The following is a 109,581-nucleotide window of genomic DNA, read 5'->3' on the forward strand; positions in this document are numbered from 1 at the left end:
AACTTCTTATCACATATCTCATAGTCATGTCTTCATATATTCATTTCATCACACAGGCTCATAGTTTCTAGTCATATTATTCATATTCTCTGACTTATCTCTTATGATATGATAATCACTACACTTATTTCATATAACTTATTACCGAATAATTCACATATAAACACCTAGATCACTTTCACATAGCTTAAATAAGTTTCCTGAATCCTTTCATATTACCTGATAACGTATATCATATAGTTATATAATAACTTATCTCATTTCGTATACTTTATGCTTTATTTATTTATATTCCCTTAGATTATATAACTAATGTCGTATTTCTAAACATATATATTACACTTATTCATATTTTATTTATATAATACTTTAATCCATTTAATTAATTCAATTTCATACATTCCTTATAACCTTTTCATATAACCCCATAGATCTTTAGCATATAATTTATCATATATATATATTTATATATACATATCAGCGCTTTGTATTCCAGTTCCCTAATAGATATATTATTCTCATTCCATTCTATAATTCAATCTTATTTAGTTTCCTCTATTCTCATTAAATCAAATAACTCTATTTTACTAATTCTCATAACCATGTATTTCACCTAGTCTTATATTTCATTATCTTATTACTTATATTTATTCTCCTATGATTCTTCATAAACCTCTATTTCCATTTCCCTACATCTCTTTACTTATCTTCTATATTCATATAATTTCATAACTTATTTGATATTCTCTCATTAAGACTTAATAAGGTGTGTACATAAACCACATAGCACATACAAAACATATCAATTCATATAATCAAGCATACATACACTCATATTCAACTCATGCCTTTAATCATGAATTCATATGTACCTCTTCAGGAAATAGACTCATCGCAAGTCTTCTTCCCATCACCTATCATATACTATTGAATATGCACTCACCTGCCTCACTAGTCAATTACAATCTCTTATCTTTCCCTTTGATCGATCTTACTTGACAATGATTCTGGAACTCGTTCAGGCTCTGAATCTACATAATTATACATTTTCAAGACAATTATTAGATACATACACCTTGTAATTTGATACTAGTAACTTAAACGAACTTAATAAACTCATATTCATATTTTCCTTATGGGTGCATCGATGCACTATAGGTGCATCGATACACAAAATGGCTTCGAATTTTTTATGCATCGATGCATCCCCTTAACGCATCGATGCATTCCAAGCATTCGGTGTTCTTCTTTTAAGAGTGCATCGGTACATATTGAATGTGTACCGATGCATCATGCCTATAAATTGTATTCAAGCCCAAAAATCATCAACTCTTCACTCAATTCTTCTATTTTAAGCCCATTCATTAAACTCAACTACCACTTTATAAACCAACTTATATCCATATAAGATATCTTTATCTTTCATATCTCTTCATGATTCTTAAAATTAAGAATCATTCCCAATTTTCCATGTTATCCAAACTCTGATTTAACACTTATAACTTCTTATTCACACCTATGACAAGTCAAATTCCATCACCACATTCATTTATTAACTCTTTTTCATAAATTCGCTTTGAAACTCATTTTCTTTAATCTTTTGTAACTCCTTTATGTTTTGATTTCTAAGATAACTTAAGCTTCCTTAAGCTTAGTTATTATCTAATGATCAAAACCCAACCTTTAATTCCACAAATAATCAAGAATTCATAAAACTCACCTTTCTCTTGAAGCTCACGGCTGGAGAAGAAGAAGAAAGAAAGAAAGCTCTGGAGAATTCTCTCCTTTCCCACGTGCTTATTACCCTTTATAAAGGGAAATAAAATCTTTCCTAAGAAATGACCATAATACCCTTATTACTTCCAAACTTTGTTATAAAATCCAACACCAACATTTTTTATTAAAATCCCTAAACTTTTAATCTTTCTGAGATTGGTCACTAAATTACCAAAAATTCCATTTTGGTCATTGACCCGACTTTTGGGATGTTACATAAGTTATCATAAAATCAAAAGATAAAGGAGTTGTGATAGATTAAAGAAAATGGGCTTTTAAGTGAAATTTTGAATAATAAGGTTTAAATGAATTTGGAGGATGAATTTGACTTGTCATCCATGAGAATAAGAAGTTAGAGGTGTTAGAATTAAGTGTGGATAAAATGGAAAGTTTGGTATGATTATTGATTTCCATATGAAAGATGGAATTTTGAGGTTAAAGATGAAATAAATGGATATAAATGAGTTCAAGCATGTGTGTGTGAGGTAAGGATATGAAAGGGGTTGAAATATGGCACAATTAAATTATAAGGAAGTAATTTACGTGTATAAATGAGAATTTTGGACTAGTGTGCATCGGTACACATTCAACATGTACCGATGCATCAAGGGTAAATTTCCATAAATTATTCAGTGTGCATCGATGCACACAGGTAGGCATCGATGCATGGAAATTTCGAAGCTATTTTGTGTACCGATGCACCCATAGTGCATCGATACACCCCTAAAGGAAAAATGAAATTTTGGTTTATTAAATTAGCCTAAGTTATTAATACCAAGTTATAAGGTTTAGGCTTTTGATAATTGTTTCAAAAATTATGTTTATGTAGATATTGAGCCTAAACAAGTTTCAGAACAATCAAAGAGTTAGGATCGAATCAAAGAAAGGCTAAGGTGAGTGCAATTTAATTGTACTTAAGTTATCGATCAAACAATGGCTTGCGATGAGCCAGTGACAGAGTTATTATGGTAAGGAGTAATTTCTAAAATGCATGTGATCTTTATGTGTACATGAGTACATGAGAATGTGTATTGGTGTCATATGTTATTATATGCTATATGTGATATTGAATTACATGAATATGTGAAAAATATGATATCAACTATGTGATATGCATGATATGTTATCTTATGTGCTATGTAAGGTATATATGAATATATGTGGCATATAAATATGCAACACATGATACATGTTATATGATATGAACCTATGTGATTACGTGAGAAAGAATATATGTCTATGAGAAGACATAAGAACAAGGTATAAGCTATATGACATGTGAATATGATTCATATGAAAATTTTCTATGTGTAAGTGAACTATGTGTTGATGTGAATATGTGATAATTATAAAAGATAATGCCCATGTTATGTGTCATGAGATCTATAGGTATAATTGGCATGCCAAGAGTCGAGGGTCAACGCAGTCCTTCGGGATAATTCTACGTGGTCATTCGGGACATATATGTATTCTTTAGAACATGTATGAGGTCTTTTGAGACACCTACTTTGTAACATCCGCAATACCGGGTTAGTGACCAAATTGTAAAGTTTCAGAATTTGGTGACTAAAGTAGAAGAATGAAAGAATTCAATGATTATTTGAATATATATTGAAGGTTATTTGGTAATTATTAAAGGAAATTAAGGGTATTATGGTCATTTGACCAGAAAGATTTTTTATAATTTTTTTTAAGGGTAATAAGCACGTATGAAGAAGAGTCCAGAGCATTCTTCAGTCTTCTTCTTCCTCCTCTCCACCGTGAAGCTTGGTATAAGGTAAGTGAGTCTTTAGTTGGTTAATTCTTTCGTTTTAAAGCTTGTTTTGATTCTTGGGATATTAAGAAAGATTAAGGAAAGCTTTAGGGGGCTTAAACCTCAAAGATTAACAAGTTATGAGAAATTAAGAAAAATGAGTTTTTAAGTGAATTTTTGATATGGAAGGAGTTAATAGATTGTGAAGTTGAATTTGACTTGTCAAGGATTAAATTAAGAGGTAGGAAGTGTTAGAATTAGAATTAGAACACATTGGAAATTTGGTATGATTTTTGAATCTTATATGGAAGATAGAATTTTGAGGTTTAAGATGAAATAAATGAATATAGATTGGTTTAAGTATGTGTACTAGAGTTAAGGATGAAAAGGGGATGATATATGAAGTGTTTGAGAGGAAATGAAGTAATTTTCGGGTTGAAAATATGATTTCTGGGCAAGGGGAATCGGTACCCATTCAAGGGGAACCGATACCCCTTCAACGAACAAGAATTTCCAGTATGTCATAGGGGAACCGATACCCCCATGGGGGGGGAACCGATTCCCCCTAAAGGAAAATTGGGGATATGGATTTAATAAGTTCGTTTAAATTGATAGTATCCAATTACAAGGTGTAAGTATCTAATGATGGTCTCGAAATGTACATTTATGTAGATTCTACGCATAAAGCAATTCCGGAACGTTTAGCAAGTAAGATCGATCAAGGGAAAGATAAGAGATTGGAATTGGCTAGTGAGGCCAGGTGAGTGCATATTAGTTAGTTTATGGTGCTAAATGGAAACAAGACTTGCGACAAGTCTATTTCCTATGTTGGAATGCATGAATATATGATTATACGTATATGAATGACATGAATTGTATGTATGCATGAATATGTGTTGACATGCTTTTGAATGTAATGTTATGAGAAGTATGTGCTATATAAGGTATATATATACATATGTGAAACTGAACTATGTGACTGCATGAGAAAGATATGAGCCATATGACATGATATAGGTGAACATGAGAAAGCAAAGTATGAGATATAAACTATGTGATCATAGTAAAATATAATTATATTTTTATATGATAAGTGAAATAAACTGGATAATATTGATCTATAGGATGAAGTGAAAATAGTACACCAACTAGGGGATTTGAACATAAATGATAAGATGAACGTATAAGATAAGCTAGATGGGAAAGATTCATAGGTTTAAATAAAACTAACACATGGGTTGAATGATAGAAATTTGTGAAGTTATATGAGAAGATTATAAGAGCTATAAGAAATTGAATTAAGTAACAGATTAGATTATATATAGAAATAATAGAAGTGAGATATGTTTATAAGTCTGCCCTAGATGAATACGAAATATAAGAGTGCTATATGATTTATATTAGGATAATCTTGAGGATATATATATATATATATATATATAGATATGAAATGAAATGAAATGAGTTATATGAATACCCAATTATGTGATGAAATGGTGAATTACCTGAACATGTGAATATATATGTTTAAGAGAAGGCATACGATTAAGATATAAGCAATGTGACTATAAGTATATGTGCTTTAAGTGATATGACTTATAAGTATTTCTATTATAATGTTACATGATATGTTATGTATGTTAAAGGAATTATGTGATGGCATAAGAATTGATAGGAAATATATATGTGAAAACAAGTATATGATACGAGACAAAACTTATGACTATAAGCTACGTGAAAGTGTTCTAGGTGTTTCGATATATTATATGAAGTATATGATTTTAGGTGAACAAGATATGATAAGTATGTTTATATGAATAAAGGTGATTGGGTGAGAAATGATAGAAATTATAGGAAAACATGACATATGTGACATGTGAATTATATGGAAATGATCTACGGGTAAGTGAACTACGTGACTATGTGATCATATGAAAAGAAGCTATGTGATACGTGATATGTGAAAGTGAATTACAAGTTTATGTGTATATTTGAAATGAAATAAATGATAACGCCCATGTTATGTGTCATGAGAGCTAGGGGTATAGTTGGCATGCCAAGAGTCGAGGGTTTATTCGATTCTTTAGGACATATGTATATCCTTTGGAACCTGTGTGAAGTCTTGAAAGACACATACTTGATCCATAGTATATGTATATGATTCTTAAGGAATTCTACGTGGTCCTTATGGACATCATTCTACGGGCACTACGGTGCAATTCTACGGGCACTTCGGTGCAATTCTACGGGGCACTTCGGTGCATTTATACGAGCTGTGGTGACAGTATAGTGCACAACCTCTATAGACTCACATATCGATAGTTCTCACATATGTACATGGGCTAATCCAGAGATATGAACAAATATAAGTTAGTGGTATGATAAATGCTATAGAAATGATATGATATTGTGTGTGTATAGTGTTTGATTGAAATAGTATGTGATTATATGATAAACTGTTAATGATGAATTATGTGTATGCATGTATTTACTGCAATTATTCTGATATGATTTTATACGATATGAAAAATGCATGAACTTGCTGTAACATGATAGAACAAACCATGCATGTATCAATATAGGTTTTAAAGTGCATTATAAGTGGTTATGCCTCACTAAGTCTTCGACTTAGCGTGTGATTGTTTCACACGTAGGTTTCGAGAAGAGTAAGGAGTGATGCGGAGCAAGACAGGTCAGTTTTCCTTACCAAAAGATCAGATCAGAAATATTTGATAAAGTTTGTTTTTGGTTATGTATAAAGTGTTGGCATGTAATAAGTCATTAAGTACGAGTACTCTGATAAAGTCTGTATTTTGTTTTAAATAAAGTTTTAAATTTCCCGGGATTTTTCTGAAGAGTCAAGGTTTGAAAAGTCCATGTGACACTTCGGACTCGTATTCGGGTCGGATACGGGTTGGGGGTGTTACATTGATCCTTGGTATATGTGTATGATTCTTAAGGAATTTATATATGGTCCATATGGACAATCTTATATGGCACTACGGTGCATTTCTATGAGGTCCTTCGGGACAAATTCTACGTGGCACTTCGATACAAATTTATGCGAGCTGTGGTGACAACATTTGTGCACAACCTCAATGTACTCGAATACCTTAAGTTCTCAAAAATGTACATGGGCTAATAAAGAGACAATAATAATTACAATACATATGATGTATATGTTTCGATGATATGAAATATGTTACATGAATTATATTATGTTATGTGTGTTATATGATATACATAAATGATAAGTATAAAATTATATGATAAATAGAAATTATGATGATGATGGTATATGTATATGTATGCATTTTATTATATGAAATGTTCTATAGTTTTATTATATGTTTTATATACCTCACTAAGCCTATGACTTAGCATGTGATTGTTTCACACGTAGGTTTGGAAAGCGAAAAGAGAAGTAAAGAGGAACAAGACAGGTCAGTTCTCCTTACCAAAGATCAGATCAGAAATATAGATTGAATTATATGTATTTTGTTAAATGGAATTTTAGTTGGCATGTAATAAAAAATGTGTTTATTGGATACGCTTTGATTGAGTTTTGGAATGTTTTAAACACATATATGTAAATGTAAATGCCTAGTAAGGAACGATTAATTTTTACGAGTTTTGTGTACATTTTACGAAAATCACTGTAGCACTGTTCATGGCACTGTTAATTACTGTTCAAAAATACGTTTTTGCCTCAAAATTTTATAACAAATACAATTCAACAATATATTATCGTATTTTCTTAATATAAGTTCAAATGTTCTGTTATTTTGTAAGATTAAAGGTTTTGAAATGTCAATGTGACATCTCAGACTCGTATCCGGGTCAGATACGAGTTGGGGTGTTACAATGATGGTCACTGCCGGCAGGCCGACGACCTATTACAGGGGAAAGGGAGCACGGGGGACTGCTCTTTTTTTTAGAAGACATATTTTTTTTATTTTTTGATAAATTCTCAAAAATACTAGAATGTGACACATGTCACTTAACGATTAGTTAACAGTGATTTTAAATGCGGGCATCTAGATGTATACCTTTAGAAACATTAGGCACCTGTTTTTAGCGAAAAATTATTTAGGTACTAAAACACTTTTTAGACAAATTTCATGCACTTATTTTTGTATTAATCCTTTTTATGTTATTTTTTAGATTAATTATTTGAATTTTGATATATATACATATATTATACTAAATTCAATAATGTAATACAGGTACATATCATACAATCTAGATGGTTAAAAGCTTATTATCTTTCTGAGAGGCTTCAGATTTGAGCATCGACATGAATTTAAGTATTTATTATCAATTGATTTAGAGTCTTTGAACAAATACTATATGATATTTACTTCATATTTATCAATAAAATAATGATAACATTTTTCAAATTATTATTTTTATTTTCTTCAAATATAATAATAAAGTTAATCCTTAATATTCATTATATTTAAATTTATTCCTTAAACTTTAAAAATATATAAAATTAAATATTTTTTAAAAAAATAAAAAATCTAAGCATAATACCAAAATTTACTTCTAATGTTTTACAAAATAGTCACTTTGACCCTATTATTTTTTTGAAGTACTTTAATTCATATATTTTGCTTTGGGGGTAAATCATCCCCTAATTGGATAAAAGCTTTTAGTTAACTAATAGTCAACACTTGTCGTTGACATGATAATATGTCACATCATTACTGTAGATACTCATTTTCTTCCGGGAGCATTCTAAGGATTTCTATTATACAATATATATATATATATATATATATATATATATATATATATATATATAGTTTTTAATATATATATATATATATAATATGGTTTCTTAAATTATATAATATACATTTTGAAGTTTGGAGGGTGAGGATTAATAATCTCACCTTTGCTTGACCCAAACTAAACTTCAAGTTCTAAATCCTTCAACTTGAAGATGGAAGAATAAGATGAGTGTTTGGTGGAAAAAATGGGGAGTTGTTCCTGCATGTCTCATAAAATATGGGAGTTTCATCTTTTGAATTAAGAATTGAGTAAATTGCACTTTCAGTCCCCCTATTTTCTAATTTATAAGACATTCATCTTTCACCAACTAACTCATAGGCCCAACTCAAACCCACAAACACTAAATTGGGTCCAACTATTTTATAAGGTCCAATTTGGCTCAACTTTAGGCTTCGGGTTGACCCGAACTACTAACCCGAGATTTAGGGCGTTACAAAAATGATAGTTGATGTATTAAACGTGTAGTTTACCATACTTTTTATTAAATGGAAAAGGCAAAATGGTAACTTTTGCCCCTATAATAGATCTAATTTATCACTTTCGCCCCTACCGTATTTTCGCATCAATTTAGCTCTCAAAGTTGCTCAATTGCATCATTCTATAACCTTACCCCTAACTTAAAACCCTAAATTATAAACTTTAAACCCTAAAGCATAACCATATTACCTTTAAATGTTAACTTAGGGTTTATAGTTTGGGGTTTTAACTTAGGGGAAAAGTATATAATGATGCAACTAAACAACTTTGAGGACTAAATTGATGCAAAAATACAATTTGGACAAAAATGATAAATTTGGTCTACTACAGAGGTAAAGGTAACCCTTAAGCCAATGAAAAAACATTGTAATTTTTTGGGGTTAAAGTATAAAAATGATAATTGAACTATACTTAAGCGATCTATTTATCACTTGAGGTTTCAAAAGTTACAAAATCATTATTAAACTTTTCAAACAATTTAAAAATAATCATCATGCCTTGTTAAATTATTACAAAATGATCATAAAATTTATCAAAATATTACAAAATAACCACTAAACTTATAAAAATATTATAAAAAGCTCATTGAACTTATCAAAACTCATCACTATTTTATAGTTTATAATGACTATTTTATAATAAGTTGACAAATTTAATAAGTTTTCTAACTTTAGAAACTTAAATAGCCAATAAGATTATTTCAATATAGTTTAGTGACCATATTTGTACTTTACCCTAAATGTTTAATCCTCCAACATTGCAAATATGTGTTTTTTGTTATAGTAGAAAATACTAGAGGACTACTTTTGAGAAATATTCACGTGCGATAGTTTTAATATACGATTAAAAAAAAATGTTACCGGTTTTGTTATTATTTTAAATAATAAAACCTGTAAAAAATGATCGAAAACATTATCATTTCTAACGGTTTTATTATTATTATTAATTATCGATATAGGTAAACACGGTAAAAAAATAATATTTTCGATAGAATACTACCTAAAACATTATTTTTTTACCATATTAATCTATATCGATAATTAAATCCGATAAAAAAATAATATTTTCGATTTTTTTATCTATTTTTTTATTTAGATAATAAAAATACCAATAATATTTTTTAAGCCATATACCTGTCGCACCGTTGGTTTTAGGGTTTTGTGTGTCGGATCATACATTTTTTTTTGAAGGACGGATCATACACTTTTTTTTTTTTGAAATAACGGATCATACACTTGATTGTAGGTAAGGGAGAACAGATCGAAATTTCCAGCTGCCGTAATATCTTCATTATTTGGGCTTTGAAAACGTCGGTACGTGAATGAATTTCGACCGATGCTAGAAAAGTCTCCGTTTTAGTTCGATAGCAAAAGGGGCGAAAAAGATGCTGGAAAGAGTGGTTCATCAGGTGCTACTAGGATATCTTGGGCGATATGTCAAGGATTTCTCGAAGGACCAGGTGAAGGTCACTCTTTGGAACATTGAGGTTGAATTGAAGGACATAGACCTCATCCTCGAAGCCTTCGATTATCTGCAATTACCTTTTGCTTTGAAGCAAGGTCGAGTTGGGAGGCTCAGCATTAAGGTTCCTTGGAGTTTGATTGGAGGTGAACCCATTCTTATTGCTTTGGAGAATGTTTTTTTTCCGCATCCCCCAGGGACGATCATGAGGTATTGTTTATTCATCTAACTTACTTCATTTCTTTGAATTAAAGAAAAGAAAAGAAAAACTCTAATATAATGGATTTATGAGTTTTGTGGCAGTGGAGAATGGATGCCATTGAAACAAGAGAACTTGCTGGCAAGAAGGCTAAGCTTGCTGCTGCTGAGCTTGCTAAACTATCACTACGTGTTTGTGGTTGGTCATTTATGTCTATATGTTTTGAATTTCTAGAGAAAATTTTGATATGTTGTGATGTTTTAGCTTAATGATGGTTATAGATTAATCTATTCTTGGGAACCCATGCAGATAATAAAGGAGGGTGGTCATTCATTCCCTTGTTACCACAAAGGTTCCATTTTTTGAAACCCTTTATTTGTTTCCTCTCCGTTCAGTATTTTTGCTGATAAATATATTGTTCAATTTCATTGTATGGTTGTGTGGATCATTTGCGCCCTCTGTTGTTTCAGATTTTGTTTCTGCATGTTGCAAATACATTGTTCTGACTTTTGAATGTATTCGATACTCCTGACAATTGATTTTTCCTTCTAGGTTCTTGAGAATATCCAGGTGTCCATTAGAAATTTCCATGTTTTGTACTGTGATATGCAATCAAATTCGGTAAGCATACCATCTTCTCCCGCCTTGTGCTTTTTCTATAGGAACTATTGTAATGTTTTATATTTCATTTATCATAACTATTCTGATGCTATATCAACTGCTGCTGTTTATGTTTCCCACGTTTCTTTGTACTGATTGTATGCCTTTTGCGATTATTTTTTATGTCTGTTGGTATTCTCTTTTTCTTTTGTACACTTTATTGTCCTTTTTTGGTGATATGAACACTGGAACTTCACCATTTCTTACAAGAAATAGAAATTCACGAAGATGGAATGTCTAATTCTTGCTATTCGCGGTATATGAAGGCTGACTCAATAAGCCAAGGGATCGTTGTAGTTTTTCTTTGTGAACCACTTGATCATATAGTGATATAAAAAATAAGTGTTGTCTTTATTTTGCATCTGGCTGCAATAATTGGCAATTTCTGATTGCAGAAAATTGAGGAGAGTATTTTATACAGTGATCAATTGGATTCACTGTGTTTTTTCCCTTGATTAGTATAAAACTGCAAGTCTGCTTAAATAAACTAATTTGTAGAGAGTTCTAGTACAATCACTTTAAACAAAATCCTATCCTATCTAATAGGTAAGAGATAAGATACAATAGTTGTCTAAACTAATTAAGAGATAAGAGTTAGATTTTATCCTAAACTGTTAGCTGATAATAATTACAATAATTTAAATCTTTATCGTCTACAACCTACACTGATATTAGTGATCTTGCATAAATTAAGCATGGGATGTTTATGGGTACATGCTGAGGATGAACCGAGGCTTAATTACATATGGATGCTTTGAGGAATCCTTGTTTTTCTTTAAAAATTGGCATTACCTTTTTGCTAGGTTGTTATATAAACTTTTCTCTTTGTTATATTTTTATGCAGTTTATTTCTATTAAAGTTTTAAAACATTTATTTACTTGAATGTTTTGCAGGAGCAGGTTTTATTTGGTTTAAGATTTTCTAGCTTGACAATGTTAAAGCAAAATTCTGTTGGGTAATTTCTTTGGTCTACTATAATGTTCTTGATGCTCATCTTAGTTTTCAAAGTCATGCCTTCTCTTCCTTGTAGACTGTCTTAGTGACTTCAAGAAGTAATTTATTTGAACTTCCTCAACTTAATGGCAATGATAGTTGTGGATTGGCTTGTGTGTGAAATGTGCCTTATTATGCTTTAATTTATTAAGCACAATTCACCAATAGCAAATTGAATTTGCATTTTGTTTTCTTCTTTACTTATTCATCAGTTCCACCAAAAAAAACCACACTCACGAAGTTCTAATTCTGATCCTTATTATCTTTTTGATATGTAATTAGCTTTACTTTCAAATGCATTTATACTTTCTTGCTTTATAAAGCAGGTTGAAAATGGGTCAGGAGAGCAAAATTGTGGAGGTTGAAGGGTTAGAAATTTATTGTGGCATCTCCAAAGATGTTGGCAAGGATTTGAGTATGAGCAATGTTGGGTTTTTTGAATCTTGGTTCAATTCACACTTTGTTGGTGATAAGCCTGAACATATAGTAGATCCGTTCAACGTATCACTGTCTCTTTTGGTATGCAAATTTTATCTTATTTTTTATTTCTTTTGCTCAAGATTTATTCCCGTTTTGAATTTCATTGTGGTCTCCATGTAATGTTGATCTTTCTGCACCCATACATGTGCTGAAAAGAAAAACAATAGTTTGTAGCAAAGCAATGGAGGTGCTTTTAAGACATTCCTAGTTATATCTTTCATGAACATTGTTATTCTGGATAATTGTTCTTTTATTGTAATGGCAATTATTTTTTGTTCTATTAGTCTCTTTTATGACAAAAGTCATGTAATATCTAGTGTGTTCTATTAATCTGTAACTCTCTCTCTCCTTGTACTTCTTGTTTTACTCACATCCTTATTGTAGGCATCTTGTAAAGCATGTTAGTATCTTGAAGGGTCTTATTTACTTTTCCCTTTTTTCAAGAAGTCTTAATTCTATTTAAAATTTGTTCCTGAATTAGATGACCGTTAAATTACCTACAACAGTCCACAAGGTGATGACACACAAATGAAAAACAAAGTTATGTTTGTTTGGGTGTTAGGTGGGATAGGGAGTTGGAGGAATTTCCTTCGATTGTTTTTCAAAGGAAATATGTTAATTTTGAACATTTGTTTTCTGGTTTCTGTTCCAATGATGGTAAGAGTGAAAACATTCCCGAGAATATAAGTGAAAAAGACGAGTTATGAGTTTAAACATTTTGTGTTTGTCACTGGCTAAAAGTTCTCATTTTCCGGAGGGTGGCCTTTTTAGAAGGTTTAAATTTTTTATAGCCTTGTTAGGTAGAGTTGTGAATGAACCAGGGCAAATTCTCGAACGTTAAGAACTTGATATATCTAGATTTTGAGCTATGCTTGTATTCAATTTGATATTGAGCTTTAGAAATCCTGTTTGAGATGGTAAGCTTGATAAAATATTATAAAGTTTTCCTTCACTTAACTATGCTTATACCTTGACATTTTATCTTTTGGAGTAAAGTCGCAACCTGTTTAACAAGCTTTGAAAGGTTTCTATTGAAACCAATAACTGTAAGTCTGTAACGGCAAAAAATGTCATGAAAATAGGTGCAAGTGTGCATAGTTTAGTTTTGGCTTAACTGTATTTACTTTACTAAGTAACCTTAATCTTCTGATTCTATGCTGCTGCATTCAAATCCAAAACTGCAGCAATGCATGTACTGCATGAGTTTCAAGAGGATAGCATAAGAAACCAATTCCCATAACCCTAAGTAATTACATGCAAATTTATTGCAAATGCATGTAACAACAAAAAAAAAGTCCCTCAAGGATATTGTAAAAGTTCAAAAAAGATTTCACCATACAAACTATCAATTTATAGAAAGAAATGTTATTATTGACTACCTGTTGACAGATGATTGACAAGTTAACATAAGTTTTGCTTTTTTTTGTTTGTTTGTTTTTCCCCTTTAGCAAGAAAGTAATGTAATAACTTGACTCTATATGCTGTCTCTACTCAAGACTCATGGATCTGGAGAGGTATTCTGAACAATTATGTGAAAAAAGATGAAATAGGGGATTGTTTGAGATCTAATTCGAAGATCCAAGTGGGTAATGGTAGATCAATTGCATTCTGGAATGATGTTTGGGTTAATGATTCGATAAAAAGTCAATTCCCCAGGATTTTTTTCTTTATATACTAACAAATGGGGGAAAGTGGCAGATTTCGGTAACTTCGAAAATAATGGTTGGATTTGGAATATTCAGTTAAAGAGGAATCTATGCGATTGGGAATTAGATCAATGGGTTGCCTTAATGTCTTTGATTGAGAATATAGTTCTGGATGATTCAGTGGATTACTTTCTTGCTTGGTCAGGGAAAGGTGATGGTTTGTTCTCAGTCAAGTCTTGTCGATTAACGCTATCTACCAAAACGGGAGGTAGTTTCGAGTGGAATAAGTGGGTTTGGTCTAGTCTGGTCCCTCCTAGAGTTGAAGCATTTCTCTGGCAGATCTCTCATCAGAAATTGACAGTTAGAGTGGAGTTGAAGAAAAGAGGAGTTCCCTTGGAAGATGTGGTTTGTCCTTTATGCCAGAAGCATGAAGAAACAATTCAACACCTTTTCATCTCATGCTCGGTTACAGGGGAGCTGTGGAATAGATTTCTTAGGTGTTGGGATATTTCTTGCCCCTCTTCCCTGCTCTCTTCATGGTCTTTTCTAAGGCCTTATTCCTCTATTTGGAATTTTAGCCCGGGAGTTATTTTCTGGTCATTATGGAAGGCTAGGAATTTGGTTGTGTTTGAAAATTGCAAGTTTGACAGTTCTTCTCTGTTTTTTATTTCCAGATTTAAGCTGGCTAAATGGACGGATTTACTAGTAGGGGATCCCTCGCTTGCAGACAAGATTCGTATTAAATCTTCTAAGGGAAAGAATGTTAAATGCTGGCTTCCACCGCCACCTGATTTTTTTAAATTCAATGTCGATGGGGCTGTTAGAGGTGATGGGTTGCAAGGTGGAATTGGAGGAATTTTGAAAGACTAATTGCTATACTTTAGCCATATTCTCTATTGCTGTTGGGTCAGGTCCTCCTACTTTGGTTGAATTGAAAGCCATTAAAAAAGGAATTGATGTTTTCCTTTCTTCTGAATGGGCTTTGAAGGGAAGACTAATCATAGAGATCGATTGTAAAATTGCAGTGGACTGGATTTTGATACCGTTCTCCGCCCATACGTTTTTCAGTTCTATGGTCGAGGAAATTGGGGCACCAGTTTCTGCTAGGGAGATTGTTGTCAGATTGATTCCTAGGTACTGTAATTGGGAGGCTGATAAGTTAGCTAAGGAGGGTATTGGTTGAATGTGTAGAGTTCTATTGTTGTAATGCTTGGTGTTTTATTTCGGGTAGTTTATTGTGTAAATGTACTCTTATGTATTTATAGTTTATCTATAAATTGAGGTACTCTTTTCCTCCTTCCGCTAGTTGCCTCTTCACAAGAGCCAACTATGAGAGAGGTTTTTAATGAGGTCTCCTACTATCAATTTTTTTTACATGACTATGCTATTTTATGAAGGTTTTGAAATGTAGATATAAAACAATTAAGAGGGATTGGGGAGACTTTTTGCTTTTTCTCGAATTGACATTTAAACAATCATTTAATATTTATAGAGATTTCTGCATTAAGGATACATTATTTGATACTAAATATCCTTGTTTCTTTTCCCTTCACTTGGACATTTGAAGGTTTTATTCTTCAAGGGTCCCAAATGTCATTGTGTATTAGGGAAAAAAGGTGAGAGAATTTACATGGAGAAAGTTGCATTAATGATATCATCAGTGCTTCGCAATTTGCTTTCATTCCTGGTCGATAAATCTTGGATTGCTCTTTTATTGCTAATAAATAGGAAGCGAACATAGTACCGACTTAAGCAAGACCAGTCTCCCTGCTAAAGAAAGAGAGGCAGCCTTCCATCCTATTAATTTTTTGAAAAAATTACTGATTACAATATTCCAGATAGCAACAAAATTCCTAGAAGCCCCCAAAGGAAGCCCTAGATATTCAGAAGGAAAGCTTCCAACAGAACAACCAATAGTATTAGCCCACTCATTCACCTCCTCATCATTCAAATTCACACCAAAAAGCTTGCATTTCCTCAAATTGAGCTGTAAACCCGAAATAACTTGGAATACACGAAGCACCCTTTTTACATTTAGAATTTGCATTTTCGAAGCACCACTAAAGATAATGAGATCATCCGCAAACTGTAAGTGAGAAAGATTAAAAGACCCCTCTCCCCTCTCAATAACCAATCCAGAAAACAGCCCCTGTGAAACAACCTTTAAAATCAGTAAATTAAGGAGTTCACCAATCAAATTAAATAGTAGAGGGGATAAAGGACATCCCTGCCTAAGACCCTTTGCCATAGGAATTTCCTCAGTAGGGACTCCATTAAACAGAACAGATACTGAAGCTGTTGAAACACATTTTTTGATCCAGCCTCTCCACCTTGAACCAAAACCCATTTTCTCCATAACTAAAAACAGAATACTCCAATCCACTGAATCATAAGCTTTCTTGAAATCAGCTTTGAAAACACAGCCTTTGAGTCCATTTTTCCTCAAAAAATCAATTCCTTCATTGGCAATTAACGAGCAATCTAATATTTGACGGCCTGGAATAAAAGCAAATTGTGTGGGACTGATTAAATCTGAAATACAGCTCCTCAACCTCCTCGAAAGACACTTGGAGAGGATCTTATATAATCCACCAACTAAGCTAATAGGTCTAAAGTCATCAAGATCGCCACTATTAGAAACCTTAGGGATAAGAGTAATAAATGTATGATTAATACCGTGTTCCCACTTTTTTCCCAAATAGAAATTATTGAAAAATTTCAAAACATCTCCCTTAAGCATATTCCATAATCTTTTAAAAAATCCCATATTTAGACCGTCTGGCCCAGGAGCTTTATTCCCATTACAAGACTCAATAGACTCCCAAATTTCCTCCTCGGTAAATTCTTTCTCTAATCTCAAACTCTGTTCGAGTGTAATACTAGAAAAATCCAGCCCAATGTCTTCCACTTGAAGAGTAAACTGATCATTGAAAGCCTTGAAAAAATGATCTCTAACTGTTGCTTTAATAACATTCGAATCATGAACAAAATTGCCATTGACAAGAATAGCATTCAATGCATTTCTTTTCCTCCTAACTGAAGCACATGTATGAAAATATCTTGTGTTTCTGTCGCCATCTTCTACCCACTTCGATCTTGAGTTCTGGAACCAAATCTGCTCCTTTATCTTATACAGTCTCCACAGTTCTGCTCTTGATTTCTTCAACTCAAGTGCTATCTCAGAACTGTAATCAATTAGACCCTGATGAATATCCACCTCTAGCTTTTGAATTTTCGATTCAAGATCAGAAATCAAATCCCCTGGAAACTTGTCTCTCCTCCCTGCCCAATTTTTGATTGCCATTTTGGTATTCTTCAGTATGCTGAAAATTCCAGCATTCCTCTGGTTTTTCTTACAATCTCGAATTGATAAGCTGACCACATCCTCGAATCCGACTTCATCCATCAGATAATTAAAAAGTTTAAAAGGTTTCTTTCCCTAATTATCCCCACCATTTTCAATAATTATTGCATTATGGTCAGACACAGACCTGGGCAAAAGAGATTGAGTTAAATCTGGAAATTCGGCTAAGAACTGGCTATCAACCAAAAATCTGTCAAGTCTAACATAGGTTGGTGAATCTTGGTTATTACACCAAGTATATCGACCCCCACTCAATGGCAGATCAATTAAACCTGTGTTCAGCAGAAAATGACTGAAAATCTTACTGAATTCCTATTTTGGGCCCTACCCATCTTCTCGTCCTCATGAAGATAAACATTTAGGTCCCCTCCAACACAAATAGGATCACTGTAACCTCCAATGAACATGCCTAATTCTTCAAAGAAGCCTCCTTTCTCCTCCTCAACAGACGGACCATATACATTGATGAACCTACATTTGAAATTATTTGCACGAAACCTCCCAGAAATAGCTAAAAATCTACTAGAAACAAATTGATTATCCAACTCAAAAATATTGTCATTCCAGCAACTTAGTAAACCCCCTGAAGCACCAACCGAACATAGTACCGACTTAAGCAAGACCAATTTTGTTATTGAAATTATCAACATAGTACCGCTTCCTATTTATTATTTCTCTTTGTTATTGCTTAAGTCCAATTTTGGTATGACAGCTGGGCGTTAGATTCTCCTTTCAAAGTTGTTTTCCCTAGATTGTTTGCACTATCTATAAATCAGAATGGCAAGTTAATAGAGTTTGGTCAGTATCGATCAGCAGGTTGGTTTTGGCATGTTCAGATGAGGAGAAACTTGAGTGATTGGAACTGGATCAGTTGTCAGACTTGCTGATTATCATAAATAATATAAGTCTTTCCGAAGAGTCGAGGGATGGTCTGATTTGGAGAGGAAATGGGGAAGGTGTCTACACTGTCAACTCTTGTATTAAGTTATGCTCCTCTGATTCGGATGCTGATCCTTTTTGAAAGAATAACATTTGAGGGGTTTGGTGCCTCCAAGAGTGGAGTCTTTTATGTGGCAGGTTGTGCATTAGAAATTGACAGTAAAGTCTGAATTACTAAAGAGAGGGGTTCCGGGGATTGTGGACATTTTATGCCCTTTATGTAAAATGGAGAAAGAATCATCCTCACATTTATTCTTCACCTGCTCTCTTACGTGAAATCTATAGAATAGGTTTATGAAGTTTTGGAGAATCACTTCGGTTTTACATGGAAATGCTCAAAGTTTTCTATTAGCTTGGGAAGATTTGGTGTCTTATTCATCTATTTGATCCTTTATTCTGGGCGTTGTTCTTTGGACAATTTGGAAATTTAGAAATGCCATTGTGTTTGAAGGGGGATTGTTAGATCAAGTTGATTTATTTTTCACGACAAGATTTAGGCTTGCTTCTTGGTACTTAGCTAAGTTCAAGGTCTATTTCTAAAGACTCTGTCATTAGTGATCCCTTCCTTGGGGATTTCTGCTGATCTTCCAGAAATTCGATTATCAATCTTGTGCCTTGGTCTCCTCTTCCCAAGGGCTTTCTAAGACTGAATGTGGATGCAGCTGTTAGTGGTGATTGGAAGAAAGGTGGAATAGGTGGAATCTTAAGAGATGATGATGGTTCGGTGCTGGGTTCTTTCCAAAAGGCTACTGGCCCAGGTCCTTCTACTTTGTTGGAGCTGAAGGCTATTAAGAAGGGTTTAACTTTCTTTGATTCTCTTCGACAACGTTTTAAGAAACGTTTGATTATCGAAAGTGATAGTAAATTGTCGATGGTGTGGGTTAAGAATATAGATAGATGTCCTAATGTTTATGTTTCAATTGTTAAGGACATTGCTGTTAGGTTAGCTTTGGAGGGCGTAATTCGATGGGTAGCTAGGACAACAAATATTGAAGCTGATGGTTTAGGTAAGGCTGGTATTGGCTAATCATTTGTCACAGGAAGAAAAGTGGGGGAAAAATCTGAATGAAAATTCAATTGGGTGGTTCAGGGAGTTTTTGTTTCATTCAAGTTTGATGGATCTGCCTTTGGTGGGAGGAAGTTTTACTTGGGGTAACAACAGGGAAGATCCTACATTTGTGAGGTTGGATAGGTTTTTACTTTCTGCCGAATTCTTAGACTTATTCCCGGATGTTGTGCAGCTGTTATTACCTAAGTCAATTTCAGATCACAATGCTGTGGCATTGGATTCCAGTAAGATTAATTGGGGTCCGAAACCCTTTAAATTGTTCAATTACATCATGGAGGAGAAGGGTTTTAAGGAAGCTGTGGAAAAGGAAATTTCAAAAGCAAAGAGTAGGAAGAGGATGAACATTGAGGAGCTACTTAGAGTTTTAAAGGTTGAAATCAGGAATTGGTCTAATGGAAGCAGATTGCAACTTCAAAGTTTGATTGACAGCAAAGAGAGACTAATTTCGAACCAAGAAGCTCTATTACAACAAAGGAATCCTTCCGTTTCTATGGTGGATGTTGCAAAAGAAAAAAGTGAATTATGGACATTATATAAAAAAGAAGAATTAGTTTGGTTCCAGAAATCAAGGGCGCAGTGGATTATGGATGTAGATAGAAATTCAAGGTATTTCCATCAATGTGCTACAAATAGAGGGAGGAGGAATGCTCTTAATTCTTTAAATGTGAGTGGAAATTTGATTGTGGATCCGATAAGGATTAAAGCTGCTATTTTTGAATTTTTCAAGAACGCTTACAATGCCATTCCGACGGTTGAAGTTGAGAAGTTGGAATTGACTTTTTCTAGACTTTCGGAGGATCAAGTTGCTCAATTAGACATGATTTTTTCGGAAGAGGAAGTTGGGAAGCAGTTCTTTCTTCGGATAGCAATAAAGCTCCAGGTCCTGACGGATTGAACTTAGGTTTTTTCAAGAAATTTTGGCCGGTTTTGAAAGGTGACATTCTTAAGTTTTTTGAAGATTTTTACAAAGGGAAGAAGTTTGGGAAAGGTGTCAATCATTCCTTCATCTCTCTAATTCCGAAGAAGCAGCTTCCAGTCTGCATTGAGGATTACAGACCAATCAGTTTGGTAGGAGGACTTTACAAAATCTTGTCTAAAGTTTTGTCAAGAAGGTTAAGGCAGTGCATAGGGGGGTTAATTGGTCATTCTCAATTTGCTTTCATCTCGGGAAGGCAGATTTGTGACTGCTCCTTAATTGCTAATGAAGCAATCGATTTTTGGAGGAGGAAAGGAAGGGAAGGTCTTGTCTTCAAAGTGGATTTCAAGAGGGCCTACGACACTGTTGACTGGAATTTTTTAATCAAAATTATGGAGTGTATGGGGTTTAGTAGAAGATGGAGGTCGTGGATTCATAATTGCTTAAGTTCAACTTCTATTTCAGTTCTTGTCAATGGTTCTCCAACTGAAAGTTTTAACATATCTAGAGGGCTCAGACAAGGGTGTTCTCTATCCCCGCTTCTGTTTAATATAGTGGGTGAATTTCTGAATCTACTGCTGTCTAAAGCAGTTGCATTGGGGCTGTTTGAGGGCTTTCAATTAGGTTCTGATAATTCTTCGCCGATGCTGTCTCATCTACAATTTGCGGATGATTTGATTATTTTTTGTAAAGCTGCAAAGGGTCAATTGGCAAATCTGAAGAGGGTTTTGGTTGTTTTTGAGTTATGTACTGGGCTGCAGCTGAATTTGTTGAAGAGCAGAATTTTTGGTATCAATTTACAAGACAACATTGTTGGGGAGTGGGCAGATTCTATTGGTTGTTTAAGAGACTCCTTTCCGACAGACTACTTGGGGTTACCATTGGGTGCTAAGAGGAATTCAATTCAACTTTGGGATCCGATTGTAAATAAGTTTTACCAGAAATTAACAGGCTGGAAAATGTCTTCTTTATCAATAGCAGGAAGGACAGTCTTGATTAATTCAGTCTTGAATGCTTTGCCTAATTACTATATGTCACTTTTTAAAATGCCAGTGGTTGTGAGGAAGAAACTGGAATCTATTTTGGCCAACTTCTTGTGGGGTTCTTCGGCTGAGAAGAAAAGGCTTCATTGGGTTAATTGGAATACAGTCTGTAAAAATAAAGAGTTGGGGGGATTGGGAATTTCGGATCTAAAATTACGGAATAGAGCTTTATTGGGCAAGTGGGTTTGGAAGTTTGGTACAGAGAAGGACTCTTGGTGGAAGACATTGATTTGTTCTAAGTACAATGTGGGTTTGAGCTCTATTGTGGTATATGATAAGTTGCCCTCTAATGTGTCTTGGATTTGGAAAGGTGTTTTAAATAACTATTGGTCTAACGACTCATTTGGATTATGCTTTCGAAATAATCTCGTGCTTCAGGTGGGAAAAGGAGAATCTATCAGATTTTGGCTTGATTCTTGGATTTCTAATGTTTCCTTGAAGACTTTGTTTCCTAGGCTCTTTGCTCTGTCTGTTAATAAGGAAGGTGTTGTAGCTGATTTTGGGTGTTTGTCGAATGGGGAGTGGGTGTGGGATTTACAACTTGGGAGGAATTTAATGGATAGTGAGTTTGAGCATTGGATGGAACTGATGGTGTTGCTGGATAATTTTCGCCCGCTGTTGAAGGGTGGAGACCGTGTTGTGTGGAAAGGTAGTGGGGATGGTGAGTTCTCGGTTAATTCTTGCTCAAGATTATTTTCAAGTTTAGCAGAATCTGACAATTCTTGGTTGGAGATTGTGTGGAAGGGCTTAGTCCCACCAAAGGTAGAGATTTTCCTGTGGCAAGTTATTCATCAGAAGATGGTTGTCAAAACTGTTTTATTGAGAAGAGGGGTTAAAGATATCGAAAACCCTCTTTGTGTGTTATGTGGACAGGAACCAGAATCTGTCAGTCATTTATTCTTTTCCTGTGTCCAGGTTTGGAAAATTTGGATAAAACTACTCCGTTTGTGGAAAGTTATTTCAGTCTTTCCTAATAATCCGAAAGGCTTTTTGCTTTCATGGTTGCATCTTAGACCCTACTCGGATATTTGGAGATTTATTCCAGGAGCAGTTTTGTGGTCTGTTTGGCTGTGCCGGAATCAGATTGTTTTTGAGAATGGCAAGATGGACAAAGATAATTTGTTCTTTTTGGTGAGGTATAGGGTGGCATCATGGTTTTTAGTAAAAAATAAGGATTTGTCTATTCATTTGGACAACCTTGTGGGAGATCTTACTTTGGCGGATAAGCATAAATCCCCCTCTAATTTTCGACTGTCTAGATTAAAATGGTGCCCTCCTCCTTCCTGGTACATTAAGATGAATGTTGATGGGGCAGTCAATTTTGACTGGAAAAGGAGTGGTATTGGTGGAGTTCTTAAAGATGCTGGTAATAACAAGCTGGTTTCATTCTCTACAGCTTTAGGACCTTGTTCTCCTATTCTAGCTGAGATTTTTGCGATCAAAGTGGGGTTAGATATGTTTTTTGATTCAGTTTGGAGGGACAAAGGAAATCTGATTTTAGAAAGTGACTCGTTTCTGGCAGTGAAATGGATCAACAGCCCGGATCTCTGCCCGGTTCACCTTGTTGATTTTATTACAGAAATTCAGAAGTCAGTTGGGCTTTATAATGTTGTTATTAGGCATATCAGCAGATGTATTAATGTGGAAGCTGATGGTCTAGCTAAGTCAGGAATTGGTTAGTGAGTGTGGAGTTTGTTTTTAGGAGCTGTGCTTTTGGCACTTTATTTTGGTTATGTTTCTTTGTTTAGGCAATCTTTTGTAATGTTTGGGTATCTTATGTAATTGTTGGTTATTAATCTACTAAGGCACTCTTTTCCTCCTTCCGCTACTTGTCTCCTTTAAAGAGACAACTATGAGGGAGGTTTTTAATGAGGCCTTCTATTCCTATAAAAAAAAAAGTAAGTCCTCAAGTTGTTTGTTGAAGCTGTTGACAGTTTGGGAGGGGTTTGATTAGATCCCAAACTGATTTCAGAGTTTGTAGAGGTATTCATTTTCTGGGTTTTTGTGGATCGAAAAAACTAGACATCTGATACCATGTAGATGATGGGAGTTTCTATGAAGAGAAAACAATATGTTTTCTTCTATATTCACTTGAAAAATCTATTTACAACATAAGTCTATAGAAGACTGAATACATAGTGTTTAACTACAATTAGGACTACTTTGGATCTTATCTTTATCTATACTTAGGATAAGACTTAGAAATAACACTATACTACTAAGAGATAGGGTTTTTAATGAAGCATCTCTTTCCTATATATATATATATATAAACTAAGAGATAGGTACAAAGTAAACTTAATCTTCTACTAATCACACACACGTCTACAATCTACTATATATTAACCACAAAGTTTTCATTGAATAAGTACTGCTCACCTTTAGATTTTTCTGTCATACTTTTTTATTATGCAGGTGAACAGATATGGAAAACATAATGATTTGCCTCAGTATTCTATCAGTGCTAAAATGACCTGTTTGGTCAGTTTTTCTTCTCACTGATTGTAGGCACGTTATTATTTTGTCAACTATTTTGGATGATATTTTAATTTTAATTTGTGTTCTTAAATTCTTTAAGGTTGTGTCTTTGAATGAGATTCAGTTGCAGCAAATCTTGATCCTTTCAGATTACTTAACTACAAATCAGTTAAGGGAGAAGTAAGCTTGATGTTTCTTCACTATCATATATATATAATGTTAATTTGGAAGCTTTTCCTTTAATTTTTAGTGATTTGCCTACTTCTTAATATGACTTGATGATGCTCATTTGTAAGAACTTTGTTGTTTTGATAATTATAATTTCAGTGATCTCACTTAGTTTTGACTATGATTTGGTGGTACAACCATGGGAAATAACTTTTATTGCTTTCATATTTATAATTTTCTCCCAGTTCTACTTGTTCATTTGTAATACTGTAATTTGAATTCCTTAATTGCTGATTTTAGATTATTGTAGGGATCAAGTATATCTGCTCAGAGTTAAAGTTGATTCTTAGTTGCTGCCAATTACTTTTCTTTTGATAGAAAAGATGGCCTCGTTAAAAACCCCCTTCGTAACCATCAAACTACAAAGGTTGCTCAACGGACATTGGAAGGAGAAAAAGAGTGCCATAAATTTTATTACTAAACACCAGATACAACAAGAGTACAAAAGATGGATCACCAATCAGCACATCCTCCTGAATAGGAAACTTAGGGTACTTGGCTAGAAACCATTTAGATAACCTGAATCTAGCAATAAAAAACAAAGACATCCTATCAAGGGGAGCACCTTCGAACACTATTGCGTTCCTAGCTTTCCAAATCGACCAAAATACTACTCCCGGAATAAATTTCCAAATCAACGAATTCCCCCTCAGTTCACCCCAAGAGCTGATCAAAGAAGGTGGGTCCTTTGGAAGTACCAAAGCTATATCCCAAAAGCTTACTATCTTATACCATAGTTCCCAAACTACAACACACGAAATAAATAAATGTTGCACTGATTCCACTTGTTCCTTACAAAAAGGACACAAAATTTCATCCCCTAGCTGCATTCCTCTCTTCACCAATTCTTCTCTCACTGCCACTTCCTGATGAGCTAGCTGCCACAGGAAAGCTTCAACACGAGGAGGAGATAATCCTTGCCACACCCCTTTAAACCAAAAATCAAAACCCCCCGACACCTTCCCGAGTACATTTCTACAAGATTTTACTGAAAACATTCCATCCCCACTTGCAGACCAAGAAAGAAAGTCTTCTACTGATTCTGTCAGTTTAAAGTCATTCAGTTTTGTCATCAATTCCAGCCACTGCTCTAATTCCCAGTCACACAAATTCCTTCTGGTTTCAACGTTCCACACCCAACCATTCGAATCAAAACAACCAAACTCAGCAACATTACCCCATCTGTTTGTAGACAACACATACATTCTAGGGAAAAGATTTTTTTAAAGGAAACTCGTCAGCCCATGTATCTATCCAAAATGAAATAGACTTTCCATTCCCCACTTTCAACTTAGAGTGTGATCTGATACATTCACCCTCCGAGTCATTCTTTAAGAAATTGTTAGCAATACCTCTCACAATCCAAGAAGATTTGGGCGTAAACACCTTGCTAATAGACATGGAATTACAACTAACCTTGTGTCTGCAACATAACACACTTTTCCACAGAGTATTCTTTTCATTGGCAAACTTCCACACCCATTTTCTCAAAAGAGCCCGATTAGAAAGATTCACATCAAAAACACCAAGACCACCAGAATTCAGAGGCTTGCAAACTGATTTCCAATTAACCCAGTGTATCCTCCTTTTTTCCTCATTACCCCCCCCCACCATAGAAATTTGGCCATTAATGAATTGAGCTTCTTACCAATAATGCAAGGCATTCTAAAAAGTGATAAGAAAAATATTGGTAAGGAAGTAAGCATCGACTTTAATAAAACTATCCTGCCAGCCAAAGAGAGACAAGAAGCTTTCCAACCAGCAAGTTTGGAGCTAAAATTCTTGAAAACTGGATCCCATAGAGCTTCTGAGTTTTTCTTAGCACCGAGAGGAAGTCCCAAGTAATCTGTTAGAAAGGAACCCACTGAACAACCCACTGCTAATGCCCACTCTGTTAAAACTTCCTCTTCCACATTAATACCAAACAGCTTGCTCTTAGCTAGATTTAGATGCAACCCTATCATAATACTAAAAATCCTCAACACTCTCTTGACATTTTTAATCTGGGAGAGAAGCTTGACAGAAAATGATCAAGTCATCTGCAAATTGGAGATGTGACAACCGAACAGAGTTTTCAGATTTCCCAATAACAAAGCCTTGAAACAGACCCCTGTCTACTGCTTTAGTTATCATCAAATGAAGCAGCTCACCTACAATGTTAAACAGTAATGGTCAAAGGTTGGGATAAGGGGGGAATTGGTGGATTGATTAGGGATGGGAGTGGTTCGGTGCTTGGGTCGTTTTCAGAGAAGGTAGGGGGAGGTCCTCCTTTACTTGTAGAGCTTTTGGCGATCAAAAGAGGGTTGATTCTTACTGAGGAAGTTGGTTACAGTCCAAGCCAGAGGATTATTTTGGAATCAGATTCGACTAATGCTCTAAAGTGGATTAAAAATCCGGACCTTAGTACTCCTTTGTTTAAATCCTTGGTGATGGATATAGCTACTCGTGTGGAAATGAAGGGTATTATTACAAGGCATATTCCGAGAGCTCCAAATTGGGAAGCGGATGAATTAGCAAAAGCTGGTATAGGTTGATTTTTGGGTTTCTATTGTGGTTAGAGGTGTTATATCTTGACTGTTTTTTAAGGAAGTTATTAGGGTGCGTTATGTATCCACAGTTGTGGCTTAAAGGTTATGTTGTTAGTAGTTAGTCATGTAGTTGTGGAGGTGTATTATGGTTCTCATTAATAAAAGTTAGAGGCACTCTTTTCCTTCTTCCTATGCCCTTCATGTTATGTTTATTATAACATGTAGGGTATGAAGGGGGTTTTTAATGAGGCATTTTTTATAAAAAAAAAACCCTTCATAACCGTCGAGCTAGTACATAAATACATAGAGATTTTGTTAAGTTTAGGCTGTTTTGCTTCGATACGTGTGGATGAAAGTAATCTTAGCCTTTTAATAGCTATTTGAGGCATGTCTTGATCAAGCATGTTATTAAGATTAGCAAATGACCTGAAGTAAATTCAGCATACTTTATTCGCTAAGTTTTCCTAGATTGTTTAAGTTCATAAATGGCTTGTTTGTGAGTTTGACAAGATTTTTCTTGTCAATGTTGAAGTTTGCACATTTTCTAGAAATTGGAACTATTTTAAGATTATATTTGATTGTCAATACTAATTATTACTTTTATAAGTGGACTTAATTGGACTAGAAGCTTCTTTTGAGTTGAGTTGCAAGCTCCTCGTAATTAATTCGGTTATCAAGAGAAGCAAGCGTCTACGTTTGCTCGATAAATTTCTTAATGAAAGATGCCTGAATCAAAAGGTTTGAGTTATAGGGGGGTAATGATGATCTCTCTCTTGTTCTTCTCCAATTTTAATGAAGTGTTGTTGTAAAAATCTCATACAGGAGCAAGTGATATTTAAAACTCGTGGATTTAAATTCAGGACGCTATCGTTTTCAACTAAACCAAGAAAACCGCCTAATCATATCAACATGAGCGAGAAAGGTAGAGAGAGAGTGAGGGAGAGTTCGAAGGGTCTTGTTCGTCCGGTCAGAAGTAGGTCTTCGCCTGGAGAAATATCGTGGGTTGTATTCGTGGATAATCTTAGTAGGCGAGTGCAGAGAAGTGTATTATGGGATCGTTTTAGTCATTATGGTAAGGTGATTAAGGTGTTCATTCCATTTGTTAATAGGAGACCTTATTACAAGGATAGTACTTTTGCCTTTGTGCATTTTGCTAGCAAAGATGATATGCATCTAGCAATTGAAAAGATGAATAACGCCTCGGTCGATGGGAGGAGAATATTTTTTTTTTTGATAGAAAGAGGCCTCATTAAAATCCTCCTTCAATCCCTCCATGTTATGAGAGTAACATGAAGGAACAACGAAGGAGGAAAGGAGAGCCAAGAAAACTTTTATTCACAAGAACCAGATTACAAGATTTAACAAACTCCTACACTTCCAACAGAAGAACATAAAACTTAACACTAAACATCCAACAAACAGGGAGGTACAATTCCTGTTAAACAACACAACAATAACCAAAATCACCCTATCCCGTCTTTAGCAAGTTTATCAGCTTCCCAGTTTGCCGCCCTTGAAATATGCCTAAAAATAATATCCTTTCCAATCAAAAGCGAAATTATATCCTTCACCAAGGATAGATGCAAAGGAGGGCTTAAACCCGGATTCTGGATCCACTTCAGAGCGTTAGATAAGTCTGATTCCAAGATAACTCTCTGATTTGCGACAAAATCTAACTCCTCCATAAGACAAATCCCTCTTTTGATAGCCAACAGCTCTGCCAAGATAGGAGGACCACCCCCTACTGCTTCAGAAAACCACTGAAGTAATAGACCTCTGCTATCTCGAAACAGACCACCAATACCTCCTTTTTTCCAACCCGAAACCATCGGTCCATCAACATTTAACTTTAGAAACCCCTCCAGTGGGGGAACCCAGCAAGCAGGTTGAGAGCAATCCTTTCCTGATCTACCAATCGAATCAGCAATTTTCAAATCACCTACTAGAGAATCTAGAGGAATACCCATATCCTTGAAACGAGCACTAAACCAGGAAGCCACTCTAAATCTAACAATGAAAGATAATTTGACCAAATCCAGCTTTCCTTTCTGAAAGATAATCTCATTTCTACACTTCCATACTGACCACATCACTGCCCTAGGAATGAATTTCCAAATCAAAGAGTTAGTCATAAAATCATCCCACAAAATTAGAAATTCCATGGTACACTTCGGAGTCACCAATGACACATTCCACATTTTCAAGAAGAAGGACCACAGACCCCACACAACCCTGCAATGCAGAAACAGATGGGAAACTGATTCCACCTCCCTACCACACAAAACACAACGTTGGTCAACAATCTCTGCAACACCTCTCTTTGCTAACTCCTCTTTAACCGGTACTCTATGTTGCACTAGTTGCCAAACAAACAGTTCCACCCTTGGAGGAGCAAAACCAGACCAAATATTCTTATCCCAATTCACTTGATTTTGCTCAGAACCACGTTCATAAAAAGCGTTTATACAAGATTTAGCTGTAAAATTTCCTTCACCATTCCCTAACCAAATCCAACAATCATCTTCAGTAGGAAAAGGAGAGGTATTATATAACATAGAAATCAACTGCATCCACTGTTCTACTTCCCAATCAGCCAAATTCCTTCTCATTTGGATGTCCCACACCCAACCCGAAGCATTATTTACCCTAAACTCCTTCACTTTACCCGATTTATTAATTGATAGAACATAAAGTCTAGGAAACAACAATTTCAGGGGAACATCACCCAACCATACATCATTCCAGAACTGCACATCTTCCCCTTTCCTCGCCTTCAAACGCATATTCCTTTTAAGACACTCTCCAAAATCATCACTGTTGAAGAAGTTTTTCACCACACCTTTCCAAATCCACGATGCACGAGCTGGCACCGAATTCTCCAAAATAATGGACTTCGGATCCAAATTGTAGGCGGCACAAATCACTTTCTTCCACCAAGATTTCTTATCAGAAGAAAACTTCCAAACCCATTTTCCTAGTAAAGCTCGGTTCAAAAGTGCTAGATTAGGGACCCTAGACCCCCCAGATTTCTTGGTTTAGAGACCGACTTCCAGTTGACCCAATGGATTTTTTCTTGTCAATCGAATCCCCCCACAGAAATGAAGCCATGATAGAGTTGAGTTTAAGTATCACAGCAGCTGGGATTTTGAACATAGACAGAAAATAGACCGGAAGAGAGCATAGCACCGATTTGACCAAAACCACTCTTCCCGCTATCGACAGAGAATTAGCTATCCAACCACTCAATTTAGCATTAAATCTCGCCACTATAGGTCTACAGAAGAAAAGTATTTCGAGGAGTCTCAAACGTACTAGTGGGGCAAGGTCTACAGATGCTGGTGTAGATGGGTTGCTCAGGAAACTACCATCATCTCAAGCTGCAGGTACTGGAAAGAAGGAGATGATGAATAAGTTTCACAATAGAAGGTCATATAAGGAGATGGTTGTGGGTGCAAAAGAAGTTGAGGGCCAGAAAGCGGGGAGTTTTGGAGCTAAGAAGGAGGTGAAGAAGAAGTTGGAAGTCTTTATTCCAATGGAGGATAGAGCATGGATGAGATCGTCGTTAACTGGTATTTGTAAGCCATTATTCGAAGTTGAGTTTGTGCAGAGGGCGCTAAGGACTGAAGGAATCAATGTAAAAGTGATTCAATGGGGTTAGGCAAAAAAAGCATGTCTGGTAGTTTTCCAGACTGCTGAGGAGAAAGTTGCAACGATGGAAAACAAATGGGAGACCTTGTCCTTCTGGTTCGAGAGGTTGGAGCACGTTATGGAAGAAGAGGGTGTGCCATTACCTTATTGTGCAGTTTCTATGATTGGAGTTCCTCTTAATTGTTGGTCAGTTCCTTTCTTCACAAGCTTGGCGTCGAAATGGGGCAAGCTAGTTAAGATACAGGAACAAACTGCTAACAGAGTGGATTGTAGAGTAGCTTATATGCTATTGAGGGTTGAAAGTCCCTTTGATATTCCTCCCCATGTCATTATAAATACGTATGGGAGGTCGTTCATGATTAAGATTAAGGTGGAAGGTAGTGATGAGTTTTTTCCGAAGTTAGAGGATATGGCTGAAGATGACGGAACAGTGGCTTCTCGGGAGGGGATTTCGCCGGTCCGGAGCCAGCGGGATGTCCAACAGGGACAGGATGAGCAGTGGGGTGATCAGTCTGTGTCAGACTCTCAGGACAGGGTTGAAGCATGGGTACGGGGTGATAAACAAGGGGTTGATACGGTTATCGATGGAAATTTGAAATTAATTGAAGGGACAAAACATTTGTTGGCTGATGACTTTTGTTCTACGGAGGTAGCAGCAGTAGGTGATGGTACCAGTCAACAGAGATTGTCAGAGGATTTTAATGAAGAAAGAGAAATGAAAGATCTGTGGAAGGAGTCACCTTGGGCCAGGATAAGGGTGTACAAGATAATGGGCTTAATACCAGCTTGGTCAGAAGTCAAACAAGTGGGCCTGTTCAAGGGATATTAGGGTCGAATACTGTTCGTATCCAATCTGCAGAAATGGCAATTGGTGATCAATCTGCGTTAAACTTGCAGAATCGGATTATATCACCGGCGAGACGTCAGCATTCTGGGAGAAGTGCGTCGGTAAGTAACATTGAAAGAGGTTTTTATAAGAATGTTTATTCTAGGAGGTGGGAAGTTAAGAGTTGCAATGGCAAGGAGTTAGCTTCCTTTGTAGAGAAGGAGAATGAGGGGGTGGCAGAGGCATTGGAGTGTTGGAATGTGTCCAAATTGTTGGGGGTGAAATTTAAAGGAGGAGAGGAAGCTTTTATGGCTAAAATGGTTCCGTTGGTGAATGAAAGTAATTCGAAGGAGCGTCAGTAGTTGTAGCTGAGTTGCAAGGTTATGATATACTATTGATGGTTGAGTGGTCGATGATGTCTTGGAATGTTAGAGGTTTGGGTAGGAGAGTGAAAGCTCGAGCTATTAGGAGGTTTGTGGATGATAAAAAACCTACAATTCTATTTTTGCAAGAGTCCAAATTGGAGGTTGTCAGCCATGTGTTAGTGAGGAAAATGGGGGGGAAACTACTTACTGGATCGGCTGTAGCCCCTTCCATAGGTTCTGCTGGTGGATTAATAACCTTGTGGAATCAGAAGGAATTTGTGATGGAAGATGTAGTCCTTTATAGCAGATTTGTAGCTTTAAAAGGAACTATGGTGGGACTCCCAGGAAGTAGTTGTTTCATTAATGTGTATGGCCCTAGTCTGGATGCAGAGAAAGAGGCATTTTTCAGGGAACTATTATCTTTCTTGGATAACGTGGAATGTCCATTATGCGTAGGAGGAGATTTCAATGTAGTTTTGTCACAGGAGGAGAAAGAAGGAGGAGCTGTGAATTCAGTGACTATGAATATTTTCAGGGACTTTGTGAGTAAGGCTAATCTGCTAGATTTGCCTTTGTCTGGAGGCCGGTTTACATGGTGTAATAATAGGGAACTTCCTACGTTTGAGAGGTTGGATCGTTTTTTGGTGGATCAGAGATTAGTTAGCTTGTTCCCGAAGCTAAGTCAGTCATTACAGGCAAGGTCAGTTTCTGATCATAATATTATTCTGCTGGAGAACAAGGATTGCAATTGGGGCCTGAAGCCGTTTAGGTTGTTTAACTATGTTATGGAGGAGGAGGGTTTTACAGAGATGATGGGTAAGGAGCTGGATATTATTTGCAAAGAGGAAAAGGGGAAGTCCATGTCTATGGTGTTTAAGAGGGTGAAGGGCGTGGTAATGAGATGGTCTGGGAGGGGTTACTTAGAATTGCCTGGAAAAATTAAAAAGTTGGAGAAAAGAATTCATGAAATGGAGTTGGATATGCAACAAGGCCTTTCCTCGGTGACAATGAGGTCAATAATTGAAGCAAAGAGGGATTTATGGGACCTCCAAAAGAAAGAAGAATCGATTTGGTTGCAAAAATCGAGACTGAAATGGAGATTGGAGGGTGATAAGAACACCAGATTCTTCCACCAAACTGCTTCAGTTAGAGGGAGAAACAATGGCATTAAGTCCCTTTTGGTGGGGAATGAAGTCATAGAAGATCCTACCTCAATTAGAAATTCTGTAGTGGAGTTTTTCAATGGTCTGTTTTCTCAGGAAATTCTTTGGAGGCTGAGGATATAAATCTGGAATTTTTAAAATTATCGGAAGAGCAGAGGTTAGCACTTGAAAAGCCATTTTCGGAAGAAGAAGTTTGGAGAGCAATTGCTGATTCGGATAGTAACAAAGCTCCTGGCCCGGATGGCTTGAATTTAGGCTTTTTCAAGAAATTCTGGTCTAGTTTGAAAGAGGATATTATGCTGTTTTTTAAGGACTTTTTCGAGGGGAAGGAGTGGGATCTGGAGGTGAACCATTCCTTTATTTCTCTTATTCCTAAGAAGATTAACCCGGAGGGGATGGGGGATTTTAGGCCAATTAGCCTTGTGGGAGGGCTATACAAAATTTTGTCAAAGGTCTTGGCTAAGAGGTTCGGTTTATGCATTAATGACATTATTAGTCCGGCCCAATTTGCTTTTATCCGAGGGAGGAGCATTATGGACTGTTCCTTCATAGCGAATGAAGGAATCGACTTTTGGAGGAAGAAAGGGTTGAAGGGGGTGGTTTTTAAGGTGGACTTCAAGAGAGCATATGATTCAATTGATTGGTTGATTTTGTTGAAAATTTTGGGTAAAATGGGGTTTGGCGAAAAGTGGCGTTCTTGGATGTTTCAGTGTATGTCAACTGCTTCAGTTTCTGTTTTACTGAATGGGACTCCTACTGAGAAAATTCATACAAAAAGAGGTCTTAGACAGGGATGTTCGTTATCACCCTTGTTGTTTAATTTGGGTGGTGAATTGCTTCATTTGATGTTAACTAAAGCAGTGGATTTGGGACTGTTTTCGGGTTTTGAGTTGGGAGCTCAAGATCGTTTATTCAAGCTATCGCACCTACAATTTGCGGATGATCTTATTATCTTTTCAAAGGCTTCAATTCGGGATTTGAAGAATGTTAGAAGGGTGCTTTTGATTTACGAGCTATTGGTGGGGTTGAAGATTAATCTAGTCAAGAGCAAAATTTACGGAATCAATATTGAGGAGGATGTGCTTGTTGACTGGTCTAAGGAAATTGGTTGTTCAGTGGGTAAGTTCCCAGCAGATTATTTAGGCCTGCCTCTGGGGTCTAGGAGAAATTCTGTTGCAATGTGGGAGCCAATAGTGCAGAATTTTTATAATAGGTTGTCGGGCTGGAAGGTGAATTCTCTAGCATTAGCAGGGAGGGTGGTGTTGATCAAATCTGTTTTGTGCTCTCTTCCCACTTATTTCCTTTCTTTATTTCGAATTCCACTAGCGGTGCTGCAGAAATTAAACTCTATAATGGCAGCATTTTTATGGGGGGGTCGAATGATAAAAGAAACATACATTGGGTGAATTGGGGTTTGGTCTGCAAGCCGAGAAGGTTGGGGGGCCTAGGGATCCCGAACTTAGCTATTCTGAATAGAGCATTGTTGGGTAAATGGGTTTGGAAGTTTGCCTCTGAAAAGAATTCTTGGTGGAAGAGAGTAGTCTGTTGTGTTAATAATTTGGACCCGAACTCCAAAAAGGTTGAGAGTTCTTTGATTGCTCGTGCCTCTTGGATTTGGAGAGGAGTGATCAATAACTTCTTTTCCAATGATGGATTTGGTGTCTGCATTAGGAGTAATTTGAGGTGGAAAACTGGAAATGGCCATTCTGTGGTATTTTGGAATGATGCTTGGTTGGGAGAGGTCCCCCTCAAAGATTTGTTCCCTAGATTGTACACTCTTTCGACGAATAAAGAGGGGAAAGTAGTGGAATTTAGGGAGAGTCATGCTGCAGGTTGGGTGTGGGATATTCAATTCAGAAGAAATCTGGTGGATTGGGAGGTTGATCAATGGTTGCATCTGATTTCTTTGCTGAATAACACCTCTTTGTCGCATGATGAGGAAGATGGTTGGATTTGGTTTGGGAATGGAGAGGGCTGCTTCTCTACTAATTCATGTATCAAGAGTTTCTTTGACTCGGATGGTATTGAGGGGAATCAGGATTTTTGGGACAGAAATGTTTGGGTAGGGATAACACATCCCCGTGTTGAAACCTTTTTATGGCAAGTAGTTCATCTGAGAGTGGCGGTTAAGGAGGAATTGTTAAAGCGTGGAGTGGCTGGAATTGAAGATTCCTTATGTCCGTTGTGTGGCAGATTTGGTGAATTTGTTTCCCATCTTTTTCTGCATTGTGAGGTTGCTTGGGGACTGTGGGTCAGATTTTTGAATTTGTGGAATGTTGATTGGGTGATTCCTAATAAACCTTTAGATTGCATCACACAGTGGGACGAGCTTCTTCCGAATTCTATTATTTGGAAATACATTCCAAGGGCAGTCTTGTGGACGGTTTGGAAAATTAGGAATGAAGTTATTTTTAAGAAAGGGAAGTTGGATGTGGTGTTGTTGTTCTTTATTGCTCGGTTTAGAATAGTTTCTTGGTTTGCTGCTAGTTTTTTTTTTTGATAGAAGATGAGGCCTCGTAAAACCCCCCTTTATTTTACCCTCCATGTTATGAAAGTAACATGAAGGGCCTTGAAAGGAGGAAAAGAGCGCCTATAATTATATTAAACAGTAGAATAGTACATAGCCAGCCCTTACAACAACCAACACTTCCCAAAAAGCATAAGACTTAAAAACCACTATCAGCTGGACAACGTAGTCACTAATACCATAAGACTGATAACCAAAAACTGCAGAACAAAGTGAAACATACACACCAACTCCCCAAATACTAAGAAAGCAAATCAACCTATACCATCCTTAGCTAATCTGTCCGCTTCCCAATTAGCAGCCCTCAAGATAAGCCTTAACGAAATGTCCAACCCTTCCATAGTAGAGACTATCTCCTTCACCAATGGTTGGAATAAAGGGGTGCTTAGTTCCAGATTTTTGATCCACTTCAGCGCGTTGGATGAATCTGATTCTAAAATAATCCTCTGGTTACAAACCCCACCTGAATCAATAAGCAAGCCCAACCCCCTCTTAATCGCCAGAAGTTCTGCCATAATCGGGGGACCTCCCCCAACGTTTTCAGCAAACCAATGACTCAACTTACCACTGTTGTCCCTAATCAGGCCTCCTATACCTCCTTTGCTCCACCCCTTCACCATTGCTCCATCAACATTAATCTTTATGAACCCAACTGGAGGAGGAACCCAGCACGAAGGCTTGGATCTTACTTTGTGGCTGACCATTGAATCAGCAAGTGTTAAATCACCCACCAGAGAATCAAAAGGAATCTGCGAATCAAAACTAGCAGCAAACCAAGAAACTATTCTAAACCGAGCAATAAAGAACAACAACACCACATCCAACTTCCCTTTCTTAAAAATAACTTCATTCCTAATTTTCCAAACCGTCCACAAGATTGCCCTTGGAATGTATTTCCAAATAGTAGAATTCGGAAGAAGCTCGTCCCACTGTGTGATGCACTCTAAAGGTTTACCAGGAATCACCCAATCAACATCCCACAAATTCAAAAATCTGACCCACAGTCCCCAAGCAACCTCACAATGCAGAAAGAGATGGGGAACAAATTCACCAAATCTGCCACACAACGGACATAAGGGATCTTCAATTCCAGCCACTCCACGCTTTAACAATTCCTCCTTAACCGCCACTCTCAAATGAACTACTTGCCATAAAAAGGTTTCAACACGGGGAGGTGCTATCCCTACCCAAACATTTCTGTCCCAAAAATCCTGATTCCCCTCAATACCATCCGAGTCAAAGAAACTCTTGATACATGAATTAGTAGAGAAACAACCCTCTCCATTCCCTAACCAAATCCAACAGTCTTCCTCATCATGCGACAAAGAGGAGTTGTTCAACAAAGAAATCAGATGCAACCATTGGTCAACCTCCCAATCCACCAGATTTCTCCTGAATTGAATATCCCACACCCAGCCTGCAGCATTACTCTCCCTAAATTCCACTACTTTCCCCTCTTTATTCATCGAAAGAGTATACAATCTGGGGAACAAATCTTTGAGGGGGACTTCACCCAACCAAGCATCATTCCAAAAAGCCACATAATGGCCATTTCCAGTTTTCCACCTCAAATTACTCCTAATGCAGACACCAAATCCATCATTAGAAAAGAAGTTATTTATCACTCCTCTCCAAATCCAAGAGGCACGAGCAGTCAAAGAACTCTCAACCTTTTTGGAGTTCGAGTCCAAATTATTAACACAACAGACTACTCTCTTCCACCAAGAATCCTTTTCAGAGGCAAACTTCCAAACCCATTTACCCAACAATGCTCTATTCAGAATAGCTAAATTCGGGATCCCTAGGCCCCCCAACCTTCTCGGCTTCTGACCAAACCCCAATTCACCCAATGTATGTTTCTTTTATCATTCGACCCCCCCCATAAAAATGCTGCCATTATAGAGTTTAATTTTGCAGCACCGCTAGTGGAATTCGAAATAAAGATAGGAAATAAGTGGGAAGAGAGCACAAAACAGATTTGATCAACACCACCCTCCCTGCTAATGCTAGAGAATTCACCTTCCAGCCCGACAACCTATTATAAAAATTCTGCACTATTGGCTCCCACATTGCAATAGAATTTCTCCTAAACCCCAGAGGCAGGCCTAAATACTCTGCTGGGAACTTACCCACTGAACAACCAATTTCCTTAGACCAGTCAACAAGCACATCCTCCTCAATATTGATTCCGTAAATTTTGCTCTTGACTAGATTAATCTTCAACCCCACCAATAGCTCGTAAATCAAAAGCACCCTTCTAACATTCTTCAAATCCCGAATTGAAGCCTTTGAAAAGATAATAAGATCATCCGCAAATTGTAGGTGCGATAGCTTGAATAAACGATCATGGGCTCCCAACTCAAAACCTGAAAACAGTCCCAAATCCACTGCTTTAGTTAACATCAAATGAAGCAATTCACCACCCAAATTAAACAACATGGGTGATAACGAACATCCCTGTCTAAGACCTCTTTTTGTATGAATTTTCTCAGTAGGAGTCCCATTCAGTAAAACAGAAACTGAAGCAGTTGACATACACTGAAACATCCAAGAACGCCATTTTTCGCCAAACCCCATTTTACCCAAAATTTTCAACAAAATCACCCAATCAACTGAATCATATGCTCTCTTAAAATCCACCTTAAAAACCACCCCCTTCAACCCTTTCTTCCTCCAAAAGTCGATTCCTTCATTCGCTATGAAGGAGCAGTCCAGAATGCTCCTCCCTCGGATAAAAGCAAATTGGGACGGCCTAATAATGTCATTAATGCATAAACTGAACCTCCTAGCCAAGACCTTTGACAAAATTTTGTATAGCCCTCCCACAAGGCTAATTGGCCTAAAATCCCCCATCCCCTCCGGGTTTGCTGCTAGTTTTGATTCGAAGATTCCTTTCGATTCCCTGGTGGGTGATCTAACACTGGCTGATTCAATGGTCAGTCACAAAGTAAGATCCAAGCCTTCGTGCTGGGTTCCTCCTCCAGTTGGGTTCATAAAGATTAATGTTGATGGAGCAATGGTGAAGGGGTGGAACAAAGGAGGTATAGGAGGCCTGATTAGGGACAGCAGTGGTAAGTTGATTCATTGGTTTGCTGAAAATGTTGGGGGAGGTCCCCCGATTATGGCAGAACTTCTGGCGATTAAGAGGGGGTTGGGTTTGCTTATTGATTCAGGTGGGGTTCGTAATCAGAGGATTATTTTAGAATCAGATTCTTCCAACGCGCTGAAGTGGATCAAAAATCCGGAATTAAGCACCCCTTTATTCCAATCATTGGTGAAGGAGATAGTTTCTACTATGGAAGGGTTGGACATTACGTTAAGGCTTATCTTGAGGGCTGCTAATTGGGAAGCGGACAGATTAGCTAAAGATGGTATAGGTTGATTTGCTGTCTTAGTATTTGGGGAGTTGATGTGTAAGTTTCACTTTGTTACTGCAGATTTTGGTTCTCAGTCTTATGTTATTAGTGACTACGATGTCCAGCTGATAGTGGTTTTTAAGTCTTATGCTTTTTGGGAAGTTTTGTTTGTTGTAAGGGTTGGCTATGTACTATTCTTCTGTTTAATATAATTATAGGCGCTCTTTTCCTCCTTTCAATGCCCTTCATGTTACTTTCATAACATGGAGGGTACAAAAAAAGGGGGTTTTTACGAGGCCTCATCTTCTATCAAAAAAAAAATTCAGGACGCTACTAAGTCTATTTTAGTAACTATGATTGCTAGTTTATTTATTGGTTTGGGTTATGTTGGGATTCTCCAATTACCTCATCCTCGACAAAATCCATAAACTGCAAATGGAAAACAATGATAAATGAGACAAATAAGTAGGATGGGAGTAGAGGATAACAATTTTCATTCCATTTTTTTCTTTTGATTTTAGCCACGATTCTAAACATGCATATCTACCAAAGTCCATCACTATAAGGCATTCCTTGAATCAGAAATGTGTTTCGCTAGTGTAATTAATGTCTTTTGGCTTCCTACTTTCCTTTGCTTCATGGAAATTCCTTTTTTTTAGTTTTTCTTTTGAAATCCCCTTGGAATCCCTCGCCTACTGCAAATTTCTAATTTTGTTGGTAAAATGAATCATTGCAGAGAGGTCTGATGGCTCTTGCTGATGTAGAGGGAGCACGAATTCATCTCAAGGAGTTGTCAATCATGCATCAAATGGCGAGTTGGGAATCTATTCAGGAGATCCTGATTAGGCACTACACTCGGCAATTCCTCCATGAGATGTACAAGGTAAATATTAGATCCTATTGATCGAAATCATTGAATTGGTGCTACCAGCCTTCCAAGGGGCTGGAAATATGGAGGATAGATAGAACCTAGTTGAAGGAATAAATTATCCAGAACTTTGTTTTCTCTTTATTATGTATTGTGGTTCTAACTGTAGCTTTATAAACATTTAGCATGTTATTTATTTAGTACTTATCTTCCAGTATTAGGGTTATTAGTTTTTTTCCCCTCAATAGGGTTCTGGGGTATAGATAACGTACTTTATTTTAGTTTCGAGTAGAGATGATTTATGATTGAGATATTGATATTTTGATTATATTGGAGACTGGTGTTTTAGCTCTTTGAATATTTAGTTATTGATATTTGAATTTTGGCTGAGAATTTATGATTATTTTCCTGAGTGATCTAATTTATTGATATCTAGTTTTGAGTTGTGAGAGCACTTCTTGAATTGATTTGTGAATATCAGTGTGTTTAGCGAGTGTTTTTGAATTTGTTTTAGAGGAGAAAAGGCAGATACAATAGAATTTTTAATGCTTGGTTGGAAAAATTCTCAGATCCAAAGACCGCAGATCTTGTCTGCTTTGCTGACAGATTGATGTAAAACGGGGATTCTGAAACACTCAATAACCTAAAAATTTCAAATCGCATGAATTCAGATATCTCATAATTGAAAAGCCTAAATTAAAATATCAATAATCATTACTTAAATTCCAAGTTTAGTTTAAAACCTATATTTGACTCGTTTCAGGTTATCAATGAATTATTGAGGCACTCTTTTCCTCCTTCCGCTGATTAAGGAGCACCGTGTGATCCGTTAATCATGAAGGGGGTTTTTAAAGAGGCCTACCTTTCCTATCAAAAAAAAAAAGCTATATGGTAAATGTCCTCCATCAGTGGGCTTACCTGCAGGCCTCGGATCAAATTTCAACTCCTCCATTGGTACTGCAACTTGAATCTAGAATCTCTATCAGATCCCCATACTTATCACTTGAGTAAGCCTTGGTGACTATGGTTGATGGCTTTTAATTTGGGGGATATATCATCTTATGTCTGATGATTGTTCTCTTCCGTTCCTTAGAACTCATTTCTCCTGATTTCAAAAGCTATGCTTTGGTCTCTATTTCGCTTAAAATCTATTTGAAACAAATTAGTGCTCTGCATTCTGCAGCTTGCCATGTTGAATTTCATCACTGCTATTGTTGAGTTCATTTGAAATGCTGCTGACAGTGTTGCCTCAGATATGACTCGTCAGCTTCTTGAAACTAAAGAGTTTCTCTCGGGCACCTACTTGTGTAATCTGCAGGTGTTTGGCTCTGCTGGTGTTATCGGTAATCCCATGGGATTTGCCAGGAGTCTAGGTGTAGGAATTAGAGATTTCTTAGCAGTTCCCGCAAAGAGTTTTCTTAAGGTAATTAAATTCTGCATTCTTTGTTAACTTTTAACTCTGCCACAATGGCTGACTGAATATGATGATTTCTTTTAGAGTCCCACTGGACTTATCACAGGCATGGCTCAAGGTACTGCTAGTCTTCTGAGCAATACGGTCTACGCACTAAGTGACGCTGCTACTCAATTCAGTAAAGCTGCACACAAGGTATCTCTAGGTGCACTAATTAAAATTTATTACTTAATTTTTCTATTTCTTAATGTTATTATCTATGAGAAACTAGAATAATTCAGTTAAATATCGAGTGACAATGAAAAGGTTCTGCTTGCAGGGTATTGTTGCATTTACATTTGATGATCAGGCTGTTGCAAGAATGAAAAAGCAATTGAAGGGGGAAGCTTCACAAAGTAAAGGCATAATAAATGAAGTCTTTGAGGTATAATATACCCGTCTGTACATATGTTTTTGTTCTTTCTATACGGATGGTAAATTTGCACCTCAACCAGCAAACCCAATGCAAAGAAATAAAGTTGCTTGTTAAGAGCTGTCTTTTATGTGGAGCCTGTCTGGATCAAGATGCTATGCATGCCTTTCTGTAGATTATCAGAAAGTGAATACTTGTGTGTTCTATTCTTGCCTTATGGTTATAAATACAAGTATAAAGATCCTATACTAGGTAATATCCTACTTTATAATTAATTTATATTTATCCTAATATTTTACCTAGATATCTTTAACACTCCCATCTCAAGTTGGACCATAGATAGTAATCATGTCCAGCTTGTTACATAGATAATCAATTCGGACCCATTAAGAGCCTTTGTGAAAAATATCTCCTAGTTCTCCAGTTTTCACGTAGTCGGTAGTAATCAAACCTTGTTGGATCTTTTCGTAAATGAAATGACAATCAACTTCAATGTGTTTTGTTCGTTCATGAAGGACTGGAATAGAAGCCATGGGGAGTGCAACTTGATTATCACATCTTAGCTTTGCTGGTGATACAACCTTAATTCCAACTTCATTGAGTAGCTCATTTACCTATACTTCACACAAACTTGGCCTTAGCTTTGTATTCAGCTTCCGGGCTTGATTGTGAGACCACATTTTGTTTCGTATTCTTCTTTGAAATCGTACTCTTCTTTGAAATCAAGTTACCTCCAACGAAGACACAATGTCCTGAAGTAAATCTCTATCTTCCTTGCATCTTGCTTAATCTGAACCTGAAAAACATTTGATCCTAGAATGACAATGATTGTCCTATAGAATTCCACGTCCAGGAGCACTTTTCAAATAATGCAGAACGTGTTCTACCACCTTCAAGGAGAGCCTCTAAAACCTGCCCTTTGAAGAACGGCAATAACCCCCTGTTTTTGACTGCGAAACTGCACAAAACTTTTACTGCCTGAAATTGGCTTTCTACCTAAAATACATAGAATTGATTTAGGACATCTGATACCATGTAGAGTATCAGTAAGGGAATACTTTCTTGTGTGTTCTATTCATAAAGCTTGTGGGTATACAAGTATAAAAATCCTATAATAGGTAACGTAACATCCTACATTAATGACAATATATCTATCATAATATTTTGCCTACATATCTGCAACACTTTACTAGGTTGAATCTTATTTTACCGTTGATTTCAGGGACTTACTGGCCTCCTCCAATCACCTATTAAAGAAGCAGAAAAGCACGGCCTACCTGGCATCTTCTCAGGTACACCACTGGCAGTGAGTTGACTGCATCTCTTTTCAAACCATAGTACTTCCATTATCAGCAAGACATGCATGGGAGTAACAGGACTAGTGGGAAGACCGGCTGCTAGTATACTTGAGGTTACTGGAAAAACTGCACAGAGTATTAGAAACAGAAGCAGATTATACCATATGGGTTCACAACGTTGTAGAGTTCGTTTGCCAAGGCCTCTAAGCAGGGAACTTCCTTTGAGGTCTTACTCTTGGGAAGAAGCTGTTGGAATTTTGGTGCTTAAGGAAGCTGATGATGGCAAGCTCAAGGACGAGATCTATGTTGCTTCCAAAGCACTCAAAAAACCTGGTAAATATGTCATCATGACAGAGAGACTTGTGTTGGTTGTTAATTGCCCTAATCTGGTGGACTTGGGGAAACCTGAATTCCGAGGGGTTGCAGTAAATCAAGAGTGGGTGATAGAAACAGAAATTAGCCTGCATAGTGTAATCCACGCTGATGCTGATGATGGCGTGGTACATATTGTTGGAAGCAGTTCAGATGCCTTGTTGAGACAAAATCAGCAGATGTCAAGGAAGGGTGGTGGCGGCGGGACGAGGATGCGGTGGAATAATCCATCAACTCCCCTTCCACTCTTTCAGACAAACTTGGAACTAGCATCAGAAGACGACACAAAACATTTTTTACGGATTTTGCTTTCCACAATTGAACAGGGGAGAGAGCAAGGGGGAAGTGAATATCTATTGCAGAGAAGTAATATCAGGTAGATTTCCATTATGTTATCCTCTTCTATGGCCTTTTTCATCCCAGCAAGAAAACAGAAAAATATAAAGGAAAGCGAAATCCCTAACATAGTTTAGAAAAAGAGAGTAAATAGCTAGAAATAATTTGTTTTTGGCTTCCTGTATAGTTTGTACAAAATTATTCGATATACATGTATACATTTTGAGTGCATTTCTTGTGTAAAAGGATGAGATTAGATAGGAATCCAGCGATCCATAAATATCAGATTTTTTTTTACCTTTATTTTCTTTATAGAACTATGAAACCTTGCTATGCAATTTTGAATTTGGAAATACATGCTAAAATCTTTTTTCAAAAAAAAATAATAAAGGAGAAAAGGTTGGTTTCGAAGGCATAATTTGCAATGTAAGTTAAATTTGTTCTAGTTATGCCTGTTTTAGAAATTATTTAATCTCGTGAATTTTATGGCCAATGAAAATATTTTTTTGTGCAGTCGACAAGAAGCCAAAAACAGTGTCACACAGACAATGATGTTAGGGACTTGTAGAAATAAAAATAAATCAATTTTTTTGGAAGAGTCTAAAATACAAATTTTTAATATAAAATTAAAAATAATATAAATCAGTTGTAACTGAAAATTTTATAAGGACCTAGCAATATATCTTAGTTAAGCGAAATTAAGTCTAGGGGTGTAAACGAGCCGAGTCGAGCTTGAGTATTGTCGAGCTCGAAAACTCGCGAGCCTAAAATTTTCAAGCTCGACTCGAACTCGAAAGATAATTTTGAAATTCGACTCAAACTCGAAAAGGCTCGAATTAAAAAAAAAATAGTAGCTCGATTGAAGCTCGAGACTCGAGCTCGATTCAAGCTCGAACTCAATTCAAGCTCGTACTCGATTTAAGCTCGTACTCGATTCAAGCTCGAACTCAAACTCGAATTTGAACTTACAAAAAATCTTATATTACATTTAAAATATATAAATAATTTTCATTTTAATCAACCATCACTAATACATTATAATATGAATGTATGAACTATAAAAATCTAAAAAATAAAAATACAATTACAAGAAATTTAGGATATTTTTTTTTTGAAATTCAATCTAAAATCCAAATTAAATGTATAGAGTCCCTTTAAATCAAACCTAAATTAAATTAAAATACTAGTCCCCACGTGAAGCACGACAACCAAGAAGCAACGCCCATACCCTGCTGCCCAAGCACCACCCATGAGCAAGCAAAGGCTCGGCTCCCCATCCAGCCACCCATGCTCCCACGTGAAGAACACCAGCAGCTAAAAAATTGAGTTGCATTGGTCTTGCCAATTTCAGCACCCCGAGCAAGACCCACACCGTGCCCATATCTGCCCATGCCTTGCTCTACAAGACCTCGTGTCATACTGTTGGCCACGAAGAGGAGACCGATGCACTGTTCGTACCCTCCATCCTCTTATGTTCCTGCATTGCACTAAATGATAGCTCCTAACAGTCTAATACCATGAGTATCGTGCTTTGTGTATCTCATAAGTTAAAGTTACCAAACCAACACTTGTCACAGTTTGGAACAATCTAATCTAATATTAACGGAAGCTAGCACGAAGCTTCTTACCTTAATGAAATAGTTTTTCCCCTTTTGCAAGTTATAGATCGAACATGGAAAGCAAGGGTTTTTGTTTCCTTTTCCCTTCACCAAATAGCTAGATGTAAACAAGAATGTCTATTTCATACACCAGCACTTCTCTTACTGTAAAAAGGATGGGAAAAGATGCTATCAAGTTGCACCGTAATGAAGTGAGCAAAAAACAATATTTGTACCATAATTATTTGACATTTAAAACAAAACTAGAACACTAATGTATCAAAGAAATACTATTATTTCAGATTACGCAATATGCCCTCCTCGTAAAACCTGTATAATTTCAAGTCTCAGCTAGTACCTATAACCTCTTCAATTCCCAAAAGAAGAAGAAACTGAATCTCATGCACATATTACCAAAGAAAAAAGGAAACGTAAATGGTAAAACTTTAGAAAATAAGCTAGAAATTTTTAGAACACAAGTAGGTAACATATTCAAATTTTTAGATATTCAAGTATCCTAATAGAGGCATTACCAAAATCAGTGAATCTCTTATTTGGAGCATGAAGAAACTCTGCATATTCAGCTCCTGATTCTGTCTTATGAAGCTGCAACACCAATGGTCTCCGTGTAACAATCCCTTAAAACGCAAGAAAAAACAAAAATTAGATTTTGGAAGGAACATGTTCTTCATCATAACTGCAACGAGTCCATGGTGATCTCATACCTCAACCATGAAGCCAAGCAAAAACTAAAACATACTAGAAAATTTAGACAATTGATCTAGTTTTTTATGTGCTTACTTACTAGCATCCGAGAGTATTTCTATATAGCGGGGGAAATAAAAAATATATATGCATTTCAATTTGCTCATCACAAAATACCAAAACACATTGTCTTATTCTGGCCAGAAAATTTGTGCTAACAAAAGGAAGCAAACTAAGCTCCCACAAGTTGATACCCTGCAACACCTCATCTTAATATCATTCTCAGCTGCTCCCTGTTATTTCTTTGTATGTGTCGCTTATTTTCTGAAACAGAGCATCTCTGAAGTTTAAACAAGTAGATATTAATACCATCATACTATATAAATCACCCTTTTTTATGTTAAAATTGAGACTTGCCTGTCTGGTTTGAAAATAAGGTTCTTGTATACAAACCACTGCAAGGATACATAATAAAAGAATCATACGAAAGTGGGAAATTCCCAAATATAATGCTTTGATCTTCCTACTAAAGTCGAATGAAACTGGCTTACCGTGGTGTAAACTGTAACCAATACCGACGAGCTCCAGAATGACAGGAATCAAAGGAACCCTGTCAATTGCCTGTTACATAAACACTCCCATTTTCACCAAATCAAATTTTCCAGCGCTTAATCACTTGAGACAAATCTGCAGTTTCAAGAATCTCACCGAGACTATTCCAGTAGAGCCCCATAGGGCAACTATAATGACAAAAACAAGTGTACTCACAGCATACTTGTCCTCGACTTTATCCCACTGGAAAGTGAACCAAATCATTCACGTGTACATGTATAGTCAATTAGTAATAGGAAAAGAAATGAACATAGAGAAGTGCTTCCAAACAGCAAGATCCGACATTTAAGTGCTTCGTTTTCCTATTATTTGTTATCTTATCCAGATTCCAAGAACATAGATAAAAATTTACCAGATCCACGAGGTAAGAAATCCCTCTCGACAATGCTCTCCAAAACTGAAGATTTCCCAGAGCTCTATTTTCCAATGAAAAAAAGTAACAAATTAAAAAAGAGCAAAAAAATAGAAGGAATAAATGAATGGGTTTATTAGGAATTCGACCTGGCCACCGAAAACAACAACAGAAGGAAGAGCTTTCCATAGAAGGAGTGCTTGGTTCTGAACTTTTTCACGGCGGCGTTGCTAGTGACGGGGAGAGGGTTCTGTTTCATGGTGGCTGTTGTAACATCCGCAATACCGGGTTAGTGACCAAATTGTAAAATTTCAAAATTTGGTGACTAAAGTAGAAGAATGAAATAGTTCAATGATTATTGGATATATATGATGAAGGTTATTTAGTAATTATTAAAGGAAATAAAGGGAAAAAGGGTCAATTGACCAAGAAATGAATTAAAAAATGGGATTGGTAAGGATAAATACACGTGGAAAGGGAGAGAATTCTCCAGAGTTCTCTTCTCCTTTCTTCTTCTTCTTTGCGTGGAAGCCAAAAGCAAAGGTAAGTTTGATTTAGCTTTTGATTTCTTGAAAGTTTTAAGTTGAATTTGAGTCTTTGGGGGTTATATAAGCTTAAGGAAAGCTTATATAAGTTTAAAACACCAAAGAGAGAGAATTAGAAAGGAATTTCTATTAAGGGTTTATAAATGAACTTTTGTTATAGAAAGGTTTTTGAAGTTCTAAAGTTGGATTTGACTTGTCAAGGGTCTAATTAAGAAGTTAGAAGCAATTGAATGGAATTTAGAACATGTTAAAAATTGAGTATGATTCTTGAATTTCATAAGGAAGATAGGATTTTGAGGTTAAAGATGATTTACATGGATATAAGTTGATTTAAGTAATAGTAGTTGAGTTTAATGACATATTAGAGGCTTAAAATAGAAGAATTAAGGGAAGAGTTGATGATTTTCGTGCTAAAATGCAAATTCTGGGCAAGGTGTATCGATGCATATTCAATGTGCATCGATGCACTCTTTAAAGAAGAAACATCGAATGCAATTGATGCATCGATGCATAAGGAGTGCATCGATGCATCCCCTTAAAATGAAAACATCGAAGGTAATTTGTGTATCGATGCATGGGTAGTGCATCGATGCACATGTTAAAGAATGTATCGATGCACTTCAAGGGGAAATTGAAATAGACATTTCTTTTGGTCTAAGAAATGATAGATTAGAGTATATCAATTGGATACTGATATGTATCAATATGTGATTATGTAGATATCGAACACGAACAAGTTTCGGAACGATCATCAAATTAAGATTCGATCGAAAGAAAAGAAAAATCACAAAAGTGGATTGGAACTTAATGAGGCTCAGGTGAGCGCATATTAATTCGTTTATGGTGCTAAATGGAAACAAGACTTGTGACAAGTCTATTTCCTATGTTGAATGCATGAATATATGATTATATGTATATACATGACATAAATTGTGTGTATGCATGATTATATGTGTTAACATGCTTTTGAATGAATGATATGAAAAGTGAGATAAACAAAGTATGGTTGATATAGGGTAATATAAGAATAGCTCATAGGTTATATGATAAAGATGGAACCATATAGGAACATTAATTGAGTACTTGATAATAAGTCATAAGGTTATATGCATAGGTAATATAAGTTATAAGATGAGAATATATAGGAATATCAAATAAGTCATGAGATAAGTTATGTGACGTGATATATATATGAGTTTATGTGATATAAAAGTGTATAAGTGAAATAACATGATAGGTGATAAAACCGTAAGCCTATATGATTATGTGTTATATGTTACATGATATGACATGCGAGTTACATGAACAAATGAGAAATGATATAAGTCATATGAAACGATCTACGTGAATACATGCACTTGTGATACATGTGATATGAGATATATGGTTACACATACATGTGGTATGTGATAGAAGAGAAATAACAAGTGATATGAAATGTTATAAATGATAATGCCCATGTTATGTGATATGAGAGCTAGGGGTATAGTTGGCATGCCAAGAGTCGAGGGTTTACCTATGTCTTTCGAGACATATGGATAGTTTACCTAGGTTCTTCGAGACCTATGGACAGTTGTCGAGGTTCTTTGTGACCTCTGGATAGTTACCGGGGTCTTTGTGACCTCTGGATAAGTCCTTCGAGACATTTATATGAGCTGTGGTGACAGCATAGTGGTGCACAACCTCATTAGACTCACATATCTACAGTTCTCACAGGTGCACATGGGCTAATAAGAGATAACATGGAATGTAATGTATATGATATATGTGTGTTAGTGATTATTGTATATGCTATAAGATATATGATATGAGCTTAATTGATCATATAAACAAGAGAATAGAAATATGAAAGGTGATAATATGATAATGATAGGAAAGAAGATAATTATATGTATGCGTGGATATATATATATAGATGAATATATGAAAGGTGCATAGTAGGAATTATTATATGTATATGTGGGTGTGATGCTTGTATGTGATATGTTAGTAGAAATTGTTCAAGCATGATTACGAGATAGAGTTTTATTATTAGGTTACAGAAGTGAGAAGAGTAAAGAGCTAAGAGGAGCAAGACAGGTCAGCATTTTCCTTACAAAGTTTCATATCAAAAATAGATGATTTAAATGTGTATGGTTAATCTGAATATAGTTGGCATGTACTAATTGATTGAGCTGAATATGCTCTGATCGATTTTGGTTATTTTGGTCAATTTATGTAAATACACAGTTTTTATTTTAATGAAAGTTTTAAATTTTCTTTGAATTTTGTCAAGAGTCAAAGTTTGAAAAGTCAATGTGACACCCCAAACTCGTATTCGGGTCGGATACGGGTTGAGGGTGTTACAGCTGTGGGTTTTGAGAGGGTCACGACAGCGGTCGAAGTGTAGAACTCCGTTGATGAAAGACGAGAGGAGCGGCAGCTGCGGCACTGTTTTCTGGTTTGCGTGAGAATTAGAGGGGGAGAGTTGGAGAAGGTTAGGGCGTGAGGAATGAGGATTGAGCTTGAGTGGCTGAATGAATATTTAGTTTAGGTTTGTTTTAATTTAGGTTCTAAACCCTAATTAATTTTGGGGTTAAAACTTTAGGGGTAAATTATTTTTAGGCTCTCTAGATTTATGCGTTTTGTACAAAAAAAAGTCCCTAAATTGTTTAAATTTTAGCTTAGATTAGTCCTCACATTTAGGTTTTTTTAAATTTAGTCCATGTTTAAGATTGTTTTATTTAATTAGTTGTGTATATTTATTTTGCATGTTTATATGTTTATGTATAAGTATGTGAATTATTTATTTACGAGTCACATAACATCATTTTGCATAATTTGTATGTTACCTTTATGTGAATAACTTAAACCCTAAACCCTAACTCTTAACACATAAACCCTAAATTCTAAACTCTAAATTTTAAATCCTACTGCATAAACTCTAAATCCTAAATCTTAAACCCTAAAGTCTAAACCCTAAATTCTAAATCTTATCACATAATTAGTTATGAGGTAAGTGCAATATAATATCTTGATATTAAATGCTCAAACTCTTGATATTTATAATATTTGAACCCAAAACCTCAAAATATAACAACAATTTAAAAAATTAGTTATTACAAATATTATCATTAGAAATATATTAAATATTTGTCATTAGATAAATAATTTTTTTATTAATTTTAAATAAATATAAGAATATTTATTCAAAAATAATTTTTAACCATTTTCAATTCAAGAATATTTATTCATAAATAATTTATTTTTAATATATTTTTAATAATGTAATTTTAAAAAATCTAAAATTATAATATAACATTTTTTCAAGCTGCTCACGAGCTTTTCGAGTCGAATATCGAGTAGTTCATTTCGGCTCGTTAAGAACTCGAGTCGAGTTCGAGCTCGAGTCGAATCCATTCGATCCGAGTATTTATCGAGCCAAGATCGAGTCGATCTCGAGTAGCTCGTGATCTGTCTCGTCTCATTTACAGCCCTAGTTGTGAGCAGATTTTTCACTTGAGCAACAGGAGTTGCATAATAGAATTTTAAGAAGTCCTGTTTCCCCAGAATTCATGCTTAAGCTATAGATAATTCTATTAAATACTTTTTTTATTTTTATTTATTTTTTTAAGAATTATAAATAATTATACTTATATATACTTTTAAAAACTAATAACCGACTATGTTACCATATCCTTCACTTATGCAATTGAAATGAAAAAAAGAAATACTAAATCGTCGGTTTGATTAAAAGGAAAGCGACTTCTCAAATTGTCTACGGGTTTACTTGCGAATACTTACGAGATACACGGTCACATTGACCGTAAAATGATTGTTTCGAGATATTTTATAAAACTAAAGATGAAGATCCAAGTGTTCTTTGACAATGTTAATTAAACATTATATTTAATAAGATTTAAAAGAATTTTTATATATGCTGCATGAAATTTCATTCATGATATAACTTCAAAGAAATCTTAGATTTTAGGCATAATGCCAAGAAAAAGCCCCCATATTTATCTAAATAGTCATCTGTCTCCTTTTTTTAATATATATATATATTAGCCTCTAATATTTTATTTTAAGATTAAAAAAACCATATATTTAGAGCGTTGACTGCTTGTTAACTACCGATTTTCAACCACAAATGGACTTTTTTTATTCCAAAATGAAATATTAAGAGTTAAAATACTCCCAAAGAATGGGAGTAAAAATAACTATTTGATAAACGTTGTGGGATTAATTGACATTATGCTTAGATTTTATCATTTTGAACTGTCAATTATCCAACTTAAATAAAAAATCTAGTCTTGAATTGTCAATTGAATAGACTCATTCATGCACATGCAATGGATGTACTCATCTATGCAAGAATCACTAGTCTTGAATTCCCAAAACGACTAGCTGTAGTCTATCAAACAAAGCTCATTTTTTCTGGATCAAATTCCATGATTGTTCTTAATTTTATCCTAGCTGGAAAAATACAAGTAGATTGACACTCATTTGCTACACAGAATAAAACCTTAACAGAAGGAATTTGTACCGATATAAATGACTTAAATACTATTTAATTAAATACAGAGGAGAATAACAATTACATGAGTAATGCAGATACAAAAAGCGTGATGTACCTCAAGGCTGCAGTTTTACCATTGAAACGGAGTCAGGCACTTCACCGTGCACCCTCAACCGGTAAATGCAGGTATGTGAAGTGCTTCCATGGTTGGAAGAGAAATCTAGCCTAACTGTGTCAACAATGCCAACACCAGCCGCATCCAATACATCAAAGGTCTGAGCGGCACTCTTCTCAAGGTCGTACATGAATTCTACCAAAAGAAACATCTTATTGGTGTCAACTGGTAAATTAAGATCACGACCTTGCATCCAGCCAGAGACACGACAATCCTTGGGTGCACTGGATCTATCATATGCCACACTCTGTTCACGATACAAGAACAACATACTTAGCACTTCAGAAATGTTTAGTCCTAAATCGGCCCTACATATATTTTCTATGTTACACTGGCTCTTCATTTTTCTCAAAGTAGACATGTTTTAACATTTGTATCGAGCACATATCTTAACATAAATATGGAGATATGACCTTATAGGGACCCTCCCAATACAAGAAAAAAACTTCAAAAATAAAAAATACAGTTGGAACATAATCATATTGGAAATATACTTGTACCCGATTCTTACACTCAAGTCTAAATAAAATAGTTAAATATGTTGACCATAATTTAAATAAAAAATGAAGCAAGCTGCAAAGACAAGCACTGCCTTTCCATTCAATCATAAGAAGCTGCAGCTTTGCGAAAGAAAAATATGTTTTTATTTGATAAAAAGTATATGATAGGTGTTTTTAGAGTTCAGAAACAGAAGATTTAGATGGAAAAAAAAGTGGCGTAGTTGTTTCCTTTGGTGCTCCACCATAATGAGGCAAGTTTGATCATAGATGAGATGAGAAAAGAAATTCATGTAATCGTTCCTCTAGGCTACGTTCTCGAACTTAAGTGTGACCATGTGAGTGTTGGATCAGATATGTGTCAGACACAAGTATGCTAAACATTTTGTAAGTTTTTCCATATAATTGAAGGGTTCTCGGTGGTTCATATCCCTTCATCTATGTCCTAATATGTGCTGCTATATATAGGTACTCGAAGCATGTTAGACAATAGATTAGAAGAGAAAAGAACTTCATAGAATCATTCTCATATTAGCTTGTTCTTCTTGTTGCTTCAACATTTTCAATATGTATATACTTATTTAGAATTTTGAACACAAAAAGGCACCACTATATTTTTAAGGACCTTTAAGCAACTTTTATAATATTCTGCTTGAAGGATATTTATCTTCTCAAAGCAACAGATTGACGATATCTTAAGTTGCAAACAGCTGGTGAAAACCAAATATTTGATACTGAAGAAAACCCATCCTAGCAATCCATTTTTTTACAAATACAAGTAGCTCTTTCCCTACTAAGATAAAGCAGTGCCATAAATCTGTATAACTTCACTCACTCTTACAAAAGTGTGCCTCTGCTAAAAGCAAATATAAATGGAAAAACGTACTCTCATTTGACACATAATCTTCACTCAAACCTCAGCATTTGTATTATCAAGCAACATTTTATTTTCCAGAAGCCACCATGTGGCGGAGAGGAAAATCTGAAAAGCTATGAATTTTTTTAAAAAAAAGGACAAACATAATTGAATTAGGGATGCAAATGGTTCTGTGGATTTTCCAGCAACTAGCTTTATAAACTCTCTAAATGATAATAAAAACTGCCCTTAATAGCCCCTGTTATTGTATTTATAATAAGATCCTCATTCGTCACTAACAGTCCTATTTAATCTCTATTAGAATAGTTATACTAGAACTCTTACAAAGGGTCCTATGTAATTCTGGTTTTTTAATAAATTGAGGTACTATTTTCCTCCTTCAGCTAGTTGCCTCCTTTTAAGAGGCAACTACGAGGGAGGTTTTTAACGAGACCTACTATTCCTATAAAAAAATAATAATAAAAAACCCATCCTAATAATCAAAATTTAAATAATTAAATTAAACTTGATGCTCCTGCATCACCATGGAAGGAAAGAAAACCCTACTAACCTCATTATTTACATAGTGCAAAATCATGCATATCACCTATTTATTTTTGGAGGTGAGATGCAAGGTAGCAGATGTATTTACACACTACTTAGCCAATACCGACTGCAAATGAAATTCAAGTATAATGTTTGAGTCCTGTCCCCTCCCCGCTTAATTCTATAAGGTCCATGCGCATCCAAGTCTATTAGAATTATTCCATCGTCAAACCGAGGCTACTCAGAATCAAGTTAAGCTAAATCTCCTAATTATAAAAAGTCTAAGACAAGTTATTAGTTGTTAGTTAGTGGAAACATAATGTCCCAAAAAAGTAAGAAACAAACTGTTACTGCAAAATGGAGGTTCGAACCAGATCTTAGAGGCATAGCTCGTATCACTCATCAGTATACACTATTTTGGCTAAAGGGGCCGACTATAGGAGCTCTTCTTTGACCATTCAAAGTCTTATGTATATTATGTTAAAGCTTTAGGCTTAACATCAAAAGAAACTGAATTATGATTGGACTTCCATCACAACACAAACCAAAATTAAGACATGAGCATATGTTGAACTATAAACATAGTACAAAACTTTACAACAATGAAAAATGTTACCTTGGCAACATGTTCCAGAGTAATAGCCTTAGGAATAATAGCCGTGCGCAGCTTAATCTGAATAAACCCATTACTTCCTTTTAATGGAAAGCACTGCCCTGGCTCCCCAAAACTAGGCTTCAACATCTTGTCTGCATCAGGATGAACCACAGTTTGACTACCTTTCAAAAACCAGTTGTTTCCCTTTCCAGCAAGAAAGGGATCAGAATGCTTAACAACCTTTCCTCCACCAGAAGACAAAGCATAATCGGCCCTTGCAAGCCCATCCGAGGCATGCTTCTCAATCTCATTCTTGACGATCTCTCTTGCATAGGCTCCTATATCGCTCAAACTCACAGCTGTTTCAGTCTTACCATTTCCAACCTTCTCTTTCAACATTTTTCCATACATCTTCTCAAACTCTACATTTGTCAACAAATTCATATTCTTCAATTCGCTTAAGGACTTATCAAATCCTTCACTCTTTTCTTCCAATTTTTTCAATGAATTCTCCAATTCCACACTTCGGTCATCAATTTTCTCATTCAATTCCCTCCTTAACCCACCTATTTCATATTCAATTTTCCGATCAACAACATCTACCTGAACCTGGATCATTTTAGCAGTAGTCTTCAAAAAAGTCTCAACCTCAGCAACCCTACCCTCAAATTCTGTTAAGCTGACCTGCGTTCCAACGCTACTACCTTTCCCAGATTTCAAAGCCAATCTCCTAACAATTTGAACTAACCCAGCCAAAACAAGTAAAAGTACTAAATTCTTAATAAAAATACTAACCGCAGTCAGCCACCGGGGTTTCTCGGACTTGTTGACCGCTCCCTTCCGTGTTCGCCGCAACGGAACGTTCGTGTTTTGACCAACAGTGACTTTTCTCGCCTGCATGGAGTCCTTTAACGCCTCGCCACGGATGGAATGGTGGCTAAGATCTCTGCTGTGACCGGCAGTGTTAGCGGCGCCGGAGACCTTATCATCCCCGACATTTACGCCATTAGGGTTGGGTTCGGCGGCCAAGGACTCGATGTTGGATTTATTTTCGGCGAGGAGGACATGTCGGCGACGAGCGGACACCGCCGGGTTGGCGCTGATGGAGAGCGTAGATGCTGACATTGTTGTTTCGAATTTTGAATTAAAGTATGCTCAAGGAATCGAGTGGGATGGTAATATGCTCCTAAATTTTGGTAATAAGGAACTTTTAACCGTCGCCAGAAAGAGCGCTTCTAGGTATTCAAATTATTTTAAGGCCATTTATTTTTAAAATAAATAATATATTAGTTGGTTGAAAAATGTAATAAGAATACGATGGTTTTTCTACGACGGTAGGGGTGTTCTTGGACGGTTAATTATATCATTTAGCTTAAACAGTCGGTTAGTTGTTATAACGATTATGAGATTTTTTAATCGTAATTTAATCATTAAAAAACGGTTAACTATTAACGATTGATCGTTATTAACCGTTCGGTTGCATATTAACTTACAATTAACTTATTACAATTTTTTTTATAATTCATACTATTAAAAAGTATAGTACTTAACACATACTTATACTGATATAATAAATAAAATAAAAAATATAGCACTTAACACATACTTAAATCGATGTAGTGAATAAATTAAAGAATGTGTAACACTTAACACATATTTATATCGGTGTAAGTGAATAAAATAAAAAAGTATAATACTTAACACATACTTACATCGATGTAAGTGAATAAAATAAAAAAATATAACACTTAACACATATTTACATCGATGTAAGTAGATAAAATAAAAATATATATATAACTTAACACATATTTACACTAATGTAAGTGAATAAAATAAAATAAAATGTAGCACTTAATATATACTTACATTAGTGTAAGTATGTACATCTCACAATATCTTAATACTTAAAGGTAAACAAATAATTATATTGGTATAAGTATATTTATATATTTTAAAATAAATAAAAAATAAAAATACATATTAGGTTATTTGTATACAAAATTTATTTAAAATATATATAAATTATAAATAATAGGAAATTTTATTTTATTTGTGTAAAAAGATAATAAATTATAAATTTAATTATAAATTTAATTTATTAACGGTTAATCGTTTATCAAAATTTGTAACCGTAACTTTAACCGTTAACCATCATTTTTAGTGGTTTGGTTAACCGAAATCGTTTAGTATTAACGGTTCGATTAATTAACATGTTAAATGTATAGAATATACCAATTAATGGTTTCGATTAACGGATATGGATTTTTTTGAACACCTCTATCGACGGGTACCGATGAGCATTACTAACGATGAATATCATTAATTTAATATATAAAAGTTTAAATTCTAAAATACTCAACATATAATTATAAACTAGTTAAAAAATTAAAGGTAAATATTTAAAATAAAAGGTAAAATATACCAATGACCACCTAACTATTGTTTATTTTCATTTTGACTGTCATTTTTGAATTTTTTTCAATCAGATCACTCAACTATTTAAATGCATTCAATTAAGACACTTATTGTTAATATTTAACGAGAAGCTATTGTGATAGTTAAAATATTTGGTATAATTCTACATTTGGTCATTGTTACTTATATATTATATCAATTTGATCCTAATTTTAATAAATTAAAATGAACTTAACCCTCAAATCAAATGACATCTTCCAAAGTTTGGTCAGTACCGCATCATAAATTAAAAATGACACCACGATAATAACATCATTGAAAAAAAAAACAATCAACCAAAATTATTATACATATAATTAATATTTTCCTATAACAAAAATTTCCAATAGATTATTACTACATTTATATATTTTTGATATTTCATTTATTCGTTTCATTGATTCACACGATTTCAAACTTAATTTAATATTTTAAAATTTACTTTAATTCGATTGAAATTATTGTAATGAAATAATGTCTAGAGATATGCTCGCAAAGTTCCATTATTCCTACAAATAATATAAGTTACATATTTCAATTAGGCACACAAATGGAATTAAAGTTTACATGTTGATGGTAAGATCCAGTAACACATAGCACTATTTGATTTGAGGTTAAGTTTATTTTAATTTATTAAAATTATGATCAAATTGATAGAATATATAAGTAACAACGATCAAGTGTGTAATTATACCAAATATTTTAACTGTCCCATCAGCTTCTCTATTAAATATTAACGACAAGTGGCTTAATTGAATGTATTTAAATAGTTGAGTGACCTGATTGACAAATTTTCAAAAATGGTGGTCAAAATGAAAAGTGGCAATAGTTAGGTGGTGATGTGATCCCAATTAGCCCTAACTTTGTCTTGATCTGCTTAAATCATTGAAGTTCACCAAGGCTGATTCAAAGGGAGATCTACCTTACTTCATCCTATACCTGCTCATTTATGCACTATATTTTATCATATGTTTGTATTTACCTTTGGGATATACTTATCATATGATATCATTCATTGCATGAATTTGCATGAGTTTTATTAGTTGCATGACATTCATTGCATTTAATAAGTGCGATGTTCATTTAATCATGCATTACATTTAAAGTATCTATTTCATTTAGGGAAGTAGTTCATTTATGCACATTTAGATCATTTAGTAAGCTACTTCATTCATACATCTAGTTCATTGAATAAAATTAATTCATTAATTAAACTAGTTCATTCATCAACATATAGCGTTAGTCTTGAATTAGAACTTTATTGGTTTCTTTGAAAGGTTTCTTTCATTTTAGTTCTTGGATTAGAACTCTATCGTTTTTTTGTCAGTCTTGAAGCCTTCCTCCATTTCATTTTATTATAATGTTGGTTCTTAGCTCACCTATAGCTAGTGGGTCACGTTCCATCCTCTTCTCCTTGATTCCATCATATTATATTATTGGTTCTTATCTATATATAGCTAACGGGTTACAATCCATCCTTTTAATTTCTATCATCCTCATCGCCGACTACAACCATCCTTCACCATTTTCGTTACATCCATTCAACCGTTATCACCACCACACTTCTTTCATTTGCAAACAACTTCAAATCCATCCACATCCTTTTCAATTTCATTCTTTATTTGTTTATCTCATATTCACAACGTTAATTTTGCACTTTCAGAATCATTTCAAGCAGTGCGGAGTTTCTTACTAGAATCACGATCGGGCAACAACGTACATTAATTTTGCACTTTCAGAATCACTTCAAGCACTGCAGAGTTTCTTATTAGAATCACGATCGGGCAACAACATATATAACTCGAAACACATAATCGAGATCATATCAGGTGGCCACTGATATAGTTTATCTTTTTATTTTAAATAATTTATTTTTAAATTTTAAACTAATTTATAATTATACAGAGCCTTCTATGATTTTAATTTTTTTAAATTAAATTAATGGTACTCGTCGTTAGTGGTGCTCGTCAAGCATCGTAGATTTTTTCATAAAAATATTATAAAAAAGAATCTAAAGTATATTTTGAAATAAATTTAAATTTGAAGTGTTTAATATTATTATTAAAAACTTTTCAAAAAGATAAATAGTTTTTTATACATAATAAAAGTTAAAAAAATAATATTTAAATAAAATATAAAAAACATTGAATAACCTTAAGTTGACTAAAATATAGTATTTTTTGAGAATTTTTTTTAATAATTAAAAACGCACATACACACACATACAAAGTTGTTTGAAGTCACTTGATGAGCTCAAAATAAAATATAAAATTTTTAAATCTATAAATAATTTATTAAACATATAATTTTTATTTACAAAGAAATTATAAAAGAATTGATAAAATAAATAAATAATTCATAATTGATTCTGAGGTCGGGAAATATCATGAAATATTCTACTTAAATTATAAAACTTATATATTTTTAATAACAAAATTAAGTAAAAGAAAACATTTTCATTATTATACATAAAACTGGATCGGAATGGCTTAAATTAAAATTCATCTCGTCCGAATCTACTAGGAAATAATTACAAGTTTAACAGGAAAAAGTGAATTGTGATTTGAATCAACGATCAATTGGCCTAGTGGGATGTTGCACTAGATTCTTTAAGCAAAGGGATTCAAATTATGTTGTTTGTGAATGGAGTAAACTGAGTTTGGAGGGTTGCTATTGCCTCTGCAGTGCCGATCTAGATTAGTCGGTCAATAGATCGGATACCAATGATTATTTCAAAAAAAAGTGAATTGTAAATTGATATATTTGTTTTGCAACAGTCCAAAATTGAGCATATATATAGGAAGCTGCAACATCCTCCAGCTTAACCTAATCTTCAACATTTTTTTAATAAATTCTCAATATACCTGTTTTTGTTTTATGCATATATGTGTGTGTGTGTATATATACACATACATCTTAAGCATCAAAGATCGTGAGTACATTTGCAGGCCAAAAAGTAAAGGGATAGAAGGCATGGAAGTTCCATTGGTGGTGGTGAAGATGATTGGAACAAGCCTGTTGATAGGGTTGACTGCGGTGCTGATCCAGGTGTTTGATTCAATGATTTTGACGCCAAGGAGGCTTAGTTCCAAGCTCAGGAAGCAAGGGATCAAGGGTCCCCCTCCCACGTTTCTGCTCGGGAATACACTCGATATCAAGAGGGCACAATCACAGCTAGGTGAACAGCAACGGATTACCCACAACACTTCTTCCACTGTCTTCCCTTTCTTCCAACAATGGACACAACAATATGGTAATTTCATTCCATATTTTTCTTCCGTCAATAACTTTTTATTTTTGGAATAATTAAAAAACAAATACCCCTATCGTTTGTTTAAATAGTCACCTTAGTTTCTATTATTTCTTTTTATTTTTTAAGCATTTTGGCATCTAATATTTTATTTTAGGATAAGAAAAGGCGTTTGTCATTTTGGCCTAAAATGAAACACTAAAGGTTAAAATAATTATTTAGTCAAACATTAAGGTCGTTTTTGCTTAAAATGAAACGTTGAGACCAAAATATAAAAAAAATGAATTAAAATGAATATTTAATCAAACTGTATAACTTATTTTATTCTATGTTTTTACAAATATTTCATTCTACTTGAAATATTTAAATGATATATATTCAAATAATAAAGATTCAAAAGCTCAAACCTTCTACATATGAATGGATGAAAGATTTTAAATCAATTGACAAATTTTTAAATGGGACAAATTTATAAAAATTAAAAATATATATATTAATAAAAAATATAAAAAAATTAATATTTGCAGGATGCGACTTTTCTAGCTGCCATCTATTTAACTTAAGCTTCAAGGTTACATCTAGGGATGGGTATGAGTCCGGTCAAATTTTCGGTCCATCTGATCCGACATAAAAATTATATATTCTCTATTCGACCCCAATCTGACTAGAAAATTTACACCTTCCATCCGACCCGCCTTCTTGAGATAAAATATGAACCTGACTCGACCCGAAATATTATATTTATTAAAAATTATTATTTTTATTCAATAAAAGTAGAGATTTAATTGAAAAAAATAATTTATAGTAGGGTATTATTGTAATTATCACTAAATATATAAGATAAAATTTTAATTTTTTTCAAGTCGAGTATTTTTCATCCTAAATTCGAACTCGACCAGAACATAACTTCTGAAAAACAAGACTCGACCCAAATACAAATTCTTTTTAAAAATCCAATTCAATCATATCAGATCAAATCGGAATCTTTCAGGTGCCATGCCCATCCTTATTCCCTAGTACTCACATCTTAAATGGTTTAGAAAGAAAAAGAATTAAACTTATTTAATTTTGCAGGTCCCACATTTTTGTTTTCGCTTGGGAACATACAGATTTTACACATAATCGACGCTGACTTGGTCAAGGAAATAATTACATGCACATCAATGGACCTTGGAAATCCTACCTATCAACAAAAGGAGCGAGGTCCTCTTCTTGGCAAAGGCATTCTAACTTCAAATGGTGAGTTATGGGCACATCAAAGGAAAATCATTGCTCCTGAATTATACATGGATAAGGTCAAGGTACGATGTCCATTTAACCTTGGACTCTCTAATTTATATTCTTGTGTGTTCAACTGTACATAAGTTGTTCCATATGTTGTAGGGCATGACACACTTGATGGCGGACTGTTCGGTGATGGTCGTGAACTGGTGGAAGAGCAAAGTCGACGGTGGGGGCGGAGCGGCGGACATAAAGGTCGACGATTGTTTTCGAAGGTTTACGAGGGACGTTATCTCGAGGGCTTGTTTCGGAAGCAATTATGCCAAAGGAGAAGAGATCTTCTTCAAAATCAGAGCACTACAAGAAGCCATGTCCAGAAAGGTTTTGTCCAATGGCTTCCCCGGATTGAGGTTCGCTCGGTTCTGTTTCGATTTAACTTTCCGTTTGGTCGTCGAATACGAAACCGATGAATTCGGCATTTTTTTCAGATATCTTCCGACGGAGAGCAATAGGGAGATATGGAGGTTGGAGAAAGAAGTTCGAGCTTTAATCTTGAAAGCCGTAAACAAAACGAAGGAAGAAACGTCGAAGGGAGATCTATTGGAAATGATCCTAGAAGGTGCTAAGAACAGTGATTTGGGACATGATGCAACTAATAACTTCATTGTTGACAACTGCAAGAACATATATTTTGCTGGGTATGAGACAACTGCCATCACAGCTGCTTGGACCTTGTTGCTCCTTGCGTTGAACCCTAACTGGCAAGACAAAGTTCGTGCTGAGGTTCTTCAGATTTGTGGGGGCAAAGTACCAGATGCTGATATGATTCGTCGCATGAAGACAGTAAGTACAATACAACCAACAATTCTCAAGACATGAATACGAGGATATAAATATTTTTTATTAAACTAATGTGATTATAAAGTAGTATATGTTCTAAATATTCTCAACCATTTGATAATGACAGTCCAATCACCCTACTACAGCCATCGATAGCATAGTTTATCATGTCAAGATCAAATACTTATATTGTAGGCTACGAGTAGGGATGGACATGGATCAGATCGAATTTATTTTTTAGTCTACCTTAATGTGACCCAAAAATTAAATCTTCTTACTCAAACTCAAGCCATAATAGGATTTAGGATATGTTTATCATGTCTCGATTGAATACTTATATGGTATAGTGTAAAGATGACCATGAGTCAGGTCAGTTCGGATTGAGTTTTTGTCTCATTGGAATCCGACCCAAAAATTAAACCTTCTTATTAGCACCTAAGTTGACCTATGCTTAAGGAGGGTCCCACATGATCCAAAACTCGACCCTATTTTTAGGTCAAAATTTGCACCTGACATATATATATATATATATATGTATGTTTGTATGTATTGAATTTATTTTTTATTAGGTGAAATAAAGATTTGATTGGAAAAATGAAATAAAAAGGAGTATCATTATAATTATTCATAAATATATAAGTGATAATTATAATATTATGTCAAATCGGATTTTTTCTCATTAAATCCAAACTCGACTTTACCCAACCCTACCCATAAAAAATATTATCCATATGGATTCAAATTAAAATTCTCAAAATAAAAATTGACTTAATCGAATCTGGTCGAATCAAAATCAGGTCGAATGAAATACTCGTCCATGCGAGGCAACAAATATCTCTTCACGTCTACTGAAATTAACTATTTGTGAATGGATGGCAGCTGACAATGGTGATCAACGAGACACTAAGGCTATACCCTCCGGGAGCTATAATATCAAGGGAGGCCCTAGAGGATATGAAATTTGGGGAACTCCATGTGCCCAAAGGGGTGAACCTTTGGTTAATGCCGGTGACCCTTCACCAAGACCCTCAAATATGGGGACCCGATGCCGACAAATTCAACCCCCAAAGGTTCGCCAATGGGGTGAGTGGCGCCTGCAATTCCCCTCATGTGTATTTGCCTTTCGGGTTCGGTCCCCATACGTGTTTGGGGCAGCATTTTGCCTTGGCAGCTCAAGCTACTTCTTTCCCTTGCTTTGTCAAACTTCACCTTTTCTCCCTCCCCAAACTATAGGCATTGCCCTTCTTTGAGTTGATTATCGAACCCAAATTTGGAGTCAATCTCATTGTTAGGAGGCTTTGATCTATCCATCACAAGCAGGGATAGGTCGAAGGGCAGTGGTCGGAGTAATCATTTTCCTTAAATAATTTAAATCATCATATATTTTAAATATTTTCTTTGTATTTTCTATTATTCTATTGTTGTCTTTCTTAAAATTTTATGAGTTCTTCCATTTTTAAAACTGCAAAAACTCGTCCCTAGCATAAGATATTGCGTCAATCCTTCATCATAAGCGATATAATATTTCTTTTTTCATATTTTCATATTGGTGTGCAACAAGTTACAATTGGTGAAATAAAAATATATCCCATTCCTTTCAAAGTGAATGAATATGTTTCTTTTGTTAGGATGTTTCAAATTTATTATATATTTCTCTTTGGAACACTTCAAATGTTATTTTATTTGTTTTCCATGTCTTTAGTGTTTCTTTATGGTATTTCATTAAAAAGGTATAGCTTATTAGTTTTTTTTCTTATTTATTTTGTTATGTGGAGTCATGGACTAAGGAACCCGTTCATATAAATTAACTATACAAATTGAATGACTTAACGAAATTAGAATTAGTTTTAAATTAAAAACAACCTAAGAAAACAAATAAGTTAGTAAAAAGAGGCGTTTCAAAATGTTTATGGAAGTGTTTTTGGCTCAAAATTCCGTTTGAAACGAAAAAATATTATCAAACAATTCATTTTTAGTCAAAAATTACGTTTGAGATATAATTATTGACTCAAATCAAGAAATCGAGAAAATAGTGCTTTTGCGTCGAAAAATCTCATTTAAAAAAATATTTCCGAACTAAGCCTAAGTCTAATACTTAAGAAAGTAACGAATAATTGAAAAATTGAACGAGAAAGGATAGAGTTACGAGGTGTTTTCTCAAATTTAAACAGTTTTGGCACTCGACTTCAAATTTTGTTCTGAAACTCCAATCCCAGAATCAACATATTAACCTAAGAGGTTGGGTTTAATATTTTGAAAAGAAAATCGTCAAAAAAAATCTAAATAAGAAGATTTTTCTTTTTTCTCTGAAAGGTTAGTGAAAATGGTGGTCAAAGCTTTTTGTCATCTATAGTAATATTTGTTGCTCTTAAAACTTAATGGAAAAATAAAAAACACTAGTGACTATTTGTGTATTTTATCCAAAACTTAATCCAATGATCAAATTAAAATCAATTGCTTAAAGTAATATATATTTACCATTAACACTTACACCCTCACATTCTTGGTGCTCGAACCCGAAACCTCAAAGAATAACAATCATTCCTTTACTGAAATCGCTTAATTCGTGCTTTAAACACAACTTCCAAATATTTTGAATATCATCTATTTTGGACAGAGACGTTTTCTAATAACAATTATTTATCATTTGAAAATTACAAGCCATTCCATGTTTGTTCATACAAACACAACCATCCAAATATATTGGATAGTCACATTTTCTGATAACAATCATAATTATCTCAAATAGATATTTATCTGAATAATCTTGATTAATTAAAGGATACAAGTTTTAATAACTAAAAGAATTAATTTTCCATTCATAACATTCTCACTTATAACTATTGGAACATTATAAATATTCTTAAAATGTTCCAACAGAAATAAAGCAAAATCTAAACACCGTGAGAGACCATAGTGAATGGACAACATAAAGGCAAATTGTATTCATTGAAATTTTGCGTGTATGATTCTCTCAGCTATGAACAACGTTAATTTACATTCATTTTATACTGTAAAATACAAGCCTAAGGTGCACTAATTCTATCCTTCGGATAGTAAACAACGAGGATTAATATACTCTGCAGAAGAAGCCAATGGAACATGATACTTTACAAAAATGAAATACAAACAAAATCACCTTATGGCCTTGAATTATCCAAAATCGGATTCATTTCGACTTCTACGGCTGCAGACTCGCTCCGAGCCTGAAACTTTTCCGCTTCCCGTGCGATCTGAACATCACAAGGTGTGTAAAACTGATAAAGAACTTTCACGACGAATCGAGGTATTAGTGCGGCGACAATGATGGAAAGTAAACACAACCAGAACAATCCGGTTCCCGCAATGTGAAAGATGGCCCTGTTATAATACATAAGTTGGCAAGGGTCAGAAAATATATACACAAGGAAAATTACAAGCCTCAAATGAATTGTTATGTTAAAATGCATTGCTGGCATTCTAATTTATGTCAACTCTTTAGCCGTAGAGCGGTAGGATCGATTATTCACAGGCTTTTTACCATTAATTTCTACCATTTTCCTTAGAAGATTCGGGTTTTTTTTTATGTATTTGGAGGATTCTTGGAAGATAATATCCTCGTATCAATGTCAGAAAATATGTTTGACACGGGGCACTTCAAAGAAAAATGCGATGAATCAGAGCATCATGGATAATAACCCCAGGGCCACAGCTAAGGACACCAAAACTCAACTTTGGAATAATCATATTGGTATGCACGCATACGGAACCAAATCTATATGTTATATGGAGATAACAAAGAAAATTTGAACCTTAAAACCCATCCAAAAGATCCCAAACCTAATCTAATTTGATATGAATAAAAAGAAAGGCCCAAGCACATAATCTGAAATAACCCGAACCCTAAATAGTTTGAACTTGAGATAACTCGAAGTCGAAATCGATCCAACCTGAACTCATGTGACACCTATTTGCTACCTCTATATATGCCCTATTACATATATTTTTGCAGAACATTGTTGTGTCAAAAACAATTATCTCAACACGGTTCATCTACATGCTCAATTAAACTTACAGAAAATAAATGGGCTTACCAGTAACCAACTAAAGATGGTATAGCATCGATAATGATGACGCAAATAACAGTTGCGATTATAGATCCCCAAATTGCTGCATGAGTTATCCAATTCCAACGGATGACATCCATGGCCAGGTGTAAATTAACCAATATAACCACCGCAAGAGTCCAAAGATCTCCGATACTTGATGCATCAATGGTGCTGCTCCAGTATGCGAGAAGAGGAATGAAAAAGACAACTGCACTTTGCCAGACAGTATCAATCATTGTTATCCAAAAGAGTCTCTTGTTATAGCTTTCTTCTCGGTGCCCAGCCCCATACAGCTGAGGATGCTTCAAAAGTGTCCGTCGATTTAGGTCCTTGTCAAGAATACCAACAACAATCGTAGGCACCGATGTGTAGATTACAGAATACAACACACTACTCCACTCATTGATTGCAGTGCTCAAAGTGAAACAAGTAAAAAGAACATACCTGAAAAGAACATACTGAAGTTAAAAGCTGCCTATTCACTGCTGATATTTCACTTTAGTTAACCAAAGTATGATTCAGCTTCTATTTTGAATTATGTGTAAATTATGATTTTGAATCAACAGGGAATAAAAATCAATTGTCCTTAACCCAATTGGGTGAAGGAAGAATATTTCTATGAAGAATTCACAACCAAAAACTAATTAGCAATAGGTGGAGAGCTCTAAAACCCAGTATTCAACCTCACGTGTAGCTCGCAGGGAACACACGTGAATAACCTTGGCTTTATTGGTGAAAATCAAAGTTTGGTTAAACCAGAAGCATGCTCAACCGCCTAATAATGTTGGTTAAATATTTGTATTCAGCAGGGATTTAAATAGCGGTCCGCGATCGCGATAGCGCCCGCGATATAGAGGTAGCAGTGCCCTCTGAAAACGCTATTATTTGACCGCGACACCCGCAATCGCCGCAATAGCACCCGCTATGCCCACGATATAGCGGTAGCGGTGCCCTCCGAAAACGTGACCGCGACCGCAATTTGAATCCCTGGTATTCAGCGCACATGCAAAGAATTGTGCAAGCACTCCACCTAAAAAAATAACTCACCAGAATAATACAAGTACAAACACTGCATTCCTGTAAAAATTGTATAAGATCATGTAGCCCATCCGCTGGTAATTCCAATGCCCATGGACCAACAAAAGAGTAACTATGAATCTGAACTGTCCCATTGCAAAATCTGATGCCATTACAGCTTGCCTACCCTCTTGGCCGCTAATGCCAATCCCCACATCCGCCATTTGGATCATTGAAACATCATTAGCACCTGTGAAGCATCCGGTATTATTTCTTAAATAAACCCAAACCACAAAAAAGAAAGCAGATAAAAGTTTACACTTTTTTTCTCTTCAATAATCATGAGATGATGATAAAAGACCAAGAGAATGATGATTACCATCGCCAATGGCAAGTGTCATGTCTGAAGTCCTCTTCTTTACAAGGGCAACAATTCCGGCTTTCTGTAATGGGGCCACTCGACAACACAAAACCACAGAACAATTACAGGCTAACTCGAAGAGCTGCAAGCAAGGATGAAAAATAAAGTCACGTCAGCATGCAAAATATTAGAAATTAGAAGCAGAAAACAAAGGCAAGTCAAGAACTCCTACCATTTTTTCGAGTTCAGAGTCAAGAATATAAACAAGGCTGGTACCATCAATAATCAATGCTACAGGTGTTAAACTAGCTCCCAAAGTTCTCCCATTGTCATTTGTAGTGCCTGACGTAGTTGCGAGCTTCTTAGACATGATGATGGCATCTTCTAAACTCTTTCTGCATGATTCCTTAGAGTTGCTGTTCACTATAATTTGTGTCATTTTACTGGTCAACAGCTTCGAGGAGTATCCGATTGATATGGCAGTTTCTTGCTTGTCCCCGGTCAACACCCATACTTTGATCCCAGCAGTTCTAAGTGACTCAATGGCTTCTGGCACTCCTTGTTGTAGTTTATCTTCAATACCAGAGGTACCCAGTATGCAGAGATTGCTTTCAATACTGGTTGCAACCTTCCGAAGCAGCCTGGCTCTACCCATTAGAGCAGTGCTAGCCACCTCGAATGCAGAATGCCATTCCTCAAATTCTGAAGTACTCAGTTCTCTCATCCCGATGACAAGTGTTCTCAAGCCTATTGAGGAGTAAGAGTGCAGATGGGCTTCAGTTGCCCGAATTATACTTTTATTCAGAGATCTGTCTATGACACTAAACATTGTTGTGTCAGCTCCTTTTACAAACACTTTTACGGATTTGTTTGGCAACCCCAATATGACAGACATCCTCTTCCGATCACTATCAAACTCGTGCAAACCCAAAACATTGAACCTGCATGACCCAAAACATTTTTATTCAACAAAGAGAACTTAGTATAAGAAACTTAGTACAATTGAAGCAAAGTAACACAACCAGCACATCTTCAATACGGTATTACATATTTATATATAGATACTTCTCTCTCCCAAAGCAAGAGAATTTTCAATGTCAGTTCCTAAATCTTACAATATCCCAACCTCCCAATATTTCGAAATTCAACAACAAAAGGAGGATAAAAATTAGAGACTAAACTCAAATAGGTATTTACATACTTTCCCACACCTCATACTTGGGAAATATGTAAAGACTAATATAAAATAAAGCCAATAACCTCAAATAATATAAAACTATAATTGATCTGTGAAAAAACAAAGCTTATAAACTCATAAATAAAACTATACAGACACTGATTATCCAGAAAATAAAAGAAAGTCGCATGCCTACTTTATGATATAAAAGGTGAGATAAAATGTTGACACTCTAGAAGTTCCTATCACCATTAAAGCACTCAGTCCAAGAGTTTACACTAAATACCGACACCAGAAGCTCAAATCTAGTGACAATTCCTGGGCTAATTCTGGCAGAGGTCATCATATATTCATAATATAACAATTAAACAGAAATGGTGGATACAAAACCAAGAAGATAGAAGTCAGCGCTTGAGATTACCTTTGCCTTTCTCCTTGAATGTCAATAACAATATGGCCAGAGGTTCGCTCTATTAGCATAAATCCATATGCTGCTGCAGCATAAACCAATGCCTGTTCATCTGGAGACTCGCCTTGGTAATCTATCAACTTCAAAGTAGGATCAGGTGTATCTACAATTAGAGGCACAATTGTATTGCAAGCTGCCAGTGCAAGGAAGAACTCATGGACGTGACTGCCTTCTTCAGTCTCTTTTCCGCTCCTAGCAAATTGTAGAAGCTCAGGATCAGTCTTTACCACCATCTTTGGCCTCAAAATCTTCCCGTCCACTTAATAAGAAAAAGGGGTTAAGTAAGAAAAATGCTAAACAAACCTGAAATAATGTTCATTTCTACACAGTAGTACTAGAGATAAATTTGTTGTTTACCTTCGACAAAGTAACCATCGTTCTGATCTTGTGAACTGACCTTTCCACCATTGTAATCTACCCCCCAAATACTTGCACAACGGAATTCCATCTTGTTCTCAGTAAGTGTACCGGTTTTATCAGAGAAAACATATTTGATTTGTCCTAAGTCCTCATTTATATTCAAAGCCCTACACTGAAATCTTGAATCTGAAGCCTCGTCATACATCTGGATGTCTCGAATCATGAAGTAAGCCTGACCAACCCTGACTAGCTCCATGGAAATATACAGTGAAATAGGAATCATGATCTGAAACACAATAACTGACATGAGGAATGTGAAAACTATTTCTAATCCCCATCCATAATAATTGTAATTCTCTTCTTCCTCCCCAGAGAAGTCCTTTCTTCTGTAAAAAGGCAAGTAATCCAACTCATCCCTGTGGCGTCTCAACCAAACAGCAGCACATACGGAGACAACCGTGCACAATGCAGTGAGAAACAGTGAGAGGAAGATGATCTCCAAGTTCATATGGGTCTCAAGCCGACTCCTCTTTGATGGGGCCCCTGAGTTGTTAAGCATTGCTTTGGTCTCACGGCCAGCATAGACAGCAACCCCAATAGCCCAAGTAGTGTTTTTAATCTCACAGCCACGAAGAATAATATTGGAGGGACCAAGTGACACTCGTTTCCCATCAACTTCCATGTTAGCCTGAAAACCATATATGTTTCTGTTGGGTTTCTCGCACTTAATCAAACCGGAAACAATCTCCTTTTCGGGAATCTTCAGAAGGGTCTCCTGTTTGGCATACCGTGTCTTCAGATTGGACTCTCCGTCTAAATTAATAGTCTGCACGTATGCAACTCCTGTTGGATCACAAGTTGAAAGCAGAACCATGTCACAAGGAATAGTCTCATTAGCATGAATCTTGATTATCTCACCAACCTGGACGTCCTTCCATTTCTTTTGCTGAAATTCATGATTAACCAAAACTGATGCTAGCCTATTGTTCTCAATCTTGTCTGCCCTGTGGCGCCTGTAGTCTTCATACGCATCTTTAACTGCTGTAACCAGAAGGACAAATGCCAGTGGCAAAATGGAAGCAAAGCGACCAAATACCGCAAGCTGAGGCAACTGATTGAGCACCGCAATCACAAGGAAGTATATATAGGCAACTCTATGAAACTGCTCGAACAAGTTCCTAGGCAGAAATGTTAGGATTGAGTACTTTCCGGTCCTAATGGAATTCCCAGCAAACTCGAACCTCTCATTTGACTTGACAGGATCATTTATATGTACCAACCTAGCATCTTCATCATTGATCTCTTTTTGCGACATGTTATATGTCTCTGACTCAGCACTACGAGATCCATATTTCACAGGCTTTGGTCCCAAATCACTAAAACTCACTTCCCTAATCGAACTCCCGCCCAAAGATTTGGAATGAGCAGATAAATTACTCCTCCTTGACGAGGAACTTAAGGCAGGTTCAATACTATACAAATTCTCAACTGTAGTTTTTGAGTCCATCCCAAAAACAAATTCAGGATCCCTCTTTCAACTTCTTCTCTAAGATCACACGAATATAAAATAAAGTAATGACTTTTGAGGCTATATCTATGGATGAAAGATATCTCTAACAGCTGAAAGTCAAAAAATAAATAAAATTCAAGAAATTCCCAGATTATGATCGGCTTAAGAGACAAAGAAGCACCCCAAATTTCCAATTCAGCAGAGTAAACCCAAAAACGATGTATACATATGAAAACATTATACAAATACAGGTACAGACAGGGGAAAAAGAAAAGAAACAACCTTCAGTTTATGATCGTGGGCATAAATGATTTGAAAGCAACTTCAACAACAAAACATTGATGAGGGAATATCTGTACAACGAAAGGGAATGTGAGAATTATGGAGCTGGGTCTGCTTTGTAATTTGCCGTTGTTGTTGGTGTAATGGCGTGTTTGAAAGAGGGAAATGTACAAAGTCAAGGCATTTGCAAACGAAAGGAGGCGGCTTTTACAAGAAAAAAGGAAACGCTTAGGAAGAGTCTTGATGAGGTGGCGACAAAGGAAAGATCAAAATTCAAAAGCGAATCATTTTACAATGGAAATTATAAAAAAAAATATGAAGAAGAAAAAACCTCGTGGAGATTGCCTAAACCTGGTCTTCACGTAGAAGAAGGTTCTTGGATAGTGATAGAAACAGAAACCAAAAACCGAACCCAGCTTTTTTTTTCTATTTCTAGAAAACGTTATGTTTTTTTATTCGTGAAATTTTAAAAGTTAGCTGAACGGTCATTAATGTACCAATTTATAATAAAATAGTTATTTTTGTTAGTACAGGATAATTATGAGCTAATATTAATCTCTTTGATTATTAAGATTAATTTATTCAAATTCTATAATTTTAGAGATAATAATTGTCTCTTTTAACTATTGAAATCGTTTGATTCATATTATTATTAATTTTTATTAAATTGATGATATAACACGTAAATAAAAAGTTTAAGGATATATAACATTGGTGATCTCTTGAGTTTAAGGTTATTCAATTTTGATCATTAGTTCAAAAAAGTATAGTTCTGATACCTTACGCTATCGATTTAATGCAAATTATTAAATTATTTTTATTTTAAATTATAATTATATTATTATATTGTCTTTTAGATTTTTTTATATATAAACAATTAAAAATTACACTTTTAAATGTTTAATAAGATTTATATATGATTTTTTATTATCAATTCACTAATAAGAACGGATAAAGTTTTATAAAATATAATCATTTTACATAATTTTTCCCACCTTCATTATGAGTATACCAGAAACTAGTAAATAATAATTATATTCAAAATCAATCCGTTAATTTATAGGTTTATTATTGACTTATTAATTTAGTATTATCAATTTTTTTAATATTACTAAAACGAAGTAAAACTGATAATTTTTATACTACATTCGTAGTTTACCTTAGATTTTAATTTGTTTTCATAATTTTTTTGTGTGTTAATTATATTTAATGTTTAAGTCTTTACATATTTAAAAATTGTCATTGTTGTATTATTTTTAAGCGATTTTGTCATTTTCAAAATTATCATATCGTATTTTAAGTTCCATATTAAATGTAATTTTATTCCTTTTCTTGGAATGCTTATTTATTTAATTATTTTTCTGAGGTTTAATTAAGATTTAATTATTACCAAAAAAATCAAGATTTAAATTATTTTTAGTTGTCAATCGTTGAAGAATCTTTATTCATAATTATTTTCAGTTCTCAATCATTGAAGAATCTTTATTCATAATTAATATTATTACAAGTAATTAATAAAAGATGTTTTGGATTTAGCAGTTTTGCATTATTTGCATCTTAGAATAAGCTTACATAATGAATTAGAATACGTCCACCAACTACCTTTTATGCGGCGGTGAAATAAAAAATAAGGGTAAATTATATATTTAGCCACCTAATTATTATTTTGTTTTTGTTTTAATTACATAAATATTTTTTAAATCATTACTAATATTATATTTTAATTCCATCTTCATCTCTGTCACGATATCCCCACCACCGTTAATTGGTCATAGACACCTAAGCATCGATTAATTTAATTTGTCATTAATTTTTTTCAATTGAAAACTCCGTACATTCAAAGCAAAGCATAATTTTCTCTTCATAAAAAATGGGCATGGACGAAGTTAGGATCAAATGTTAAGGGACTAAATCGTTTTATATCAAAATAAAAATAATCTATTAAGTGAATCTGGAAATTTAGAAGAGAGGCTATTTAACTGATATTTAAACTAAAAGGACTTAAAATACTATCATATATATAAAAAAAGGTAGGAGGAGTTGTTGCCCCTCCCAAACACCATATAGATTGGTCCCTGAATATGGGTATCCATGGATAACTAAATTATAATTTTCATATTTGTGAACAAAGTTTCTTAAATTAAAATAAAAAAGGATCTTTTTTGAAAAAGTGATTTTGGACTTTTGACTGAAATAGTTTAGAAAAAATCATTTGTAAAGTAAGAGTAAAATAAAAATTAATTCTAGAATGAATATCGTATATCGATATTTACAATTAATTTTATAATTTTAAAATGATCAAAATTGCATCGAAATGATTTTTTAGACTTTAATTAATGATATCATATAAAAATGATTTTATATGAAAAAGATTTATAACAAGAATATACACATGTATAGCATTAAAAAAACCAAATCCAATTTAAAGTGTTGAGCTTAATATTTCTTAAGCAATGTCTCGAGCTCGAATCTTTATGTATGTAAAAAATTCTTGCCGGAAGACTCACCCCAAAACTAAATGTACGACGCGGGTCAGTCCAGATTAATCAAGCCGAAGCCTTAGAACCGAGATGACAAAAAAATAACCAAATATAATTTAAAGTGTTGAATGACGGTTCACACGTCAAATTAGTGAAAAACATTTTAAATGAAATCAAAATAGACAGCTATCATATTATATAAAATTCTTAAATACATATGTTCTTTGGTTTTACGCTTAGAATTCTTGAATTTTGCCCACATTCTTTCGAATTCAAACGTCACTACTTTGAAAAATGTGTCCTAATAATAATAGAAGGATCTAAATTTCACACTATCATATATATAAAACAATCACATAAAATGAACGAGATAACACAAATACTTTGAATGCACAAAAATATTTCAAATAATTTTAATATGAATTATTACCCTATTATTTTTCCAACGTATAAATAATTTCAATATTAATCCAGACTTTAGAGATGTCAATTGGACTAAACCCTACAAAAGTCATGCTCGCCAGAGACTTCTAGATGGAATTGAAAATTAGAGTTGTAAAATTTGATTGATGTTTACAGCAACCTTACCAACGTTCACTATATTTTTTTCAAAAATATTTTTTTAAATATATATTTATTGAACGATTAAACATAATATTAATATACATATACTATCGTTTTCGTTTGACTAGTGTAATTATATATCTTCAATATGTACCATAGACGTTTATTTTTTTAGATCAAAGCTTTCATAGATTTTGCTCTTGTTTTTCTCTTTTTTTTTCTTCATTTCAATCCAATTTCAATAGTTTTGACATTATTTACCACAATAGCGGAAGGTGTTTTCTACATGAAAAAATTCCCTCCGTAAAAAGTATTAAATTGAAAAATAATCTAAAATAGGTGACATATTGGGAATAATCTAAAGTATATCATTTGTATCGAGTTTTTCTAAGTATTTTCAGGACGTTTTGCTCATTGAAGTTAAATCATTAACTCGTTTGCCCCAAATTGTTATCTGTTATAAAATACAAGGCTAAAATACATATTTAACCACTAAACTATTTATATGCTTTTATTTTGGTTACCCAACTATTTCTTCATTTCAAAATCATCACTAAACTTAATGTTTTTTCCGTTTTGGTCCCATTTTTACTTCAGTTGCATTATAACATTTAGCATAACACTGGAAAAAGTTGTCACCCACATTGGCATAATCCTGGTAACTTAAGAAACTATCGACGGCGATATTATCACCTTAGCCAAATTATTCTACATTTCTACTCTACCAACATATCTTCATCCAAGTCTTTCTTTATTTTCGCATTTCTGCATGCACATATTTTTTCCCTAACATACAATAAATATGCTGCTTTTTCCTCACATTAATTCAGGTTCAAGTTTTTAATTTGATTTCTCTTCTTCTTAGTCATTTCAATGAGGTCATTCTATATGTAAACAAGTTGATGCAGTTTTTCCAAACTATATTGTTATTGCTTTTACTCTCTCTCTTTTTGTTGTTGAAGATTTCACGGTTGCTGACCGTTTATGTCATGGGGTTCAACAAGGATCCATGTTACCAAACATATAAGTTTTAGACGGTATTGAAGTTTCCATAACCGCCTGTGGCGACAGTTTTGTAGGTGTGAAGTTATGATCGACGACATTTGATCCATTAGTGTAACTAGAGAATAAATTCTTGTGACCAGCATAGTCCCAACTCTATCGGCAGAATAAGTTGAGGATAACATTTTCATTTTCAAAGTAGTTCTTGAACTTGTCAGCTCCGTCGAGATCACTGGAGTCGTAGTTGGTGAAATTCTTGTCGTTTTTGGAGTGTTTCTCGAGACTCGACGATAAATCGAGGAAGAAAAAGAGTTTAGTGAAAGCAAAAGAAAGGAGACGAGAATTAATCGGGGTGGTTTGAGCGGCAAGTTTGGAAAAACTGGCGGAGACTTCAACGGTTAATGGGGATACTTTGGAGAGTGAAAAATGAGTCTTTGAGATTTCATTGTTGAGCTATTTGTTCCAATAATGAACGAACGATACTCTGGGAGTGAATAGATTTTTTGTCACAAGTGAATCTCTGACACCATCGAAAGCCACCTGTATTGTTCGAAAACAAGACACGACATATGTTGAAATAAATAAAGATTACTAACAACAACAAATGAAAAAACAAGAATGAAAAAGAAAATCGCTTACAGTAAAGGATGAGAAATGTGTTGGGAAATAAAACGAGTAACGAGTAATTTCCCTATAACCAGATTATTGAGAATGCGAAATAAAAGCGGAAAAATAATACCCGAAATTGATAACAGAGTTCAGCCAATGCTTACGTCTCTAGACTGCTGAGATCTTTACTAAGAGATAAAATTTACAGGTGTTTAAAAACTCATACTTACAGAAACTCTATAGTATTGGAAGAAAGAAATGATTTGGGATTTTGGGATAATATTAAAGCTAAATGGGTTAGGGTATTTATAGTGAGCTTGATGACTAATCATGTAAATACCCTAAAGTCCAGTGACTAAAAATAATTTTCCCAAGCTAAAAAATCAACAAAATTAGGCAGCCACTTTGAATTCTCCTTCAGCCGCCCATATTGCTCACCTTTGAATTCAACAAATTCAGACTAATTGAATTCACAAATTCAGCTTGAATTTTCAACAATCTCCCACTTGAAGACTATTTTAATATGTCTTCACACCTTATCAATGCAGCAGCATTTATGTTCTCGTTATTCTAGCCTGTCAACTGAAGCTGAACACAACTTCATTTTATCTGTAGTCACCGCCTGTAAACCCACTGTTATTGGGTAATTTTTTGGTTTTATGTCCCTCAACGTTTTGAAGGATTGTTCTCACTTAAACATCCTCGCAAGCCCTGCTTGACCCTTCTTATGATGGTCTCTGAATCTATGTCTCTACATGAACATGCTCGGCAAACTCCTTGGACATGGCTAACTCCTCCTGCACTTGGATTATACCCTTGGCAAAAATTAACTGTATTGAGCATACTCTCAACTCCCCCTCGATCATGGGTTCATCCTCTTCTCTGGAGAACTCGATCCTGGGTCATCCATCACCTTGGATGACTGGGCTCACCTCGGGTAATTTGCAACACTTATGACATCTTAAGTCTGCGCCCCCTCGTTTGCTCGACTCTTACCCTCGCTTAGCATCTTTGACACTTGAACTTGTGTCAAGACTGCACACATCTTCTCTAGACACCATCTGGTTCATCATTGAGTGGATTTCTTTGCCACTCGAGGAACAACATTCATCATCCTTGACTTTCCTCATCGTGGAATCTTGCCGCTACCCTCGGCTTTAGGCTTTGCTTTGAAAGTCTTGTTTTCTGACTCCAAATTTTGTGGACTCGGCGATTGTCAAAGCTTTAGATAATCCTTAACTTCCTTCGCTCCAACACTCTATCGCCCATGGCTTCAATCCAACATGAAGGTGAAGAATCCATCTTCAGTCAAACTTGGGACTTTGAGCATGAGTTTCTAAATCGACTCACATACTCCTTAAGTGTCTCTTTATGCCTGAGACGCAACTTGGACCATGCCTCCATCATGGCATACTGTGAGCGGACTTTCTCATTTGCACCATCGGCTTGACGACTTTATCTCTTGCTATCGCACCGGGTCCCTTCTTGTGCTCTACTGCTTTGCCACGTTTTCTTCCAGGTTCTGCTTCAACATCATTCCTTGCTTGGCCTCATTGATCCCATCAATCGGACCAAGTCTTTTCCCTGGCTTGGTAGCTTTAACACTTGCGACCGTGCCAATTCCAGCTACTTCTCCTTCTTCCATCCTATTCATGATGGTTGTAAGGCGACGCCTCTCGAGACATCCTCTAATCAAATGAGGACCACCACAAAAGTAGCACTTTAATTTTTCTTTGTTCCCCTTCTTCTTTACACCGGACTTAACCTTGTCATTCTTTCCCGATGGCTTTCCTTGGCTACGAACAGTCGATAGCTCACCTTGGCCATTCGAAGAGCTTTCTCTACCATGTCCCTGCTGCATCTTTTCCCGGTCTCCACCACTATTGCCACTATCTCTGGGCATGGGCTTGGATGACACATCACTACTTGGCTTATCACCTGCAAGCTCAGTCAGCTTTTCGGCTACAGCTATGGCCTCCAAAAGTATATGGGCATCACTTTGCTCTATCCCGAGCATCACCCCTGGTCTAAGTCCTTCCAAGAAGGTCTTGAGCGCATCTCATTCACTCATTGCTCCTTTGCATATGAGTAGCTCCCTCTTGAGCTCATCAACTTCATTTCTCAAAGCCATCGCTCCCACTCGAATCTGGCTTCTTTAGATCGTTTCTGACAATTTTTTGAGAACTACCATGTATTAGAACACCTTCATCGACAAACTCGTATCGCCCATAAAATTTTACTATTCACGAAATTCACTATTTACATGAATAGTAATCTCACAGAAAAATTGACAAAATTCACAACCAAAAGCTCATGATACCATTTGTTGGGAAATAAAACGAGTAACGAGTAATTTCCCTATAACCAGATTATTGAGAATGCGAAATAAAAGCGGAAAAATAATACTCGAAATTGATAACGGAGTTCAGCCAATTTGCTTACGTCTCCGGACTGCTGCAGATCTTTTACTAAGAGAGAAAATTTACAGGTGTTTACAAAACACTCACTACTCACAAGAAAACTCTCTAGTATTGGAGAAAGAAATTGTAACACCCCCAACCCGTACCCGACCCGAATATGAGTCAGAGATACTACATTGACTTTAAAACACAACTCTTAACAAATAATAGCAAAATATTTGAACTTATATTAAGAAAATACGATAATATACATATTGTAATATAAGTTTACCAAAATATTCAGAGCATACACAACTTAACCCTTTAATTACATGCCAACTGCCATTTACATAACAAAATGACCTACTGATTAAGTTGCTTCTGATCTGGTGGTTGCAGGAGTAATGCTGTCAAGCTGCTTAACCTGTCTCGTCTACTTTCTCGGATCCTACGTGTGAAACACTCACACGCTAAGTCATCGACTTAGTGAGGCAATAATAATAACAAGGCAATGTAATGAAAATGTCATGATCATATGAAATGAGATGCAAACATGTATTTAATCAATGTAGTCTCCATCATCAATATCCATACCTGTAAGCATATGACTTTAACATTCATGAATTTGTATTAATAAGTTTATTGGCCCATGATAGCTTATTGAGAACCTAAGGTATCTGAGTAATGTGAGGTTGTGCACTATGCTGTCACCACAACTCGTATAAATGCACCGAAGTGCCGCGTAGAATTGCACCGTAGTGCCATATAATGATGTCCATAAGGACCACATAGAATTCCTTAAGAATCATATACATATACTAGGGATCAAGTATGTGTCTTTCCAAGACTTCACACATGTTCCACAGAATATATATATATCCCGAAAGACCGCGTAGAATTGCCCCGTAGTGCCATATAATGATGTCCATAAGGACCACATAGAATTCCTTAAGAATCATATACATATACTAGGGATCAAGTATGTGTCTTTCTAAGACTTCACACATGTTCCAAAGAATATACATATGTCCCGAAGGACCGTGTAGACCCTCTACCCTTGGCATGCCAACTATACCTATAGTTCTCATCTACATAACATGGGCTTTTACATTTCACGTAGTCTATATCGCGTAGACATGTAAATTCTTACCTTTTCACATAGCTCATAACTTTTCCCACATATTCATGTTATATAATGCATTTTATATGAACTCATGTCATGTCTCATAATACAGGATATGCTCATGTACCAAGATATAAAATCTAGACTTATCACAAGTCTAGAATTGAGTATATTTCTATAATTATGCTATGCATATGCACTCACCTATATTTCTTTGCCTTTTCCTCGATCGATCCTACTTGTAGATTGTTCCCGAACTTGTGTAGGCTCGATATCTACATAAACATAATTTTCAAGATGATTATCAGATGTCTATGTCTTGAAATTAAGCTTTAATAGTTTACCAATTTAAAGAATTAATAGCTTAGTCTTTCTTTCTTTTCTTCTTTTTTTTTCATGGGGGAATCGGTTCCCCCCCTTGGGGGTATCGATTCCCCTCTAGCATTCTGGAAATTCATATTCGTTGAGGGGGTATCGGTTCCCCTTGAATGGGTACCGATTCCCCTAGCCCAAAAATCCTATTTTGAGTTTGAAAATCATCTCCTTTCAGCTCAAATATACATATTTCACTCCCTTTAATACTCTTAGCTTTCATACACTTACTTAAACTAATTATTATCCATTCCATACCTCTAAACTAAAAAAAACTAATCATCCATATAGAATTGAAGAATCTTACTCAAATTCCAACTTGTTCTAATTTCAATTCTATTACCTCATACTTCTTAATTAACTTATTGACAAGTCAAAAATCTTATTCAAACTTCAAAAACTCATCCATATCAAAATTTCATCTAAAAACTCATTTTCCAAATCTATCTCTAAAACACTTATCTTGTTGCCTTAATGTCATATAAGCTTTCTTTTAGCTTATATAACATCCAAACTTCAATTTCCAAGCTAAAAAATCAAAGAAACTACCAAGGTTCAGATTCTTACCTTTACTTGCAAGCTTCACGTTTGGAGAAGGAAGAGAAGAAGAGAAAAGTCTGGAATGCTTATCTCAAATGCCCACGTGATTTATAAAATCACTCTAAGGAATATTTAATTATTTTACTTACTAAATTACTCTTTTGCCCTCTTAATTCTCCTTCTTTATAATTCAATCCTACACCAAATAACTCAAATAGGTCATTAAACTCTTCCATCATTTTACTTAAATCACCAAATATTGAAACTTTGCAAATTAATCACTAACCCGGCATGGAGGATGTTACAAATCTCCCTCCCTTAAGAAAATTCGTCCTCGAATTTTTAATAAGAAAAGAGATGGGGATACTGATTCCTCATATCCTCCTCACGCTCCCATGTTGCTTCCTCTACTTTGTGATTCTTCCATAAAACTTTAACCAATGGAATAGTCTTATTCCTCAATTGCTTAACCTCATGAGCTAAAATTTGAATCGGTTCTTCCTCATAAGTCAAGTCAGGTCGAACCTCAATCTCTTCTGGTGTCACGATATGAGAAGGATCAGATCTATATCTTCGAAGCATTGAAACGTGAAAGACATCATGTATCTTTTCCATCTCATGTGGTAAAGCTAGCTGATATACTACAGGTCCTACTCTCTTTACAATCTCATATGGTCCAATAAACCAAGGACTCAATTTTCCTTTTCGAGCAAATCTCAACACCTTCTTCCATGGAGACACTTTTAAAAACACTTTATCTCCAACTTGAAATTCAACTTCTTTCCTTTTTAGATCTGCATATGATTTCTGTCTGTCTGCTGCAGCTTTGAGATTACTCTGAATTATCAGAACCTTTTCTTCTACTTCCTGAATCAACTCAGGACCAAGCACTTCTTTATCTTTAAGCTCATACCAGTTCAAAGGCGTACGACATTTCCTTCCATAAAGAGCTTCATAGGGAGCCATCTTTATACTAGACTGATAACTATTGTTGTAAGCGAACTCTGCCAGCGGTAAATACTTTTCCCATGATCCTTTAAATTCCATTACGCATGCTCTCAACATATCTTCCAATATCTGAATAGTTCTCTCTGGTTGCCTATCAGTCTGAGGATGAAAAGCCGTACTAAAGTTTAAATGAGTCCCCAACGCTCCATGCAAAGATTTCCAGAATCTAGAAGTGAATCGAGGGTCTCGATCAGAGACTATGGAAACAGGTACTCCATGCAATCTAATAACTTCTCTAATATACAGCTCTGCATACTTTTCCATAGAGAAATCCGTTCTAACCGGAAGAAAATGCGCTGACTTAGTTAATCGATCAACAATTACCCAGATTGATTCTCTTTTGTTCGGGGTCAAGGGTAACCCTGAAACAAAGTCCATCGTAACATTTTCCCATTTCCATTGAGGAATGAAAAGCGGTTGCAATAATCCTGATGGAACTTGATGCTCGGCTTTGACTTGTTGACATATCAAACACTTAGACACAAATTTGGTGATGCTTCGCTTCATCCCTGACCACCAAAATTGATCCTTCAAATCCATATACATCTTGGTTCCACCCGGGTGTATCGTTAACGGACTGCAATGAGACTCTGTTAATATTTCTTTCTTCAAGTCGTCATTGTCGGGTATTACAATTCTTCCTTTACAATATAGATTTCCATCTGACTTAATCTCAAAGTTTTTAATCTCTTTGTTCTTTACTTGTTCAATTCTTTTCAAACACACTTCATCTTTACTTTGCAATTCTCCTATTCGTTCCAACCATGCTGGTTTAAGGGTTAATTCTGCACAAAGACCACCGTCTCCCATTAAAGATAATCTTGCATCCATAGCTCATAAAGCTGCAAACGTCTTTCTACTCAGAGCATATGCTACCACATTAGCCTTTCCGGGATGATAGTCAATTATCACATCATAATCCTTTAAGAACTCTACCCATCTACGTTGCCTCAAATTCAATTCTTTTTGAGTCATCAGGTACTTCAGGCTCTTATGATCCGTATATAAGTAACAACGCTCCCCATAAAGATAATGACGCCAAATCCTGAGAGCGAATACTACAGCAGCCATTTCTAAATCATGAGTGGGGTAATTCCTTTCATGTGGTTTCAACTGTCTCGATGCATACGCTACCACTTTTCCTTCTTGCATTAATACACACCCCAACCCGTTATGGGATGCGTCACTGAATACTACAAAATTCTTGCCAGATTCCGGTTGAACCAATATCAGAGTTTCCGTCAGAATTCTCTTTAAAGATTCGAAGCTTTCTTGACATTCCGAAGTCCAAACAAATGGTACGTTCTTTCTCATTAACTTTGTTAGAGGCAACACAATCATCGAAAAATTCTTAACGAATCTTCGATAGTAACCGGCAAGTCCAAGAAAACTCCGAACTTCAGACACATTCTTAGGAACTTCCCAATCCATTATAGCTTTAATCTTCTGAGGGTCTACTCTAATCCCCACTGCCGAGATCACATGCCCCAAGAAAATTACTTCCTTTAACTAGAACTCACATTTGGACAATTTGGCATACAACTTTTTATCTCTAAGAATTTGCAAAACTAGCCTCAGATGTGTGCTATGCTCTTCAATGGACTTCGAGTAGACCATTATGTCATCAATAAAGACAACAACAAACTGGTCCAGATAGGGATGAAAAATCCTGTTCATGAGATCCATGAAAGCAGCAGGTGCATTCGTTACTCCGAAGGGCATTACGATGAATTCATAATGACCATATCTCGTTCTGAAAGCCGTCTTCGGAATATCTTTCTCCTGGATCTTCAATTGATGATAACCCGAACGTAGATCGATCTTCGAAAATACCGAAGCTCCTTTTAGTTGATCAAACAAGTCATCAATGCGCGGAAGGGGATACTTGTTCTTAATGGTCACCTTATTAAGTTGTCGATAATCAATACACAGATGCATTGATCCATCATTCTTTTTAACAAATAACACCGGAGCTCCCCAAGGTGACACACTTGGTCGAATAAATCCTTTTTCTAACAAATCTTGCAATTGATTCTTTAACTCTTGCAATTCTTTCGGAGCCATCCGATAAGGTGCCATTGCAATTGGAGCGGTTCCTGGCATTACTTCAATTTGAAATTCTACCTCTCTATCCGGAGGTAATCCTGGCAATTCAGCAGGAAAAACATCAGGGAACTCTTGAACTATTGGAATCTCCTCTAACCTTTTCTCTTGAGCTCTTGAATCAATCACATTTGCAAGAAAACCCTGACATCCTTGTAGCAATAATTTCTTGGCAGACATCACTGATATTACATTTGCTAAAGGATTACACATTTAACTGATCACATTAACTTCTATTCCTTCTGGACTCTTCAGGGTTACCTTTTTCAATCTACATTCGACATTCCCATAATAATGAAACAACCAATCCATTCCTAGAATCACTTCAAACTCGTCAAAGGGTAATTCCATCAGATTAGCAGGGAATTCAATTCCCTAAACCTTTATGGGACACCCCTTACAGACTTTGTCCACCTGAGTACTATGTCCTAACGGATTAGTTACTATCATCACATTACTCGTAGCTTCTATAGGAATCCTCAACTCCTTTACTAACTTACTTGTAATATAAGAATAATTAGAACCCGGATCAATCAGCACCAATACTAATTTATCATACAATTGAAAAGTACCTGCTATAATATCAGGGTCATCACGGTCTTCACTTGTCTTTAGATTGTATACCCGAGCAGTGGATCGAACTTCAGGTTGAGCAGAGAATTCAGACGGGTTCCTTCCTCTTCCTCGTCCTCTTTGTGAGGAAGAACCAACTCTTCCAGATGGTGCAGGCTCAGCAAAAATCAATGGACAATCCCGGATAAAATGTCCGGCGTCTCCGCATCGAAAACAAGTCCTAGCAGCCATACGACAAGCCCCATAATGATTTTTCCCACAGTGCTGACACTGTCTCCCTTGACTCGGAGTAGATCTCCCAGCACCAGATTCTACTGACTGCGTCTGTCTAGGTCTTGCCTGACTTGCTCCCTTAGCAGACGATGCAACTGATTCTGATCTAGCTTGTGATCGAAATCCCGAGTCTCTTCCCTTTTTTGATGGTACTGAGCTAGAAGAAGTAGTCGTCCTCTTTGATGTCTGAACTCTTGAGTCCCCAAATCTTTCATTCTGAGCCCTTTCAAGAGCTTTTGCACGATTAATCATCTCCTGGAACGAGGACAAGTTTAATACTATCAACAATTCTTTAAGTCTATGGCGCAAGCCCTCCACGAACCATTCGCAAGCATCTTTTTCAGTAGGCACAAGCTCAGCTGCAAACCTGCTCAACTTATTAAACTCACATTCGTACTCATTAAACAGAGCGGCTCATCTGCTTCAAATTCATAAACTCTTGCTTCATTTGTCGGATAAACTGATCTCCAATATACTTGTTTTTAAATTCTTCTAAAAACAAAGACCAAGTCAACTGGTCGGTTGTCATCCTTATGGTGACGTTCGTCCACCATATCCTCGCCTGACCCCTCAATAAAGACACAGCTCCATCTAATTTCTCCACTTCGGAACAGTGGAGACCATCTAACATGATTTTCAAATCATTCAACCAAAGATCCGCTGACACTGGACCTTCCTCAGCTTCTCCCTTAAATTCGGAAGCTCCTAAACCTCTCAACTCTTTTGCTACATTAATTCTTTGAGTTAGTGGAGCAGAAGGTTGAAGACGCGTCAAAATAGCGTCTAACATTCTGAAGAACGTATCTTGATCTTGCACAGGCACTCCTTGAGATGCCTGTTCTTCACCTTGCCTGGCCAGGGCAGGTGAATTACTGCTTTCAGCATGCCTATCTTCTCCCGCTTCACTTCGGGAGCTATGATGTCCGGACATCTAATAAGAATAAACACATTGTTCTATTAGCAAAACAACATACTCATACTACACCAGATCAAAAGTTCTCACTATTTTTTGGCATGTATTCCATTTAAAGACTCTATAGACTATGGTTCATGCCTAGAATTGGCTAAACCATGGCTCTGATACCATTAAATGTAACACCCCCAACCCGTACCCGACCCGGATATGAGTCAGAGATACTACATTGACTTTAAAACACAACTCTTAACAAATAATAGCAAAATATTTGAACTTATATTAAGAAAATACGATAATATACATATTGTAATATAAGTTTACCAAAATATTTAGAGCATACACAACTTAACCCTTTAATTACATGCCAACTGCCATTTACATAACAAAATGACCTACTGATTAAGTTGCTTCTGATCTGGTGGTTGCAGGAGTAATGCTGTCAAGCTGCTTAACCTGTCTCGTCTACTTTCTCGGATCCTACGTGTGAAACACTCACACGCTAAGTCATCGACTTAGTGAGGCAATAATAATAACAAGGCAATGTAATGAAAATGTCATGATCATATGAAATGAGATGCAAACATGTATTTAATCAATGTAGTCTCCATCATCAATATCCATACCTGTAAGCATATGACTTTAACATTCATGAATTTGTATTAATAAGTTTATTGGCCCATGATAGCATATTGAGAACCTAAGGTATCTGAGTAATGTGAGGTTGTGCACTATGATGTCACCACAGCTCGTATAAATGCACCGAAGTGCCGCGTAGAATTGCACCGTAGTGCCATATAATGATTTCCATAAGGACCACATAGAATTCCTTAAGAATCATATACATATACTAGGGATCAAGTATGTGTCTTTCCAAGACTTCACACATGTTCCACAGAATATATATATATCCCGAAGGACCGCGTAGAATTGCACCGTAGTGCCATATAATGATGTCCATAAGGACCACATAGAATTCCTTAAGAATCATATACATATACTAGGGATCAAGTATGTGTCTTTCTAAGACTTCACACATGTTCCAAAGAATATACATATGTCCCGAAGGACCGCGTAGACCCTCTACCCTTGGCATGCCAACTATACCTATAGTTCTCATCTACATAACATGGGCTTTTACATTTCACGTAGTCTATATCGCGTAGACATGTAAATTCTTACCTTTTCACATAGCTCATAACTTTTCCCATATATTCATGTCATATAATGCATTTTATATGAACTCATGTCATGTCTCATAATACAGGATATGCTCATGTACCAAGATATAAAATCTAGACTTATCACAAGTCTAGAATTGAGTATATTTCTATAATTATGCTATGCATATGCACTCACCTATATTTCTTTGCCTTTTCCTCGATCGATCCTACTTGTAGATTGTTCCCGAACTTGTGTAGGCTCGATATCTACATAAACATAATTTTCAAGATGATTATCAGATGTCTATGTCTTGAAATTAAGCTTTAATAGTTTACCAATTTAAGGAATTAATAGCTTAGTCTTTCTTTCTTTTCTTCTTTTTTTTTCATGGGGGAATCGGTTCCCCCCCTGGGGGTATCGATTCCCCTCTAGCATTCTGGAAATTCATATTCGTTGAGGGGGTATCGGTTCCCCTTGAATGGGTACCGATTCCCCTAGCCCAAAAATCCTATTTTGAGCTCGAAAATCATCTCCTTTCAGCTCAAATATACATATTTCACTCCCTTTAATACTCTTAGCTTTCATACACTTAAACTAATTATTATCCATTCCATACCTCTAAACTAAAAAAAACTAATCATCCATATAGAATTGAAGAATCTTACTCAAATTCCAACTTGTTCTAATTTCAATTCTATTACCTCATACTTCTTAATTAACTTATTAACAAGTCAAAAATCTTATTCAAACTTCAAAAACTCATCCATATCAAAATTTCATCTAAAAACTCATTTTCCAAATCTATCTCTAAAACACTTATCTTGTTGCCTTAATGTCATATAAGCTTTCCTTTAGCTTATATAACATCCAAACTTCAATTTCCAAGCTAAAAAATCAAAGAAACTACCAAGGTTCAGATTCTTACCTTTACTTGCAAGCTTCACGTTTGGAGAAGGAAGAGAAGAAGAGAAAAGTCTGGAATGCTTATCTCAAATGCCCACGTGATTTATAAAATCACTCTAAGGAATATTTAATTATTTTACTTACTAAATTACTCTTTTGCCCTCTTAATTCTCCTTCTTTATAATTCAATCCTACACCAAATAACTCAAATAGGTCATTAAACTCTTCCATAATTTTACTTAAATCACCAAATGTTGAAACTTTGCAAATTAATCACTAACCAGGCATGGAGGATATTACAGAAATGATTTGGGATTTTGGGATAATATTGAAGCTAAATGGGTTAGGGTATTTATAGTTGAAGCTTGATGACTAATCATGTAAATACCCTAAAGTCCAGTGACTAAAAATAATTTTCCCAAGCTAAAAAATCAACAAAATTAGGCAGCCACTGTAACATCCTAAATCATGGTCAGTGACTAAATTACGAATTGAAGTAATACAATTTTCAATTATTAGAAGAACGAGAATGGGTGATTATTCTTTGAACAAATACGTAAGGGTTATATGAAAAGATTGGGTGTATAATAATACTTATAAGGATTAAGAAATGAGCAAAAGCTTGATTTATGTGCAAAGCACAAAAATGATGAAAAAGATCAATTGATCCATAATAGTGAGGATTAAAGATTTGGGGTTGCTATCTAAATAATGAATAATATTATATGGACTTATAAAGATGTGGACGTATATGAAGAATTGAGTATGGGAAAATGATAGGTTGTAGCGGTGGCAGGAAATATTAAGGGAAGCAACATGAAAATATTAGAAGACGTGATATTATAAAGGCATGCAGTTAAAATTCGAGGACGAATTTTCTTTAAAGGAGGGAAGATTTGTAACATCCCAAATCATGGTCAGTGACTAAATTGCAAATTTTGAAAGTTTTGTGTTCAATTTAGAAATGAAATTTAAAAGTCTTGGGATTTAAGTAAAGAATTTTAATATTGGATTAAATAGCAAAGATTGATGAACTAAAGGGGCAAAATGGTCTTTTCATGGGAAAGATTTTTATCTTCCCTTTTTTGAGTATTATAAACGTGGGAAATATGAGAGAGTTCCAGACTTCTCTTCTTCATTCTCTTCTTTTACACCGTGAATCCATAAGCAAAGGTAAGTTTCTTCATTAGTTGTTTATTTGTTCAACTAAAGGTTTGGTTATGATTATTGGATGATAATTAAGCTTAAGGAAAGCTTAAATCATCTTAAAAACAAAGGATGGTGGAATTAGGAGAGATTAAAGATTTTGAGTTTTTGAATGAAATCTTGAAATAAAGTTGATAAGTTGAATTTGACTTGTCAATAGTTGAATTAAGAGATTTGGAGTGATAGAAAGGAATTTAGAACATGTTGAAATTTGAGTATAATTCTTGAATTTCATTAAGAGGAGAGGATTTTGAGAATTAATATGGATTAAATGAGTACAAATGGGCTTAAGTATGTGTGTTTGAGTTTAGTATATAGAAGAGGTTGAAATATGAAGTGTTTAAGATGAAATGAAGTAAATTTCGTGCTGAAAATATGATTTCTGGGCAAGGGGAATCGGTACCCATTCAAGGGAATCGGTACCCATTCAATGGGGAATCGATACCCCCCTCAAACGAACCAGAAATTCCAGAATCTCATAGGGGAACCGATTCCCCCACAGGAGGGAACTGATTCCCCCCTAAAGGAAAATTGTGAATATGGGTTTAATAAGTTCGTTTAAGTTGCTAGTATCCAATTACAAGGTGTAGGTATCTAATAATTGCCTTAAAATGTACATTTATGTAGATTCTGAGCATAAGGCAATTCTGGAACATTTGGCAAGTAAGATCAATCAGGGGAAAGATTAGAGATCGAGATTGACTAATGAGACCAGGTGAGTGCATATTCAATAGTATATGGTGTGTGATGGGAATAAGACTTACGATGAGTCTATTTCCTAAAGTGTTACATATGAATTCATGATTAAAGGCATGAGTTGAATATGAGTGTATGTATGTTTGATTATCTGAATTGATATATTTTGTATGTGCCATGTGGTTTATGTAAAAACACGATTAAGTGTTATTAAGAGAATATAAAATAAGTTATGAAATTATAGGAATATAGAAGATAAGTCGAGAGATGTAGGGAAATAGAAATAGATGTTTATAAAGAGTCATAGGAGAACAAATATAAGTAATATGATAATGAAATATAGGACTATGTGAATACATGGTTATGAGATAAAATATGTAATAATAGGAAAATATGATGAAAGTGAGTTTATGAGAAGTGATATGAACTAGGTAAACATGGGTAACAGTATATGTATAATGGAAAAATGAGTTGGACAAGTACATAGTGGTATGATTTATTATTAGAATTAGTATAATGGAGCTATATGAAAAGATTATAATGAATATATGAAATTGAATTAAGTAAAGAGATTAAATTAGTACCTAAATAAAAATACTATTAAATGATATATGTTTAGAAATACGACATAATTTATAATCTAAGGGAATACAAAGAAATGGAGCATAAGGTAGATAATATGATATCAGTTATTATATATCTATATGATATATGTCATCTGGTAATATGAAAGGACTCTGAAAATTGATATAAGCTATGAGGAAGTGTTCTAGGTGTTTCTATGTGTTATATGAAGCATATATGATCATATGTGAACAAGATATGATATGTATGTTTATATGAATATCTGAGAAATGATCTAAGTTATATGATATGATATATGTGATTATATGCACTTTGGGATATATGTTATATGATATGGATCTATGTAACTACGTGAGAAAGTATATAAGCTATGTGACATGTAAATGTGACTCATATGAAAATGTTCTATTAGTAATTGAACTATGTGTTATGTGAAATGATAAGTATAAAAGAAAATGCACATGTTATGTGTCTTGAGAGCTAGAGGTATAGTTGGCATGCCAAGATTCGAGGGTCTACGCGGTCCTTCGGGACATATATGTATTCTTTGGAACATGTGAGACACATACTTGATCCTTGGCATATGTATATGATTCTTAAGGAATGATATGTGGTCCTTCGGGACATATATGTATTCTTTGGAACATGTGTGAAGTCTGGTGAGACACATACTTGATCCCTAGTATATGTATATGATTCTTAAGGAATGATATGTGGTCCTTATGGACATTATTATATGGCACTACGGTGCAATTCTACGCGGCACTCCGGTGCAATTCTACGTGGCACTCCGGTGCAATTATACGAGCTGTGGTGACAACATAGTGCACAACCTCTATAGACTCACATATCTATAGTTCTCACATGTGTACATGGGCTTTGAAAAGAGAACATAATTTGATATAATGATATGTGTATTTCTCTTAACATGGTAGAAGTGCATATATGTCATGGTGATATGAGATGCTATGTGTTTATGTATTATATGATTATAGAAATTAGTAACGTATTGTGGCATATTAAAATATATATAATATGTTTATATTCATTATATGCTCATATGACGGAATTGAAGTAATGACAAGGGAATTAGTAAGGATAAACAGGTTGGTGATATGAGAACAATGTATGTGATATATGTATATGATGTGTGATATGAATTGCATGATATGATATATGTGTGATAAGGGTTATGGTATCTGTTACATAATATACATGAATATATGTTGATGTATATGTAAATGAGTTGTATAATTTGATAGCATAAAACAGTCATGCATGATTAGTGGGTATGAATTCCATTAGATGTGTTTTCTTTATGCCTCACTAAGTCATCGACTTAGCGTGTGAGTGTTTCACACGTAGGTTTCGGAAAGCTAGAAGAAAAGTGAAGAGGAGCAAGACCGGTCAGTTACTTCTTACCGAAGATCAGATCAGAAAAGATGTCTTGAATTAGATGTATTTTGTATATTGAAAATAGTTGGCATGTAATTAATGTTTTGAATTGTATATACTCTGATTGGTTTTGCAAAAACATTTAAGCTCTGAATAGTTCTAGAAATCTTTTGAATAAGTTACATGTATAAAAGTTTTAAATTACTCACTATTTTATACAAGTAAACGTTTTGAAAAGTCAATGTGACACCTCAGACTCGTATCCGGGTCGGGTACGGGTTGGGGTGTTACAACCACCTTTGAATTCTCCTTCAGTCGCCCATATTGCCCACCTTTGAATTCAACAAATTCAGCCTAATTTGAATTCAACAAATTAAGCTTTGAATTTTCAACAAAATGGAGAAAGAGGATGAATAGAAAATTCCATAGAGATAGCATTTCCTGGTATTTTATTTTCTTTTCAATTTCCCAAGAAAGAAAGTTTGTGTGGTTGTTTCAAGAGTTATGGAAAGGTGGCAATGGTGTCGTCAATAGTTTCTCAAGTTATCGGGACCAAGCCAATGTGAGTGAAAACTCTTTCAAGTCTTATGCTAAAGGTTTTGATGCAATTGAAGTAAAAACGGGAACACAAAAATTTAGTTATGATTTTGAAATGAAGAAATGCTTGGGTAACCAAAACAAAAGCATAAAAATAATTTAGTGGCTAAATATGTAATTTTCCTTACATTTTTTAATAGAGTCAACGATTTAGGGCAAATGAGATAATGATTTTGTAATATCCCAAATTTTGAACTGGTGACTGGAGTGTAAATTTTAAAAGTTTACGGACTAAAGTGTAAAATTGTAAAAGTTTAAGAACTAAAAGTGTAAATTTTCAAAATTTAAATTTTCGATTTGTAAATTAATAGTTTAGCCCAAGACAATTATTTTAGTGGATTTCAGTATTTTGATATGGAGTTTGCATAAAAAAGTATTAAATGATGAAGATATATATAATACTCAGATAACCAGATCGAATCGAAAGTTTATAAAAATTTGAAGGAATGTATATTTTGGTTGCAAAAAGTATATGAATAGTTTTAAACAGTGAAATCTAAGCTGGATCGTGGAATTTGGTGAGAATTGCACTATAAAATGAGAGTGCAATTTATGTGATTAAAATGATATTTTGGAAAACTAGAGGGTCAAAAAGAAAAATTGAAAGATGAGATTTTTATAGTTAATTAAAAATATTAAAATGGGGGTGAAGGAGTGACATAAGTTAATTTTAGGGATTCATTAAAAGTAATTTAGGTTTTCGGCCCAAAATGAATATAAAATTCATTTTGTAATTATATATTAAAGAAAAGTGGGGAGATTTTTCTCAATAAAGCTCACGAACTCTCCCTCCATATTCAGCTACTGCCAAGCCCTCCATAGAAAGGTAAGTGTGTTTTATTTTATTATTTTTTCCCATTTTTGGTTCAATTTATTAGGATTTTGTGCTAAAATGTGAAATAAGAAATTTACCTACATTATTTTCTCTAGGAGATGATATAATTATTTCTTTGTTTCATGTTGATTTGTGAAAGTTGTGATTTTGGAGGATGAAGGGGAAATGAGAATTCAAAGAAATAATATTGGATTTTGGTTCTAGGAGTGTTATGGAAGCATGATTAAGCATGAAAGTGGAGAAAAAAATATTACGGGGACTAGTTTAGTGATTCGGCCATTGAAGAAATTATTGATAACTTGGTTGAATTTGATTGGTTTTGTTTAGAATTTAATTAGAATGGATTAATTGCTCTCGAATGCTAGTTTATGATTGTGCAACTTTGGTTAAAAAAATGTCATACTCCGATAAGGAAAATTCAAAACTTAGTGTTGTAGTTTTAGAATTAAAAAAATCGAATTTGTGTCTTGGGATAGACCCGTAAATTTTATGTTAGATGGGTTTGATTTTAAGCAAGGTTGAATGGTTATTTTTAAAGTAAATGGGATACACAGAAAGTAAGTTAGATTATAAGTTGAATAATGTGAGATTGTATGGTGCTTGTAAGGAAGATGTAATTCAATAAATTGGATTGATTGGGAAGAGTTTATAAATCTGGGGCTCGATTATAAGTTTGAAGAAAGCTTAGTGGTGAAAGGATGGAAGTACAAAATTAAAAGAAAGAAATTAGTTATGAATATGTATCGATTGTATAAATTTTTTTAGAAATCGTTTGAATATATGATCATAATATTAGTTAAAATACTAATTTGTATTCGAAATTGTTATGTCGGGATAATCGATATTCGTGTCGATCGTGATCGTACTCAAGTTCAAAGCGAGATAAAAGGAAAGGATAAAATTCAAGAATAAATCGATAGTATCAAATAAGCTAGTGAGGTCACATGTGAGTGCAACTAAACCTTTTACAATAGATAATACGATGAAGACTTGCGAAGAGTCAACCTCAATCGTTTTTATAAAAAAAGGTTTTAAAGTAGTATTTTGTACATAGATTTTATTATTTTATTTTATTTCATAACATATGTTTATTTTTTTGTATGAACTGTCCAAAACCATATTTGTGAAATTTATTTTTTTTGGATATATGAATGCTTTTGCATGTGAAATAGTATATGATTTTTAAGTAAGCCCATTGTATGAGAGTGAGAGTTAGTGGTACAATTGGCATGCCAAGAGGTGGAGTAAATAGTTATAGGTTTACGAGCTGCACCAATATAAGTTGCTCATATGACTCGTGTGTCAGTGGTGTCGAGGTAGAGTAATCAGGTGCAATCTACAGGATATTTTATATGTTATATGTTATATGATACGATATTGTTACTCATATGACTCGTGTATCTTAGTGGTGTCGAGGTGGAGTAACCTAATACAATTAATAGTAGACCCTCACTCATATGATTCATGTACTATATATTTCTCATGATAGTACAGTGGGCAACAATATGAATTAAAATAGAAAAGTATCGATTTAATACATAGTTTAAAGCAAAAGATTTTAATAATTGTTTTTACTTTTATTTTGTGCATGATTTATTTAATTAATTGTTTTTATATACGAATGTTTATTTTATATATAATTTATTTTATAAGTTGTTTCACCAAGTGAAATACATAGCATGTGATTGGTTCACATGTAGGAAAAACGAAGTCAACAGAGTAGGGAGCCAGGCGAGACATCCTACATTTTGAGAGACCGATTTAGACATCCATAATCAGTACGATATCTTTCTGATATTTTTGATATTCATAGTTGGCATGTATATACTTTTTTTATGATGCTCTGATTCGAATATGCCTAAACTCTTTCGATCATATGATGCTTGACTAGTATTTTAAATATTTTACATTATATTTTTTAAAATGCAATTAATTATTTTTAATGCTTATTTTAAATGAAACAAAATTTTATCATTTTTTAAATAGTTTATGTTGTATACTATTGATGTGACACTTTTACCATGTATATGGGACTGTATATGAGATAGGGGTATTACATATCTAAATTTCAGGAGCAAAATATCTCAAAAATTACTTTAGGGGACAATGGTGCATTTAAGTCTTTTTTATATTTTGAGCAAACTATATAGATGATCACTAAAGTTTCAATAAATTTCTCTGATTTTCATTAATATTTTAAAAGTAATGAATTAATCACTGACATTATCGATTTATAATATATCGGTTATTTGATCGTTAACAATCGTTATTAAGTAATGAAATATTGATGTGTCATGTTAAGCCAACTGACACGACATTGTTTGATTATACAAGATAGTAATTTTGACCAGTTTTGACTTATACTTTCTAAAATCAAAATCAAGTACGAGAATCTTGGGAAAGTGCTTGGCGGTGACCCTATTGAAAATTCTCTTTTATGTTGTCAATTTTTGTATCTCTGGTGATAATGGTGCAGATTGTTTTAGTTTCTGGCCATTAACATGTTATTTTTGACTGGAATTACTGCAGTTTAAAATGAAAGAGCCACAATTTTATACTATCCTTTGTCGGATTACGCTTGATGCCATAACTGCAAAGTAGTTTAAAGAGAAGATTAATTGATGATGAATATTGAGTCAATATATATGCTATATGTTTATTCGGATTACGTCGCCAATATTATCATTTTGTGGCTTTTTGTATCTGAATGATGGGATATGTGTAAATTTAGTGACGTTTTCTCTCTAAATGTCATTAAAAATGCCGTTATAAACCTATTTTGTAGTAGTATTTCCCCTTGTTTCCATTAAAAGATTGGAAAAAGGCTCCTAATATTGTTTATCAACTTGGCTACCATGTTTGGCTCAAAGGTCAATTCGATAGGTCACGAATTTAAACTGTGGTCACGTTTTGGGTTAGGTTATGTTTATCATTATTGTAGACGTAACGAGTGTTATTGCGGACATTCCAAGTATCGTTGTCGTGAAATGATGGTAACAAACGACACTTTTACCGTTATATAACCGCAACGACCATCTATTTAAATCCCTGCGTTCGGTAAATATAATAACCTATTAGAATCATAGGTTCCTTTGTCTGTGGACTCTAGCTACTGTGCACATTTACTTTCTGTGACTACATGCGGACCAAGAAGCAAAAATATTTCGTTCACAATCATTTGGCCTTTACTGTATAGTACCATAGGGATATAAAAACTGGCTCCTCTAAAATTGTGGGATTTGAGGATAAACCATACAGGTTAGCTCCAAAGTTTTAGCATTATGTAATATTAATGATTCTAAAAGTTTGTGGGTGAAACTATAATATCAAGTTTTGATGGAATTTTATAAATAAAACAATCAGGCCGGTCTTGACTATTTTTTTGGTTCATGGTAAAAATGAAAAAATGGACCCTAATTTAAAAGAAATTTAAGAAACATGTAATATGAAATTTCTTGTATTTTTTTTATTAAATTAAGTAATAGTAATTCTTTATAATGTCAAAAAAATGTCAAAAAATATATTAAACATACAAATGTTTCTATTGAACATGACTATGAAAATCCATCAAGTAACTTCAGTGATAAAAAATAGTGTGGTTCTCCTGAAAAATCTTGGGCTCAAGCAACTTGCGTTTGCAAGGTATATGAATGTTGTTAATGACTAAAAAGGATTTTAAACGAACACTAATATTCATCCTGGATAAAAACTTGGAAAATGTTTCTATTGACTCTTCTATTGAAATAAAACTTATGACCTCAATTACCTATTAGGTGCTAATATACTTGTATTTTATCATGATGATTGTTGACACTGGTGTTCAATTTTTGGGCATTGCAATTTTGGATTTATTTCTCCTTCAAACCAAGCTCTTAGTTTGGGTCTTCATGGGCATTTTTGCTTGCTATGCCTCTATCCATTAATATAAATCGAGGTGCTTTTATTATCGCATCAAGAATTTCTAACTTGTCATTGAGAAATTGTCCTCAATAGTTGTAAAGAGGATTTGATTTTGAAATGGGTAAATTAAGGTTTCTTTAGAGTTTGGAGGTCTAGACTTTTACCAGGAGTCAAACGCCAGTCAAAATTATTGTCTTATGTGGTCAAATGATACTAGGACAGCCGACTTATACACCATATCAGTTATTTGTTATCCTAATAATGGTAGTTAATGATCGAGTGATCGATTTGTTATATATCGATAATATCAATAACCAAATCGTTACTTTTAAATCATCAATGGAGAAAATAAAAATTTACTAATTTTCAGTCACTAGTTACTATTTATATTGTCTCAACCCTGAAATTTATAGAATTAATGTTAATAATTATATCGGTTAAATGTGGGGACTATTTTGACACTTGGTTATAAATTTTAGAGCCATTTTGAATTTCAAAGAAATTCAGGGACTTAAAAAATATTAATATTAAACCAATTAGTATAGGTTCTTAAAAAACCATATTCTCATTTTGTACTCCTGTGAAAAGCTTCCCCTGAACCTTCTAGCATTCTGAACCAAATTGTCGTTGTTCATCAACCTCGGGCCGGTGGTGGCTTGCACTATCACCACCACGATATTCCTCGTGGTTCCTGATTAAGCTCTGACCCTTAAAGCATCCAAAACGATCATCCTCGGTCACAAATAGATGAAATAAGTTGTGAGAAACCCATCTCCATCCTCGTCCGTCGATCAGCGATGAGCGTCACCACAGTACCATCATGACCGTCGTCCCATGCTGAGCAAAACCCGACAACCCTAGCTCTGTTTAGGGCTACCATTCGACGTTAACAAGTCATTGAACGTTCGTCGGAGAAACCTATTCATCTTCATTATTTTTATTGATTTACGACCCCGTTAGCATCAACGCCACTGTTGTTGGATTCCTCACCTCTTTGCGACCAAAACCCAATCGGGATCATCCCCTTTCACCATTATTTTCTCCATCCGCCGTTGGGGTAGGCTCCAATTGCTTTATATTTTATTTTTCATCAACGTTTTGGTTGGTTTATGGGGTTAATATGAGTTGATTATGGTGTTTGGTGTTTTTCCAGTAAATCGGTCGTCGTCCCTGTCCCTGTCGCCCGTCGCACGCACTGCCTCGCGCCACCAACGCGCGTGGGGCTTGTCGTCCAGTTGATTCTTCCAGAAGCAAAGTCAACTTAGACCGAGTTGATCGAGTTAACTCAGATTGAATTGATCGAGTTAACTCAGATCGGGTTGACCAAGTTAACCCGTTAACCTAAATAGTTGACTAGATCACTGACTGTTGACTTTGACCCATTAACCATTAACTTTGACTTATTGGTCGTTGACTTTGACTAAAAGTCAAATTTTCCCGAAAAGGCCTATTTTATGTTTTTCGACGTCCTGAGTCCGATTCGCCAAATTCAAACCCGAATTGATGGGATGTAGACTTAAATTTCAAGGGCGGTCGAATGGAGATTATTTGGTCGACCGATGTACACAAAAATTGAGGTAATACATTACTATTATTTGCATGCTTTACGGAACACGTTGATATTGGCTATTGCATGAATGAATTTTATTGGGCAATTTTGTATAATTAATTATAGTTGGACTCAAACCTAATTCAATAAAAGTTTAGTAAATTGTATAACACTCGAAGAACTTGCATAAGAAATTGGAAAATCGTTAAAAAGACAAATTTCAAGTTTAATGATTAATCAATAAATCAATTGACCTCAAGATTCGTAATAACTAAAATAACTCATGATAATTAATTTTTACCTCTGAAGTGGAAAAGCATACTTAGAGTTATGTTCCTAAGCAAACGCTTGAAGACTAAACTTACCAAGGTATCAGTTAGGTCTGAATGGATCAAAACAGCTGAATTATATGATAAGATTAAATCAGAAGAGAATGACTAAAATAACCCCGAGTACTGAAATGACCCAAATACCCTAATGATTTGGTTTAAGGAAATGTTTGTAGACAAGTTTTGAAAGTACCAATGAAGCCTTAAATATTTTAACGATCACTAAAGGTTATGGAGACGACCTAAGTACATCAGTCATCTTGGAGACTGTTACTATACATAAATAGAATAAATATAATTGGAATATGTACAGTTCCTCAAGATCTGTTCAACGATGGTTTTAAAGATGATCAGTTTGATTAGTGTTGTTGTAACACCCCAACCCGTATCCGACCCGGATACGAGTCCGAAGTGTCACATTGACTTTTCAAACATTTATTCGTATAAAATAGTGAGTAATTTAAAAACTTTTATAACATTTAACTTATTCAAAATGTTTATAAAATATATCAGAGTTCATACAATTTATATCTTTAGACTACATGCCAACTACACTCTATAACCAGTACATATATTTTCTGATCTGACATTTGGTAATGAGAACTGACCTGTCTTGCTCCGCATTACTCTTTACTCTTCTCGAAACCTACGTGTGAAACAATCACACGCTAAGTCGAAGACATAGTGAGGCATAACAACTTAAAATGCACTTTATAACATATATCAGCACATGCATGTTCTGTTCTATCATGTTATACCAATTCCATGCATTCTTCGTATCATATAAAATCATATCAGATTAATTACAGTAAATACATACATACACATAATTCATCATTAGCAGTTTATCATGTAATCACATACTTTTATGCTTAACCTTTTCAATCAAACACTATACACACACAACATCATATCATTTGTAATACATTTATCATATCACTAACATATATTTGTTTATATCTCTTGATTAGCCCATGTACACCTGTGAGAACTGTAGATATGTGAGTCTATTGAGGTTGTGCACCACTATGCTGTCATCACAGCTCATATAAATGTCCCGAAGGACCTATCCAGAGGTCACAAGGAACCTCGGTAACTATCCAGAGGTCATAAAGATCCTCGGCAACTGTCCATAGGTTCCGAAGAACCTAGGTAAACTGTCCATATGTTCCTTAGAACATAGGTATACTGTCCATATGTCTCGAAAGACATAGGTAATTATGTCCATATGTTCCGTAGAACATAGGTATACTGTCCATATGTCTCGAAAGACATAGGTAATTCTGTCCATATGTTCCGTAGAACATAGGTATACTGTCCATATGTCTCGAAAGACATAGGTAATTCTGTCCATATGTTCCGTAGAACATAGGTATACCCTCAACTCTTGGCATGCCAACTATACCACTAGCTCTCTTATCATATAACATGGGCATTATCATTTATAACAGTCAATTTACTTATTCATATCCTTTCTCTTATGAACATATATCTTTTCGTTTCAGTCGCGTACCAAATGTACGTGTAATCATTGATCTTATAATCACATGTTCATTCTCTTCTATCACATACCATATGTGTGTGTAAACATATATCTCATAAACATGTATTTATGAATCTCATATCATATCACATATTCACATAAACATATAATTCACATATTACATGTACCTTTTCTCATATATCTCATATCATATAATTTATGCTCTGTCCTCTTATGTTCACATGACATAATACATACCAATCATATTCACACATGTTTTTACTCATGAATTCATACATGATAAAAATCATGTCATTCACATATTTAAATTTATTACTTCATGTACTATAATTATAGGAAATAACACTTCTCTGGTGTTCATATGACATGTAAATCATTGTCATATCTTGTTCTCATATGTTTCCCATACATCACATATATCACATATTCATATAGGCTCACGATTTTTATCACCTATCATGTCATTTCACATATACACTTTTATTACATTAAAAGATGGACATGTAGTCTTATGTGACCTATCAATACTATCTGTTCATATAATCTCCTTTTACCTTATAAGTAAATACTACTTATTTTATCCCACCTTTCTATTTATTCTCCAAATTATTTATATCAATTCACAGGGTTTATTACACAACTTATATCACCTTTTTATGTATTATAGATATCTTGTCGCATATCTTATATCTTGTCATCATATCATTACATACAAAAACATGTCAACACATATAATCAAGCATACATACATTTCATGTCATTCACATACTTATAATCAAGACTTCATGCACTATAACTATAGGAAATAGACTTATCACAAGTCCAATTTCCATATAATTCTATAAAATAAGATGCACTCACCTTAGCCTTGCTTTGATTCGATTATAATCCTTTGATTATTCCGGAACTTGTTTAGGCTCAATATCTACATAAATATATAATTTCAAAACAACTATCAGAAGCCTAAACTTTAAACTTTATGTTAATAACTTAAACCAGTTTAATGAATCAAATTCTATATTTTCATTTAGGGGGGAATCGATACCCCCCAGGGGAATCGATACCCCCTGACCATACTGGAATTTTTCGTTCAAGAGGGGGAATCGATTCCCATTCATAGGGTATCGGTTCCCTCTACCCAGAAATTATATTTTAAGCTCGGAAATCATCAATTTTTCATTCAATTCTTCTATTTTAAACCCCTACCATGTCATTAAACTCAACTACCATTGCTTAAACTAACTTATATCCATGAAAATCATCTATAACTTCAAAATCCTATCCTTCATATGAAATTCAAGAATCATACTTAATTTTCCATATGTTCTAAATACAATTCTAACACTTCTATCTTCTTATTCTCATAGATGACAAGTCAAATTCAACTTAAAATTCAATTTATCAACTCTATTCCATGATTCCATATAAAAACTCATTTTCTTAAATCTCTTATAACTTCTTCATCTTTTGATTTTAAGATAACTTAAGCTTTCCTTAAGCTTAGTTATCCTCTAAGGATCAAAACTCATGCTTAAAATCAACAAACAATCAAGAAATTAGAGACTCACCTTTGCTTTGAGTTTTTCACGTGGAGAAGAGAAAATGAAGAAGAAAAGAGAGAAGAGATTTCTGGAAAATCTCCCATCCTTATCCATATATATATAACATTATTTAATTCATCTCTTGGTCAAATGACCCTTTTGCCCTTTAATACCTTTTATAATTACTAACATCTTTTAGAATTTATTTCCAGATAAATCATTGAACTAACCCATTCTTCTACTTTAATCACCAAATTCTGAAACTTTACAATTAATTCACTAACCCATAGTTTGGGATGTTACAACTCTCCCCTCCTTATAAGAAAATTCGTCCTCGAATTTTCACTGCACATCTTGATAAGAACATATCTTCTAATGTTCTTATGTTGCTTCCCTGACTTATTCTTTCTTGTCATCATGAGAAACTTACTTTTCAATCCTTTAGTTTTCCAACTATCTTTTTCGTTTATACATTCATCTTCTGTTGCTTATCATATAAACAATAACCAGTAATACCAATCCATTATTGTTTTTTCTCTCATTCGATTATGCATTTTTCCTTTGACCTTTCTAAAATTCCATATAATGTCACTCATCACGTTGACAATAACATCCATCTCATCACTCTATATCATAAATCCATCTATTTCTTCATAACTCTCTAATTACCTTATAACCATACCAAACTTGTATTTCGTCATCATTTGACCAAAACACAACTTTAAATCTTCTTCAATTGTGATTATTCATATACTTTAAGGAGTCAAACAATATTTTCACATCACCTTACCCACTTTTCGTGTTTCTATATCGAACTTATCATTTATACTTCCATACGAATCCTCACTTCATTCACTATATCACATTTACGTAATCAAAATATACAACTATATCCAATACAATTTCATCACAAAATCTTGTTAGTCAACGCTAACTCTTTCATTCTAAAGTACAAATCCTTATCATCTCCACACTCTTTCTTATACACAATACTATCCCTTTGTTTCCAATTCATAACTCTGATTCCATTCATATAATGTTACTTATCATGTAGACAGTAACATCAATTCTTATCACTAAAAAAAAACAATCAATTCATTTCTTTCCTCATTTTCTAATTAATTCACCACAATCCAAACTTTTATTCATTCTTTCATCCTTGTCTGTATTACGATACACATAATCTCTTCATATAACCTTACATACTTTTCTTACTTATATATAAAAATTATCATCTACATTACATATAACCTTTATCGTATTTGATCCTCAATCCCTTTTCATTTCTTTATTCCATTCTTCCTTTATTTATTCCTTATACACAAATCATATCTTTCCTTTCATGTTCACATACTCTTGTCTTATCACCTATATTCATCTCTGTGTAACAATCTTCATTGCATCCTCATAACTTTGATATCCTTATTTCTTATACCGAACTTTATTCTTTATCATCTCTTGTATTGTATTTTTTTTCTTTAAAGCCACTTTTTAAAACATACCAATGCTTATCTCTTTGCCTACATCATATCTGTATGATCAAGATACATAACCATATCCAGATTCATTTCAGATTTGGTTATCATATCCTGACAATATCTTATAATCTTATAATTCCAGTACATTTTTATCACATTCTCTGGTTAGCCAATGCTAACTCTTTCCATCTAGAATACAAACTCTTTTACAAACAATAACCGCGTCACTTGATCTTTTAACATCCTTATGGTGACACTCGTTCACCATATTCCATCTTATCCACATAATAACAAACTTCTCAGTTTAATTTCTCCACTATGGAGAAATGAACATCTTCTAGCATTATCTTCATATCATATATTCAAAGGTCTGTAACAACAGAGCCTTCCTCAAATTCACCCTTGAGATCGGGTGCTCATAACTCTTTAACTATTTCGATACATTCATTCTATGAGTTAACGAAGTATACAATTAAAAACACATCGGAATATCATTCAACATCCTGAATCATTCTCTAATCTTATACAGGCATTCCCTGAGGTTTTCGCTCTTCTCCCTGCCTGGCCAGGGCAGGTGAATGCTATTACCTTCAGGTCTATCGCCTTGTGCTTCACTTTGGAAGCTCTCCTATATTCATGTGCTCCTATCATTACTTCTATCACATATCACGTGTGCGTATGATCCTCCAATTCATATCATATAACATATGTCTTTTGTATATGTTCATATATCATCTATCATATTATATAAACATATATATATATCTCATAACTCATTCTCAGTATTCACTTATCTTATATAACATAACAATTTAACTCTATTAACAAGACAGTACACTCCTGACCCTATCAGATCAGAAAATTTTTCACTTTGTGTTGGCATGTACACTTTTTTAAAACACTTTCGACTTCGTTTTTAGCCTAGAATCGGCTAAACCGTAGCTCTGATACCATTAAATGTAACACCCCAACCCGTATCCGACCCGGATACGAGTCCGAAGTGTCACATTGACTTTTCAAACATTTATTCGTATAAAATAGTGAGTAATTTAAAAACTTTTATAACATTTAACTTATTCAAAACGTTTATAAAATATATCAGAGTTCATACAATTTATATCTTTAGACTACATGCCAACTACACTCTATAACCAGTACATATATTTTCTGATCTGACATTTGGTAAGGAGAACTGACCTGTCTTGCTCCGCATTACTCTTTACTCTTCTCGAAACCTACGTGTGAAACAATCACACGCTAAGTCGAAGACTTAGTGAGGCATAACAACTTAAAATGCACTTTATAACATATATCAACACATGCATGTTCTGTTCTATCATGTTATACCAATTCCATGCATTCTTCGTATCATATAAAATCATATCAGATTAATTACAGTAAATATATACATACACATAATTCATCATTAGCAGTTTATCATGTAATCACATACTTTTATGCTTAACCTTTTCAATCAAACACTATACACGCACAACATCATATCATTTGTAATACATTTATCATATCACTAACATATATTTGTTTATATCTCTTGATTAGCCCATGTACACCTGTGAGAACTGTAGATATGTGAGTCTATTGAGGTTGTGCACCACTATGCTGTCATCACAGCTCATATAAATGTCCCGAAGGACCTATCCAGAGGTCACAAGGAACCTCGGTAACTATCCAGAGGTCATAAAGATCCTCGGCAACTGTCCATAGGTTCCGAAGAACCTAGGTAAACTGTCCATATGTTCCTTAGAACATAGGTATACTGTCCATATGTCTCGAAAGACATAGGTAATTCTGTCCATATGTTCCGTAGAACATAGGTATACTGTCCATATGTCTCGAAAGACATAGGTAATTCTGTCCATATGTTCCGTAGAACATAGGTATACCCTCAACTCTTGGCATGCCAACTATACCACTAGCTCTCTTATCATATAACATGGGCATTATCATTTATAACAGTCAATTTACTTATTCATATCCTTTCTCTTATGAACATATATCTTTTCGTTTCAGTCGCGTACCAAATGTTCGTGTAATCATTGATCTTATAATCACATGTTCATTCTCTTCTATCACATACCATATGTGTGTGTAAACATATATCTCATAAACATGTATTTATGAATCTCATATCATATCACATATTCACATAAACATATAATTCACATATTACATGTACCTTTTCTCATATATCTCATATCATATAATTTATGCTCTGACCTCTTATGTTCACATGACATAATGCATACCAATCATATTCACACATGTTTTTACTCATGAATTCATACATGATAAAAATCATGTCATTCACATATTTAAATTTATTACTTCATGTACTATAATTATAGGAAATAACACTTCTCTGTGTTCATATGACATGTAAATCATTGTCATATCTTGTTCTCATATGTTTCCCATACATCACATATATCACATATTCATATAGGCTCACGATTTTTATCACCTATCATGTCATTTCACATATACACTTTTATTACATTAAAAGATGGACATGTAGTCTTATGTGACCTATCAATACTATCTGTTCATATAATCTCCTTTTACCTTATAAGTAAATACTACTTATTTTATCCCACATTTCTATTTATTCTCCAAATTATTTATATCAATTCACAGGGTTTATTACACAACTTATATCACCTTTTTATGTATTACAGATATCTTGTCGCATATCTTATATCTTGTCATCATATCATTACATACAAAAACATGTCAACACATATAATCAAGCATACATACATTTCATGTCATTCACATACTTATAATCAAGACTTCATGCACTATAACTATAGGAAATAGACTTATCACAAGTCCAATTTCCATATAATTCTATAAAATAAGATGCACTCACCTTAGCCTTGCTTTGATTCGATTATAATCCTTTGATTATTCCGGAACTTGTTTAGGCTCAATATCTACATAAATATATCATTTCAAAACAACTATCAGAAGCCTAAACTTTAACTTTATGTTAATAACTTAAACCGGTTTAATGAATCAATTCTATATTTTCATTTAGGGGGGAATCGATACCCCCCAGGGGAATCGATACCCCCTGAACATACTGGAATTTTTCGTTCATGAGGGGGAATCGATTCCAATTCATAGGGTATCGGTTCCCTCTACCCAGAAATTATATTTTAAGCTCGGAAATCATCAATTTTTCATTCAATTCTTCTATTTTAAACCCCTACCATGTCATTAAACTCAACTACCATTACTTAAACTAACTTATATCCATGAAAATCATCTATAACTTCAAAATCCTATCCTTCATATGAAATTCAAGAATCATACTTAATTTTCCATATGTTCTAAATACAATTCTAACACTTCTATCTTCTTATTCTCATAGAGGACAAGTCAAATTCAACTTAAAATTCAACTTATCAACTCTATTCCATGATTCCATATAAAAACTCGTTTTCTTAAATCTCTTATAACTTCTTCATATTTTGATTTTAAGATAACTTAAGCTTTCCTTAAGCTTAGTTATCCTCTAAGGATCAAAACTCATGCTTAAAATCAACAAACAATCAAGAAATTAGAGAACTCACCTTTGCTTTGAGTTTTTCACGTGGAGAAGAGAAAATGAAGAAGAAAAGAGAGAAGAGATTTCTGGAAAATCTCCCATCCTTATCCATATATATATAACATTATTTAATTCATCTCTTGGTCAAATGATCCTTTTGCCCTTTAATACCTTTTATAATTACTAACATCTTTTAGAATTTATTTCCAGATAAATCATTGAACTAACCCATTCTTCTACTTTAATCACCAAATTCTGAAACTTTACAATTAATTCACTAACCCATAGTTTGGGATGTTACAGTTGTCAGTATTAAAGTGTGAGTATTCTTAAAATGTATCGATTCAAATGTTGACAAGTATCGCAATGCTGAGATTTGTTCAGTTCGAATTGACCTGATATCCTGATAAGTTGACATTAATCTTGAAATCCATAAATCATCATTTCACCTATATTGGATTAAGTTACTAAGAATCCACTAGAAATCAAAGTGTCTGAAATACTTCTGATGACCTAAATAATGGAATCGCTCTAGTTATATCTAAAATTTATTCTGATGTAAAGGTTCCTAAATACCTTTCTGATACACCTGAAATCCTAAATGGTCCTGAAACATAAATTCCTGAATGTCTGATTATATTCGTTTTTAATTTAACCCTTTTAATAGGGACCTCGATCATGAAATTCGATCAATTTTGTGTAAGTTCATATTTTCTATTCCTGATAATTTCCAAGCCCTTTCGAAAAATATCTGAATCCTTTAGTGTGTTCCATATTAACAATAATGTTTTCTATGATTTATATAAAGTACAATTTTTGATATATGGTTTCTGATTTCTATCACAAGGTACAATTAGCTCATGATTTCTGATATTACTGTTTGCTACCTGATTTGTTTTATTGTGGTACTATCTGGGTAAGTGTCTGGAGTCTCTTAGGTTCAATTAGTTGGTAAATCATTTTTGTTCTGATCGTTCATATTGGACTCATAGATCCTAGGGATCTAGTGTAAGTCTTTATGGATGCATGTTCTGGGGTACTGCATTTGATGTACGGTTGGAGTGAAACTCTATATTTTAAATAAAAACCCAACTTTTGATTTATGTTTTATGATATTACTGGTTCTATATGAAACTGTTTTATTGAGATATTGATTGGGTAGGATTCTGAAGTCTCTTAGGTTCAGCTAGCTGGTAAATCCTTTATGTTCTGATCATTCATATTGGATTCCTAGATCCTAAAGGTACAGGGTAAGTTATTATGGATAATGTCATGGAGAATCTGAATTTCACATGGAGTATTCGGATGGAGGGTACCACAATGATTTTAAAAAAATATGTTTTACTGAAATAATTAATACTATTTTTAAATTATCATTACATCTTATTTTGGTTTTGAGAGAACACACTAGACGTCTGCTTCAATCTCTTGAATCTGGTCTTTTGAACGTTTCCTCTGAACTATAAGCTTCTTGTCTGTTACCTGAAGAAATATCAGTGGAACCTCAGTTCATCTCGAAAATTTGTAGATGCATGAATCAATAAGAAATTTTTTATTCTTGTCTTGTCGTTTATCTGCTTGTCCTTTAGCATCGTCTGGTAGTTCTGTATTACTGAGCTTCCTAAAGCTCACTCTTTCACTTACCATTTCAAGTTAACGAGTAGATAATGTACAATTATCAACATCAACATTTGGAGTTCCTTCGACGTTATTGGCGAGTACGGTACCTGTATAATTAGGAGGCATGTAGGTCACATTTGATTTTTATACTGAGTTTGAATCTTGTATGATTTTAATTCTGTTTGTAATATATGAATGGTTTTTTGAATTTGTATTTTATTTATAAAATGTTTTATGATTTTACATTTTTTAACAAAAAAATTAATTTTTCCTGGATTTTTTTATGTGGGTCGCTCCGGTGATCCTAATGTGACACCTCGGATCGGATCGGGTCACCCGTATCGGTATGAGGGTGTTATATATATAGTTTACTTTTTGTTTTTTATTTCTAATTTAGTTGTTATGACCTTACTGGGTTATGATTTTCTTGTTTATTGGTTTAGTTCAAATACTCTTATAAGTTGTGAAATTTATGAGAAAGTTTTATCCTTGATAGTGTAAGTTTAAGTGTTTGCTAGATTAAAGTAGGTTTCAATAATAATTTTTGAATTAATCATTGGTATTTGATCTATTGATCGATTAATCCAGATCGAGTATTGTAGAGGCGAGGGCCTTCCCAACACAGTTTGCTCCATTTGTAAACATAGGATTCAAATATCTGGCATTGTTGAAGGGATCTAATGCCTCACCCCACTAGACCATCTTGTTGTTGATTAAGTTTGAAGAATTATTAATATATTTTTTTTTGCTTGTTATGGATCATTTCCCAGACAAATCCTTGATTCACATCAAATGGAAAACACTCTGAAAGGAATTTGGGGTTGATAGGTTGGTCCGTGATGAGATGGATGTTTAATTTAATTATTAAAATAATTATAATTTATTTTTGAAAATAAAGTAATTATAACTTAAAAATTATAATATAATAATATTATAAATAAAATATATTAATTTTGTTATGATTTAAATTTAGATTTATGGAGCTATCTTCGTTGGTAGAAAATAATGTTTTTTTAGAGGTTTGAGTTCAAATGATTTTGTCTATAGGGTAAATATTATCAATGATTAAAAGATATTATTTTAAATATATATTATATTATTATCACCACATAAAAAATAATTTAAATTTACAAGGTCATTATCTCTTAAGAAATATTAATGATAAATTTATTATTATGAGTCAACTTTAAAGAGAATTAAAGGGTTCTATATTAAATTTCTAAAATTTAATGTATTTTTTGATAAAATAAATATTAAATTTGTATTGAAAGATTGAAAATAAATGAATTGAAAATTTTAGACTAATGTTTATATTTAGAAATTAAATCAATATTTTTTCTAAAAT

General features: G+C 34.5%; 5 protein-coding genes, 1 long non-coding RNA gene and 1 pseudogene across 7 annotated transcripts; 3 read left to right on the forward strand and 4 right to left on the reverse strand.

The window, feature by feature from the left end:
* Window positions 1-9,976: 9,976 nt before the first annotated feature.
* LOC120195951 (vacuolar protein sorting-associated protein 13b-like) lies at window positions 9,977-24,246 on the forward strand. Of its 2 annotated transcripts, XM_039197879.1 has the most exons (8): window positions 9,977-10,474; window positions 10,568-10,661; window positions 10,773-10,815; window positions 11,016-11,084; window positions 12,018-12,079; window positions 12,444-12,636; window positions 23,990-24,055; window positions 24,153-24,246. In XM_039197879.1, the coding sequence occupies exons 4-8, from the start codon at window positions 11,070-11,072 to the stop codon at window positions 24,234-24,236; spliced, it is 420 nt and encodes a 139-aa protein (XP_039053810.1). In that variant the 5' UTR covers window positions 9,977-10,474; window positions 10,568-10,661; window positions 10,773-10,815; window positions 11,016-11,069; the 3' UTR covers window positions 24,237-24,246. The 2 variants fall into 2 exon arrangements, with proteins under 2 accessions (XP_039053810.1, XP_039053809.1); XM_039197878.1 differs by lacking the exons at window positions 12,018-12,079; window positions 12,444-12,636; window positions 23,990-24,055; window positions 24,153-24,246 and having other exon boundaries at window positions 11,016-11,062.
* A 4,025-nt stretch (window positions 24,247-28,271) lies between these two features.
* On the reverse strand, window positions 28,272-29,591 carry LOC120195910. The gene has a single exon (XM_039197844.1). The coding sequence runs from the start codon at window positions 29,589-29,591 to the stop codon at window positions 28,272-28,274; it is 1,320 nt and encodes a 439-aa protein (XP_039053775.1).
* Window positions 29,592-39,408: 9,817 nt separating this feature from the next.
* On the forward strand, window positions 39,409-43,624 carry LOC120195950 (vacuolar protein sorting-associated protein 13A-like). Its single transcript, XM_039197877.1, has 5 exons — window positions 39,409-39,576; window positions 40,880-40,984; window positions 41,060-41,170; window positions 41,295-41,399; window positions 42,610-43,624. Exons 1-5 carry the CDS (start codon window positions 39,439-39,441, stop codon window positions 42,700-42,702), a joined length of 552 nt encoding a protein of 183 aa, XP_039053808.1. The 5' UTR covers window positions 39,409-39,438; the 3' UTR covers window positions 42,703-43,624.
* A 1,488-nt stretch (window positions 43,625-45,112) lies between these two features.
* LOC120195865 lies at window positions 45,113-46,684 on the reverse strand. The gene is made up of 3 exons (XR_005523120.1): window positions 46,661-46,684; window positions 45,525-45,629; window positions 45,113-45,156 (listed from the first exon to the last, which is right to left on the reverse strand). It is a non-coding gene; the product is annotated as an uncharacterized LOC120195865 (long non-coding RNA).
* Window positions 46,685-51,665: 4,981 nt separating this feature from the next.
* Window positions 51,666-55,587, reverse strand: LOC120195799 (SUN domain-containing protein 1-like). The gene is made up of 2 exons (XM_039197723.1): window positions 54,394-55,587; window positions 51,666-52,125 (listed from the first exon to the last, which is right to left on the reverse strand). Exons 1-2 carry the CDS (start codon window positions 55,495-55,497, stop codon window positions 51,820-51,822), a joined length of 1,410 nt encoding a protein of 469 aa, XP_039053654.1. The 5' UTR covers window positions 55,498-55,587; the 3' UTR covers window positions 51,666-51,819.
* A 4,215-nt stretch (window positions 55,588-59,802) lies between these two features.
* LOC120195864 lies at window positions 59,803-63,442 on the forward strand (annotated as a pseudogene).
* A 1,778-nt stretch (window positions 63,443-65,220) lies between these two features.
* On the reverse strand, window positions 65,221-74,980 carry LOC120195941 (phospholipid-transporting ATPase 1-like). The gene is made up of 8 exons (XM_039197867.1): window positions 74,973-74,980; window positions 69,610-71,143; window positions 69,205-69,511; window positions 67,839-68,547; window positions 67,625-67,748; window positions 67,276-67,495; window positions 66,214-66,672; window positions 65,221-65,500 (listed from the first exon to the last, which is right to left on the reverse strand). Exons 2-8 carry the CDS (start codon window positions 71,117-71,119, stop codon window positions 65,281-65,283), a joined length of 3,549 nt encoding a protein of 1,182 aa, XP_039053798.1. The 5' UTR covers window positions 71,120-71,143; window positions 74,973-74,980; the 3' UTR covers window positions 65,221-65,280.
* Between the last annotated feature and the right edge of the window lie 34,601 nt (window positions 74,981-109,581).

Source organism: Hibiscus syriacus, unplaced genomic scaffold (assembly GCF_006381635.1).
Source record: "Hibiscus syriacus cultivar Baekdansim isolate YM2019G1 unplaced genomic scaffold, ASM638163v2 tig00117021_pilon, whole genome shotgun sequence".
In the NCBI taxonomy this organism is placed as follows: Eukaryota; Viridiplantae; Streptophyta; class Magnoliopsida; order Malvales; family Malvaceae; genus Hibiscus; species Hibiscus syriacus.

What these genes read in the sequence shown, in the direction of transcription:
- LOC120195910 (XM_039197844.1), bottom strand. Translation starts at nt 29,591, where the DNA reads ATGCGTTTGAAGGCGAGGAAAGGGGAAGATGTGCAGTTCTGGAATGAT.
- LOC120195941 (XM_039197867.1), bottom strand. Translation starts at nt 71,119, where the DNA reads ATGGACTCAAAAACTACAGTTGAGAATTTGTATAGTATTGAACCTGCC. An exon ending in GACACTTGCCATTGGCGATG is followed by an intron (nt 67,496 to 67,624) that starts GTAATCATCATT and finishes GATGCTTCACAG; the next exon opens with GTGCTAATGATGTTTCAATG. An exon ending in CCATCTTTAGTTGGTTACTG is followed by an intron (nt 65,501 to 66,213) that starts GTAAGCCCATTT and finishes GTATTATAACAG; the next exon opens with GGCCATCTTTCACATTGCGG.
- LOC120195951 (XM_039197878.1), top strand. Translation starts at nt 10,188, where the DNA reads ATGCTGGAAAGAGTGGTTCATCAGGTGCTACTAGGATATCTTGGGCGA. An exon ending in CCCCCAGGGACGATCATGAG is followed by an intron (nt 10,475 to 10,567) that starts GTATTGTTTATT and finishes GTTTTGTGGCAG; the next exon opens with TGGAGAATGGATGCCATTGA. An exon ending in ACTATCACTACGTGTTTGTG is followed by an intron (nt 10,662 to 10,772) that starts GTTGGTCATTTA and finishes GAACCCATGCAG; the next exon opens with ATAATAAAGGAGGGTGGTCA.
- LOC120195950 (XM_039197877.1), top strand. Translation starts at nt 39,439, where the DNA reads ATGGCTCTTGCTGATGTAGAGGGAGCACGAATTCATCTCAAGGAGTTG. An exon ending in CCGCAAAGAGTTTTCTTAAG is followed by an intron (nt 40,985 to 41,059) that starts GTAATTAAATTC and finishes GATTTCTTTTAG; the next exon opens with AGTCCCACTGGACTTATCAC. An exon ending in TCAGTAAAGCTGCACACAAG is followed by an intron (nt 41,171 to 41,294) that starts GTATCTCTAGGT and finishes TTCTGCTTGCAG; the next exon opens with GGTATTGTTGCATTTACATT.
- LOC120195799 (XM_039197723.1), bottom strand. Translation starts at nt 55,497, where the DNA reads ATGTCAGCATCTACGCTCTCCATCAGCGCCAACCCGGCGGTGTCCGCT. An exon ending in CTCTGGAACATGTTGCCAAG is followed by an intron (nt 52,126 to 54,393) that starts GTAACATTTTTC and finishes TATCGTGAACAG; the next exon opens with AGTGTGGCATATGATAGATC.